This window comes from Procambarus clarkii, chromosome 79 (genome assembly GCF_040958095.1).
Source record: "Procambarus clarkii isolate CNS0578487 chromosome 79, FALCON_Pclarkii_2.0, whole genome shotgun sequence".
Lineage (NCBI taxonomy): Eukaryota > Metazoa > Arthropoda > Malacostraca > Decapoda > Cambaridae > Procambarus > Procambarus clarkii.
Window position 1 is genome coordinate 6,584,400 of NC_091228.1, and position 144,179 is coordinate 6,728,578.

The 144,179-nt window shown below is 44.5% G+C and overlaps 7 protein-coding genes across 12 annotated transcripts in view; 4 read left to right on the forward strand and 3 right to left on the reverse strand.

The window, feature by feature from the left end:
• LOC123764568 (pancreatic triacylglycerol lipase) overlaps nucleotides 1–8,062 on the forward strand; it is a 15,626-nt gene extending 7,564 nt beyond the window's left edge. The window contains exons 9-11 of the mRNA XM_069314501.1: nucleotides 1,988–2,108; nucleotides 2,475–2,663; nucleotides 4,927–8,062. Coding sequence (XP_069170602.1) covers nucleotides 1,988–2,108; nucleotides 2,475–2,663; nucleotides 4,927–5,062 — 446 coding nt within the window. The 3' untranslated portion in view covers nucleotides 5,063–8,062. The remainder of the gene's footprint in view (nucleotides 1–1,987; nucleotides 2,109–2,474; nucleotides 2,664–4,926) is intronic.
• A 9,716-nt stretch (nucleotides 8,063–17,778) lies between these two features.
• LOC123764493 (pancreatic triacylglycerol lipase) lies at nucleotides 17,779–30,627 on the forward strand. Its single transcript, XM_045752374.2, has 11 exons — nucleotides 17,779–17,873; nucleotides 21,602–21,799; nucleotides 23,042–23,325; nucleotides 24,060–24,273; nucleotides 25,167–25,322; nucleotides 26,169–26,291; nucleotides 26,483–26,610; nucleotides 27,277–27,406; nucleotides 27,740–27,860; nucleotides 28,417–28,602; nucleotides 30,151–30,627. The coding sequence occupies exons 1-11, from the start codon at nucleotides 17,867–17,869 to the stop codon at nucleotides 30,284–30,286; spliced, it is 1,683 nt and encodes a 560-aa protein (XP_045608330.1). The 5' UTR covers nucleotides 17,779–17,866; the 3' UTR covers nucleotides 30,287–30,627.
• A 1,070-nt stretch (nucleotides 30,628–31,697) lies between these two features.
• Nucleotides 31,698–65,307, reverse strand: LOC123764494 (xanthine dehydrogenase/oxidase). Of its 3 annotated transcripts, none has more exons than XM_069314502.1 (28): nucleotides 65,289–65,307; nucleotides 55,961–56,018; nucleotides 54,581–54,677; nucleotides 53,535–53,770; nucleotides 52,918–53,220; nucleotides 52,554–52,660; nucleotides 51,947–52,088; nucleotides 51,351–51,518; nucleotides 50,673–50,749; nucleotides 49,544–49,637; nucleotides 49,240–49,352; nucleotides 48,720–48,890; nucleotides 48,461–48,588; nucleotides 48,106–48,247; nucleotides 46,057–46,294; nucleotides 44,909–45,090; nucleotides 44,442–44,794; nucleotides 43,222–43,437; nucleotides 42,074–42,224; nucleotides 41,267–41,412; nucleotides 40,446–40,623; nucleotides 39,925–40,053; nucleotides 39,437–39,564; nucleotides 37,489–37,606; nucleotides 36,667–36,841; nucleotides 35,785–35,864; nucleotides 34,733–34,900; nucleotides 31,698–33,371 (listed from the first exon to the last, which is right to left on the reverse strand). In XM_069314502.1, the coding sequence occupies exons 3-28, from the start codon at nucleotides 54,616–54,618 to the stop codon at nucleotides 33,321–33,323; spliced, it is 4,032 nt and encodes a 1,343-aa protein (XP_069170603.1). In that variant the 5' UTR covers nucleotides 54,619–54,677; nucleotides 55,961–56,018; nucleotides 65,289–65,307; the 3' UTR covers nucleotides 31,698–33,320. The 3 variants fall into 3 exon arrangements, with proteins under 3 accessions (XP_069170603.1, XP_045608333.1, XP_045608331.1); XM_045752377.2 differs by lacking the exon at nucleotides 65,289–65,307 and adding an exon at nucleotides 61,249–61,440 and having other exon boundaries at nucleotides 52,939–53,220; XM_045752375.2 differs by lacking the exon at nucleotides 65,289–65,307 and adding an exon at nucleotides 61,249–61,439.
• A 7,433-nt stretch (nucleotides 65,308–72,740) lies between these two features.
• LOC123764495 (thiopurine S-methyltransferase) lies at nucleotides 72,741–78,664 on the forward strand. Its single transcript, XM_045752378.2, has 5 exons — nucleotides 72,741–72,976; nucleotides 73,778–73,901; nucleotides 74,589–74,716; nucleotides 75,859–75,992; nucleotides 78,245–78,664. The coding sequence occupies exons 1-5, from the start codon at nucleotides 72,804–72,806 to the stop codon at nucleotides 78,364–78,366; spliced, it is 681 nt and encodes a 226-aa protein (XP_045608334.1). The 5' UTR covers nucleotides 72,741–72,803; the 3' UTR covers nucleotides 78,367–78,664.
• A 2,347-nt stretch (nucleotides 78,665–81,011) lies between these two features.
• On the reverse strand, nucleotides 81,012–102,759 carry LOC123764496 (uncharacterized). Of its 2 annotated transcripts, none has more exons than XM_045752379.2 (6): nucleotides 101,670–102,759; nucleotides 96,443–96,729; nucleotides 95,688–95,881; nucleotides 89,733–90,015; nucleotides 87,727–87,888; nucleotides 81,012–81,858 (listed from the first exon to the last, which is right to left on the reverse strand). In XM_045752379.2, exons 1-6 carry the CDS (start codon nucleotides 101,734–101,736, stop codon nucleotides 81,610–81,612), a joined length of 1,242 nt encoding a protein of 413 aa, XP_045608335.1. In that variant the 5' UTR covers nucleotides 101,737–102,759; the 3' UTR covers nucleotides 81,012–81,609. The 2 variants fall into 2 exon arrangements, with proteins under 2 accessions (XP_045608335.1, XP_045608337.1); XM_045752381.2 differs by lacking the exon at nucleotides 101,670–102,759 and adding an exon at nucleotides 99,049–99,128.
• Nucleotides 102,760–106,418: 3,659 nt separating this feature from the next.
• On the forward strand, nucleotides 106,419–113,258 carry LOC123764497 (uncharacterized). 3 transcript variants are annotated; one of them, XM_069314503.1, is made up of 6 exons: nucleotides 106,419–106,575; nucleotides 107,580–107,675; nucleotides 108,840–109,163; nucleotides 109,768–110,030; nucleotides 111,060–111,204; nucleotides 111,992–113,258. In XM_069314503.1, exons 1-6 carry the CDS (start codon nucleotides 106,479–106,481, stop codon nucleotides 112,156–112,158), a joined length of 1,092 nt encoding a protein of 363 aa, XP_069170604.1. In that variant the 5' UTR covers nucleotides 106,419–106,478; the 3' UTR covers nucleotides 112,159–113,258. The 3 variants fall into 3 exon arrangements, with proteins under 3 accessions (XP_069170604.1, XP_069170605.1, XP_069170606.1); XM_069314504.1 differs by having other exon boundaries at nucleotides 106,464–106,575; nucleotides 107,583–107,675; XM_069314505.1 differs by lacking the exon at nucleotides 106,419–106,575 and adding an exon at nucleotides 107,304–107,340.
• An 8,953-nt stretch (nucleotides 113,259–122,211) lies between these two features.
• LOC138357644 (E3 ubiquitin-protein ligase SspH2-like) lies at nucleotides 122,212–123,558 on the reverse strand. The gene is made up of 2 exons (XM_069314647.1): nucleotides 123,510–123,558; nucleotides 122,212–122,939 (listed from the first exon to the last, which is right to left on the reverse strand). Exons 1-2 carry the CDS (start codon nucleotides 123,556–123,558, stop codon nucleotides 122,212–122,214), a joined length of 777 nt encoding a protein of 258 aa, XP_069170748.1.
• Between the last annotated feature and the right edge of the window lie 20,621 nt (nucleotides 123,559–144,179).

The following is a 144,179-nucleotide window of genomic DNA, read 5'->3' on the forward strand; positions in this document are numbered from 1 at the left end:
CATTCTAGGGGTATGGCTTCCATATATATATGCAAGTGCAGGCGATGAGTCACAATAACGTGGCTGAAGTATGTTGGCCAGACCACACACTAGAAGTTGAAGGGACGTCGATTGTCTCAATCGACTTGAGAATGATCCAGGACGGACCGAAACGTCGTCGTCCCTTCAACTTCTAGTGTGTGGTCTGGTCAACATATATGCATGTGTGCATTTTCTTCTCCTGCCACCCACCTGATTTTTATATTTTATTTCAAACTGTTATGCAGTATTGGCAAGTAAAAAGATGCTAAATATGTTTCCAGAAATTGCAAATCTTGAGCTACCTTGGTTACGGTCAGTGGGTCAGGGGGAGAATATATAGACTACAATGTGTGCTTTTCTCATGTACTCGCCTAATTGTGCTTGCAGGGTTGAGCTTCAGCTCTGTATTGCCATAGTGAAAATTATGTGAATGTAGCTGGCAGCTCTTTGGTCTCTTGTTGTTTCGACGAGTCTAGAACCCAGATCGCTGAGAAAGCTTTTGGCTCTCACCCCGGGAACCAGCTAGGTGCCCGATGCAATGGTGACAACTGTACTGATGATACACTGATTGATTAAGATTAAGCTACCCAAAAGGTGGCACGGGCATGAATAGCCCGTTAGTGGTGGCCCTTTGGAGCCATTACCAGTATCAAGAGCTGATACTGGAGATCTGTGGAGGTGCGACTGCACCCTACGAAGAGGTCATGACCTCTGGTACACTGTGATGATGATTGATGAAGATTAAGCCACCCAAAAGGTGGCACGGGCATGAATAGCCCGTAAGTGGTGGCCCTTTGGAGCCATTACCAGTATCAAGAGATGATACTGGAGATCTGTGGAGGCGCAACTGCACCCTGCGTGACAGGGGATGTCTCCCGGACCAAATGGTGACCAAATGGTCCTGTACACTGTGTGTGTGTGTATGTGTATAGTTGTCGCGCTTTCTAAGTAGATTATCTTGTTCATTAATAGATATATTCGATACATACGTTTACTAATTTGGACAAAAACTGGATGAGCAGCCCTGAATACGTGATCTCTGGGTAGGCAACCCCGAACCCGAGGTCGGTAAGAGGTCGCTGGTAACATTTGTACCTTGACTTTGGTGACATGTGAGTGACTCCTCACTAGCATCCCTAGTTGCTTAACTCCCAAGTCCCTGTTTATTACTAGGTGAACAGAGGCACCTACCTCGGAATCGAACCCAGACCCTTGTGTTTGTGAACAGCCTGCATTGTTCCACGGCCAGCTCTGGAAAGCAGGAGGGAAAGATTGATTGATTAATGAAGATTAAGCCACCCAAAAGGTGGCACGGGCATGAATAGCCCGTAAGTGGTGGCCCTTTTGAGCCATTATTAGTATCAATAGATGATACTGGAGACCTGCGTAGGTGCGACTGCACCCTGCGTGACGGGAGATGTCTCCCGTCAGGAGGGACAGACTTCGCCAAGTCTTAAAAAGATAATGTAAGCACAAAAACTGACGTATTCGTGATTACACGTTCAGGATTAGACTTGACGTAGAGATGGTGACTCGTAGATACCACCCATGACACCAATCATGTTAAGTCCCGAGGGGGTTCACTGTACCACTCATGATACTTGTCCTGTACCGACCTTGTTATATTATACACCGATCTGTACCGATCTGTACCGACCTGTACCGACCTGTACCGACCTGTACCGACCTTGCCCTGTTATGGGGCCTGCCAGCTGAGTGAACAGCGCTTCATATTCGTAGTCCTGAGATTCTGGGTTCTATCCCCGGCAGAGGCGAAAACAAATGGAGAGTTTCTTTCATCTTGATACACTGTTCACCTAGCAGTAAATAGGTAACTGGGAGTTAGACAGCTGCTACGGGCTGCTTCCTGGGGGTGTGTAACAAAAAAGACTGGTCGAGAACCGGGCCGCGGAGGCGTTAAGACCCGAAATCATCTCAAGATAACCGTCTGCTTCTTGTGTTCCAGTGTACCACTTCCTACTGACGCTGGAGCTGTCGCAGACACCGTGGGGGACCATGCCGGGCCGCCTCACCATCATCTTCCTCTCCAGCACCGGACATTCCTCGCATTTCAGCCTTACAACTGGGTAAGTCTCGATGAAATATGAATGTTCTTTACACGCAGACATCACAATAGCGTGATGCATCATATGAACAAATCCACAAGGTTGACCAGACCACACACTAGAAGGTGAAGGGACGACGACGTTTCGACTTGAGAATGGTCCAGAACGGACCGAAACGACGACATTTCGACTTGAGAATGGTCCAGAACGGACCGAAACGACGACGTTTCGACTCGAGAATGGTCCAGGACGGACCGAAACGTCGTCGTCCCTTCACCTTCTAGTGTGTGGTCTGGTCAACTAAGTGCATGTGCTTTTAGTTGTAAAATGTTATCTCTTAATAATTTACTCAGATTTAAACGCTTATACAAATTTTTGTGGCTTTAGGTATTGGCAAAGCTTCGAGCCTGGGAAGAGGTACAGCTTCCTGTTGGAACACGGGGAGGATCTGAGCTCCAGTGTGTCCGCTAAGCTCACCTGGACGGCCAAAGGTGACCACCTTTGTCCCACCTGCGACGCCGACCTCCCTCCTCTCTCCAAACTCACCCTCGTCAACATAGAGAACCTTTCCCTAAGGTGTGTGAAATTGATCAATATATATGTATTCTTTCCTTTAACGTAGTTGTATCGATTCAAAATCACACACAGAGATCACACTAACGTGATGCATCAAATGAACAAATCCACAAGGGCCGTGACGAGGATATTGGCAGGTTCGAATCCTCGTCACGGCCCTTGTGGATTTGTTCGATTCAAAATCATTTGGATCATCTAGAACACTAGGAACTGTGTATTATCAGCCGATGTCAGTCTTGTAATGACTTCAGTTATTGTTAGAAAGAAATACCAGGTGTATTAAAATAGTTTGACTAAGATATCGTGGATTAGATCCAGGATTGCTAGGAAAGGTAAGGTTAAGTCTTATATATATGTTGCAGTTATACAAAGGTTTCCAAACTCAGTGACACAAAAGTTAACTTTCTGGTGGTCCAGCACTACATATTGGTACTTTCTGGTGGTCCATCACTACATATGGGTACTTTCTGGTGGTCCATCACTACATATTGGTACTTTCTGGTGGTCCAGCACTACATATGGGTACTTTCTGGTGGTCCAGCACTACATATTGGTACTTTCTGGTGGTCCATCACTACATACTGGTACTTTCTGGTGGTCCATCACTACATATTGGTACTTTCTGGTGGTCCATCACTACATATTGGTACTTTCTGGTGGTCCATCACTACATATTGGTACTTTCTGGTGGTCCATCACTACATATTGGTACTTTCTGGTGGTCCATCACTACATATTGGTACTTTCTGGTGGTCCAGCACTACATATTGGTACTTTCTGGTGGTCCATCACTACATATTGGTACTTTCTGGTGGTCCAGCACTACATATTGGTACTTTCTGGTGGTCCATCACTACATATTGGTACTTTCTGGTGGTCCAGCACTACATATTGGTACTTTCTGGTGGTCCATCACTACATATGGGTACTTTCTGGTGGTCCATCACTACATACTGGTACTTTCTGGTGGTCCATCACTACATATTGGTACTTTCTGGTGGTCCATCACTACATATTGGTACTTTCTGATGGTTCATCACTACATATGGGTACTTTCTGGTGGTCCATCACTACATACTGGTACTTTCTGGTGGTCCATCACTACATATTGGTACTTTCTGGTGGTCCATCACTACATATTGGTACTTTCTGGTGGTCCATCACTGATCATATTGGTACTTTCTGGTGATCCATCACTACATATTGGTACTTTCTGGTGGTCCATCACTGATCATATTGGTACTTTCTGGTGGTCCATCACTACATATTGGTACTTTCTGGTGGTCCATCACTACATATTGGTACTTTCTGGTGGTCCATCACTGATCATATTGGTACTTTCTGGTGATCCATCACTACATATTGGTACTTTCCACCAAATAGTTACTATTAACACTTTAATTTTAAGAGACTTGGCTATATTAAAGTGTATTTTCAAGTAATTTGATGATGACCACTTAAACTGATCTTGCTCCCACAAACTCCACATTATTTACTAAATCCTCACTGGAGTGTAGATTTAATCTAGGATCATCACAGCCAGTATTGACGCGCCCAACAGGATCATCACAGCCAGTATTGACGCGCCCAACAATGCCTCTTAAATTGTCTATACAGTATACCTAGGTCATAAAAGTATTTGTGTGTACGTCTGATACCATACTACTTGTGAGGGAGGAAATGTATATTTTTACCTCTCAGAATGTTTGGTAATGTGTTTATTTGTGATGTGTGTCTATGTGTATATTAACACGTTGTACTGAATGGGGTGAGAATAGCTTGAGCTACCTCATCCCTTTGTGTGTATTTTACCTCAATAAACTTATTTCAATTTCAATTTCAATTTCAACAATGCCTCAGGGTTCCACTAGCAGCTTCACCTAAAGTTAATAGTGATTTGCTTTACTTAATGCCGGCATAAAAAAAACGAATACAATCTTTTTTTTTAATCTATTGCATATTTATATATTTCTGTAGAGTGTGAGTTTGTGGCAGAATTTAGTGTTGTAGTCTAAGTGTGTTACATACTGGACAAAGATAACCCGACCACACACTAGAAGGTAAAGGGACGACGACGTTTCGGTCCGTCCTGGACCATTCTCGACTTGAGAATAGTCCAGGACGGACCGAAACGTCGTCGTCCCTTCACCTTCTAGTGTGTGGTCTGGTCAACATTAGCCACGTTATTGTGACTCATCGCCTGCATACTGTACGAATATCGTGAGAAGGGTTACAGCAATGGTTAACACGCATCTCTTTACAGCCGAGAGCGGAGTGACCGGCCGAATGCGAGATCGAGTGAAGCTGTGTTTGTCGCGAGTGGGGAGCAGGTAGCACGCATCCCTGGACCTGACCCCTACTTGACTACTACCCTCAGGCTGGTGACCTCCCCGACCTGACCCTTAACCTGACCCCCACCCTCTGGCTAGTGGGGTCTCCGACCTGACCCTCACCTGACCCCCACCCTCTGGCTAGTGGGGTCTCCGACCTGACCCTCACCTGACCCCCACCCTCTGGCTAGTGGGGTCTCCGACCTGACCCCCACCCTCTGGCTAGTGGGGTCTCCGACCTGACCCTCACCTGACCCCCACCCTCTGGCTAGTGGGGTCTCCGACCTGACCCTCACCTGACCCCCACCCTCTGGCTAGTGGGGTCTCCGACCTGACCCTCAACCTGACCCCCACCCTCTGGCTAGTGGGGTCCCCGGCCAGACGTCCACCAGCTCACAATTGGACCATCAATCCTCGAGGATAAGGATCGACTGACCAATACCAGCATCAAAAGACATTAATCAAATTATACTCTAGAAACTGTAGATTTTATATTATTTCTGCTGAAACCTAACTGGCATGAGTCCAACCGATGACTCCATTACATTAGCTGTTCATTACAGAGCTGTAATGTTTGCTGCGGGTTATGCAGTATTATACATGTGATGGGATGATTGTCTCACATTTCCACTTGAATACGAAATGATGTATCAATTATACTTTCCCTGGGTAGTGTTATTTTCTGATTGTTTAGGCCTTTAAAGTGTGGAAAATGGCTTATTCATCTCAAATTTTGCTCTGACTTTTGCCTCAGCTTAGAGACGATGTCTTGAAGGCACCCGAGGGCTGCCGACTCCTTATCTTGAGCTGGGTCACTGCCACACAGCTCTAAACAGGTCGCCAGTCTTCAAGGAACCTTCATGACCAAAGATCACACTCCCAAAAAAATCTACCACTTACGGGCTATTCATGCCCGTGCCTCCTCTTGGGTGGCTTAATCGTCATCAATCATTTAAGGAACCTTCAGGACGTCCTCCCTAAGCTGATCCAGGCATAGGTCAGAGCAAAATGTTAAGGGAATGTATGTTGACCAGACCACACACTAGAAATTGAAGGGACGACGACGTTTCGTCGTCGTCGACGAAACAAATGGCTTATGTAACCCACGGTGGGAATGTGGGTTACATTCCAAGTGGGAATGTAACCCACGTTGCATATTCTGGGAGGACGAAGCAATTTATAAACAACACTTACTAACCAGGAACAAAAACTGTGTTGCATATTATAATTGCAACACAACATTGATTCCTTGTGTATAATTGAGCCATTTATCCCCCGAGAGAAAAGTTTCCTCCGTGATAGCGAGGAGCTGTTTCTTGGTTGACTTCAGCGGTCTTGAGACTAATTACGTCTCATGAGGGCCTTCCTGGAGTGTGTGCACAAGTGAGGGCCTTCCTGGAGTGTGTACACATGTGAGGGCCTTCCTGGAGTGTGTACACATGTGAGGACCTTCCTGGAGTGTGTACACATGTGAGGGCCTTCCTGGAGTGTGTACACATGCGAGGGCCTTCCTGGAGTGTGTACACATGCGAGGGCCTTCCTGGAGTGTGTACACATGTGAGGGCCTTCCTGGAGTGTGTGTACACACGTGAGGACCTTCCTGGAGTGTGTACACATGTGAGGACCTTCCTGGAGTGTGTACACATGCGAGGGCCTTCCTGGAGTGTGTGTACACATGTGAGGGCCTTCCTGGAGTGTGTTCACATGTGAGGGCCTTCCTGGAGTGTGTTCACATGTGAGGGCCTTCCTGGAGTGTGTTCACATGTGAGGACCTTCCTGGAGTGTGTGTACACATGTGAGGGCCTTCCTGGAGTGTGTACACATGTGAGGGCCTTCCTGGAGTACATACACTCGAGTCACTACTGTGTGACCATAGCCTCCAGAAGTGTGGTGCGCCTCAGATATGATTCCACACAGAATACTTGTCTGTGAACGTGTTGTAATTTATCTCTGTACTGGAGTGCTTGTGCTCGGATTATTGTGCTCGGAAATAATTGACTCTACGCCTGTGTTTGTGGAGAATAGCCCTACCAGTGGAGTTGAATAGAACACACACATTCTTGTACATATATTTTATATTCTGTGTGGTTAATGTTCTTTGAGGAATAAAAGTGATTAAACTAAATATATATTTCATTAGCGTGTCTGATACATTGTAGAGCATGATCTAATTTTGTTGGTGATACAACCATAGAGGCAGGCTATGTTAGAAGCACACTTGCAGAACCTGGTAGAGCTACAATGGCCAAGTTTGATGGAACCACTATGGCAGTGACTGATAGTCATTATGGCATGGAGTGAAAGAGCCACTATGGCAGGTATTGATAGAGCCACTATGGCAGGTATTGATAGAGCCACTATGGCAGGTATTGATAGAGCCACTATGGCAGGTATTGATAGAGCCACTATGGCAGGTATTGATAGAGCCACTATGGCAGGTATTGATAGAGCCACTATGGCAGGTATTGATAGAGCCACTATGGCAGGTATTGATAGAGCCACTATGGCAGGTATTGATAGAGCCACTATGGCAGGTATTGAAAGAGCCACTATGGCAGGTATTGATAGAGCCACTATGGCAGGTATTGATAGAGCCACTATGGACAGGTATTGATAGAGCCACTATGGCAGGTATTGATAGAGCCACTATGGACAGGTATTGATAGAGCCACTATGGCAGGTATTGATAGAGCCACTATGGCAGGCCACTGTGAAACAGCAACGGTAGATTAAAAGGGAATTAAACGGCCGGAATATTAGAGGAGACAGAGTGCACATGGCAAGGCTGAGAGTGCATGACGAGACACCAAAGGCCCCAGAAGAGAGTGACAGGAATGCTGTCATGACAAATGCTAATTAACCACTTCGCTCATTATCACAATCACTGTGTATATCACCATCATTACATATTGTTAACTGTTAAGTATTTTGGCTCCTGCAATGTTGCTAACCTTATGTCTGCATGTTTTAGCACTAAGTAATTATGTATTAAAATTATAATCTAGGCATGATATCAACGTAACAAAATCAACAAGACGTTGCAATTTACCTCAATAAAGCTTAAAGTCACTTGTAATTTGCTTTATTTTCCAAAATCTTTATTCCATATATAGAAAATATGATAGACGATAAGAAAATAAATAGGAGCCATGAGGGAGGATTCGAACCTGCACACTGGGTACTCCCAACCACACGCCTTAAATCACTGTAGCACGACATGCTAAAAGCAATGCAACTTAGTGGATTCTTCTGAAGCCTATAGGGGGTCCCGAGGCTTCCACTGAAACCAAGTCAGGGTTTCTCACACTGCCTGTAGGCACTCCAGCTGTGGTATATAGTGGTATATTCAGGGGCTTGGCGCTTGCCACTGATACCTCTTTCCCTCCGGCTGTGACCCAGGAGTTCTTCCACTAACGCGTCACTAACAGAGAGTGGGAGTTCTTCCACTAACGCATCACTAACAGAGAGTGGGAGTTCTTCCACTAACGCATCACTAACAGAGAGTGGGAGTTCTTCCACTAACGCATCACTAACAGAGAGTGGGAGTTCTTCCACTAACGCGTCACTAACAGAGAGTGGGAGTCCTTCCACTAACGCATCACTAACAGAGAGTGGGAGTCCTTCCATTAACGCGTCACTAACAGAGAATGGGAGTTCTGCCACTAACGCGTCACTAACAGAGAGTGGGAGTCCTTCCACTAACGCGTCACTAACAGAGAATGGGAGTTCTGCCACTAACGCATCTTCAAATGCACAAAGAAATCCCATTAACTGGATGTATCCATAAGGATATCAATAGGATAAAGGAGGACTGGAACCTGCACACTAGGGACTCCCAGGCCAACCTGTCCTCACACTAGGCTGTTTAAAGCAGCGGCCGTCCTCCCCAGACGCATTCATCAATTTTAGCTGTGTATTAAAAATTGGTTTGTTCGCATATATACATTAATTATTATTATACATAAAAATTCTAAGTATAGTTAGGCGTAGGTTAGGTTAGGTGTTTAGGTTCTGTTGGCGATTATTTGTATTTCCAATACGTATGTGAAGCATCAACTCGTCCTCGACTCAAGGCCATTACATCTCCCCGGCCCGACCTCCAAAGACTCGACCATTTGGTCACCATTTGGTCCGGGAGACATCCACCGTCACGCAGAGTGCAGTCGCACCTCCACAGATCTCCAGTATCATCTCTTGATACTGGTAATGGCTCAAAGGGCCACCACTTACGGGCTATTTATGCCCGGGCCACCTTGGGTGGCTTAATCTTTATCAATCAATCAATCCAAAGACCCAAAAGTGATTCCATGCACCCGCCAAACCCCCTGTTTACCCAAATCTTTACAATCTGACGAATCTTTACACCAAAATATGTTGATATACCATTTAATGACTCCAAAAGCTCCTCTACGTTCAATAAAAACAGCATATTTACTACTAACCCCTTCATTGAAACCCCAATCAAAATATAATTTGAAGTTTAGCTTTCCTTGAAATTTAACGATATCCAGTAACAATGTGTTCGGTTCCGGTGTCAGTATACTCCCTAATCCGGCCCTTCCGTCATTAACCACCGTTTAATTTGGGTGTTATTATAATTATACAATCGTATTGTATACCACACACTAGAAGGTGAAGGGACGACGACGTTTCGGTCCGTCCTGGACCATTCTCAAGTCGATTGAGAATGGTCCAGGACGGACCGAAACGTCGTCGTCCCTTCACCTTCTAGTGTGTGGTCTGGTCAACATACTTTAGCCACGTTATTGTGACTCATCGCCTGCACAATCGTATTGCTTTTAACTGACCCGTCTCATTCATTATCTTTTTCTTTTGCAGTGGCACAATCACCACATTTGTCAAAACAAATGAGCGTTACATTCCTCCCATAGTGGAGTTGATGGTTTCTTAGGCAATGGAATACATTATTGCACGACATCATATTTTGTAACATAATAACAAAGTTCTCGATTGATTGATAAAGATTAAGCCACCCAAGAGGTGGCACGGGCATGAATAGCCCATAAGTGGTGGCCCTTTTGAGCCATTACCAGTATCAATAGATGATACTGGAGATGTGTGGAGGCGCGACTGCACCCTGCGTGACGGGAGATGTCTCCCGGACCAAATGGTGACCAAATGAGAGAGAGAAGATTAAGCCACCCAAAAGGTGGCTTGGGCATGAATAGCCCATAAGTGGTGGCCCTTTTGAGCCATTACCAGTATCAATAGATGATACTGGAGATGTGTGGAGGCGCGACTGCACCCTGCGTGACGGGAGATGTCTCCCGTGGTGACCAAATGGTGGACAAAGTTCTCATATATCCTCTCTTGATATACCTCATGGTACGTTGTTCATATCTTCCTACATTGTGTAACGAGTCGCATGGATTTGTACTCACTGGATTTGTGCGCCCCTTGAGAGACTTGATTGTTGTTGTTGTTGTTTAAGATTCAGCTACTGGGTACTAAAAGTTCCAAGTAACACGGGCTATGGTGAGCCCGTAGTGGGCTTACCTGGCACAGGAGCGGGGCTGAAACTTTTTTGGAGGGGCTTGAAGTAGAGGGAGGTAGAAATAGCCTAAGCTACTCTATCCCTTTGAGATGTATTTTATTGTCTCAATAAAATTGGGTGGTTATAGATAGGAGCTGCCTCGTATGGGCCAATAGGCTTTCTGCAGTTACCTTTGTTCTTATGTTCTTATGTTCAATAAACGTACTTGAACGTACCGAGTGGATTAATTGATTACCTTCCCAAGCCTCTCATTAGTCTAATCACCAAGGCTATATTTATCACAGGAATTCTATCCCCAATACTTTAAATACAATTCCGTTCTCATTACCTGAATCATAGCGTTTCTTGGGCATCCTAAGATTACTTTCGTGGCTTAATTTTGTACCTTCTAAAACCTCTTTAGTCTATCAAAACAAGAAATGACAGGTGCAGCATAATCAGAGATTTCACAGTACTGAGGTATATTATACGTGTGTAGGCGATGAGTCACAATAACGTGGCTAATGTTGACCAGACCACACACTAGAAGGTGAAGGGACGACGACGACGTTTCGGTCCGTCCTGGACCTGGATCATCAAGTCGCGTGAACGACGTTACAATGGTCCAGGATAGACCGAAACAGTGTCGTGTCTCAGTATTCTGTGTGGTGTGGTCATACTCTCTTCAGCTAAAGAACAATTTTGCAATTCTTAGCAGATCTGAGTGGCATTCAAGGTTCTTTGATTTGTTCAATGTAGCTCATCAATTTTTCCATGCTGGCAATTTACAGAATTCTTCATCACTATTGTAATTAAAAAGAAAACGCTTCAAGTTATTGACTTGATCAAAACACTACACGTCCACATCATCAACCTCTATGCACAGTTACAAACCCATTAAGATTTCAACTTAGATTCAACAGAGCAGAAGAAGTTGTTAAACACATATGGCAAAATCTTACTGAAGCGACCATACGAGTCATAAATACTCATACTCCACCCAAGTAAAACAGAAACAAGCAACACTTAGTGGGCCAGCCAGAGGCTTAGGGCCCGCGCAGAGGGCCAGCCAGAGGATTAGGGCCCGCGCAGAGGGCCAGCCAGAGGCTTAGGGCCCGCGCAGAGGGCCAGCCAGAGGCTTAGGGCCCGCGCAGAGGGCCAGCCAGAGGATTAGGGCCCGCGCAGAGGGCCAGCCAGAGGATTAGGGCCCGCGCAGAGGGCTAGCCAGAGGATTAGGGCCCGCGCAGAGGGCCAGCCAGAGGCTTAGGGCCCGCGCAGGAATATCCCAGCAAAAAAAAAAAAAATCAACCTCTACCCAGTTATCAAACACTGGACACACGGCTCCAAATTCCAATTTGATATTTCACTCAAGGTCATCCACTTCAAACAAGAAAACTCTTACATTGCCTTCTTCCACTTACCTAAATACTCCACCTTAATCGGGTAGCTTAATCTTCATCATCTTTCCGTGTATGAAACACAGACATTAATAAGAGCACATGGCACAGGTATATCTCACTCACTTCATTCTCAAAGAATTCTTTATACTTGGATTGTTTGGGGCGTTTATGTTCCGGAAAACGTCAACAGATCACAATAACAAGTAGTAAAAGCGGCCACAAGCCCTCACCGTCAGGTGTCAGAGCTGGGTCATGACTGGGGTGGGGGCGAGACAGGCTGGAAGACCACATAACCACCCCACCACCCCCTGCATGCCGGTTTACGGGCTCACCATAGCCCGTGCTACATGGACACTTCGTCCTGATTAGCTAAATCTTTAACAACAACAACAACACCCCCTGCCGGTAGTGTGTGTAAATACTGGTAAATAATATAGCAAGACGGGGCTAGATTTATTACTGAAAAATTGCAAAACCGCCTTACATGCATGATAAGGATAACAAATGCCAATAATTATGTGATGAATGGCAATTTCATGCAGTTACAAAAGACGCTAATTATGAAAAAAAGCGTAGTATTAGCACTGAACCAGCCAATTAGATCATTTTTTTATGTGATGGAAGCTGAAATTCTGGACTTTTGGAGAATGATAAATGATAAATGGCAATTTCATACAGTTACAACAGTATTAATTATGAAAAAAGCGTAGTATTAGCACTGAACCAGCCAATTAGATAATTTTTTTATGTGATGAAAGCTGAAATTCTGGACTTTGAGAATTTTTTTTTAAATTCTTTTCGGACTCGAATGTTGGCACCTGAATCCAGGACATGTTCTAGAAAATATGGACGGATGGTAACTTGAGTTTTATGTAATTTTCTTTTTTGATGTGATGCTGTTTTTTTTTATACTGGATGATCTTTTAATTAAAGTTGTAGCAAATGAGTCGATCTCCTTAATTAGTTCTTCGTAAGAGGCTTTCTGCCATTACTGGCTAATTAGTATCCTGCGAAGGTTTAATGCGACCAAAACGACTAATTAGTGCAGGCGAGGAGTCACAATAACGTGGCTGAAGTATGTTGACCAGACCACACACTAGAAGGTGAAGGGACGACGACGTTTCGGTCTGTCCTGGACCATTCTCAAGTCGATTGTGAGAATGGTCCAATCGACTTGAGAATGGTCCTGGACGGACCGAAACGTTGTCGTCCCTTCACCTTCTAATGTATGGTGTGGTCAACACGACTAATTAGTTCCTCCTCGCTAAAGACTAGCAGGTGAGGCTTCGTGTACAGGCGAGGAGTCACAATAACGTGGCTAAAGTAAGTTGACCAGACCACATACTAGAAGGTGAAGGGACGACGACGTTTCGGTCCGTCCTGGACCATTCTCAAATCGATTGTCATCTGTGAGGCTCATCACTGATCATCATAAGAACATAAGAACATAAGAACAAAGGTAACTGCAGAAGGCCTATTGGCCCATACGAGGCAGCTCCTATTCTATAACCACCCAATCCCACTCATATACTTGTCCAACCCGTGCTTGAAACAATCGAGGGACCCCACCTCCACAATGTTACGCGGCAATTGGTTCCACAAATCAACAACCCTGTTACTGAACCAGTATTTACCCAAGTCTTTCCTAAATCTAAACTTAACCAATTTATATCCATTGTTTCGTGTTCTGTCCTGTGTTGATACTTTTAATACCCTATTAATATCCCCCCGGTTATGTCCATTCATCCACTTGTAAACCTCTATCATGTCACCCCTAACTCTTCGCCTTTCCAGTGAATGCAACTTAAGCTTTGTTAATCTTTCTTCATATGAAGATTTCTAATTTGGGGAATTAACTTAGTCATCCTACGCTGGACACGTTCAAGTGAATTTATATCCATTCTATAATATGGCGACCAAAACTGAACTGCATAATCTAAATGGGGCCTAACTAGAGCAAGATATAGCTTGAGAACCACACCAGGTGTCTTGTTACTAACGCTGCGATTAATAAATCCAAGTGTCCGATTTGCCTTATTACGAACATTTATGCATTGATCCTTTTGTTTTAAATTCTTACTAATCATAACTCCCAGATCCCTTTCGCAATCCGACTTCGCAATCACAACACCATCTAGCTCGTATCTTGTAACTCTATCATCATTACCTAACCTCAGAACTTTACATTTATCAGCATTAAACTGCATCTGCCAATCCTTTGACCATTTCAAAACCCTATCTAGATCAACTTGAAGTGATAGTGAGTCCTCCTCCGAATTAATTTCCCTACCGATTTTCGTATCATCGGCAAATTTGCAAATGTTGCTACTCAAACCTGAATCTAAATCATTTATATATATTATAAACAACAGAGGTCCCAGGACAGAGCCTTGAGGCACTCCACTTACAACATTTTCCCACTCTGACTTGATTCCATTTATACTAACTCTCTGTTTCCTTTGGTATAGCCATGCCCTAATCCAGCTTAATATAGCACCCCCCAATACCATGAGACTCTATTTTTTTAATCAGTCTTTCATGTGGCACTGTATCAAAAGCTTTGCTAAAGTCAAGGTATACAACATCGCAATCCTTACCACTATCAACTGCCTCAACAATGCTAGAATAAAAAGATAACAAATTTGTTAAACATGAACGGCCATTTATAAAACCATGTTGCGACTCAATTATTAATTTATGTTTTTCAAGATGAAGACGAATTTTATTTGCTATTATAGATTCGAGTAACTTTCCCACAATAGACGTTAGGCTAATTGGTCGATAGTTAGACGCAAGTGATCTATCTCCTTTCTTAAAAACTGGTATCACATTAGCAACTTTCCAAAACTCTGGCACTCTGCCTGACTCTATTGATTTATTAAATATGGTTGACAGTGGGTCACAAAGCTCCTCTTTGCATTCTTTAAGCACCCTGGCAAACACTTCATCCGGCCCTGGGGATTTGTTTGGTTTGAGTTTTACTATTTGTTTAAGAACATCCTCCCTGGTAACTGCTAAACTCGTCAACCTGTCCTCGTCCCACCCACATAGACTTGTTCGGCTGAAGGCATATTGTTAAGTTCCTCTTTAGTAAATACAGATACAAAATATTTATTAAAAATACTACTCATCTCTTCATCACTATCTGTTATTTGACCTGTCTCAGTTTTTAATGGACCTATCCTTTCCCTAGTCTTAGTACGATATAACTGAAAAAACCCTTTAGGATTTGTCTTTGCTTGCCCTGCTATGCGAACTTCATAGTTTCTTTTTGCTTTCCTTATCTCTTTTTTAACATTTCTAACCAGTTGTACGAATTCCTGTTCTAAAGTGACCTCCCCATTTTTAATCCTTTTGTACCAAGCTCTCTTTTTACCTATAAGGTTCTTCAAATTCTTTGTTATCCACTTTGGGTCATTAGTATTCGATCTATTCAATTTGTATGGTATACTACGTTCCTGTGCTTTGTTTAGAATATTCTTAAATAAGTTATATATTGAATCCACATCGAAATCCCCATTTAAGTCACCTATCGCTGGGTTCATGTCTCGCTCCAAGACCGGCCCACACCCCATACCCAAGACTTTCCAATCAATTTGACCCAAAAAATTTCTTAGGCTATTAAAATCAGCTTTTCGAAAATCTGGCACTTTAACAGAATTTTCTCCTACTGGTCTATTCCATTCTATGCTAAATCTGATTTCTTTGTGATCACTGCTCCCTAGCTCACTCCCTATTTCGATGTCATTAATTTGCGTTTCCCTGTTGGTTAACACTAAATCTAAAATATTATTTTCCCGTGTTGGTTCCTTAATGTGTTGCGTAAGAAAGCAATCGTCAATTAATTCTAGAAAATCTTCTGCTTCACTATTCCCTGTTTTGTTCAACCAGTTTATTCCGCTAAAATTAAAGTCACCCATGACATAAATACTGTTAGATCTAGATGCTCTAGATATTTCATCCCATAGATGCTTTGCTTCCATTCTGTCTAAATTTGGTGGCCTATAAATTACTCCTATTATAATATTATTAGCTTTTTCGTTTAATTCAATCCAAATAGTTTCTGTGTGTGGCTCTGTTTTGATTCCCTCTTTGAGACTACATTTCAAATTGTCCCTAACATATATGGCTACTCCACCTCCTCGTCTAATATATCTATCTGTGTGAAATAGTTTAAATCCATATATTTGATATTCAGCTAATAGTTCTCTATTTTCTACATTCATCCACGTTTCGGTAAGTGCAATAATATCTATTTTTTCTGTGCAGACAAGAGCATTTAATTCGTTAATTTTATTTCTTAGACTTCTACTGTTTGTGTAATATACCCTAAGTGAATTGTTATTTTGCGGACCTTCTCTTTCCCTGATCGTTTTGCCAATTCCTTTCTCCCACAAACACATACTTTTATTACCTCCTTCCTCCAAATCAATTCCCATACCTCTATCTACTAACAGTTTAAACCCAAACAAACACCTCTAACCACTTCTTCTAACGAGTTCGCAACAGCAACAACCCCAGCTCTCGATAGATGCACCCCATCACGAGCATACATTTCATTTCTTCCATAGAAGTGTTCCCAGTTGTCTATGAAAGATATTGCATTTGATTTGCAATATCTTTCCAGCCGGCAATTGACACCAAGTGCCCTCGATATCCATTCATTTCCCACTCCCTTTCTTGGAAGAATGCCACATATGATCGGGATTCCTCCCTTGCTCCTAACTAACTCTATGGCTGTTTTATACCTCTGAATCAGTTCCTCACTCCTAACTCGACCAACATCATTTCCTCCCACGCTAATGCAAATAATGGGATTGTTCCCATTACCAGCCATAATATCATTCATGTTGTTTATAATATCACCAATGCCAGCTCCGGGATAGCAAACCCTTAACCTGTTCCCCCTATCTCTAGCACAAAACGTTCTATCCAAATACCTTATCTGGGAATCTCCCACAACTAATGTTTGCTTAGGTACTTCCTTTACTTTCTGAGGGGCCTGCGCTTCCTTTCTCTTCGTTGCTTTCCCTTTTGCGCGATCCACAGTCTCTCCACAGCACTCGTCCTCCAAAACGTCAAATGAATTAGAAGTTGCTATGGCGTTTGAAGGCGGCTTTATCAAAGTCTTCTTAAGGCCCCTGTCTTTCACAACTCTCCAAGACGAGGTCCCTTTACTGCTGGTCTCCTCCTTCGTTACTTCTCGTTGTTTTTTGAGCTGACGCACCTCCTCCCGCAGAGAGTCCAACTCTGTCCTCAGGGCTCCCACTAGAGTCACCAGGTCCTTAACTACAACTTCCATATTGCTATGATAATATTACAACACTCAGGAGCTCCGGTTAACACAACCTCTCACTGTGACTTCACCTGACCGACTGGATCATCAATGAGGCTGCGTCCTCCCGGAAATACCTTTCGTGTCACCGAGACATCGTTTAGGGTAATTGATTGATTGATGATTAAGCACCCACAAGAGGTGGCACGGGCATGACTAGCCCGTATAGGTGGTAGATGTTTGAAGTGAATGTGATCTTTAGTCGTGTAGCATCTTTAAGTGGCTCTGGGCCCTCTGCCCCTGGTCGTTTAGGGAATGATGATGATGATAAAGATTAAGCCATTCAAAAGGTGGCACGGGCATGAATATCCCGTAAGTGGTGGCCCTTTTGAGCCATTACCAGTATCAATAGATGATACTGGAGATCTGTGGAGGTGCGACTGCACCCTGCGTGACGGGAGATGTCTCCCGTTTAGGGAAGGGTGGCACTGGAAATTAAGATGGGTAAGGGGGTAGAAGGGGGGGGGGGAGGAGGAGGTGAGGTATGGCAGAGGGACATTGCCCAAGGTTATAAGTGTGCAGGCAGAGGGAGTAGCGCAGTGCTTTCTAAGTGACGGAGGTGGACACACGTGTGGAAAGTGGGCAGCAGCAGCAGGATCCGTGTTCTCTCTCTCTCGTTGCAGGGACCTCAACGCTTCCTTCCAATGTCAGGTGAATTTGAATGCCAGTGTTATTGTTACGAGTGGCCCTTGTGGATTTGTTCATTTGATGCATCACGTTATTGTGATCTGTGTGTGTGTTATTGTTACGAGTGTTCTGTAGTTTGCTGAACGTGTGTTTGCATTCCACGTAAATGGAAAATGTTATTCAGTGGTATTTCTGGGCGTTGACCTTTAAGACCAATCAACCTATAAAGTTGACCAGACCACACACTAGAAGTTGAAGGGTTGACGACGTTTCGGTCCGTCCTGGACCATTCTCAAGTCGATTGTCGACTTGAGAATCGACTCGATCGACTTGAGAATGGTCCAGGACGAACCGAAACGTCGTCGTCCCTTCAACTTCTAGTGTGTGGTCTGGTCAACATACTCCAGCCACGATATTGTGACTCATCGCCTGCAACCTATAAAGGGTTATTAGGCCACCAATACTTTACTAACTAACCGGAAAGTATATTTTCGTCCAGAATTTATGTAAACAATTAGTTTACACCACCGAGATGTGTGGTCACAATACTTGCAACAGACATCGCGGACAGTATCCAACAGGTCAGCGTCTCCCAGAACCGAATTTCCCACAAAACATGGAACCATGGAACCAGGTGTTCAGACTATGGTACTGACCCGTTGTCACGAACGCAGTTAGTTGTTTAGCACGTTCAGTGAGTGGGTTCAAGAATAGTGGGAATGGTGTGGGAAACAAGAATAGTCTTACGTCTGGCAGGGAAGATACAAACAAGGACACATCGAGTTGCGTTTTGCTAATCTAACGTAGCTTATTTAGTTCAGTTTTGACCTCTGGTTTCCACTGAAGAACCCAGGGTCGTAACACCCGTAATGGTGTGATTAAGGGCTAATTATTAAAAACGTTCCACCATCACAATGGTAAGCCGGGAGTCAGTTGGCTTCATTATGTCTGTGAGAGAGTCGTCTGACGAGAGGATCATACCAATGTCGTTGAGGCCACGCGGACCTCGACCTATAAAATCGTGCAGGCGACGAGTCACAATAACGTGGCTAAAGTATGTTGACCAGACCACACACTAGAAGGTGAAGGGACGACGACGTTTCAGTCCGTCCTGGACCATTCTCAAGTCGATTGTGTTTCATTCCATCGTGAATGGATTGAGTCCACTAGAAAATGAAGGGACGACGACGTTTCGGTCCGTCCTGGACCATTCTCAAGTCTATTGTATTTCATTCCATCGACCATTCCACCGTGAATGGATCGAGTCCATTCACAATCGACTTGAGAATGGTCCAGGACGGACTGAAACGTCGTCGTCCCTTCGTTTTCTAGTGTGTGGATTGGTCAACATTATAAACACGTGGTTCATAGGTAAATAAACACCCACCATATGGTTATTTTGGGTTTAGTGTGTTGTGAAGCCACATCTCCCCCCTAACCCCCATCCATTCATGGCGTCTGACCTGCAGTTCTAAATAGTTCCAATAACAAGTGTTAATAAGTACGATTTCTTCAAAGACTACAGCAACTATTAAAATACGTAGCGTGTTGATGCTTGCATTCCCATTGTACTACTTTTGCAAGCCTTTAAATGCCGATACGTCTGGCACTAAAGCTGGGTAATGATCACAGTGGGATATTTAACTTATGTTGTAAGGGCGTAGAAATACTTTCATTGAAAGTTAAATTTACGTACAAAAGCTTCAACCATAAACTCCTGCTCAGTCTCTGATCCTGAATCATGAAACTAATGAATAACTAATTGCTTCAGATATTCAATAATTCAACGAATTAAAATCTATTTGTATATCTCTAGATGTTCTATTTGTCCCCTATCCGCATTACCGAAATATGAAAGCTGCTTGAAAGAATGTAACTGAATGAAGTATTGTGAGGTTGAGCGATATCCAGTGGGATAACATTGTTGACATGCGAGTGCGCTTGTATCCCCTAGACGTGAGGAGCAGACGAGGGAGTTCGCCTGGCATGCTTACCAAACCTTCCCGGCAAATACAAAGGACTACAAACGAATTCAAATGATATCGGACCTTCAGAGTCAACTGGGTCGTGATTTTGAAGACGACTATCTATCTGTATATCACACAGACATCACAATTGTGTGATGCATTAAATGAACGAGATGAACGACCATGTCGTAGCTCAGTCGATTAAGACAGCGTCTGGGATGCTCTCGGACGCAGGTTCGAATCCTCGTCACGGCCCTTGTGGATTTGTTTATCTGCATATTGTGTTTTTGAGTGTGTACAGTGCATTTCACCGTATTATAGTGTCTGGTTAACTAGTCCACATGTTGATTACTTGATTAAAGAAAGTGTTTGATTCCGTTGTTTAACAGCAAATCACTTTCTTTAATCAAGTATTCTAAGTATGAAACGTGTACAATATTGAGAGTTCGTTAAAAAAAAATTATTGACCAGCCAGCAGGTATTATAGATTTTGATTTTGTATTCAGGTAAAGGTGCATAAATTGAGTTACATACATAATGCTGGATTTAAAGATATAGTACATACAATACCTAAAGCCGCTAGTAGGCATAGCGTTTCGGGCAAGTGGCTGTGGCAAGCCAAGCCACTTGCTGTGGCTGTGGCAAGCCACTTGCTGTGGCTGTGGCAAGCCACTTGCTGTGGCTGTGGCAAGCCACTTGCTGTGGCTGTGGCAAGCCACTTGCTGTGGCTGTGGCAAGTGGCAAGTTTCGGTTTCTGTGGCTCTCAGCAGAATATCGTGTGCTTCAGAGTAAAGCAAAGAAACTTGGTTGTCTTAGGAGACACAATTATGAATAACATTAAAGTCATACTGTTTCCACAAGTAAGACATTTCATGTTCTTTACCACGTCTTATAAGGCACCAATTTAGGTTAGGAAGTTTAATTGAGATTTGGCGCGACAAAGTTAATCATATAAATTATAACAAGAGATTAGGAAAGCTTAGTTTAAATTCCCTAATGACGCTAACAGTAAGAAGAAATATGATTGAAGGTTAACATGTTAATCTTTCTTTCACACGGGCATTACTAAGGTCAGTCAGTCCTCTTAAGGTTTCCCAATGTAAAGGAAACAGTCAATTTAAAGTGGTCTCTCCTAACCTGCCAGAGGACCCAAAACAAAAAACGGGGCAGTACGTCACTTTCGCCAGCCGGTTTAATTTTCTAGTACGACAATTTTTGTCCTTATTGAACAGATACGAGCGAAAAGTGACGTATGATTGACGTATGACGTATAGACATGATTGATGAATCAGTTAGATGAGAGCTTTGAACCATTAGTTAAGACAGATTGCTAGACCCTACATGGGCAATGTAAATGCGATTCTTGCCTAATCGTTTTATACATTACCTATGCTAGTAGTAGGAAATGTATATGTTTATCTCTCAGAATGTTTGGTAGTGTTTATTGTTTGTGATGTGTGTCTATGTATGTATTAACACGATGTACTGAACGGGGTGAGAATAGCTTGAGCTACCTCATCCCTTTGTGTGTATTTTACCTCAATAAACTTATTTCAATTTCAATTATGCTAGTAGCATAGAGGGGATAATATACCATTATTGAAGTTAATTGATATGTTTTTAATGCATTTCCACTATCTTAAACGGTGAGAATAGCTTTAGCTACCTCATCCCTTTGTGTGTATTTTACCTCAATAAACTTATTTCAATTTCAATTTCAACTATCTTAAAAATCCCATGGTAAATTAACACAGTGTTTTCTAATCATAGAATGTTGTGTTTAAGGTCAAGGAAATGCAAGCACGAGGATTGTTCAGGTGTTTGTGTTGGCTGTGGTGGTCGTGGTGGCCCCAGCAGCGACACAGACCATGCTGGACCTCCTGTCAAGGATCACTCAGGACCTGCCTGCCTTGTCCCGCGCCATCAACACCTCTCCCTACTTCAACCTCTTCCCCAAGAACTCTGCCTTGCTTGCTAGAAGTGGTAAGGGGCCCTCATACTAGCATTATGATAATATTTACAACGCAAATGCAAACTTAGGAATTGTATAGCTATAGTTAATGACTCAATTTAGCGCTGTTTACTGTTTGAGATCAATGGAGTCTTAAGAATTCTGGGATTCCATCGATGCCACAATCCATGCCTTAGACATCTAGTGCCTTAGAGGTCTAAGGCACTAAAAGTGTATGACCCTATTTACAGTAACGAGTTCAACTCGTTACTGTAAATAGGCGCAGCGCAGCTCGGACGGCGCAGATGTTCAAATAATTCTAAAATGGCCAAATTATGTACTTATGATATTTAAACACTTGATACACGTACTCAGACTCAACAGATACAGACTCAATACTTGGCAACCATGCTAACATAAAATTGTCATTCACACTTCAGTGGAAATAAACATTCCATATACCTGGGCTGAATGGGTCTCGAACCGTAGACCCCCACGCGTGTCGATAGAGTTACAGGTGTACAAACAGCTCGTCCTCCAAACAAAGATCCAAAAGTGATTCCGTGCACCCGCCAAACTCCCCCCCCCCCCCTGCTTATTTATGAAAAACGGTTTACACGCGACTCACAACTGAGGACGTTCGAACACTTCCGGAACAAGTGCTTCACTGACGAATTTTGTTCGGACCACAACGCTGTAAATGCTTCACCCACGTACTACAAATACAAATAATCGCCAACAGAACCTAAACACCTAACCTATCCCTATATATACACAATATGCTAATATACTATAATATTTATATTTGATAAAATTCCCGTTTAGAATGAATAGCATGTACAAATTTATGAATGCGTCTGTGGGGTCGACCGCTGGATGTAATGGACTTTTGAGTCGAGGACGGGTTGGCACAAAGCTCTCATCGTGTCGATAGAGTCCTCATACATATGGGTCTATGATTCGAGACCCAAATGAATGGAATATTTCCATAATTAACACTCTTCAAGCAGCCGGATTGTAACCAGGCCTGGACTGTGTTAAATATGTATTGGAGGCCCTGGTCGACGACCGGGCCGCGGGGACGCTAAGCCCCGGAAGCACCTCAAGGTAACAGTCTAAACAGCTATAAATCTAACATTCTTATTTTTACACAAAGCGTTACCTTCTCGCCTGTAAGTCGTCTTCTCTAAGACGGTTTGGTGCCTTCTTTTGATAATTACTTACTTACTTACTTCTCTAAGACACGACGTTTAATTATGACATCGCTCTTCTAGGATCAAGTAAAGAACCTCTCGAGGAAATCTGTTTTGGGGAGCTTGGTTGTCTGGAGACGACCGCTGACTTCTTCCACCCGTGGTACCGCCCCGTCAATCTCCAGCCGGAGTCGCGTGAGGCAATTGGTGTAGTTTATAGGTTTTACTCGAGCGAGGACCTGAAGGGAGTGAGCGTACCTGCGCTACAACTCCAGAATATCCTCAATTCTTCCTTCAGGCCAAACAGGAAGACAAAAATCATTTTGCACGGGTACCTCACTGGCAAAGATGCTCCGTGGATGATGGTAAGTAGAAGTTTCATAGTATTTATTGTTTTGTATTGGCAAATTTTGGGTGATAGCAGTCGATGTTTAGATGGTTGATGTCGGTCCTGTAATTGATTGATTGATGAAGATTAAGCCACCCAAACGGTGGCACGGGCATGAATAGCCCGTAAGTGGAGGCCTTTTTGAGCCATTACCAGTATCAATAGATGATACTGGAGATCTGTGGAGGTGCGACTGCACCCTGCTTGACGGGAGATGTCTCCCGTAGGTCCTGTAAGATACGAAGCTCTGTAAAAACCATTCCAGCATGCCCAATCTGATACTTAAACTGTACCTGGAGCACCAGCATACAGGGACCCTTCCTGGAAAACAGCAGAGGCTCAACTTTTATGCACTTTTAGTGATATTCTGACAGCGCAGGCGAGGAGTCACAATAACGTGGCTAAAGTATGTTGACCAGACCACACACTAGAAGGTGAAGGGACGACGACGACGCTTCGGTCCGTCCTGGACCATTCTCAACAATCGACTTGAGAATGGTCCAGGACGGACCGAAACGTCGTCGTCGACCCTTCACCTTCTAGTGTGTGGTCTGGTCAACACCAATATTATGACAGCCTTGGTGCTCACAATCCATGCACATTAAACATTCCTTTAAAAAAAACCTAATAATTCATGGAAAAGATGGATTTTTGCATGTTAAAAAATGGTAAAATATTTATCCAAAGTGTTCACATCTAATCCATTGGCAGAACATTGCTCGCGCCTTCCTGCACGTGGCAGACTTCAACGTGGTCATGATGGACTGGACTGCCGGGTCGTTGGGGATGTACGAACAGTCTGTGGCCAACGCCCGGGTGGCCGGCCTGGAAGTGGCCCACCTCATTCACTGGCTCCAGGACCACACGGGCCACAAACCCCAAGACGTCCACCTCATCTGTTACTCCCTCGGGGCTCATGTGTGTGGTGAGTTTATCACGGTAATATTAACTGATGATGATGATTAAGCCATTTACGGGCTATTCATGCCCGTGCCACCTTTTGGGTGGCTTAATCTTTATCAATCAATCATTAAGCCACCCAAAAGGTGGCACGGGCATGAATAGCCCGTAAGTGGTGGCCCTTTTGAGCCATTAATAGTATCACGAGCTGATTCTGGAGATCTGTGGAGGTGCGACTGCACCCTGCGTGACGGGAGATGCCTCACGTAATATTAACTCCTTTGATGACTAAAATATATTACGGGCTATTCATGCCTGTGCCACCTCTTGGGTGGCTTAATTTTCATCAATCATCAACAAAAATATACTGGGTTTATGTTGTATTGAATCATTATCGGCTTCCACTTTGCCAAGTGATGATAATGGCTGCAACTTTCATCGTAAATTACAAAACAAAGAGGAAGGAAGAAGATGCCATTTTCAAGGAATGAAAGGTTTCTGGCCACCCATTATATCCCAAAGAGTCCAAGGCCTTCTTGAGGTTATCTTGAAATGATTTCGGGGCTTTTAGTGTCCCCGCGGCCCGGTCCTCGACCAGGCCTCCACCCCCAGGAAGCAGCCCGTGACAGCTGACTAACACCCAGGTACCTATTTTACTGCTAGGTAACAGGGGCGTAGGGTGAAAGAAACTCTGCCCATTGTTTCTCGCCGGCGCCTGGGATCGAACCCAGGACCACAGGATCACAGGATCACAAGTCCCGCGTGCTGTTCGCTCGGCCGACCGGCTCCCTGTCCGCTCGCTCCTCCCGCCTTGGAACTATACATTGAAATACAACTTTCCTGGAGATGCCACATTTCCCCCTTAACCACCGATGAAATCACGACAAATACAACTATTATTGAAATTTTTTTCCTTAGGATATGCCGGGGAGCGGGTGTCCGGACTGGGGAGGATCACCGGACTGGACCCGGCCCAGCCACAGTTCCAGCACATGCCGGCTAGAGTCCGCCTGGACCCCTCCGACGCCCTCTTTGTCGACGTCATCCACACCGACACCATACCCTTCACCTTGTGTAAGTATTACCTAAACATTTATGCCGTCAAAATCTGCAGCTTTCCCAGAATTGGTCTGCTTTAGTTTGTTTTATATACTCGCCGCATTATTTGGTTACGACGAATCCTTCCAGTCTCTGCGCGATCACCTCGCCAGTCTACGACTGTACATTAGAGTGGACAATCCACGGGTCTGAGTGCGTGGGGACGCGGCACCAACTTCCTCCCAAGTCATGCGAAGCCGAAATGGGTTCACAGTGATCGTCCGCCCTTGTCTTCCCCTAGGAGACGAACACCCACACGACCTTAAGCACTTTGTTTCATTTTCTTTCGTGGGTAAATATTGTCACGTTATTCATTACGCATTAATTTCTTGGTGATTTACATACATTATCTATGCGAACAAGCCTGAATGGTCCCCAGGACTATATGCAACTGAAAACTCACATTATCTATATATAGTATGATCCGGCCAGGGTTCGACCACAGATTGCCCCGCTCCTGGGCCAGGCAAGTCCACTACGAGCTCACCATAGCCCGTGCTACTCGGAACTTACGTTTCGAGCAGCTGAATCTAAAAACAACCACCAGGATTCAACCCTCGCTATACACAGTACTGAAACCACGTACTGTGTACGCCGGGGGGCTCATCTCTGGCTATGCAGGTTCGAGTCCTGGTCGGTTGAAGACTATTAACAGTCATGAACCTCAGGCGAAGGTGTTGAAAGTGGCGTCTTGCATTTACAGACAGGGAAAAAGGTTATCATGTATAACCAAACTCAATTACGGGCTCACCATAGCCCGTGCTACATGGACACTTCGTCCTGAGTAGCTAAATCTTTAACAACAACAACATGTATTTACAGTTGGTGGATATGGACTCAGAGAACCACTTGGCCACGTCGACTTTTACCCCAACGACGGTCTCTACCAACCAGGATGCCAGTCTCCAGTCACCAGGTGGATGAGTAACAACGACGTCTCCAAATGTCAGTCCACATTTCGTTGTTTTGAAAATAAATGAAATAGCTGTTAAATTATGTATGAGTTAGCATAATTAAGCACAAAATGGCAAATTTTGCGCTTATTTATGAACTCACTCGTGCAAGGCAAACTATGTAGAGGTCCAGCAGCCATAACTCTCTCTCTCTCTCTCTCTCTCTCTCTCTCTCTCTCTCAGTTTCAAAAGCGGTTGAGGACGCTCTGGGATGCAGCCACATGCGCTCCGCCGCCCTCTTCACAGACTCCATAATCTCCCAGTGCTCCTACATGGCCTTCGCCTGCGACAGCTACCAGAAGTACCAAGCAGTAAGTATTATCACAGCACATAAAATAAGGGTGAAGATTGATTACATGGTTTTTCCTCCAGATTATAAACCAAAGCCAGGGGGGGTTTATGCCCCTTATGTGTAGCAGAAGCGTGTTGAACAGCCCGAGACTGTTCAACACGCTTCCGCTACACATAAGGGGCATAACTGGCAATCCCCTCATAATGTTCAAGAGAGAACTGGATAAGTACCTCCAAAGGATACCTGATCAACCAGGCTGTGACTCATGTCAGGCTGCGAGCAGCCGCGTCCAACAGCCTCGTTGATCAGTCCAGCAACCAGGAGGCCTGGTCGACAACCGGGCCGCGGGGACTCTAAGCCCCGGAAGCACCTCAAGGCAACCTCAAGGTAGGGGGTATTAAGATATATATATATTAACGTCCCTTTTAGTGTTTACTCACGGGAGACATCTCCCGTCACGCAGGGTGCAGTCGCACCTCCACAGATCTCCAGTATCAGCTCTTGATACTGGTAATGGCTCAAAAGGGCCACCACTTACGGGCTATTCATGCCCGTGCCACCTTTTGGGTGGCTTAATCTTCATCAATCATTAGTGTTTACTCTGGGCTGGTGCCTCTTCATTCCATGTATGTGGGGAAGAGAAGTGATGTGAAAAACTGGAAATTTCATGTTATGTCGTTTGCAGGGGGAGTGCTTCAGCTGTGGTGAGAACGGCACCAGGTGTGCGCGCATGGGCATCCAGGCAGACACCTGGCTTGGCACCCAACCAGTTGGCCAGATGTTCATCTCGACTGGGTCGGCGAATAAACTGTGCTGTGAGTATACCAGTATCAGTGGTGTATGTAACCTAACGTTGCTCCCTGATTCATTATATACTCTTAATGTTGGCTTATTGAAGATATTAAATGTGCTACAAGGTAGCAATATTAGTGAGGGCTCTGTGGTACCCACGGCCCCATCAGTGAGGGCCCTGTGGTACCCATGGCCCCATCAGTGAGGGCTCTGTGGTACCCATGGCCCCATCAGTGAGGGCTCTGTGGTACCCATGGCCCCAACATCAATGAGGGCCCTGTGGCCCCAACACTTTACAGTTGCCTCTGGCCAAACAAGTTTGACCCCATTTAACACACTTTCTTTTTATCACACAGTGTACCACTACCGGCTGAGGCTGGAGCTTGAGAAAGCCGGGGCGAGGAGCCGAGCTGGGAGCATGAAGCTCTCTTTCTTCACCACAGCCGGTCTCTCCTGGACCTTCACGCTCTCCATTGAGTAAGTTTCTTGACACAAACGTCGAGACAAATCATATAATTGGCTTTTATCATATTTGGAATGAAATTGGCGATGGATTAGTGCTCTGAAAATGGGCTTCACGATCCTCAATTGGGAAGCATTGTGCTTATTTAGCATTGTGCTTGTACAAATCGACAAGGGCCGTGACGAGGATTCGAACCTACGTCCGAGATCATCCCAAACGCTGCCTTTATCCGACTGAGCTACGACATTGTCTATCTTATTTGTCTATTTTGTTGTTCATCTAGTTTAACAAATCCACAAGGGCCGTGACGAGGATTCGAACCTGCGTCCGGGAGCATCCCAGACACTGTCTTAATCGACTGAGCTACGACAGGGTTAAAATGCTCCCGGACGCCGGTTCGAATCCTCGTCACGGCCCTTGTGGATTTGTTCATTTGATGCATCACGTTAGTGTGATCTCTGTGTGGTTCATCTAGTTTCTCTACCTAGTTCAATGCCTTTCTAAATAACGTGACTAGACCCTCTTATTTTCAACTCTAATACTGCGTTTTATTATTTTCTATCATGCTAGATCTACGGATAAGATCGATCCTGACCAAGGGTACACCTTCCTGCTTGAACACGACGAGGAACTCGGCGCCAGCGTGTTCGCCAAGCTGACCTGGACGGCCAGGCGGAGCATCGCCTGCCCCGCCTGTGACGCCAGCCTCCCCGTCTCCAGTCTCTCGCTCCTCAACATAGAGAAGTCTGCCCAGAGGTGAGCCTCTCCGGCGGTTTACAGAAATGTTTATTATCAAATTTACTGGCTGTATTTTTAATATTAAATGGTATTTTTAATCGTAACGACGTTTCGGTCCGTCCTGGATCATTCTCAAGTCGATTGTGAGAATAGACACACTCTCAATCGACTTGAGAATGGTCCAGGATGGACCGAAACGTCGTTGTCCCTTCACTTTCTAGTGTGTGGTTTGGTCAACATATTTCAACCACGTTATTGTGACTCCTCGCCTGCATTTTTATTCGTATTTTGAAAGCAACGCCATACATAAGTCTCAATCCAGGATACATGGGTAATTACACACAGAAATCACAATAGCGTGATGCATAAAATTTAGGATTTGTTTACATGGATAATCGTGTATCCGTGACTACATAATCATAGTATAATAGTCCCCGTGGCGTAGTGGTAAGACGCTAGCCTGGCGTTTCGTGAGCACTTTGTCCTGGCCGGGAGGATTGACTGGGTGCCAACCCTTAACTGTAGCCTCTGTTCACCCAGCAGTAAAATGGGTACCTGGTTGCTAAACGATTTGACAGGGTCGTATACCGGGGAATATAGGATTTAGGACCTGCCCGAAAGGCTGTGTGTGCTGGTGGCTGAACAAGAATGTAAGAATTCTTGTATTAAAAAGAAAAAGAGTGGGCGTGGATCTCTAATTTCTCTGAACTTCAGTAGTAGTTAGAAAAGTGGAAAATCCCAGTTTGGCAGAAGGATGCTGCTTCTGGAACCTTTTCTTATTAAGACCTCTCAATAGCTCGGTTGATAGAGCTTCGGTTTCACACGCTTGGGGTCCGCGGTTCAAGTTTCCTAGAGCCCAGATCAGTGGAATTTTGGTTTGATGTTGGGTTTAAGGCCCAGCAACCTCTGCAGGAGTCAAGGCCACTGACCAATCAATAAAAAAATACTTTAATCCTGGAAATAGTACAGGACAAAATGCTAGGTATGTGCATATGCACAGAGAAGTGGGGGGTACATCTGTGTATATATGTCGTGCCTAATAGCCACAATCGCACTACTTGGCCTAGCATGGGAAGTTCGATTTGCCTAACAGGCAGAAAGAATTTGAGATTTCAAAAATTTATTTCCAGATTGTTCTTTCCTAAAAATAATAATCCATTAGGAACATGATTTGCTGACTTAGGTTAGGACAGATTTGCATAGGATAGGTACGTCAGGTTTGCTGAAATTTCTATGTTAGTATTGACTCAATAAAATCGCAATCATATATAATACAATAAAAACAATTTTTTAAGATTTGTTTAATTTAATATTTCACGGAAATTTGCCTTGTTAGCCAACTCTGGCTATTAGGCACGACATATATACCGAGATGGGGTACACCTTTCAGTGTAAATCATTTTATTTTTCACGTGTTAATTTGTTGAAGACATTAATTACATGTTTACATACTGATGACTCCTCATTGGTGGCTCCCACACTAACTTAACTCCAATGAATAAATGAGTATAAAAACTGAATGCGTGTTGGATGTACAATTAAAAGTCTGTACCTGTACGACGACAGGAATCTTGGGGACCATTCGAGTTCCGGTCCAGAGGAGGTTGTCCTGTGCCCTGGTGGCAGACGGGGCGTTCTCCTGTTGGGTTCCGGGGACACCACCAACCTGGAGCAGTCCCCCGGCTGCTACTACTCTGCTTGATGTCTTCTCGTTGAATAGCATCATCACTCCACTTGGTATATCGGCCACCCGTTGACAAGACCATCACTTCACTTGGTCACATGTTAATCATCTCTTCACGTGATATGAAACTTCAAGAACTGAGGTTTCATGCGTTACTAAATTTAATTCTGCATGAAGCATAGCGCTACCCACCGTAGCTGCAGCATAGCGCTACTCACTGTCACTGTAGCTGAAGTTACCAATAAATATGTACAAAACTTTACCAAATATATTAATGTACATAAATACGTATTTCAGATTCCTTTTAACATCTCTAGTTCTTTATCATTGTATATTTCAAATAAAAAATTTCCATTAGATTTGATCTATAATTCAAATTACATTTCAGAAAGCCTCATAGTTACTGAAAGAAAGCCTAGTATGGTAATTTTAAATTTTGTTAAGCATGTAATACTATTATAGTGTATTGATTTTTGTGGCTTCATAAATCATCAGGTTTATATGCGTATATCCTTAATGGTGCTATATTAAGAGATATAATCAAGGAGATATTGTATCTCCTTGAGATATAATATCAAGTACCTCCTTGCTGAGGTTCTCTGAGAACTCCAAAAGTTTACCATCGTCTAGGGTGCAGATGATGAGTCGCAATAACGTGGCTGAAGAAATGTTGACCAGACCACACAGTAGAATATGAAGGAACGACGTTTCTGTCCGTCCTGGACCATTCTCAAGTCGATTGTGACAATGTACTTGAGAATGGTCCAGGACGGACCGAAACGTCGTCGTCCCTTCTAGTGTGTGGTCTGGTCAACATATTTCAGCCACGTTATTGTGACTCATCGTCTGCGATTGGGCAGCATTCCTTCCCTCTGTCCTAAATGGCATTTAGGACAGAGTGAAGGTCTGCCCCGTCTCCTAAATGGCATATAAAATATATCGGCTTAGTATGTTCTGTTTACAATGACCTCACAGTATCTGTGACCCGAGGAGAAGGGTCAAGACCCTCCCACAGCAGCTTGAGGGCCACAGAAGTTGGTGAAACAGAACTACGCTTCCCTGAACACTAATGTCTTTCAACCCTGATTTCTTTTAAGTATCAGGGGAAAGCGCCAAGTCATTTCAACTATATAGCACTGGGAAGGGGATCAGGATAAGGATTTGGGATGGGACGAGGGGAGGAGGAATGGTGCCCCAACCACTTTGACGGTTGGGGGATTGAACGCCGATCTGCATGAAGCGAGACCGTTGCTCTACCGTCCAGCCCAAGTGGTTGGACATCTCAACCGTGAAGTAACTGCTCCCTAGTGTACCAACTCAATGTCTATCATCCGTGTTAATTAAGATTCTAAAATCAATAAAGTCATCAATTGTCGTATTAACCATCCTGTACCTTTAAGTATTGATAAAGGGACTGTTGGGAACAATATTACTTTTTGTAGATTTTATTTAAAAAAAATATTACAATTTTTTTTACAAGTACATGAGTACTCTGTCAGGTTATCAATTATGCCTCAAGTCTGTTTCTAGCTTCAAAATCATTAACCGGAAACTCATTACCAAGGACTCATTGCCACAGTTGTTAGAGAGGACCTTGTAATGATTATTTCGGGGCTCAACGTCCCAGCGGCCCGGTCTTCGACCAGGCCTCCTGACTTCTCCACTACCATCACCATCTCACACACACACACACACACACACACACACACACACACACAAATTCATTTACTTTTGTATAAAACAAGCCACCTGTGGCTTATAGGCAAACAGCCTGAACTGCTACCCAGACAAACACTATGATTACCTTTAAAAAAAACTTTTATGAGCTTTAACTTAAGTTAAAATTAATCTAGTTAGTTAATCGGATGAGTAATAAACTGTCTTCACAAACAATAAGCATTCTTTTGTTAATTTTTAAATAGTCTTAAATTTTTAAAGTTTTTTTTTTCGGAAGCAACCGAAATATTCAGGTCATATATTATTTACTCACACCAAAGATTAATCATTGCTTCATGCCCTTAATTCTTTGTGAGAAGTTCCGACTCGCTTCGAAATTTAGACAATATTTTGTGCACCTGTTAAACATTAATTCCTCTACATAAAACTATATCAAATGTCCCCTAACCACTTTGTTTCTCAAGATTGTTTGCGTCTCAATCAGTACTCGCTGGAAAGAGATAAAAAAAGGTGAATATGGGTTAATAACAAGGTTTTGAAATTAACTAAAAAAAACAAAAAATCAGCATAAATAAGTATACGTTTGGGGAATTTTGTCTTAGGTGTTGTGTCGAAAAGTACTAGTTTGAAAACAGTGTTATGGATGATTGGACTGTCGCCAGCTTTCATCGAGGCAAACTAACCGGTTTCAATAATAGAGTGGAGGGGAAGATTAAAAAATAAACTGAACATAGACAGTTGTCCAGGACCCAGTCACACTTACTTGCCATGGCTCTATCTAGTAGTTTTTTGTCTCAAGGGCTCTTTGGAGGCAGGTGTGTCGCTTCGAAATTTATGCTTCGAAAGCATAAATTTCTTTTTATTTTAACTTTTATTAATGCTTCGAAAGTGTGTCGAGCATGAAAGGTCTGCACATATTTTAACCATTTTGCACTAGTTCACCTACTTGTCGACAAACGCCACTAGTATATCTTGCTTCACCAATAGTAGTAAATGTAACAATGTACATCTTACTGTTCAGCTGGAGAGCAATCCAGAAGATGGCGGAAAGAATCTTAAAGACATAATTGGCAGAAGCAAGACTCCCATGAACACAAACCAGAAGATACAAGCTCCTCACACACTCCTAGAGTAAGAACACTGACAATTTGAACATGAACTTTCTGATAACAAATAAACGCCTTGAGAGACGTCATCAAGATATCTTTTGGTCTCTGCAGCTGCCTCTCAGACCACAGTTGAACGTTCAGACCACATCTCCTGGTCTCTGCAGCTGCCTCTCAGACCACAGTTGAACGTTCAGACCACATCTCCTGGTCTCTGCAGCTGCCTCTCGCAGCCTGAATGTTCAACTCCCAACGGCTGGTCTCTGGACCTAAACTCTCACAGACCATGGCTTGAACGTTCCAGGGCTTGCTGGCTCAATCTGTGGGAAAAAAAGGATTTTAATGACAATTTACATAAACATTTTCTTACGGATTCCAATAAATACGTATTTTAAATTGGATTATTCGCCTCATTTGGCACCTCTGGATGTCGAGATAAAATATGGATAATATCCTAGACCGAATTTGTCATTTTTTATATTTTTTCAAAGAAATGGGCTAAAAATACTTTTAAAGGTGTTGTAATAGGTATGCATGCCATTCTAAATTTAGATAGCCCATACGAGGCAGCTCCTAATGTAAATCAAGGTAACTGCAGAAGGCCTATGTTCTAAGAAGAAGCCATTCTGTCCATAATCCTTGGACAAATTGTGTGCGATTAGTCCGAGTAACATAGCATGTTTTGGATAATGTTGTAATGTGAATAATAATTTGAGAGAGTTCTGAAGCACACAGAGGCTTGTACATCATCACACACACATCTGTGTGTGATGATGTAAGGGCGAAGAGGGAGAACAGACTGTTGACATAGCTCGGGTGCAGTGGGGGGGGGGGGGGGTTGTGTAAAAGCCTGGTTTGTGCCTCGGAGAGGCTACGGGATCCAGTAAGTTCAGTAGAACTTCGGTTTCAACCCTTTTAACCCTGTCGTAGCTCAGTCGATTAAGGCAGTGTCTGGGATGCTCCCGGACGCAGGTTCGAATCCTCGTCACGGCCTTTGTGGATTTGTTCAGAGTTCTAAAGACTATGTATATTTGGAAAATCAATTAAATTGTGTTGTGCAGGATCTATGTTACCTTGGGTGACATTCAATACAAACTCGGACAATTCTCTGCATTTACATTATTTTTCCTCTAAAATATATAAATTAGTTTATTGTTCGATGGAGTTCCTGATAGTGCCTAGGTTGACTCCCCAAAAATATTTGTACCAGAGTGTTTGGAGCCGCCATCGTTGTTATTATAGATTCAGCTACTCGGAACAAGTTCCAAGTAGCACGGGCTATGGTGAGCCCGTAGTGGACTTACCTGGCACAGGAGCGGTGCTGAATGAGTGGAGCCGCCATCACAACATGGTGTTCTGGACTCAGTATCTGAATTCTGGGCTACTATGAATATATGATGAAACTCTATGGACCCTCTGGTCACCATTTCTAACTTCATGGGGGGGGGGCGGGGGGGGGGGCGCTAGAGGGTGGATGGGGGGTCGCTAGAGGGGGTGGGGGGCTCATTTCCCTTTCAAGGGGGCCCAATAAGGACGTCTCCGCCCCGAATATAAGACAGGGGTGTCCCTATCATCCTGTAAAGTTTAATGAAGATCTTTAATGCATTTGCCCCTTCAACACTGGACAACCATTCAATTTTAGATATATTTAATCAATTACACACAACCCTTCACGGTGTACCTTGCGTGTGAGGAAGTCAGGAGCGGCCATGCGGATGCGTTCAGCTGTAGCAGGAGAGTCCAGGCGGAAGACTGGGTCGAGTCCCTGGTCGGCGCGAGCGGCAGCCACGGCCTGTTTAATACCATGGAATACGGACGCGGCCAGAAAGAGCGGCGGCTCCCCCACGCCCTGTAAAGCAGAGTGAGAGAGGTAATTGATTGATTGATGAAGATTAAGAGATATTCTTAATTCGACTTGATAGATATTCTCACAATCGACTTGAGAATGGTCCAGGACGGACCAAAACGTCGTCGTCCCTTCACATTCTAGTGTGTGGTCTGGTCAACATACTTTAGCCACGTTATTGTGACTCATCGCCTGCATGAAGATTAAGCCAACCAAAAGGTGGCACGGGCATGAATAGCCCGTAAGTGGTGGCCCTTTTGAGCCATTACCAGTATCAATAGATGATACTGGAGATCTGTGGAGGTGTGACTGCACCTTACGTGACGGGAGATGTCTCCCCAGTTATTACTCGATTGATAAAGATTGATAAAAATTGAGCCACTCAAAATGTGGCACAGGCATGAATAGCCCGTAAGTGACGGCCCTTTGGAGCCATTACCAGTATCAAGAGCTGATACTGGAGATCTGTGGAGGCGCGACTGCATCTTATGTGACGGGAGATGTCTCCCGTGTGAGAGGTAAATATGTAAAGCATATATATACTCTGCCAAAATCTCACAGTAACACTTTCAAACTATTAACATTATTAATTTAAATCCAATAAAATACTGAATTTAAAGCATTTCAAATGAAGGGAACTATCAGGAAGCGCCAAGCCATTACAACTATATAGCACTAGGAAAGGGTCAGGATAAGGATTTGGGATAGGACGGGGGGAAGGAATGGTGCCCAACCACTTGTGGACGGTCAAGGGAATTGAACGCTGACCTGCATAAAGCGAGATCGTCTTTTTACCGTCCAGTCCAAGTGGTTGGCATTCCAGGGGAGTTTAATATAAGAATATAAAGTTTTCAGAGAAACCCTCTGGTGAAGTCAAGAAGCCTGACCTTTGACGAGAACACAGCCCTTGGATTCGGCGCCCCTCGCAGAAGAGACACGTTGAATTCCCTCGGTATATCCTGGAAACCTGTCAATAATACCAAGTTAGACATTAAATAGTGATACTGTTGACCAGACCACACACTAGAAGGTGAAGGGACGACGACGTTTCGGTCCGTCCTGTACCGTTCTCAAGTCATCGACGTGGGAATGGTCCAGGACGGACCGAAACGTCGTCGTCCCTTCACTTTCTAGTGTGTGATCTGGTCAACATACTTTAGCCACGTTATTGTGACTCCTCGCCTGCAAATAGTGATACCATTTTAAATAAGGGTAATAATAATGATGTTATTGAGTTTAATTATAACACATACAATGACTGCCACGAGTGGAGGATTCACAAGGTACAAATTCACAATGAATCATCAGGAAAATTGCACTATATATATATATATATATATATATATATATATATATATATATATATATATATATATATATATATATATATATATATATATATATATATATATATATATATTATATATTATATATTATATATATATATATAATCCTGCCTTGACTAACAAGCCTCTTGTACACTATATTACACTAATCCATAGCCTAGTGACCTTACATTGGCTACGACCATCGCTTGATTTCCTAAATTTATTTACGATATCTAAACACTTCGGGAATGCCCCAAAGTCACTAGACTAACTAATGTCACCTAGAACAATGTTATCTGTTTGTGTGTATCGGGAAAGTTTGCATTATTGGTCCACAAGTGAGGGATAGAATAGCCTAAGCTACTCTATCCCTTTGAGATGTATTTCTTGCTTATCTCAATAAACATACTTGAACTTGAGAGGGGGAGGAGGTTGGTGTACCTGGTATCTTGTACATTCCGGGTCCTCTTGTGAGAAGGACGCCCTCGGGGGAGTAGCAGAGCTCCTCTAGGGTAAAGAGCCCCACGCCCTGCATGAATGCTCCCTCCACCTGGCCGATATCTATCGCAGGGTTGAGGGACTCTCCCACGTCCATCACGATATCAGTTCGTAGCACCTGTCCAATGGGATACAAATTTGCTGGCATAAAATTACATATTTTAACAATTTTTAACAATAAGTGCTATTATTTTTCAATTTAAATTACAAGTTGTCTAATTTTGTGGGAGAGCATTGTATCAAAGTTCCAAGTTTACGAAGAGGCTGAAACGTGCGGTCCAGCCGTCCCAATAGGCTGAAACGTGCGGTCCAGCCGTCCCAAGAGGCTGAAACGTGCGGTCCAGCCGTCCCAAGAGGCTGAAACGTGCGGTCCAGCCGTCCCAAGAGGCTGAAACATGCGGTACAGCCGTCCCAAGAGGCTGAAACATGCGGTCCAGCCGTCCCAAGAGGCTGAAACATGCGGTCCAGCCGTCCCAAGAGGCTGAAACGTGCGGTCCAGCGGCCAGTAACATTTTTACCTCACATCCGTCATCATACTAAAGCCCAGAACATATAGCATTATACCAAATTTGAGTCGTTTGTTTCCGCAAATGCAGGAGTTTGAGTTACGAGCAAGTGTTTTTGTCATTTTGATCTCGCCTTGACCTCAGGCGAGATGAGGTCACCCTTTGTTGACAAAACTGCTAGTTTAAGCCACTAACAACAACCTGTTCAACCACTGCACCAACAACAGTCTTGATCATCACAGAACTTGGGTGTACTCACCGCATGGTCTCCTGTTAGACAGTCAACTTCCACTTCTGTAGCGGCGGCTCCGTATGAGAAATAGCTGAATGGCCGCCCCTCGCCCGTCTCGAAGTTGAAGCTCACGATGTCCGGAGTCCTGCAACACCCACGGCGATCAGTACCAGTGTTGCTTAGTGTTTCTAACACATCAAAAGGTTTAGACTTGTACCTAAAATATTTGGTTAAGGAACTATGTTGTCTCGAGGAACCATACTTAACTGATTTTAAATCAGATTGATTGATTGATGAAGATTAAGCCACCCAAGAGGTGGCACGGGCATGAATAGCCCGTAAGTGGTGGCCCTTTTGAGCCATTACCAGTATCAAGAGCTGATACTGGTGATCTGTGGAGGTGCGACTGCACACTGCGTGACGGGAGATGTCTCCCGTGGATCTTAAATCAAACCATGCAGTGAATTTGAAGCAGGTCTACAATCTGTCAATCACACAATGAACTACCGTTTTCCTAGATGGATGGACTGACGAACGGACGCGGGTAGGGAGGGACTTACACGCACTCACTGAACACCACCTATGTGAGACCAGCTCTATAATATGCAGCCTTATCATCAAGTACACTCTCAAAGCATAAAAACCTTAACAGGTACAAAGGTTCGCAATGAGACTCGTCGCAAACTTGCGGAATTGACTGTGAGGACTATAACTTTAGTTGCTAAATGAATTTTGGGGTTCAGTCCCCGATTCCAATATGTACTCTGTAATCTTTTCCACCGCCACCCAGAGGGTGGGTTTGGATGCATAAAAGACTAAAACTGTAGAGCTGAGAGAACTGTACTTTAAGACACTATAGACGAGCTGTGAGGAGTCATGATATCGACTAAAATTATTTAAAAACTGAGCTAGATCTGCCTCACTGGGTACAAAAACAGATTCAAAGACTTAACAATGGTTTAAGAAACTATTTTCCAGAAACTCAAATGTATTCATATAAAATAAATTGTAGCTTTTAAGAGAGCAGGCGGACACTTCCCAATGAATATTAGACGTGATAATTAAAGCTGCCTTGCGGCCAGTGTAGAGAAGCCTCGGGGTATATCAACCCAGCCCGTCCTCATAATTTTTCCCAACGTCGATTGATTAAGATTAAGCCACCCAAAAGGTGGCACGGGCATGAATAGCCCAGCGCCGTAAGTGGTGGCCCTTTTGAGCCATTACCAGTATCAATAGATGATACTGGAAATCTGTGGAGGTGCGACTGCACCCTGCGTGACGGGAGATGTCTCCCGCCGTGTCCTAACGTCAAGGAAACAGTCAATTTGAAGTGGTCTCTCCTAACCCACAATAGGACCCAAAACAGAAAACGGGACAGTACGTCATTTTCGCGACCCGCTTCCATTTTCTAGTACGACAAATTTTGTCCTTATGGAATGCATACAAGCTGCTGCTGCTGCTGTTGTTAAAGAATTAGCTATTCAGGACGGAGTGTCCATGTAGCACGGGCTATGGTGAGCCCGTAACCCCGCATACGAGCTAAATGTGACGTTCTTTGCAGGACAAGGTTGGTCAACTAATACACGACGACTTCACAAAGACTTCACACTTAAGAGTATCTTACTGCAAGCCTGTAGTATGATTGACTGTTGAAGATTAAGCCACCCAAGAGGTGGCACGGGCATGAATAAGTGGTAAGACTATTTGGAGTGAATATGATCTTTAGTCCTGCCACGGGAGACATCTCCCGTCACGCAGGGTGCAGTCGCACCTCCACAGATCTCCAGTATCAGCTCTTGATACTGGTAATGGCTCAAAAAGGGGCCACCACTTACGGGCTATTCATGCCCGTGCCACCTTTTGGGTGGTTTAATCTTCATCAATCAATCAATTTAGTCCTGAGCTGCAGTATGTTTTTAAAGGATATATTATAATTACTTCCCTGCAAGACATCACGAACGGCTCAGCAACCTACTTGAAGAAGCCAGTGGCGAACAACGAGACGCGGTCTACGTATGCTGCGTTGATCCAGTCTCTCCAAGCTCCCTCGGGATTCTGGTCAATATAGGGCTTGAGACGCTCCATGATCTTGCTGCAGGCCTCCTGAGAGTCATACAAAGTTTAAAGCAAATTAACACATTCCTGTTGACCAGACCACACACTAGAAATTGAAGGGACGACGACGTTTCGGTCCGTCCTGGACCATTCTCAAGTCGATTGTCACAATTGTCCTGGACCATTCACAATCGACTTGAGAATGGTCCAGGACGGACCGAAACGTCGTCGTCCCTTCAATTTCTAGTGTGTGGTCTGGTCAACATACTTCAGCCACGTTATTGTGACTCATCGCTTGCATAACACATTCCTATTTTGACCGAATCTCCAATTTAGGACATGATCCATATGTCGGTAATAGAGTTACACGCCTTAAAGGCCAAGAGGGCTGGTGATGGAACTACTTACTAAAACAGCCATGCCATTAAGGTCAGAGGAGGCGGAGGCAGCTGTGGGCGAGGTGTTTGGTACCTTGTCTGTAGCCGTCTCGGCTATGTAGATCTCCTCCACCGGCAGCTGCAGCACCCGCGAAGCTACCTTTTGGAGAATGCAGTGCACATTTAAACACACGTAAATGCACTTGTAAAATCTCAATTCATTAATGTCCTCCCGTCTTACAATTCATTTTAGTTCAGTCTCCCCGACTGTTTTTGTTCGCAAGTATGGCATAGCTACCATGTACTTTTCCCTGTGCACTGTTCATAACGCCTAGAATATTTAAGTGTATATCTGTACTCTGCATCCACCTTGCACCGCTCCTGTGCCAGGTAAGTTCACTACGGGCTCACCATAGCCCGTGCTCTACTTGGAACTTGTTCCTAGTAGCCGAATCTATAACAACAACAACAACTCTGCATCCATTCATTGGGTTGATGAACCTGCACCACCAGCACGCCTACATCGCAGAACTCACGACCGTAGCAGCCTACCTGTACCATCTTGGTGTGGAGGCCCTGACCCATCTCTGTGCCGCCGTGGCTGAGCAGGACGGAGCCGTCAGTGTAGACCATCACCAGAGCCCCGGCCTGGTTGAGGCAAGTGGCCGTGAACGAGATGCCAAACTTTACCGGCACCACTGCAAGTCCTCGTTTCTTGTATTTATTCTCCCTGTGAAGAGAAGTGTGATTTCAAATACATTCAAGGATAAAGTTTCACTTTGTCAAGTTATTTGATAAGTCAACTTTCATGTGAAAGTTGAATTTCACATGATCAATGACGTCTATACACACATGTGAAACACGTGTGTATAGTGGTCATTGATCAATTACCTCTATACACACTTGTGAGACATGGAGAACCATTTACAAAAAGTTGATTAATATCATTTGTCCATTTTAAATCTTTCTGGTGAAATTATTATGAATAATTTGATCAAAATGATCGACGCCAATCATACGATCATTATTATCACACATATGGTCTTTGTTTTACCCAGTTTTCTTATCTACGCCCATGTTCATTCCACCATTCCTACGAATGGTGGGTTTAGATGGTCGTGAGAGATATCAGCTCTACCCCACGCTATCTCAGACCCAGGTGTTGCTACAAGTGTTCCAACACGCACAATGCCGTGTTAGAACACTTGTAGCAAGTTAGTCTTCGAGTGAACCTAATCCGATGATAAACCCCAATGTTATTATGGAATTAGGAGCAATCATACCTAGTATTGATGCTGGGCGAGCGTGTTATCCTCCTGTTATCCCTATCAAAGCAGCACTGTAGCCTCAGCCACAACAGGCGTGTAGCTCACCTGTTAAAGTGATCAATCTCAGCCGCACGGGATTGATAATTGGCCTGAAGGAGGACCTCTCGCCAGCAGCGGCCGACGGTACATCGCTCCAGCACCTGTGTGAAGTGGGTCGTGTCGCCGCTCTTGTACAGGTTCTTCTCCCTCACCTGCCAACACATCACTCAAAGTCACCTCATTTTAGATTGTCTTGCGAGTCGGAGAAAGTGACTACCGTGTCGTAATTGGTGGTCATTAGCTCACCACATAACCTGTCAAGCATAGACAGGTTATGTGGGTGACCTGCCAAGCACAGACAGGTTATGTGGGTGACCTGCCAAGCACAGACAGGTTATGTGGGTGACCTGCCAAGCACAGACAGGTTATGTGGGTGACCTGCCAAGCACAGACAGGTTATGTGGGTGACCTAATGATCACACTAGTTACGAAAGCACTTACGCAAACACTTACGAACCTGCACATCTTTTCTCAATCTCTGGCGGCTTTGTTTCCAATTATTAAACAGTTTATGAGCTCCGAAGCACCAGGAGGCTGTTTATAACAATAACAGTTGGATGGGAAGTTTTCATGCTTGTAAACTGTTTAATAAATGTAACCAAAGCCGTCAAAGATTGAGGAAAGATGTACACGTTCGTGAGTGCTTTCGTGAATCTGGCCCCAGGACACCCCGACAGCCGCCAGGACACCCCGACAGCCGCCAGGACACCCCGACAGCCGCCAGGACACCCCGACAGCCCCCAGGACACCCCGACAGCCCCCAGGACACCCCGACAGCCGCCAGGACAAACTGAAGGCACCAACACCACCCACCTGAACAGCATCGAGCTTGAGGAAGGCAGCGACTCGCGACACAATGTCCTCAGTAAACATCATGCCCTGAGGTCCGCCAAAGCCCCTGAAGGCGGTGTTGGAGGGAAGGTTGGTCTTGCAGGCGTAGCCGGTGACCCGCAGCGCCTCCCACCTGGCAAGCAAGCAAGCGATTAAGCACGGACAAGTATGACATCGATGATGATTAAACCACCCAGAAGGTGGCATGGGCATGAATAGCCCGTAAGTGATGGCCCTTTTGAGCCATTACCAGTATCAAGAGCTGATACTGGAGATCTGTGGAGGTGCGATTGCACCCTGCGTGACGGGAGATTTCTCTCGTGGAAATGAAATCGTATGACATCACTGATGCTGATTGACTGATGAAGATCAAGTCACCCAAGAGGTAGCATGGGCATGAATAGCCCGTAATAACTTACGCTCCTAAATGACTAAGCGCAATATTTAATATCCTTTAACTTTTGTAACAATTGTTCATAGAGATATAACTAGATTATAGTAATAGCATTAAAGTTTTATATTCTGTGGTTACAGCAGAATTTGTTTGGCATATTTTTGTTTTCAAATTAAAATCAATTGAAATATATGTAAAAAGCTCATATATATATATGCTCTTTCCTGAGCATGCTTATTATGTGGGTTTGAAGAGAACGAGCTCCAACTATTGGGCCCCGCCTCGTTAGCATTAATCGAGGTTGGGCCGTATAATACAATATTATCGTATTAAGGATTTACCCCAAGTAACGTTGGAAATCAGTGTCGTAATTGAATTGATTTTATGTATCTAAAATGGGTGCGCGTTAAATAAACAAAATTGTGAGATATAGGCTAGGAAAACTAGCAATTTCCTTTCAGAAATTCATAACTAAACGCAATATTTTTTAATTATCAGGGAAAGCGCCAAGCCATTACGACTTTATAGCACTTGGATGGGGTCAGGATAAGGATTTGGGATAGGATGGGGGAGGAGGAATGGCTTCCAAGCACTTGGACGGTCGGGGATTGAACGCCGATCTGCACGAAGCGAGACCGTCGCTCTACCGTCCAGCCCAAGTGACTGTCTACCCCTAATAACCTCCCCATATCCTAAATTACAGGAGGAATATAAAAAAAATCAAATCTTCACCCACTTGTAAGCATTATCAATGGAGAACATGGCTCTCTGAACGATGGAAGACGAGAGATCGTAGGAGCAGCCACCGTTGGCATAGAGGTCGGCCTCGAGGGCCAGGAGCTTGCCTTGGCTAGTGAAGGCCACTCTCCAGCGACACAGGAACGGGTGCCGGCCTCCTGTTACCACCATGTCTGCGTCCCGGTCCAGCATAATGCGCACTGGACGTCCCAACCTGCAAAAGTACAATTTTAACAACAAAAATGTGAATTTTGCACCGAAAAGCGAGTTTATTTGGCAGCGCCATTCGTCCTGTGAGTGAGCATGACGCCATAGTGACAGTATTGGGCAGCGCCACATCCTGTGAGTGGACACACCGCCATAGTGACAGTATTGGGCAGCGCCACTCATCCTGTGAGTGGACACACCGCCATAGTGACAGTATTGGGCAGCGCCACTCATCCTGTGAGTGGACACACCGCCATAGTGACAGTATTGGGCAGCGTCTCTCATCCTGTGAGTGACCATACCGCCATAGCAGCATATTCAACACGGATACAAGTCGCATCGTACACAAGACGATTCGCCAAGGGATTTGGAAACTTGCCTAACTTAACCCAACCGAGCGAAATACAATCTTAAGTAAACTAATACATTTAGAATAGATATATACACGGTTAAAAAAAAAAGCGTCTAATTCTCATGATCGAAACTACCAGACCCCTGTACAGCACCCCACAATAGGAAGACAAGAACATATCGTACATAAGATGGTTCGCCAATGATTCTGAAAACCTAATTTTACCTAACTTAATCAAAACCAATCTAACTTGTCCCAAGAGAGCCTAACACATCCCTAAATCATCTCAAGATAACCTGAAGATATCTAAAATACGCCTAAAAATACGCAAGAAATTAGATATGAATTATTTATTCAACATTTACACTGAATGTACAGGCGATGAGTCACAATAACGTGGCTAAAATATGTTGACCCTACCACACAATTGAAGGTGAAGGGACGACGACAACGTTTCGGTCCGTCCTGGACCATTCTCAATTGACTTGAGAATGGTCCAGGACGGACCGAAACGTCGTCGACCCTTCACCTTCCAGTGTGTGGTCTGGTCAACTTACTTTAGCCACGTTATTGTGACTCATCGCCTGCAGTCCAGAGGATATGTCCCGCTCCTTTAAGAAAGAAGAAATGCTAAAAGTTGACTTGTAAACAATACTCACGCAGCCGCAGCGACACAGATTGGAACAGAGACGACGCTGGTCCGCGTCTCCTTCCCGCCAAAACCTCCGCCCATTCTCTTAACCCGGCAAACGACCCTGTTCCTGGGAACGTCAAGGGCCCTGGCGACCAGTTCCTGGGTCTTGGTGGGGTTTTGACACGACGAAAACAGCTCCATTTCCCCATCTTCACATTTAGGCACAGCAAGGTGGGCATTTGTCTCCAGGTAGAAATGTTCCTGACCTCCCAGATACATCTCGCCCTCCAGAACATGGTCTGCGGTGCTGAAGGCCGCCTCCAAGTCACCACTGCGTATAGTCCATGGATCCCACCATGACTTCGCCTCGATAGCGTCCTGTCAATGATTTATACAGCTTTGTATACAATTATCAATTGTTCTGCCAAATGGCATTAAACGACAATAGTTTTTTTTTAATAATTGAATAAAGTTGCCTTAACAAGCAGGTACCTGAATGGTGATTATAGCTGGTTGGATATCTTGATATTGTATCTTAACGAGCTTGGCTGCTCTAAGGGCTGTGGCCTGGTCCTTGGCCACTACTAGGCCTACCACCTGGCCTACACACGTTACTTTCTCAGAGGCAAAAACCTCTTCGTCGAAGATGATACAACCGGTTACGTTCCTCTTTCCTGTTGCAGGAAAAATACATCAATGTACTTATGGAAAATAATTTTTTTTAAAAAGCTGATGTGAATAAATCATTTCATTTCTCATTTAAATTTTGGCATACAGTAATGAAAGTGAACATTAAATATGCAACCCGTTCTCGCAAATTTAATAAGTCAATATTGGCTTATTAAATATGTACATAGGTGACATACTTAACATAATAGATACCCTTAAAAAGATTCATAGAAAACACCGACCTTACCTAACCTACTTAGTATGTTAAGATAAGCATCTTATTGCTTATTATTACCTAACCTATAATAGGTATAGGTTAAGTAATAATTGTAATTACGAAGCAATAAGATGCTTATCTTAAGATACTAACAAGGTTAGGTAAGGTCGGTGTTTTCTATGAATCTTTTTAAGGGTATCTATTATGTTTAGTATATCACCTATGCACGTAGTTAACAAGTCAATATTGACTTATTAAATTTGCGAGAACGGGTTGAAATATGACCTGGTGGGATTCCTAGGTGGGATTCCCTTCTTATCTTGAGGTTATCTTGAGATGATTTCAGGGCTTTAGTGTCCCCGCGACCCGGTCCTCGACCAGGTCTCCACCCCCAGGAAGCAGCCCGTGACAGCTGACTAACACCCAGGTACCTATTTTACTGCTAGGTAACAGGGGCATATGGTGAAAGAAACTTTGCCCATTGTTTCTCGCCGGCGCCTGGGATCGAACCCAGGACCACAAGATCACAAGTCTAGTGTGCTGTCCGCTCGGCCGACCGGCTCCCTTCCGGATCCCTGGTGGAATTTTCCATCTGCATTCCAGGTTTTGTCGCCCTGTCAAAATTGGTCGAGGCTAGCCTCATTGTCAGGCCTTCAACCCCGGCCGACATTCTATTTTACAGATATAGAACGGTTTTCAAGTAAAAATAATCATAGAATTATTTAATTATATTAAACAGGTGGTTACAACTCGCCTGGGAGATCCTTTGCGCTGAAAAACCTCTCCACGCCATCGACCTTCAGCGCTTCAGACTCGTCAATGTCGAGGATGTGGGCGTGGGCTCTGGAGGAGAGGACGAGGGCAGCCTGGAGTTCTCTGGTGAAGGTGGGCATGTCGTCCACGTACACCGCCTCCCCCGTCGCCTGCTTCAGTGCAGAGGTGTGAGTTATGGGCCGCCCGATGGGGTCCTCTGAGTTCTGTCCATCGCGTACCTGCAGAGGACAAATTAATTTATCTACCAACAGGACGTGGTGTTACATTTAATGGTGGGTGTATGTATGTGTTTGACAATTGAATCGGCAGAGTCGAGCTGTTAGCTCTTGGACCCCGCCTTTCTGACCGTCGGTTGTCTAATGCACTGACTCCTGATCTATATGCCTATCTGCTACATATACTTCTCTCTAACACACACACACATCAAAGAGCCAGAGCTCAACCCCCGCAAGCACAAATAGCCGAGTACACACATACAGGGGACACAAGTGGAAATTGAGTGCCCAAATGAGCCTTATAGACACTAAAAAGATTTGTTTAGTGTCAGTAGTTAACGTTTTGGCAGAAACGCTTCGCGTAATTGTGGCTTCAGTAGTATGTGTAACGCCTGTCCCTACAGTTGTACATTAACTCTTATGTTCTTTGTACTCACATTCGTTTGAATAAAGATTATTATTATCAATAAATGTGGAAGTTGTGTGTTTTAGCCTTTTACTTTAGTTACTCCTATTTATATGAAATTTTCTATAATATTTGAAGTAAAGAAAATATAAATTTAAAGGCTAACTCTTAATATAAATTTCAGAAATTTAGATCAATATCAGAATCACATTTATATAAAATTCTGCATATATAGAATAGTAAATGAAGCAATTTATTTGTTTCCGTATATTTTACTCTAATTGGTAAATAAGAAATTCATGCAAAATTTCCGCAGCATAACACTTGGGCCTGTTTCCTTTACCCGATGCGTCTGTTCACCTAGCAGTAAATCGGGACCTGGGAGTTAAGCAACTGTTGTAGCTGCATCCTGTGTCAGTTGTTCACCAGGAAAAACATCTGTAAACGTGTCCGCGACTATGGGAACCATGCCAAGCAGGTGTTTATCTAAAATGCCGGGAATGGTTAAACAATAACATAACGGATGCCGGAGCTCAATTGCAAGAGAAAACGGCTTTCAAAGACTTAAGAAAATATTACCTTCACCGATATCTTCCCTCGGGTATTCCTCCTCCTCCAAGACAACCCATGTACAGACGAGGAGTCACAATAACGTGGCTGAAGTATGTTGACCAAACCACACACTAGAAAGTGAGACCAACCACACACTAGAAAGTGAAGGGACGACGACGACGTTTCGGTCTGTCCTGGACCATTCTCAAGTCGATTGTGTGTCGTCACAATCTATTTGAGAATGGTCCAGGACGGCCCGAAACGTCTTCGTCCCTTTCTAGTGTGTGATTTGGTCAACCCATGTACCCTGGGGAGCCAGTCAGCCGAGCGGACAGCACGCGGGACTTGTGATCCTGGGTTCGATCCCAGGCGCCGGCGAGAAACAATGGGCAGAGTTTCTTTCACCCTATGCCCCTATTACCTAGCAGTAAAATACGTACCTGGGTGTTAGCCAGCTGTCACGGGCTGCTTCCTGGGGGTGGAGGCCTGGTCGAGGACCGGGCCGCGGGGACACTAAAGCCCCGAAATCATCTCAAGATAACCTCAAGATAACCCACTCCTTCCTCTCTCCCAGGACAATCCACGCATCCTCTCCCGTCTCCCAGGACAGCCCACTCCTTCCTCTCTCCCAGGACAATCCACGCATCCTCTCCCGTCTCCCAGGACAGCCCACTCCTTCCTCTCTCCCAGGACAATCCACGCATCCTCTCCCGTCTCCCAGGACAGCCCATTCCTTCCTCTCTCCCAGGACAATCCACGCATCCTCTCCCGTCTCCCAGGACAGCCCATTCCTTCCTATCTCCCAGGACCATCCCCGCTCCCACCTCTACCATCACCCAAGACGACTAACACTCACCTGGAAGAGCTGTGTGGAGGAGGGCACAACGTGAGGGTGGGCGAGGACGGCCCGCTGCTCCTCCTGCGTCAGGGGCGCCGCCACCTCCGGCAGGTACTCGCTCAAGCGACCTCTCACACTCAGGTAAAATTTGAAGAAAAAGCTGAAAAAAGAGAGACGTCCCATGCATATTGGGTTGTATACAAAAAGTAAAATTTTTTTTCCATAATTTTCAGTGTGTTTGAGCACCAAACACACTTGAGCTAACCTGCAGGGTCTCCCACATTGTTTATAAAGTATCTTCCGTATACCCAGGTTCTGTGTAATCACACTTAACACACACAGCCTCCATGGCCCTGAGGCTCACGCAGGTTACCTGAGAGTGAGGGCGCGACGGTACTCCACCATGCCACCAGGCGCAGAAGGAGGGAGAGGAAGGTCCTGTAGGAGGAGGGACGTGGCGTCCTCCAGCAGCGAGGGATCCCACTGCCTGCCCACCAGCGCCTGAAGGAAGACCTCCAACATGTTATGGTGTGAGTAATACCCATAATGCGCTCACTTTACACACCTCGGCCTCATGCTTATTAACCATTAAGATAGTTTGTACAGACGTATATCCCACAGCGGCACAGTACCTTCATGGTGGTGAGGGCCATGACGGTGGTGGGAGCCATGCCGCCAAAAGCCAGGTCGAGGCGGGTAACTTCACTGGAGTCAGGTCGAAACCTCACCCTGAAGCCAGCGTTTACAATGGCTATGTCGTCCTCCCGGCGACGGGACTGCTTGTACCCCAGGAAGTACTCGTTCTGTAAAGTCAGGAACCTATTACAGGGGGAACTGAGGCTGAACAGATGTGCTACTGAGACACGGGTGTGTCTCAGGTGAGAGTGGACACCAGTACGTGTCTGCTGTACCCATGTACTCAGGCGAGAGTGTACACTTGTGTGCTCTCAGGTGAGAGCACACAAGAAAAACCAATGAGGTTCACAGCTAAAAAACAGAACACGAAGATAACTAATTATTAAATACCTAAAAACACTAAAAGAAAACTTGCCAGACACCACAAAGGCAATACTGAAGAAGACAGTACACGGTCTTACGAGTGTTAAAACAGGATGTCTTGGAAGAAATCACTCCCTTCTTCCTAACACTGACCTCCTGGGTGTAGGGGATGTGGACATTGAGCAGAATCTCATCCTGCCGGACAATATTGCGCCTGTAGCCGGTGAAGAAGTGTTGATCCATCAACACGCGTCGCTCACCGTCTCCTGGTCACAAACACCATACAAATCGGTTTAGAATTAATTGATCTAACTAGAGGGGTACCGACGGCGCCCTCAGGTCTCTCTCTCAGAGAGGGGAGAGAGAGTGATCTCAGTATCGTTGTGCATCTGTACATCATACAACGCTTTTCATGCATTGTCTTAACATTGCTAAGAGCATAGTAAGGTGTTCTGACCTTGGCTGTGGAGAGTGAGGGTGACCCCAGCGGCCAGCAGCAAGGGGTTGAGGTCACTGATGGGTGACCCGGTCATAATGTTGCCACCAATAGCCTGAAAGATCCACGGGAACGTTACTCTGGTTGTAGAGATTTGTAATGCTACTACTGGCCCTTGTGTCTGTAAGCAGACACCACACTCCCTCACCAGGCACCACACACACACACCCCACACCAGACACCACACTCCCTCACCAGACACCACACACACACACCCTCACCAGACACCACACACACACACCCTCACCAGACACCACACACACACACCCCTCACCAGACACCACACACACACACCCCTCACCACACACCACACACACACACCCCTCACCAGACACCACACACACACACCCCTCACCAGACACCACACACACACACCCCTCACCACACACCACACACACACCCCTCACCAGACACCACACACACACACCCCTCACCAGACACCACACACACACACCCCTCACCAGACACCACACACACACACCCCTCACCACACACCACACACACACCCCTCACCAGACACCACACACACACACACCCCTCACCACACACCACACACACACCCCTCACCAGACACCACACACACACACACCTCACCAGACACCACACACCCCTCACCACACACCACACACACACCCCTCACCAGACACCACACACACACACACCTCACCAGACACCACACACCCCTCACCAGACACCACACACCCCCTCACCAGACACCACACACCCCTCACCAGACACCACACACACACCCCTCACCAGACACCACACACCCCTCACCAGACACCACACACCCCCTCACCAGACACCACACACACACACCCCTCACCAGACACCACACACCCCTCACCAGACACCACACACCCCCTCACCAGACACCACACACCCCTCACCAGACACCACACACACACACCCCTCACCAGACACCACACACACACACCCCCTCACCAGACACCACACACACACACCCCTCACCAGACACCACACACCCCTCACCAGACACCACACACACACACCCCTCACCAGACACCACACACACACACCCCTCACCACACACCCCTCACCACACACCACACACCCTCACCACACTCACCGCAGCGTTCCTAATCTGCTTGCCAGCGAACCACCGCAACATCTCCAGCACAGCAGAGAACACTCGCGTCTTGTGTTCTGTCCCAAGGAACACAACATTAACAAGCTTGACAAGAACAATATAAGTGAACAAGTAAGTATTAACTGAGAATTAACATGTTTTACAACTACACACATTTACAACTGCACACATGTTTGAGAATTTATTTTGTTTACTAAGAGAGAAGTGGTGGGCCTGTAAGACAAGATATAACTAGATCTTAAGAACTCTCAATGTGTCAAGTTCCTGTCAGACGCACTTCACTCAAGATGACATGTATAAATGGATCTTATTTGCGATCAATCAGCTTCAGCCATCACGTGCTTCCTGTTTGTTTACACTAGACAAGCCACGTGGCTTTGTTTACATGATGTAACAGCTGACAACAACACTCACTATCCTAGGAGCATCATTCATGGTGCAAGCGAGGAGTCACAATAACGTGGCTAAAGTATGATGACCAGACCACACACTAGAAGGTGAAGGGACGACGACGTTTCGGTCCGTCCTGGACCATTCTCAAGTCGACCATTCTCACAATCGACTGGAGAATGGTCCAGGACGGACCGAAACGTTTTCGTCCCTTCACATTCTAGTGTGTGGTCTGGTCATCATTCATGATGGCTCTCCCTTACTGACCTGGGAGGACGTGGACTTGGGTACGAAGTGTGTTCTCCAAGGCGGTCAGGGTGACAGAGGCTCCAAAGACTACGCCAGTCTCCGTGACCGTGACTGAAGTGAGCTCCTCCACGCAGGTGGGACTGATGATCACCGGGTACTCCTGGTTCTTGAACTTCACCTCCACACCTGGAGCAGGTTCAAGGTTACGTCAGATACTATTTCATCTCACTCTATAGCACAGACAAATGTCACTACGTTTAGGCCAAGCTTAATGTTTGAGTAAGTACCGTGTGACCCGTGTTCTATTACATTTTTACCAACATCTGCCTTTGTGTAGATGCCCTGGACTATATGAAGGGTCATTGTGTGTCAAGAGATGCTTGGAAAACTCTCAATCTAGCTCCATTGTTAGTCATTACATTGTGATGAGTAGCCAGCACTAAAGTGACCACTGGGTGCGTTATGTGGATATTCTCCAGAACATGAGAGTGAATAAAGCAACTGCAAAACACCAGGTACCTCATTCCCAGCAGGTGTGTGTGTGTGTGTTTTATGTATGAATGCTGCTTGTGCCCGATAAAAGAATTTACTATTATACCAGAGCCTCCACTCACCAGCTTCAGTGTTGCCGACGATAATCTTGGCGTTGGGGTACAGCGTCTTGAGCCGGAGGAGCTGAGGGAGGGACACTGGTCTGTAGAAGACGACTCTTTCTCCTCTTATCTCCAAGTACTGCTTGTCAAGATCACCTCGCACCTGTTGTAAGAAGGAAAACCGATTCCTGAGAATTTGCTATGACGACTTCGTTGTCGATACAGTTATACCACACGGTCGATACAGCTATACCACACACATGACAGTTGATCACTTTAATCTACATAAACTGCAAATTAAATTGTGTTTCATGCCATAAGAAAAGAATCTTAGATCACCACCCAATACCTCTTTCTCTCTCATATTATAGCAGCAGCTTCTACTAGTTATCGCTTCACTTACAACAGAGTTATTAGGCAGATATATTACGCGAGTGATACACGTGTCTGTAGTGTTAAGTGGGGTCATAAGTAGACATGTCACGTCACTGGGGTGTTCTGGTCACAGGGGACTCTGTAGGGGGGGGGGGACATACCGGGGCCACCCCGACACATAAGTGGCACTCGCAACATTCACCAGTCAACATGCGGGTCACTTTCAGCACCTCAAGGGTTCACATAGCGTCACCTTCAGCTCCGGAGGGAAGATGATCTCCTGGCTGGGGTCGAGGGGCCGGAACTGTCTAGTGTCGTAGAGCAAGGCAGGTGCTTCCGTTTCTCCGTTTTCCGTTGCAGCTTCAAAAACAAAGTTTTTTTTTTACCCAAAAATAATTGCGAGATATGTTACTAATAAATAAATATCGAGACAATGTGTATGCTAATGTATATTGTCTTATTAAAACAGGGTTTTGTTTTTAAGATTCAGGGGGGTAGAAATAGCCTAAGCTACTCTATCCCTTTGAGATGTATTTATTGCTTATCTCAATAAACATACTTGAACTTGAAGATTAAAATCACATTTGTCATTCACCAGTAAAGGTATGAGCACCCACCTTGGATGCTGCAGTCTGTACCTCGGAGCTTGCAGCAGCCAGCTATGCCACCCCCAGCAGCATCAGAGGTCAGGTCACGGAGCTTGCAACAGCCGGCTATGCCACCCCCAGCAGCATCAGAGGTCAGGTCACGGAGCTTGCAACAGCCGGCTATGCCACACCCAGCAGCATCATCAGAGGTCAGGTCACGGAGCTTGCAACAGCCGGCTATGCCACACCCAGCAGCAGCAGCAGCAGCATCAGAGGTCAGGTCACGGAAGCCCTCGAGAATGGGACGGTATCCAGTACACCGACACAGGTTCCCTGATGGTGTACATCGGGTTTACTTACACACCTGACTTACTGCACACCAAGATACGTTGATGCGTTACTCTGAAGCTACTAAATGAATGACAGGAAGAACTTAGTCACAACTCTCAAAGTAGTTAAAGAATCTAAGAGGAATTATAATGCCAAGCTTCTATATGTATCATTTAGCTAACTCTTTGCTTAAGAGAATCTTGTGTTCTTAGTTTGGTTATATGAGCAAGGTACGTGAGAAAACACTGAAGCCGTTCAGTGGAATCGAACCCTCGTCTGTGAACTGGTCAGAATGCTGAAGATAAGGGTCAACTCACCTGTGAAGTACTCGTTGAGATCGGCCATAGAGGGTTTAGGAGTGTTTCTGAGGAGTGTGTACATGGACATGACTATACCGGGCGTGCAGAAGCCGCACTGGGAGCCGTGCGCACGTGCTATGCGCTCCTGCACGGCGTGGAGGCCAGTGGTGGAGGAGCCGATGCCCTCGACGGTGGTGACGGCCAGGCCGTGCGTTGAAACCACGGGAGTCAGGCAGGCGTTGACTGAGTAGTGGCTGCATGGTGAGGAGAGAGACAGCTTAGTCACATCTATCTATCTCTCTCTCTCTCTCTCTCACACACACAAAATTGTGGAAATTGAGTGACAAAATGAGCCATAGAGACGTTAGAATTTTTTTTTCAGTGTCAGAGTAGTAGACAAATGGAATGCATTAGGAAGTGATGTGGTGGAGGCTGACTCCATACACAGCTTCAAGTGTAGATATGATAGAGCCCAATAGGCTCAGGAACCTGTACACCAGTTGATTGACGGTTGAGAGGCGGGACCAAAGAGCCAAAACTCAACCCCCGCAAACACAACTAGGCGAGTACTTGTTATAATCTATTCCTTCGTTAAAACTAATTTCATAATAATCTATTTGAAAACAGAACAATTAACATATACTTGTGTGAGTCACTGATCAACACAAGTTCATCTGCTGAAGCCTCAAGATATTTAGATTCTTTACCAAATTTCAATAATAACCAAATTATATCAGGAATTATATCACATGTTTACCAGTAATTACGATCTAATTACCAAATTATCAGTTATAATAGGTCTTCTAAATTTAATAGTTATAACTTATCTTATGTTATGATTGCACTATACATGCAATGAAATATGAAGAACAGATGACGCGAAGTGTATGATTTGAGGTACAAAATGATTGATGCCAACAGGAGCAAAACGCTGATAGAGCAGGACCCGTGCTGCAACACGGCTCACAGAGACCGGGTCAGACCGGGTCACTTGCAGCAAGAGCAGGACCCGTGCTGCAACAAGGCTCACAGAGACCGGGTCAGGTCAGGTCACAGGTACTTACATGACCTTGTCGTTGCTGCGGTCGTATCGGGAGATCATGACGGTACAAGCGCCGCAGCCGCCCTCGCCGCACCCAAGCTTCGTGCCGCATAGCCGCACTCTCCCTGCGTCAAGGAATATACACACACAAATATGCCTAAGAGAAACGCTCAAATTTTCAACCCGAGTCAGCAGAGTCGGCATTCGATCCCCGATGGTACAAGCGATTGAGCATCGTTCCTTTACCTCATATTCCAGTTCCATATCCTCACATCCTCCCTCCACACAAGTTCTATGACATGACGACAATCTTCCTGTCGACGAGCACAGGAGACCAGCGGCTTGTCGAAGGTCCCCACCCCCCCCATTTGCCTTTATGAACTATATATATCAATACGATGGATTTTTTAAATTTATTTTCTACCCTATATCCATCCTATGGGTGGCAGTGGGCCCGGTATACCCATCCTATGGGTGGCAGTGGGCCCGGTATACCCATCCTATGGGTGGCAGTGGGCCCGGTATACCCATCCTATTGGTGGGAGTGGGCCCGGTATACCCAACATATGGGTGGCAGTAGGCCCATACCCATCCCGATAGAAGGAACCGAGCTCCAAAATTTATTTAGGTAAGTAACAATCTTTATAAGTTAGCTACACAGTTGAATATAACTATATACCAATAGTCTTTAATAGCACAATTGGTGCAAGAAACTTGTCCACAACAGTCTCTAAGCTGAATAATTTATAGCTGTATGAAGGCTGATAATTTCTTAAAATATAGAAACGAGACGACTATTGCTTCGAATTCTGGGAATGTTTTCAGTTAGCCCTTCCTCTTAAATTATAGTACATACACAAGACTATTTAGTCGTACGAACAAAAATTCATTGTTATACCTCAAACGTTCACGTTTTCTGTGGTTGAATTAGCCCGAAATGTAGCTTAAGAAAATGGAAATTAAAGCAAAGTACCTAATCTAACCTGTCCAACAAATCCTAGGCCTAATAATCTATCTTAGGCCTAATAGAGTACATATATTGGTTACACTAGACATAGGAATGTTAAAGTTTGGTATATTTGTTCGTACTCTCTGCAAACTAACAGCATCAAACTAAATCACTGTTGGCTGCAACAGTCCATTCTTGTACGTCTGACTAAATAGTTTCATTAAATACCATCACTGAGGACGAGTTGCCCGGGGCTGAGGTATATCAAGAAGCGGCCAGCCAGGACTGGTGAGGAGGCTGTGGTGTAACCAGATCTTTCCCCCAACCGGTTGATCAACGACATCCTATATATCCATGTCTGGCCACTCCTGGTTGTAGAATCTTCTTCCCAAGGTAACCATGGCTATATTTTACAGTTTCACTTATTCTTCATTTCACTGTAACAAAGGATACGTTTGTTGCGAAGGTAACTGAGAAGCGTCCACTCAGGGTCCACGCTGGAGTCCTCCACCTGAAATGTACAAGAATTGTTATTCCTCATTGAAGGGGCCAGTTAGTAGTAGCAGTAATGGAGTATATATGCAGGTATACTTGAGGGTATACCTCAAGTATACCTGCATGGTGAGGGTGAGGGCCATCAGGGATGTAATGAGGACCTAAACAGTGGTAACCATGCAGATATATCCTCCCCCCACAACCCCTTATAGTATAGTTATCTCCCCCTCAAGCATACATCCTCTTGCACCCCATTAGTGATGAAGCCTGCCAAGAGGACATTGTATATCTTTTACAAAACATGCATTTTTTTTGGGTGGTATATGTTTTGTACCAATGTTAACGGTACATGTTTAGCCACTGTGTGTCACATCTTTAATGGTACATTATGCATTGTTTTACCAATAAAAAACATATATATTGCTTTTCAAGTTATTTCAATTAATGTCAACAAATATAAGTTTGATTTACACTGAAGAACTGTTCAGTCCAGTTACACTTGTGAAAAATAAGGTTAGTAGGTGACGCATTATGTATTCGATTTCCAGCCAAAATTTGAATCAGAATTATATACTCTTTTAGTGATTATAATGAAATTTTTTTTTAATTATAACTCCAGTACAGGCAGGAAGTCTAATACACGATGCGCCATCTATTAACGGAGTTCCGAATTAGCAGGTGATGCTCACCGTGTGTGTTCTACAACGGTTGGGCACCCTTCCTTTCACCTGATGCCTCTTTTCACCAAGTAAATAAATAGGTACCTGGGAGTTGGGCAACTATTGTGGGGGTTACATCTTAGGGAGGGTCAGTAGTTGACCTTAGGTGGGTAAAAAGAAGGGGAAACCTCAGTAAACCCAAGTAGAGGTTCCCCATCCTCCCTTCCCCCCCCAAAACTCACCCCCTCCCCATCCACACATTCTACCCCTTCTCTATATGACCAGGTTCTTCAATTACATCAATTGTGATCCATCCTGCACACTGACGGCCCTCGCCGCCGCCGCTCAGTTTGTTGAGTTGGTCATGGTACCCATGACAGCCGTCAACACAAACTTCTGGAGCATTATTCCGACTTTTCGAAGTGTTATCCAAATCATACAATCAGAAAATGAAGAAACGACGACATTTCGGTCCGTCCTGGACCATTGTTACAAGACTTGATAGGGGTCCAGGACGGACCGACACGTCGTCGTCGTCGTCTTCTGATATATGGTTTGGACGTATTGTATGGACCCTTTTTACAAGACTTGATAGGGGTCCAGGACGGACCGACACGTCGTCGTCGTCGTCTTCTGATATATGGTTTGGACGTATTGTATGGACCCTTTTTACAAGACTTGATAGGGGTCCAGGACGGACCGACACGTCGTCGTCTTCTGATATATGGTTTGGACGTATTGTATGGACCCTTTTTACAAGACTTGATAGGGGTCCAGGACGGGCCGACACGTCGTCGTCGTCGTCTTCTGATATATGGTTTGGACGTATCTTCAGCTCCGTTGTTGTGACTCCTCGTCTGTATTTCAAGTGCTGTGTCATGAATGGTCATGCTAAGATCCTGTGAGAGGGAGCAAACATACTGTGACGACTATATTAACGTCGTCTGTTGGGGGGGGGGGGAAACGAACACGCCTTGCAGCGAATACATCAGCCCATCCTCCTGTTTTGGTCGTACTTATAGCAACGATGAGGACCATAGCATATATACCGACCTACAACGAAAGTTTAGAAAGTAGAAATCTGAACTATTGAGTTGGACAAACTGGAGAACTATTTTTGACTTGTGCTGCTTTTGACTAACCTAACCTTCCTAGGCTTAATACACTACATCTGAAGGCCTTATATAGTACATGTGTGTGCTATACTAGGTCTAGGAATATTTAAGTTCGTTTTTCAGCTTCATGCATTTTAAAAATCCCGTACTAGTCAGTATACTACTATGTAAAAGCTAAGTTCGTACGAATTCGTGACTATCGACGATCGTCACAATATGTACTAAACAGAAGGATGGGCTGCCAGCACACACTTTTTTTTTTTTGAGATATACAAGAGTTGTTACATTCTTGTACAGCCACTAGTACACGTAGCGTTTCGGGCAAGTCCTTAATCCTATGGTCCCTGGAATACGATCCCCTGCCGCGAAGAATCTTTTTTTCATCCAAGTACACATTTTACTGTTGCGTTAAACAGAGGCTACAGTTAAGGAATTGCGCCCAGTAAATCCTCCCCGGCCATGATACGAACCCATGACATAGCGCTCGCGGAACGCCAGGCGAGTGTCTTACCACTACACCACGGAGACTTACCACTACACCACGGAGACATAGACAAAACATGTTTGGGGAGCCTACAGGAGTCACAATCAAGGCCCCTTCTAAGCACGTAGCCCACTCAGCAACTATGCAAAACAACTTCCAGTGCCCTCGATCAGAGCACAGGCCAGCCGACGCTGCCCCCACACTCAGGGCGCACCAGGAGTCCACCAACCCCAGGGCTTGGCCAGCCTCAGGGCTTGGCCAAGCTGGCGCCGGACACCGTCTCTCCGTGATTAAAAGTATCAACACGAGACAGAACACGAAACAATGGGTATAAATTGGATAAGTTTAGATTTAGGAAAGACATGGGTAAATACTGCTTCAGTAACAGGGTTGTTGATTTGTGGAACCAATTACCGCGTAACGTGCTGGAGGTGGGGTCCCTCGATTGTTTCAAGCGCAGGTTGGACAAGTATATGAGTGGGATTGGGTGGTTATAAATAGGAGCTGCCTCGTATGGGCCAATAGGCCTTCTGCAGTTGCCTTTGTTCTTATGTTCCGAAGAACCGGACAGAAAAGAAAACCAAACAGTCTATCCACTTCGCTGTGACCCCCCAGGCGACAAGTGCGCCCCCTTCCTTCCCCAAGACGCATTAATAAATTTTAACAATAATATTAACTTTTAATAAAGTAATATATTAAAGTTTCACGTATACCTGTAGTTAGGCATTGATTAGGTTAGGGGTAGATTCTGTTGGACATTTACAGCGTTGCGATTCGAACAGAGGTCATCAGCAAAGCACTGTTCGAGAAGTGATCGAACGTAATCAGTTGAGTCGTGAATAAACCGATTTCCGAATACGCAGTGCGTCTTTGGGTTCGGCCGCTGGATGGAATGGACTTGGTCTGAGGACGGGTTGTGTGTGTAACGCGCTTCATTCATAAACAGAGGGAGGGGGGGGCAGGAGCAGCTAGATTAACGAGTAGTTAACCTTAGTTGATGAGGACGGAGCGAGAACAAATGCGTAAAAGATCCAACGTGCTCAAGCGAGCATCCAAGGGATGACTTAACTAAACCTTTTGACATTCCCCGACCCCACATATGCGTAGAAACGAGCAGAAACCCCAACAAACATGCTGTGAATCCCATCTCTTGATAAGTGCATGAGCCAGTGTTTACGGAAGTACCCAGAGCGCCCTACTGGGTATGCACGAGACGAGGCTTCATGGGGGTAGTGGTGGAGAGGGTTGAAGACCTTGACTGGACAAGTTTTTTTTTTTACCGCCTGCGCCCCTGCCAGCCGTCGTGAGGTTGTAATACATAGTCTGGCCTTTCACTCGCAACACTCTTGTGCAGTAACTTAAGCGATGGGTGTATAACGAAAGTTATACGAGAGCATTAATACGAGTATTCATAACGAGACGCTTCGTGTCCTGGTTAGTGGTGGTGGTCCGGTAGTTTCATGCGACGCTTTTGGCTCACTACTGGCAACCTTGCGCCACTCGCCTGGTTGTACTTCTCTAGTTGTACTCGTCTAGCTGTGCTCATAAGGTTGTATTCATCTAGATGTACTCATCTGGTTGTACTCACCTTGCTGTATACACCTCTTTGTACTTGAAGGGAATGAGCAGCTGTTCGTAAACCCCGCCACTCAACTGTTGGGTTACCATATCTCCAGTTAAAACTTGTGTGTGTGTGTAGAGGTCCCACCTCTTGGCACATTCCTGTTAACTACTCTGACACTGAACAACATTTCTAACGTCTCATTGACTCATTTGTGTACTAAGTTTCGATCTTGTTTACTAGCCGTGTTAAATCATTTTGTCCTTATCTATCCTGTCAATTCATCTGAGAATTTTAAAGGTGGCTAGCCATGCCTTAACTCTACCGTCTTCCAGTAACGAGAGGTTCAATTCCGGCAACTTTTCCTCGCAACTCTCACCTGTGGCGTCATTAAGACGTCATAATATTCGTGGCAATAAAGGTTTTAGATCCTAGGAGACATAATTGGATATCCACATCAGAATTTCTCATAACCCGAGCAACAGAAAACGTGTTATCCGCCAGAAAGACGAATCTGAGCGGGAATCCCGTACCGGAGTTCCCAATTTCCGGTCATGACACAAATCTCGGAAAATATGGAGACGTCGGAAACGCAAGATGGTTTGTTACCAGCCGTACGAGGCCTCTTGACAGGTCTTAGAAACAAGTAAACAACTTGAGAGTCTCGTCACGTTAGCGTCAGCGTGACGTTGATAATGTTGAAGTAAACAATGAGTGCCTCGAGTTAAGTCCAAGTCTCACGATTCCCCAAGTAACGGCGAAACTGCGTTTAGTAGACGCAGTATCCAGGAGCAACGTCGAATCAACGCCACTCTTGGAGATACCAGGTGTCCACTAGGTATCTTGTACTTTTCCCAGTGGGCATAATACCCAAAAGTGGCGTTAGTTTGACGTTTAATCCAAACGCTATTTCAACGTTGCAATGATTCTACGTCTCGCTACAATAATCACCATCATGAATGAGAGCTGCAGTGAAACAGCTGACTGTTGTAGACTGACTTATAAGGTCTACAATTGCACAGTCAGGTGTATATAGTTGCTCAAGATTGTCGCGTGAGGACGACAAGGCTATTGGGTCAGCGGTGGTTAAGCCCTTGCACCTACACCACTTTCCTTTTACCATTATATCTATGTCGTCTAGTTAACCAGGCCTTTCACTCATTAATTGGGACATTCTCTACACTTTCTGGACATTAAAATAATTGAGAACCAAAAAATATAAACTTAGGACTATAATAGGCAAAAAAATTGTATCAATTCGTAAGGAAATAAATTAGTTTGTCTTTACGGCGCAGTAACATGTCGGAGGACCTACGCACGACTGGGGGGGGACAGGTTGTACCCATATCTTGATAATGCTACACTACCACCTAGCCCCTTCTATCCATCACACGAACGACTAGGAATTGATCAACCTCACGGCTTACCTTCTTTCCATTCACGAAAAACACCAAGGTGCCGCTCGACGCCGCGTTTTCCCCCATGACAAACTGGTAACAATAATCTCCCGAAACTGATGACCAATGAAAGAGGTAAAAAGACGACTAACACAAGCGTGGAGAGGACCAGAGCGAGCGTCCTCACCCTCTCACGTCTCTCAGACAACTGACCCTCTCCCAATACTCCAGGGTTGCCAGTTCCAAATTACTGAAAGTAGCGAGCTGATGGACTAAAAAGTAGCGAATTTGTAATAAGAGTAGCGCAATAAATATATATAATCTCATTGATTTTTTGCCGCCAGAGGTAGATAGTTCATTAAGCATCCTCTATTCAACCATTGAGGGGTAGTTTATTGTGCACCCCATAGTCCGACCAGTTGTGTAAGCAGACCCCGACCAGTTGTGTAAGCAGACCCCGACCAGTTGTGTAACCAGTAAATCTAGCATGAACGAACCGAACAAAACCTGTAAAACACAACCATGCACGAACCGAAGCCCGATCATGCACAACCCTTAGCCCGAGTGACACCCCCGGAGCCCGACCAGTTAAGTAACCGGAGCCCGACCAGTTAAGTAACCAGACCCCGACCAGTTGTGTAACCAAAGCCCCACTGGTTGTGTAACCACAAGCCTAGAATGAACGAACCGAACAAACAACAACTGAAGCACAACAATGCAGGTACCGAAGCCCGACCATGCACAACCCGAAGCCCGACCATGCACAACCCGAAGCCCGACCATGCACAACCCGAAGCCCAAGTGACACCCCCATAGCCCGACCAGTTGTGTAACTAGACCCCGACCAGTTGTGTGACCGTAAACCTAGCATGAACGAACCGAACAAACAACATCTGAAGCACAACCATGCACGAACCGAAGCCCGACCATGCACAACCCTTAGCCCAAGTGACACCCCCGGAGCCCGACCAGTTGTGTAACCGGAGCCCGACCAGTTGTGTAACCGAAGCCCCACCAGTTGTGTAACCGGACCCCGACCAGTTGTGTAACCGAAGCCCCACCAGTTGTGTAACCGGACCCCGACCAGTTGTGTAACTGCAAGCCTAGCATGAACGAACCGAAGCCCGACGAGTTGTGTAACTGGAACCCGACCAGTTGAGTAACTGGAACCTGACCTGTTGAGTAACTGGAGCCCGACCTGTTGAGTAACTGGAACCCGACCAGTTGAGTAACTGGAACCCGACCAGTTGAGTAACTGGAACCCGACCAGTTTAACTGGAACCCGACCAGTTTAACTGGAACCCGACCAGTTTAACTGGAACCCGACCAGTTGCGTAACCAGACCCCGACCAGTTGCGTAACCAGACCCCGACCAGTTGCGTAACCAGACCCCGACCAGTTGTGTAACCGCAAGCCTAGCATGAACGAACCGACCAAACATCATCTGAAGCACAACTATGCACGAACCGAAGCCCGATCATGCACAACCCTTAGCCCAAGTGACACCCCCGGAGCCCGACCAGTTAAGTAACCGGAGCCCGACCAGTTATTTAACCGGAGCCCGACCAGTTAGTTAACCGGAGCCCGACCAGTTGTGTAACCGAAGCCCCACCAGTTGTGTAACCGGACCCCGACCAGTTGTGTAACCTCAAGCCTAGCGAGTATACATCTTATCCCACCTCCACCAAGCTCAACAAACAGCCCCAGAGTCCAACCAAACTCCATTCCTAGCTCTGCCAAACAAACACTCCCTTAGCCCTACCTAAAACCCTCCACTTGCCCTAGAAAGCAACTATGGCGCCATAGCAAACAAAAATTGAGCTCTGTACGAAAAAAGAAACCCGGATTTCTAGCAAACATACAACCATGGACGCCTAGCAAACAAACCTGGAGCACTAGAACACAAACAACCCCTGGAGTACAACCATGCACGAATCGGAGCCCGACCACGAACAACTAGAAGCCCAACAAGTCACACCCCCGGAGCCCGACCAGTTGTGTAATCGCAAGCCTAACAAGCAAATATCTCACCCAACCTCCCACCAATGTGCTAAGTGGGGTGCCACAGCGGTCCATTTTGAGACCAACCCTTTTTGTCAAACATCAATGACAGATGAGAATATTACAAACCACATCAAATTTACAGATGACACTAAGATCTATGGTAAACTGGGAAGTGAAAGCCATATTGAAACCGTACATTGAGTTCTACATGAACTCCACAAATGGTCAGATGACTTTTTAATGTCGATAAATGCAAGACCTTGCATATGGGGCAAAACAATCCACGTCACATCTACCAAATTGACAGCACTACCTTTCAATAGGTAGATGAAGAAAAGCACCTTAGAGTTAGAATCCATCATGTGAGGCACAACTACCAAATCATCAACATTATCTTGGAGTCAGAATCCACCAATCACTGACAGTTGTACAACAAGTGGGAACGGCAGTGAAAAGCAAACCAAACCCTGGGAATAATCATGCGTTCCTTTACCTTCAAGGAAAAGAAAGTAGACCTTCAATTGTATAAGTTCCTGGTACGCCCCCACATGAATTATTGCACCCAGGCATGGAGACATCTTCAGAAAGACATAGCTGCTCTGGAGCCATGTCTTACCAGAGCTATGGAGTAATGTCTTACGACAAAAATCATACCATAGTCATCTCTCGTATCAGGAACGGTTGAGGGCCACAGGGCTAACACCACCACAAACCAGGCATAACAGGGCGGACTTCATAGAAACCTTTAAAATACTAAACAATTTGGAGGATGTCGACCAAAAACAATGTCTTCTAAAGTTCAGATGTTACGCGAACAAGGAGCAACAGGTTCAAACTCAAGCCAGAATGTTGGACAGGAAACAGATGTTTTTTTTACCCATAGGGTTGTAAACCCGCGGAACCGCCTACCCGCCGAAGTCGTAAACGCCGAAAGTCTTATGAGTTTTAAAATACAGCTGGAAAAGATTAGGACAAATGGGGGGCCCTTTGACAAGCCGCCGGATTTCTGTCCTCATCTAGGCCACTAGTGTTAGTGGCCCTCGGGTAAATTCAGTTCCTGGAGAGGTGTCCCCGCTCCTTCCTGTTGGGAAATTGTTCATCTATTCCAGTATTTGTACACAGAACTGTTGCTTGTCACTAAACTTAGTTTTAAAACTATTAACGCGCGCTTCCGTGAAACGCTGGGACCCACTACGCATAGTTGCGGGGTGCGCGAAAGTGTTAACTTGATGAAATAATATTACCTAATACGCGAGAATAATTCTGAATACGCAGCATGATAAAATTGACGAACGCGGGTCGGGCGGCGGCGCAGGCGAGCCTGGCCTGAGGACAGGCAACTGTGAATGCTTCACCCGCCACATACTTCAAGTGCAAATAATTACCAACAGAACCTAAATACCGAACCTACTATACGCCTAATTAAACAGAATATAAAATTAATTTATACGCGATAAAAACTATTTTTAATACACAGTACGTGAAAGTCGATAATAAATGACTTAATAAAAATAAATCCTTAACTGTAGCCTCTGTTTAACGCAACAGTAAAATGTGTACTTGGTTGTAACAACGATTCTTCGCGGCAGGGGATCGTATTCCAGGGACCTGCCCGAAACGCTACGCGTACTAGTGGCTCTACAAGAATGTAACAATTCTTGTATATATCTAAAAAAAAAAAAAAGCGTCTTGGGAAGGGGGGGGGCTAGACTGCCGCGTTAACGAGCCTAGCCTGACGACGGGGTGGTTTAACACTATGGGGAAGTGCATTCTACATAATATCCTACCCATATAATGTTGGCAAATCAAGATCCTCAAAATCTTCCACAATATCCGAGAGAGGGACAGACTATTTAGCATTAGTGTAATACAAACTTTTGAATACTACAGAACCCCGATGAAAAAAAAAATACGGAATGACCCTCGAAGACATTACAAAAATTTCAATGTTATAATAGCGAACAAATGTATAATGCATTAAGCATTGTAGGTGGAGGTAGACTATATATTCATGTGTACCTCCCAACTGCTCAGATAGCAAAAAAAAAAAAAAGTATCAGCCTTACCTACACGGGAGCGACATACTCACGCCGCCGCTGCTTCCTGACGACTGACCGGGTCGCCGTCAGTGACCCCGTAGCGTCCAACCGACCCAGAGACCCCCTGCCTAAAATTATTTGAACGCCATATTGAAATTCCAAGCGTATATAGCGTCAAGATTGTGTAAATTAATATTTATATGCATTATAGGCCTTTCTAAAGTAATTTATAGATTTGAATATCATATATTGTTTAACAAACGAATTATTTAGGTTAATATTTTAATTATGCCAGATACAAGTCTCAGCGCACACAGGAAGATTCGTTATCGGATTTTTTATATTTTTTTATTTAAGAACTCTTTTTATATAAAAAAAAAGAGTTCTTAAATTCTTGTAAAGCCACTAGCATGCATAGTGTTTCAGGCAGGTCCTTAATATTAATATTTTTCCCCGGAAAACGACCCGGCTAATCGTTTAACAACCAATTCTCTGCCGGGTAAACAGTTAAGGATTGTCGGCCGGTCAAGCCTTCCCGGCCGGCAGGTCACAGCGCTGGCGAAGAGCCTGTCGCATGCTTACCACTGCGCCACAGAGACTGCTCCGTGGCGTAGTGGAATTTTGAATTCCAGGATTATTTAATTAGCTAAGATTTACCTGAATTTACCAGAGGGGTCGCTATCTCTCAGTGAGGATAGGAAGCTGGCGGCTTGTCAAAAGTCCCCTATATCTGGCCGAAACGCTGCGCGTACTAGTGGCTTTATAAGAATGTAAATACCACGCTATGTATCCTCACAAACCCAATGTACCTTCTTGTATATAAATAAATAAATAATATTTGCCCTGGTGATTTTATCGAGCAATGTTTAATCATTTACGGCTTCGTCGGGTAGGTGGTTCCATGGTTTCCCTGAATTTACTCGAGGGCGGCCCTCGGGCAAATTCAGGCATCTCTCTCTAGTGGTGGCGACGAGGACAGGAAGGTTGTCGATCTGGCTTGTCGAAGGCCCCTCCCATTTGTTTTGGGGATTTTATCAAGCAATGTTTTGGTATTTACGACATCGGCGGGTATGCGTTTCCACAACGTTATAATTCTATGGGTGAAAACTAATATTTTCCATTCTTCAGTGTGACTTGTTGAGCTCGAAGCCATTGCTCCTTATTCGTCTTACATCTAGCCTTTTGAAGAAGTGTCCTGGGTTAATATCTTCCAAATTGTTCAGTAATTTAAAAGTTTTGCTGAGAGCATCCCTGTCATGTCTGGTCCCTGTGGCCCTCAACCGTTCCCGGTATGAAAGTTGACTTAGTTCGGAAAAGATTTTAGTCGCCCGGTGTTGAACTTTCTCCAAATCAGATATGTGTCTTTCTGAAGCGTTGGAGCGGAAAGAGTGTCTTGGTTGATTGATGAAGATTAGGCCACCCAAGAGGTGGCACGGGCATGAATAGCCCGTAAGTGGAAGATTTTTTTTGGAGTGAATGTGATCTTTGGTCGTGAAAGGATATACTTGCGTGTTGTGCTCGCATTTAAATCGTCAGTCTGTGGCTGCTATCGCGGGGGTCTATGTTTGTGTTCCATCTGACTATAAACAATCATCATTGAGTTTCGTAATACATTAATAGCCCAAATTAGCACATCTTGCTTTTAAATTAGCCCAAATTAGCACATCTTGCTTTTAAATTAGCCCAAAAAGTAGCAAGTAGCGAAATTAAACATTTGGGAGCGCGGGGCTCTCAAAAGTAGCCCAATTCGCTACTTATAGCCCAATCTGGCAGCGCTACATTGGCTGGGACACACTCCATCGCTCACTCGGAGCAAGTACATGGTTACATAGGTGCCCAGGTGTATACATTGGTACCCAGGTGTATACACAGGCACCCGGGTGTTAGGCCGCCCACAACAGCTGCCTAAAACCCGGGTACCTATTTGCTGCTAGGTGAACCAACTTGTAGCCACTGCCCCCCTCTCCTCCCCCCCCCAATGTATTGTGAGGCGATAAGGTGAACTATAATTTGTAACTATTAATATCTAAGATACATTTTTTTATCATTTATTTTTACTACATTCTTTAAATACATCTCCCCACCCCCCCTTTCCAAGGACGCAATGTTAAATTTTAACGTATTGTGTATTAAGAATACGTTTGTTTTCATTTATATATTAACGTTCTATGTATAGTTAGGCATAGGTTAAGTTCGATTTTTAGGTTCTGTTGTCGATTATTTTGTGTGTGAAGTACATCTTGAGGTTATCTTGAGATGATTTCGGGGCTTTAGTGTCCCCGCGGCCCGGTCCTCGACCAGGCCTCCACCCCCAGGAAGCAGCCCGTGACAGCTGACTAACACCCAGGTACCTATTTACTGCTAGGTAACAGGGGCATAGGGTGAAAGAAACTTTGCTCATTGTTTCTCGCCGGCGCCTGGGATCGAACCCAGGACCACAGGATCACAAGTCCAGTGTGCTGTCCGCTCGGCCGACCGGCTCCCTCCTACATGGGTGAAGCCTTTATCAACCCGGCCTCAGATCAAGTCCATTCCATCCAGCGGTCGACCCTAAAGATGTATTCATCAATGTTAACATGTTATTCATTCAAAATAGTGATCTTCTCAAATATAAATTAATATTATAATATAGCAGCATATATAGGCATATTTAGGGACAATTTTGTTGTTACTCGTCTGCGTTTCTCTCACTCCAGTGAGAGAATATTTTTCTCTCACTACAGTGAGAGAGAAGTATTCATAAGCAGGCGATGAGTCACAATAACGTGGCTGAAGTATGTTGACCAGACCACACACTAGAAATTGAAGGAACGACGACGTTTCGGTCCGTCCTGGACCATTCTCAAGTCGATTGGGAATGGTCCAGGACGGACCGAAACGTCGTCGTTCCTTCAATTTCTAGTGTGTGGTCTGGTCAACAAGTGTTCATAAGCCTGAGAGACAAGAGCAGTGACACAGAAGTCTGTTTAAGGCTTGTCTAATCACACATTGTTGCTGCTTAAGATAAGATTACGTGATGACCTGGTGATCGTGCCTCACAAGTATTCAAAAAGGGAGCCAACAGCAGCTGAGAACTATGCTGAGAGAGAAGTGGTAGATGACTATACCAAAGGATTAATTGATTGATTAAGATTAAGCCACCCAAAAGGTGGCACGGGCATGAATAGCCCGTAAATGGTGGCCCTTTGGAGCCATTACCAGTATCAAGAGCTGATACTGGAGATCTGTGGAGGTGCGACTGCACCCTACGAAGATTGTTGTTGTTGTTGTTAAGAGATTCAGCTACTCGGAACAAGTTCCAAGTAGCACGGGCTATGGTGAGCCCGTAACTTACCTGGCACAGGAGCGGGGCAAGTAGCATGGGCTATGGTGAGCCCGTAGTGGACTTACCTGGCACAGGAGCGGTGTTGTCCCCTACGGAGAGGTCCTGACCTCTGATGTACCAGAGGAGTGATTGATTGATGAAGATTAAACCACCCAAGAGGTGGCACGGGCATGAATAACCCGTAATCTAGAGGACTGTTGCTGTTGTTGTTTTATATTCAGCTCATCCAAGTGGTCGGGCACCATTCCTTCCCCCCCCCCCCCGTCCTATCCCAAATCCTTATCCTGACTCCAAGTGCTATCAAGTCGTAATGGCTTGGTGTTTTCCCCTAATAATTAAAATAAAATTAACTACATTTAGATTCAGCTACTTGGAACAAAACGTTCCAAGCAGCACGGGCTATGGAGAGCCCGTTGTGGACTTACCTTTCACAGAAGATGTGCTGTAAGAGAGGGCCTGAAGACGTGAGAGTACATACTATCGGTGTATTTACATTCTTGTACAGCCACAAGCACACATATAGTGTTTTCAGCAGAATCCATTAACCCCCGATTGTTATTTTTAGCGTGACGACCCATGTAAACAAGTCTTGTTGTCGACCTACTTGCGATTCTGGCGCATTTTGTTGGCCCCACAAAGCAGGGCACCGCTCCAGTGTCAGGTAAGTCCACTACGGGCTCACCATAGCCCGTGCTACTTGCCCCGCTCCTGTGCCAGGTAAGTTACGGGCTCACCATAGCCCGGGCTACTTGCCCCGCTCCTGTGCCAGGTAAGTCCACTACGGGCTCACCATAGCCCGTGCTACTTGCCCCGCTCCTGTGCCAGGTAAGTCACGGGCTCACCATAGCCCGTGCTACTTGTCCCGCTCCTGTGCCAGGTAAGTCCACTACGGGCTCACCATAGCCCGTGCTACTTGCCCCGCTCCTGTGCCAGGTAAGTCCACTACGGGCTCACCATAGCCCGTGCTACTTGCCCCGCTCCTGTGCTAGGTAAGTTACGGGCTCACCATAGCCCGTGCTACTTGGAACTTGTTCCGAATAGCTGAATCTATAACAACAACAACATGTTGGCCCCACAGGACTAGCAACACTGCAAGCTACACATGACAGGACCGAACGCGTCGAAACTTTTATAATGCCGAAAAAATTTGCAGGGGTATGGCAGGCGAGGAGTCACAATAACGTGGCTAAAGTATGTTGCCCAGACCACACACTAGAAGGGTGAAGGGACGACGACGTTTCGGTCCGTCCTGGACCATTCTCAAGTCGATTGTGTATAGATTGCAGGGGTATTGATGTAGAAAACTTCGTTAACCATGTGATGATTTTGGGGCTCAATGTCCCCTCGGCCCGGTCCCCGACCTCCTACTGAGGGGGGGAGGGGGTTAAAAGGTCAGATGTAAAACAAATAGCGATCAATGGTTCCCAGCTCGACAAGCCACAATGTAGGAGAGAAAACGGATTTTTGTTTACCCTTTGGGTTATAAGGTCGTGGAACCGCCTACCCGTCGAAGGTGTAAATGCCAATACACTGATAAATTTCTAGATCCAGCCCGTTAAAACCACCAGAACAAACAAGGGGTGACCTTTAACAAGCCGTTGACTTCATATCTTTGTCGTGGCCACTAGAAAGAGAGATCGAGTAGCCCTTAGATAAATTTCTAATCTAGTGGAATTTCTCCTCAAGAGATTTTTTGACTAGGAGTTTCAGGTGGTAGGGAAGGGAATTTTCAGGGGACAGCGTCAAACCATTACGGCTATATAGCACTGGGAAGGGGTCAGGATAAGGATGTGGGATGGGACGGGGGGGAAGGAATGGTGCCCAACCACTTGTGGACGGTCGGGGACTGAACGCCGACCTATATGAAGCGAGACCGTCGCTCTACCGTCCAGCCCAAGTGGTGGTTGGACTGTTTCAGGTGGAAGACACAGTTCATTACGATTTTGGATCGAATACCATTTACACCTGAAGCTTTCAATTCCTTTAATTTCTTAATTTAGATTCCTGATTGTTTCTCTCGTTGTAGGAATAGTCATTAATTCATTCTCTTCACCTGCTTCAAAAAATTGTGTGGGTATTGGTCGTAATCTTTCTAGTGAGAACATGAATAATGTAATATATTCATTCAGAATATTGGCTGCCATTTTTTAAATTGTCAATTATAACTTGTTTAATTTACCACTAATGGGATCTCTGTTAAAGCGACTCCACAATAAACACTCAAAGCCTATAAATTATACTGATTTAGTTGTATACTCGAAATAATAATAATAATATTTGGTTCATGAAATATACTATAAAGGAACATGTTACATAAATTTAAATTTTAAATTTTGCCTCGAGGGGCGAGTTTATTGGGCAGCGCCACTCATCTTGTGAGTGGACATACCGCCATAGCAGCAATCACAACACTCCCCAATAGGAGGAAAACCCGCTGGGTTGTTCATCCTGTCACTTGTACCTAGACACAGCTGGGACTTGCTTAACTGTCTCAAGTAAACATGTGTAACTACTGAGCAATCAAATAGGATTAAAAAATGACCTAAAGAATAGTTGTTCAACGTCATCGCTGCTCAAAAAATTATGAGGATACCTATAGCCAATGTGATGAGTGTGTCGAATAGAGTAGGCTGTGTCAAGCACCTTAACTCCTCCTTAACCAGCACCTTAACACCTCCTTAACCTTATCCAACACCTTAACCAGACTCCTGTGGAAGGAATAAGTAGGGGTGTTGTGGGGTGACAATTGAGGAGTCTTATGGAGTCCCAAGAATGAGGGGGTAAGTCCCATGGGTAGGAATCAGGGGGGAAGGGGGGAACTTGAGGAGGGAAAGAATAGGGAGATCAGTGGTGAGAGTCCTGCAAAATAATATACGAGAAGGGAAGGCTTGGTAAAGCCTTCTTATAAAGAAGGAGGGAAAGTCTTCCTTCTTACTTATAAAGGTAAGAAGGGAAGGCTTGTATAACTTTAGTAAAAGGTATTCGCATTAGGAGTATTTGAAGTCCACCACAAGCTCAACATAACCCGTGCTACATAGAGTTCTTATTAGGAGTAGCTAAATCTAAAGCAAAAAACAACAGGAGTATTTGGAGCTTCCTTGAGCAACTAAAGTTAAATTTTTGATGCTTGGATGAAATATGAGACCACTTGGGCTGGACGATATAGAGCGACGGTCTTGCTTCATGCAAAAATTGGTGTTCAATCCCCTCGACCGTCCACAAGTGGTTGGGCACCATTCCTTCCCCCCCGTCCCATCCCAAATCCTTATCCTGACCTCTTCCCAGTGCTATATAGTCGTAATAGTGTAGAGCTTTCCCCTGAATTACCTTCCCTTCTTTACGAAACTAAGTTTTAAAATCCAACTAGAAAAGATCATCAAGGAAAATGGGGGCAGGGGGACCTTCGACAAGCCGCCAGCTTCCTGTCCTCCCCAGGCCACTATTGTTAGTGGCACTCAAGTAAATTCAGGAACGTGGGGCACTGGGGCTCTCACTAATACTCACTATGTACTCCCATAGTTGTGCTTGCGCGGGTTGAGCTTTGGCTCTTTGGTTCCAGCATGTGTAGCATGACAAAGGAACGCATCGCTGAGACATGCAGACTGGTTTTTCTATATGCATATACTTAATAAAAGGGTCAGGATCATGTTATTGTGAATCCCATCACATTGGGCTGCAAGAACATAAATTAATGCCCTTGTGAAGCTTGCAGTAAATGAAGGCAATGATGAACAGTAGAGAACGGCTGCTAGCGCACAAGTACAATAGCGTACGTGTTACTTCTGATGTCATTTTTGTTAATTAACATTAAATATTCGACGTTGATCTTTAATACAAATTGTTAATATGCTCCGTTAATTGTTATACTCCATAATAGGAGCATAACCCCAAAACCGGCCACTGTCATGTGCTTTGTGCGTTCCATCATGTTTGTGGTCGTTGGGATGCGTTTAATGTTTGTTCTTACGAAGCCCAGAATTATGTCTATCACATCACTTAACTGCACTTAATGAATGCCTGTAAAGTAGAGACGATTTTAGCTGTTAATATAGCCTTATATTGTGGTTTTAATTGTAACCGATCATTTGTAAACGGAACGTACAAATCTGGTGTTCGAAATGGGCAAAATATATGTATGTTCGATCCGTCTTGTATACCAAGTGACGTAGTCCGGATTAAAGTCCGTGACAGGTGTAGGGACCCGTCCACGCCTCACTATGGGCACGGCCGACCGTCTCGCGAAATGGACAGAGAGGTGGACGGAGGGCAACACCAAATGGCACATCAGGGATGTCAACTACTCCTTAGTACACCACGGCGCCTTACTGCTGCCTTCAGGTCCCCGGCGGGTCCTGGTGCCCCTCTGTGGCAAGACTGTCGACCTCCGGTGGTAAGTATGGCCCCCAGGAGGCGTGTGTCTTGTTAGACGGGCTCCCAGGAGGCCAGTGTCTCGAGAGGGACGGCCCCCGTCTCGAGAGAGGGTCGGCCCCGTCTCGAGAGAGGGTCGGCCCCCGTTTCGAGAGGGTCGGCCCCGAGAGTCGGCCCTGTCTCGAGAGGGTCGGTCCCGTCTCGAGAGGGTCGGCGCCGTCTCGAGAGGGTCGGCGCCGTCTCGAGAGGGTCGGCGCCGTCTCGAGAGGGTCGGCGCCGTCTCGAGAGGGCTGGCCCTGGCTCGAGAGGGTCGGCCCCCGTCTCGAGAGGGCCGGCCCCCGTCTCGAGAGAGGGTCGGCCCCGTCTCGAGAGAGGGTCGGCCCCGTCTCGAGAGAGGGTCGGCCCCGTCTCGAGAGGGGGTCGGCCCCGTCTCGAGAGGGGGTCGGCCCCGTCTCGAGAGAGGGCCGGCCCCCGTCTCGAGAGGGCTGGCCCCCGTCTCGAGAGGGTCGGCCCCCATCTTCTTGCAGATCCTTGTCCTTGTGTCATTTCTTATTGTCAGTGTTATATAATCATACTGGTTTAATTAATGCTTTCTCCTGATAATAACCTTGCCTCGCTTCATGTAACTGGGTACAGGGCATTTTGCGAGTTGTCTTACTCGCCCTCGTGAGACATTTTACTGACTTACAAATGTGACTTACAAATTGCACTAACGTTGAGTTTCTGTAAGAGACGCTTAATAATTTTCCCTGGCTTTATTATGTGGCTTATTTTTTTGCCATTACTAATTTCTTCTGATTCTTGTAATATTTATTGATTGCAGGTTTTATGATGAAGGACATACAGTTGTTGGAATTGAAGCTGTCGAAAAGGGAGTTTTGGAATTTTTTTCCGAGCAGCATCTAGACTATACTACTGAAAATTTGGGTTGGGCAAAACATTTTAAGGTTTGTATAGGCTTCTTTCTCCACTCACGATTAGGAGTCCTGGGTTCAGTTCCCAGGTGGGACAGAAGTGGTTGGGCATGTTTTCCTTCACTTGGTGCCTCTACTCACCTAGCAGTAAATGGGTAATTGGCTATTATAGACAGCTGTTTTACAATATAATACAATACAATTTTATTTAGGTAAGGTATATACATACAATAAATATTTACAAGGATTGTTTGACTTATAGGTATAGCTAGTACATACAATGCCTAAAGCCACTATTACGCAAAGCGTTTCGGGCATGATAAACTTAAATAACAAGCTTAATACTAATTGAGCATAATGAGTAGAATGAAAACAAGAAATGAAAACATAGATGAAAAAGCAGCACAAATACAATTATGTCGACAAACAGCGCTCTTTAAAGAAAAAAACAGACATTGGTTGACAATAGAAGGGTAAGGTAGGTTACAGGGAATTGCAGGGAGTTACAGGGTTTTGGGGTTGCATCCTGGTATCTATTGACCATCCAACCCTATTTGGGAGGGGGAGGGACCATTTACTTATCGTATTTTATTTTGCTTTATTTTTGTAACACATGTATGGATAACTGTGAAAGTATCATAAAAATGCAGTACTGTACTTGGGTATAACGTTAATATCTTCTGGAGCATTAGTTTTATGACTTATTTTGTATCTCCACAGACGAAGGACAACAGGCTACACATGTACTGCTGCGACGTCATGAAAGTAGATGTAACACACTTGGGCAAGTTTGATGCTGTGTGGGACAGAGGTTCACTTGTTGCTTTATATGAAGAAGACAGAAAAAGGTAACCCCTTTATGGTTTTGTTTCCTTTTGTTAATCACTAGAATTCTTCACACTAAAGTCTTTGACCCCAAATTTGAAAGTGGCTTTTACAGAAAGGTTGACAGGAATATTAACAATGCATTTGGAGCGGGTATATTATTGGGATAATCTACTCGCTACAAGTGGTTAAAGTTTAGTTAAAAGAAAAAAAAAGGTTTAATATAGTGAAATACAGTACTACTTTCTGAACCAGTATCTCGTATGCTTTCTTGAGCAAGGGAGTGATTGGGACCACCAAACCAGTGGCCCCCATACCTGAATCATTTGATCTTCTCTCGAGGTCTGAAAAGGGTCTTTGGTAATCATTTTTTTTTTCAGAAGTAAATGCTGGGGGATGGGAGACAATGGTAAGCTTATCTTGAGCATTGCTAGGGGGACCAGTCTAGTACCCTGGGACTAATATAAGAAATGTAAGTTCTTTGAGTACTAGGAATGCTTGAGGGCCACAGGACTAATAGCACTGCAAGCTAGACATGAAAAGGTTGATTTCATATTAAACGTTTTAAAATGCTGAACAATTTGGGGGATATTGATCTAGACTAATTCTTTAAAAGGTAAAATGTAACTTATACAAGGACCAACAGCTTCAAGCTTAGCAAGCCACAATGTAGGACAAAATAAGAGATGCTTTTTCTCCCATATGGTTATAAACCTTTGGAACTACCTGCCCTTTGAAGCTGTAAATACCTAAACATTGCTGCAATTAAAAATCCAGCTGGATATAACTGTCGGGAAAATGGAGGACTTTTGTCAAGCTACAAGTTTCCTTCCCTCGTTGCCTTATGCGTTTGTGTTCTCGTATTGTTCATTTTGTTCTCGTATTGTTCAAATTTTGTTCATATATTATTCTTGCTTTTGAAACAATAATATCGTATTGGTGTATTTAAACTAAGACAAATACTCATTTTAAATATGTTACCAACACCATGAAACATTGCAGTTTTAATTTTTCTCTGAATTACAATCCTCCTTGAGTGCCCCTTTATGAAAAATTATCATCAGAAAGAATAATTAGAATAATTAACTCGGGCTGTATAACAGTTTGGTCTTCAATATGGCATTTATTGATCTAATTATAACGAGTAATTTTTTTAATTTTGCAGTTATGCCCAGATAATAAAATCACTTCTGGCACCAGATTTTCGCTACTTGCTGAATGTTACTCAGTATACACCAAATGAACGCTTTAGTGGACCTCCTGGGAATGTTCCAACTGAACTCGTGGAGCAGCTTTATGGTATGTGTAAGAAAGTGCAAAGTTTCCTACCTTTCCTCATAGTTCTCTTTATATTAGTAGGGAAATGTTTGAACCCCACTAGCTGATGAGTTAGTGCTTGCTTGGTCAATCACATGGCTTAGCTTTCATGTAGTTTGCCATGTAATTGAGAAATGTAGTAACATTTTTAATATCCAAATTATATTGTTCCAGACCAAATCCGAATTTACAGGGATTCTATATTTCTGTATTTATTTGTCAGTCACCAAATTTTCCAGATTTTACTTATAATTATTGAGGTGATACACATTTCAGAATATGCAAACATACAAGTAATATACAAATACAATAATGATTTGTGTTATAAAATAATTATGCATTAACAATACAAAATGTTGGTCTACTCACTTTTTTTTGTTGAACATTCTAGTGTTGATAACCCAGAAGCAGCAAAATGCAGTTATATCACACTTTTTTTTCAGGAACAGGAAGCCTGTGTAGTTTTGAAAGTACTTCAGGCTTGTATCTAGGTTCCTTCTGCCTCCCCATCTCCCATCCAAGGTAGAACGACTAACACTTCCCAGGATGGAACCCCAATTGCCTAATTCCTTGGTACTTATTTACTGCTAGGTGAAGACAGGCATTACATCAACTGCTCCTGCTGTTCTGTCCTTTCTGAATGCTATCCTGGGAGATGGAGTTTCTCTTCAATAATGTCCTCTCGTCCCTATGTTTCATTGATGCCTATGATGTCGGTATTCTCAGCCTCAGCACACAGTGCATTAAATTTATTTACTAGGCTTATGACATTTGTGTATAAGCAATTTAACCCCTGCACTGCGCACCTGGTTTCGGCAAAAACTTCTTGGGGCAATTGTCAAGGACATATTCTAGTTGTTTACATAAATATTCAGGTAAATTTAATGTCAAAATGCTTCCAAACTCTACTATTTTCATTTAAAAACACAGAGTAATGAAAACATTAAAAAACATTAAAATATAGCCTAATTAAAAAAAAAAATAGCACAACTCTCAGAGCGCCTAAAGGCGCTTTGCGCAGTGCAGGGGTTAAACTCCTAATGTTGTTTCTAGGGAAGCTGAAGGATTCCTCCTTCATTCTGCACATTACTATTCTGTGCATTGTCATTCTGGTTGTGTGCCTGCTTGTTGTCCGAGATATACAGTAAAGGGTTAGTTCTGCCTGGCTAAGTGAAGAACAACATCCTTTCCTCCATCTCCTGATCTTTAGCTTTGCATACCTGGAGAGGGTTTTGAGAGTTCTACTCCCCGAGCCCGGCCTGAGGGCAGGCATACTTTATATTATTTGTTTATTAACAAAGCTAATCGGTTAATTACAAGAGTTTTACAGTTAATTTATCGAATTCCTGTTTGGCAACCATGATAATTATATTAAACAGTTTTCACATACTGTATTCCTATATAGGAAATGGGTATAAAAACCACTCGAGTACTTGCATGAATTATCCAGACGCCTGGTATGTGCCATAAGGTTTTCGGTAGTATAATTGAATTTGTTCTCGACTCGCAGTTGGGAATGGTGCGCATCCCTGGTAGGACAAAAATGGCTGGGCACATTTCTTTTCACCGAATGCCTCTGTTCACAGAGCAGTAGATACCCGTGAGTTGGGTAACTGTTGTGGGGGTTGCATCCTGGGAAGGGTCAGTAGTTTGACCCGGTGTGGGAGGGGAACGGCTTGAATCGAGTAATGTATATACATGAACAGGCTGCCTGTCCCCTGACAAAATTTAAGCAAATTACTGTATTATAATTCCAAACACCTCATTTTTGTAGTTAATACCTCTGCAGGAGTTGTTTGTTCAACATCCATTTTTGTGTTTTATAGAATGTTTCCTTTCTATTCCATCATAAATTTTCCAATAAACTTGTAATTTTAGTCCACCATAAATGTTAGCTGTAAATATTCAATAACTAGCAATTGTACCCTAAGGAAATTGAATCTTGTAAATATGTACAGTATAAGTCATTGGCATTAAATTTTATGTACTGGTTTGCTTGTAAGTAATTTATCTATTGTAGCTATACTCTTGAGAAATTCTCACATTCTTTAGTTTTTAATCACAAATGGCATTACAGTTTCAATAACAATCTTCAGATGCATCTGCCAAGTGTGTGGATTTATTTCAAAAGTTTAAAAATATATATATATTTAGTTACAGGTACTGTACTTGAGTTATGTGTCAGAATTAAGGTATTAAAAATTCCTCTTCCACTAACATTTATGCTTTTTCAGGTGATACATGCAAGTTGGAGCTATTGGAAACTGTCAATTGGCCTTCAGACGATGATCGAATATGTAAGTGGGGCTTGACATACATGGTTGAAGTTGTGCTTTTGCTCACTCCAAAGAGTTAACTTTTGTTGGACTTCTGATCTGTACAAAAATTGACATGATTTTGTTGGGCTATTGTTCATTATACTGCCATATCACCTCTTGGATGATATGGCAGTATACTTTCCACAAGATTTTGTGGAAGTTTGTTGTGTACAAAGTATATTGAATAGCATATAAACCTCACTAAACTAATAAACAGACATAATGTTTATAATTAAGATGTCTGGAACTGAACAAGATGCAGAAATTCCTCGGGTATTCCTTCAGTGTTTGATAAATGATCTATAGTGAATAAAGCTTAGGAAAAAGTATAATAAATGGTTTGTTTCACTAACAATTTGTCCATTCCATTTGTAATGTACTAGTGGCAAGAAAGTTTAATTTCTGATTTAGCATTTACAAGCAGTTGAACTCTGTACCAAGTATACTTTCATATTTTAAATATGCACTTGAAAGTCAAAGTTAAGAAAGTTGCAGTTCCAAATATGGCTTGGATATTGCACTTTATCTTTGCAGTTACACATTAATTTTATTTCTGAACCATGTCCAGTTGGCCAAGTGGACAGCACACTGGACTTGTGATCCTGTGGTCCTGGGTTCGATTCCAGGCGCCGGCGAGAAACAATGGGCAGAGTTTCTTTCACCCTATGCCCCTGTTACCTAGCAGTAAAATAGGTACCTGGGTGTTAGTCAGCTGTCATGGGCTGCTTCCTGGGGGTGGAGGCCTGGTCGAGGACCGGACCGCGGGGACACTAAAGCCCCGAAATCATCTCAAGATAACCTCAAGATGTCTCATTTGGCTTCTTAAGGTAAATTCTGCTGTGCCCTTGGCCTGGAATATAACTTTCAGGCAGTGACATTTTGCCACCACCGCCTCGGGAAATATTTGTAAATAAGTTCTACAGGGTCATGAAAGGCTCTGGAAAGCAATATGATTAGGATAAATTTTCCCTCCTCGCTAACTGTCCCTTCAAGGATAAGCTATTCATGCATAGAATTAACTATTCACAGACAGAGGTAGATTTGCCTACAGCATGACAAATGCCATCTTTTTGCAGTATGAAGTGATTAAATATTGCATCCTGTACCTCGTGACAGGAATGATCGTTTAGGTAATCTTAAGTTAAAAATATTAATCTGGGGAGATCCAAGGCTCCATGGAAAATCTATATGATAGGGCATTTAAGATAAAAGTTGCTAATTAATGTGTCTCCTTTTTGCTAACCAGAGAAAGTCCAGTGTTAACTTTCCATTCACTTGGGCTCTAGGAGACTCGAACCACAGACCCCATGCATGTGAGGCCGAAGCTCTACCGACCGAGCTATTGCTAACCATGAATGGATCGTTTATTTCCACGGAAGTATGGATTCCAGTGTTAACTGGGAAGTGTGTCTGTTTTGTATTCCAACATATAAGTTTGGTGTTAAATGTTCCGATTCGTCTAGACAACAGACGAACCAGCCCCGCTAGTTATTCACTCGCACTCCGAGGACCCCATTCTCGATGCTCGTGTGCCATACATGGAACCTTCTCTGGGATTCGTGATGTGTCTATGTCAAGAGTCATTACACCGACATCACAAGTAACCCCCCCCCAAACCTGGCGAGGTTGAGTGGTACGTTTTCTGGGTTTTCAGGCTTCTCGCCCTATGGGGGTGAGAACTTAAATTTAGTTTCTTATAGCCAAAAGACTTTCCTCTGAGGCACCATTGTGACTGCATCAGCAGGCAGCCAATGGCCATCCCCTTTGCTCTCATCTTTGATATCTAGGATCCATCAAAGATCTTATCAAACAGTGCTATGTAACTTTTCTGGCGTGGCACTTTCCTTTGATCATCAAATATGCATTTTTAGTGATTTTTCCACTGACAAATGGGAAGAACACTCCCCTAAAAATGCAATAGACAAACTCAAAATTCCATCCTTAAAACAATATAAATTGCCCATGTTTATATTGTTTCTACTGGTAGATAATTTTGTTACTACATAAACCCAAAATGGTATTTGTTAAATATTTTTTAACTATATGTAGACCCATTTATGGGGCCGAAATGAAAGTGCCACCGCGAAGGGTTAATGATGAAGTTATGGTACAAATGGCATTTGTATTAAATATAAATATTTTTCACAAGTGATTTACTGGTGAAGAGATAAGTAGTCAGTCACATGTGCTGTACAAGGACACGTGTATACACACACACAAAGAGCCAGGCCAGACCCAACCAAAGAGCCAGAGCCGGTCGGCCGAGCGGACAGCACGCTGGACTTGTGATCCTGTGGTCCTGGGTTCGATCCCAGGCGCCGGCGAGAAACATTGGGCACAGTTTCTTTCACCCTATGCCCCTGTTACCTAGCAGTAAAATAGGTACCTGGGTGTTAGTCAGCTGTCACGGGCTGCTTCCTGGGGGTGGAGGCCTGGTCGAGGACCGGGCCGCGGGGACACTAAAAAGCCCCGAAATCATCTTAAGATAACTTAAGATAACCAGAGCTCAACCCCTGCAAGCACAACTAGGTAAGTACATGCATGTATATAAAATCTGCTTAAAAGTTAACAAAATAATATGCAAATATTTATATTTATAGTTAATTGCATACTGTCAAATATGTATATTTGCCGAGAAATTATCTGATGGAAGACGTTACTAATAGGTAAATACACGAGTTACTTAATTATTCATGAAGTACTACTTTAATTTAGCCAAGAAATTGCACAGTATTGAAAATAGAGTTTAAAAATTTATTACAGGAAATTCAGTGTTTGATGACCAAACAACACATTGGAAAATGAAGAAACTAAAGCGTTTTGCTCTGTCCTGGACCTAAACTAGATAACTGATACAAACATCAGATACAAGTACGAGAATGATGTACTTAACCTTTTAATGGAATAATGACCCAAATGGATAATCATATGGCAACTATGTACTGTATTATTGAACAAAAAATATAGGATGTTTATGGGGCCCACTACTGCCCACAGGATGGGTATGGGGTCTACTATAGCTCACACGAAACTTTACCCCTTTCTCTTATTCTTGTCCCTTTTTCTCTCACCTGCTCCTCACTCTTACCTTATTTATTTGCCTGTCTCTTCCTCCTTTCTATCACATGACTTGACAAGGGTCCAGAATGGACTGTAACGTCGTCATTTTTTCATTTTCCGACACGTTGTTCAGTCATCATATATTCAGCCACAGCTCATTGTCTGCAAATCCAACTTTTAATCATGATAAACACATCAGCATATCCTTGTTTGAGTAAATGTTAGTAGAGAAGACCAACAGGGCCGAGTGAAGGAAAATCAGTGATAGCTGACTGGAGTTCATGAACAGAACAGCAAAAGGTCCTCCCACGTGTTGGGTCAGAGACTTCCCAGTTAACCCAGGGAAGCCGATAGCACTGGTCAAGGCAAGGAGGATCATGTAGACTCCCGGATTCGAAAGTTCCGTATCTTCCAACATCATTGACCATAACTATGGCCACAGCAGTGTGCATACTGGGGTCATGGATCACCTGTTGGCGATGAGTGATGGATAAGACTTTAGTGTGTCTTGTTGCATACTGATAGTCATTGCTATATACAGACTTTCATACAATATTGGAAACTATAACAATTTAAATCTTTCACAAGCATCTGGTTGAAATACTTAATTTGCAGGATATCAATAGGAAGCGAGGCAACGTAACTTAAACTCAGGACCCAGAAAGCACTTGGTCCACTTAAATTTCTGAATATGTTGGATATTAGGTCATGACACATCCTCTCAAGTGTAATCTTTATAAATAAAAATGGAAATGTTCGTTTGTTCAAAATCGCTAATCTCCGAAAGTTCTTCACCGATTGCTTTGAAATTTTCACACAACATTCCATTCGCATCCGAGAGGGTTTTTATATACATACTATGTAGATGTCATGCCTATGATGGGAAAAAACATGCGTTTTTGGAAAAACTGTGTTTTTCATGTGAGGGAAATCTTAAAAAACGATTGCTTTGAAATTTTGACAATGTTGCATTCGAATAGGCGAGTGTTTTTATATACCTACTATATACATGCCTCACCGGTGACAGGAAGAAATATGATTTTTTTGAAAAACAGTCACATCTGTAGGACGTAAGAGCAACACACATAATCTTCGAAAGTTCTTCACCAATTGCTTTGAAATTTTGGCACAACATTCCATTCGAATACGTGCATGTTTTTATATACTTACAATTTAGATGCCACACCTGTGACAGGTAAAGATATGTTTTTTTTTTAAACAGCACCATCTGTTGCACCTCAGAGCAACACACGCAATACAAAATATGTTACAATTCCATTTCAATGTTTTCGATTGCATTGGTAAATGGAATTTTCATAGATATTATTTTATTTTCATTTTGATTTAATTATTTTGTGTGACATTGCATTGGAATTGAGCCATGTTGTTTACCATACTGTTCATTTCGTGGGTATAGTTTATTTCTTAATTTTTTCATTTTGTTTTTTTTAACTTCTTATTTTTCAGTGCTTCAGTGCAATTGGTGGTGAAATTGAGTTGTCGACTGATCTGCGTTTGAACTGAAATATTTTGTTAGTATTTTTTGTTTTTGTTTTGAAAACAAGAAAATGGACAACGCGTTTATTTCACAGCTGCAAATGCAAAAACGGCTATAAACACCGGCTACAACATTAACTGCTTTCTTCACGTTATGTCAAAATGACGCGTTTGCGAAAACAGTGCTGTATTCGGAAGTGCCTACGTATTACACATGGAATGCCAGTTGAAAATCATTTGAACGACGCAAATGAGGAGAGCGAGTCGGACAACCTGGCACATTCAAACAAACCACAATAGGCAGACTGTAAACCGTCCATCCCAATCAGGATGAATGCTTCTTTCTTCGCATGCTGTTGGTAAATGTGCCGTGTCCAACGTCTTTCCAGCAATTGAGATTTGTCAATGGCGTAACACATGCCACTTCTCGTATTGCATGTCAAGCTCTGAATTTATTGGCGAACAACCGACACTGGGATGTATGCATTAATATGCGTCCAACACGTCGCATCCAAATCAAATTCGTGCATTGTTTGCAATCATATATAACCACTGGCTCTCCATCTCCAACAGAGTTATGGACGAAATATAAATTGCACATGGCCGAAGATATTATCCGTTGAATACAAAGGAAAATTCATATATGAACATGGATTTCACAGCAGAAATTTACAACGAAGCGTTGATAATGATCGAAGATTTGTGCTTAGAAATCGCGAACAAAGTTCTCAATCAGTTGGAAATGCCATCAGCAAATCTAGCTGCTGCTGCTTCGTTCGATGTAGAATTGCGTCGTGAACAAAATTACAACACGGGTGATCTGTTGTCATATGTGTAATCAAATATTCCTAAGATAACGCTTGAGTGAAAAGGCATTTACAATCAAATAATTCAAATTGTCAATAATGGGCTTGGAGAAATCTTCTTAAATGCGCCAGGAAGAATTGGTAAAACCTTCCTAATTAGAGTGATTCTGGTAGCATTTCGATCCCAAAATGGCATAACCTTAGCCATTTTCCGGAAATCCGGAAAACCCATCGTCCGGAAAAGCTGCGACATTGCTACCAGGTGGAAGAACTGCTCATTCAGCTTTGAAATTGCCATTGAACATACAATTCATTGAAACTCCCACATGCAACATTTCCAAAGCATCCGGCTTGGGAAACGTATTGCAGAAATGCAAACTTATTGTTTGGGGTGAATGCACAATTGCTCACAAAATTGCTCGAGGTTCTTGATCGATCATTGCAAGATTTGTGTGGAAACATCAGACCATTTGGGAATGCATTAATATTGCTTGTAGGAGATTTCAAGCAAACATTACCTGTAATGCCTCGATCAACACCAGCGGACGAAATAAAGGCTCGCCTGTATTACTCTTCTTTGTTGTGACACAAAGACGTTAAAATTAACTAAATATACGTGTCCAGCTGAAAAACGATCCATCAGCCGAGATATTCTCACATCAATTGCTGTAAATTGGGAACGGAAATGTGCCGGTTGAACTGAACTCAGGACGAAATTCATTGGCTCATAACTTCTGCAATGCAGTGAAGTCAAAAGAAAAATTGATTGAAAAGCCTAGGAACTAATATCTAATATCCTAGGAACTAAACAACACTCCCACAACCAGATAACACTCTCTAAGGATGGCCTTACACCGTCATCTGACTTAGAAATGGCGAAAGAATTTAATAGCTTCTTTTCATCGATTGGTGCTAACCTTGCAATTAAAATCCCACAGACCCAGACGCATATCAACACATATCTCTCAGGCAGCTATCCAAACTCTCTTCTCCTTTCACCAGCCATCCATTGTATACAAGAGCGCCTCCCATGCCCTTGCGCCACCTATAGCTCTGCTGTTCAACAAATCCCTTGAGTGTCATACCTTCCCTGATATCCTTAAAAAAGCAAGAGTAACGCCAGTTCATAAAGGAGGTAATCCGGCAGACATAAACAACTATAGACCAATATCAAACCTACCCATACTATCAAAAATATTTGAAAAAATTATCTACAAACAGCTCTACTCCTATCTTGTAAAATTCGACAATCTTAGCCCCTGTCAGTTTGGCTTCCGCTCTCAAAAGAGTACCAACGATGCAATCATTAGTCTCCTTGATATAATTTACTCAGCCCTTGACAAAAATGAGTTTCCGATTGGACTCTTCGTTGACCTGAGAAAGGCCTTTGATACTGTTAATCACGATTACCTCTTATGTAAACTCCATCATTATGGAATCCGAGGCCATGCACTGGACTATATCCAATCCTATCTTAGTGATAGACACCAATGTGTAGCCATCAATAATATAACCTCTCCCATTCTACCAATAACCATTGGAGTGCCACAGGGCAGCATCTTGGGACCTCTTCTATTTCTTATATACATCAATGATCTGCCTAATGTCTCTAACATTCTGAAACCTATTTTGTTTGCTGATGATACTACCTTCATCTACTCCAACCCCAACCCACATACACTAAATGATGTTGTTAATAATGAACTAAAAAAAGTCCACTTATGGATGTCAACCAACAAACTAACACTTAACATAGAAAAGACCTACTACATCCTATTTGGAAGCAAATCTACAAATGCAATTCAGCTTCAGATAGACAATGTAAACATTAGCAATAAAAATGATGGAAAGTTTCTTGGCCTATTCCTAGACAAGAGACTCAACTTCAGTACCCACATACAACACATAACTGAGAAAGTCTCTCAAACAGTTGGTATACTCTCCAAAATCAGATATTATGTACCTAACTCTGCTCTCATCTCTCTATATTATGCACTAATCTATCCCTATCTCAATTATGGTATCTGTGCATGGGGTTCAACTACTGCAAACCACTTCAAGTCCATCATCGCCCAGCAAAAATCTGCTATCAGAATAATATCAAATTCTGCTTTCAGACAACACTCAGCCCCCTTGTTTAACTCCCTAAACATGCTAAACATAATCTCACTCCATTCTCTTGTGTCAACTACATTTACAATACCCTGTTCTTAAATGCAAATCCTGCTCTGAAACTCTTCCTGGACAGATGTAATAGGACCCATTATCACCACACCAGAAATAAATATCTCTTTGATATCCCCAGAGTTAAACTTAATCTGTGTAAACACTCTATGCAAATAAAGGAACCCAGTTCATGAAACTCACTCCCTATTGAATTGAAAAGCTGTCCAACTTTTACATCATTCAAAATCAATACTAAAAAGTACCTAATTTCATCTTCATAGTTTTTCACTTTTTGCCTTAAAATTGCACTGTATCTATTGCTACCCAATCTCCCAACCTTTATGTTCCCAATTTGAACATCTTTACCATTGTGATCATTGCTGTCTTCTTATATGTGCTGCCAATCTGCTGTATGGTGTTTATTAATCTTGTTTATCTGTATCTATTGCTACCCAGTCTCCCAATCTTTATGTACCCAATCTGAACATCTTTACCATTGTGATCATTGCTGTCTTATATGTGCTGTCAATCTGCTGTATGGTGTCTATTAATCTTGTTTAAATTACTAATCAAGCTGTCAATGTAATCAATCAGAGCTTTATTATAACAATGTGCTTTAATATACTTACTAAGCTCTCTCATCTCATTTTTCTCTTGCAATGTATCTTTATCATTTATCAATTCTGATAGAAATTACCTACTTAAAATTATCTGCTAGATTAAGGACCTGTCCGAAACGCTGCGCGTACTAGTGGCTTTACAAGAGAGTAAATACTGTACTATCCAATGTATTCTCACAAACCCAATGTACCTTTTTGTATATATATAAATAAATAAAAATAAATAAAGCATTTCCCAACATTCAAACCAATTATAAGAATCACGATTGGCTGAATGAACGAGCAGTTCTTGCGGCCAAGAACAAAGACATCTTGGACCTAAACAATATTATTTAGTCTAACATCCAAAGCGAGGCAGTCACATAAGTCCGTCGACGCTGTTGTGGAAGCAGATGAAGTGGTTAATTATCCAACAGAATTTTCGAATTTATTTGATCTGCCAGGGATACCATCACACGCACGGCAATTGAAAATCGGCTTGAATTATCATGTTGCGAAATATCAACCAGCCAAAACTTTGCAACGCCACGTGCCTTGCAGTAAAAAAAATAATCAGCGACGTCATAGAAGCAACAATCTTGACAAGACCTTTCAAAGGTGAGGATGTCCTCATTCCTATGATTCCAACATATATGCCATTTCATTTTAAGAGATTCAATTCGATTGGCATTTTCAATCACCGCCAACAAACCTCAGGGTCAATCTTTAGAAATGTGCAGTTTATATGTAAAAACGGATTGCTTCTCTCGTGGACAATTATATGTTGCGTGTTCTAGAGTCGGTAAACCAGATAATATCTATACCTCCACAAACAATGGAACAAAAAAATATTGTATACCCAGTAGCACTGTGAAATTAAACATATTAGAAACGTGCGCTCTCTCTTTTCTTTCTTTCCCATTAAACCAGACTGAGCCACAGCAACGCGTGGCGGGTGCAGCTAGTATATATATATAATAATTATTTTATATAATATACATAATTTATATATGACTCAAAACTCACACCCCAGAATTGACTCGAACCCATACTCCCAGGAGCAACGCAACTGGTAACTACAGGACGCCTTTGATTAAGGCGTCCTGTAGTTACCAGTTGCGTTGCTCCTGGGAGTATGGGTTCGAGTCACTTCTGGGGTGTGAGTTTTCAGTCGCATATAGTCCTGGGGGACCATTCAGGCTTGTTTGCATAATTTATATATGTACTGTAATTATATATATAAAATTGTATCATTGTTTTTGAGTACAACCTTCCACATGAGAGCAGGAACAGGCATCCGGTTATTGCCAAGGAAGATGAAGACAGGGTGGCCGTGGTTGTTGGGCAGCCTCAGCACACCATGAGTGCCAGTCCACACCTCAAACGTGGCACCACGCATCCTGGCCAGCCTCCGCACAGCAAACTCCAACCTCTACAAGCAAAAGGGCATTATACCTTCTGTCTAGTTTTATTAAAATTATTTTTAATGACTTTAAATTTAAATTTTTTGGTTATTGTGGCATTTAGGATTTGCAATTGTACATACATACACACATATACATACATATACAAGAAGGTACAATGGGTTGTGAAAGTACACATGCTGGTGATTAAATGGTAAATCCTTGCAAAACCACAAGCGCACAAAGCGTTTCGTGCAGGTCCTTAAGCTAACAAATGAATGTAATGATAGGTACATTGTACCAATTTGAATTTATATATTAACTACTTCAGCATAAAATGCTAAAATAAATTATACCGATTCGATTCCAAAGACCTTAGGGCAGGTAGGCAGGGGCAAGGCTGCAGAAATCTTGAGCAAGGAACTGGAGACTAGTCGAAGATGGGAGATGCACAAATACAATAAGTTAAGACAGGAGACAGCTCATTAACGAGTAGTATAGCAGAAGAGTAGAGTGGGGGGACATACTATCCGATTTTTGAGAGTGAACCCATAAATGTTTTATAGAACTTTTTGGCTGTGTTGTCTGTGATACTGAAGCCAAGGCACTTTTCTATGTATAGGCCAAGGCACTTTTCTATGTATAGGCCAAGGCACTTTTCTATGTATAGGCCAAGGCACTTTTCTATGTATAGGCCAAGGCACTTTATCAACATTTAATAGTAAAAATGAGGGATTGTCTACCTGAAGGCGTATTTTGTTCAACACCGTTTCCAAACAAAATGTAGTACATCTTTAGTTTAGCAAGTTTGTTAGTCGACATACGAGTTGACTTTTGTTTTTAAAATTTGTTGTTATTTACAGTGTTGTTTAGAGATTGTGGATTGGGGTTAGAAAAGATGAAGCAAGTATTGTCAGCAAATAGTATAGCTTGAAAAACATCAGACATTTGGCAAGTCATTGATATATGCAAGAAATAGACGTCCAAAGATGCTGCCTTGTGGGAGCATCCTCTGGTTAATTGTCGAGTGGGAGAGTTGTCATGGATGACTAGGTATTTGAGTATGTTCTTTAACAGCAATATACAAATGTTAATTTTTTTTTAATATAAAAATTAATCTTCATGAAAATCAGTAGTAACATATGGGTAAAAATGCTTGGTCAAACCAGCTAGAAGAATGAGAAATGTGAAGTTTCCTATTGTCAAGGGCCAAGTCTTAATACCAGATTTTTTTTACACATAGAAATCACAATAGCATGATGCATCAAATGAACAAATCCACAAGGGCCGTGACGAGGATTTGAATTGTGATTTTTGTGTGTAATGAAGTAAAGGCAAAGAGGGAGAACGGCCTATTGACATAGCTCGAGTACATGGGGGAGTTGTGTAAAACCCTGGTTTGTGCTTCGGAGAGGCTGCAGGATCCAGTAAGTTCAGTAGAACTTCGGTTTCAACTCTTTTGACCAAGTCGTAGCTCAGTCAATAAAGGCAGCGTCTGGGATGCTCCCGGACGTAGGTTCGAATCCTCGTCACGGCCCTTGTGGATTTGTTCATTTGATGCATCACGCTATTGTGATTTCTGTGTGTAATTAAGCTTATCGAGGTTTTCCCCAAGGGAAACCACAGTACATGACCCACAATACAACCCACTGCAGTTGCCCAACAGCTGTTCACCTATATTCACTGCTAGGTGAACAGGCATCAGATGTACGAAAACGTGCCATAATGTCTTGTCCTACCTGGGAATCGAACCCGGGACCAATTGGTTGTGAGCCAACTGCACTGACCACTATGCTACACATCACTGGTAAATGCCAACACCTTTGACCAACGCAACTGAAAATCACTCTACCCCGTCAGGCAGAAGTCTCACCTTCCAGTTACCGTTGTTGATGGCCTGCCACTGTGGAACCGCGTTAGCGTATTGGTAGGTGGCATCCTGCTCTGGCTCCAGGATGAAGTCTCCATCTGGCGCCAGGTGTCCCTTGGCCAGGAAATGCTGATTTTCACCAGTCAAGTGCCTCACCGTGTTCAGGAGGCGCTGCAGTAGGGATATCTGTGTGGTCACTGTGTACGCATTCCTTACGTTAGACGAGAAGAACCCATCATCCCTGAAGCCAGGTCGTGAAGGCTTCACCACCTTAGCATCAATGTTCCTGTTGATACCACAGGACTTGTGAGAATATTTAATTATAATACATAATATAAAATTTAGTGTACAACAGTTGTTCAGTTTACAATAGAAACAAAATACTAAAGTAGTCATCGTTGAAAATCCAGCTGAAATAATCATCAGGATAACTTGTTAGAGGGAGGGGGGGTGGACTTGACAAGCCGCCGGTTTTATGTCCCCGTCGAGGCCACTAGAGTGATGGCGGCCGTCGGGCTGGGAAGTAATTTACGCACATTATTAGTACCAATAAATTAAATGATATGTAGCGAGTAGATTATCCCAATAATATACTCACTCCAAATGCATTGTTAATATTCCTGTCAACCTTTAGAGATGAATGAGGTGAGGCGTTGCCCGGGCAACACGGTGAGGTGTTGCCCGAGCATATAAGCAGCAGAATAGCAAACATTAACCAGAGTCTACTTTCAAGTGTGGTCTAGAGCAGACACTTGCGAGATACTGTACCGACGCTCAGTGCGCTCAACTCACACCAAAGTATCACCTGTGTACTTCTGTATATTTGACCAAATATATATATAGTATCTTAGTGTCTGTGTTTATTTGTCACCATACTTTACGTAACAATAGAACCGTTACAGATACATTTGATTGCAGACTATAAACCTACAGATAACATTGGTGGCATGATCCAGTGAACTTCTACAGATACTGTGCATCAGATCTTTAGTGGATTATGCTGCACCTCTGCTTGTTTTGATGCTTAAAAGAAAGCTTGGAGGGCTTGAAAAATTGCAGAACGAAGCCTTGAGGAGCCTCCTTGGGTGCCCTCGTACCACAAAGATACTTAATATGAGAAAGGAACTTAATATTCTGAGCGTTGTTGATCGTGTTACTGAAATTAACTGTCAAATTGGTATAAAAATGCTTAGGCTAACTCATCCTAATCCTTGCACAGAAGCCCTCCAGAATGGTTCCAAATGGATAACAATAACTGGAACTCCACTCAGAATGTACGGGATTCATGATTTGTACCAAGAGAAACAACAACGGCACTTTCCTGCACCGTGGGAGGTTACACCCTTTCCAGTTTTAATCCCTCCCTTTCCACCCAAGAAGCAAATTAGAGATCAGCCCAAGCTTCGTCTTGAGGCAAAGCTCAACGCCTTAAGCCATATTGATGCTCTGTCCACAGAGCATTCTCTCTCTCAAATTATATACACTGATGGTTCCCTACACCGCACCACGGGTGCAGCTGGAAGTGCAGTTGTCCTGACAATGGGCGATGGCCTATACTTTGAGTGGGGAGTCCGTATAAACAACTGGGCCTCTACCCTTCAGACTGAACTATTTGCCTTGATCCTTGCACTGAAATGTGTACAAGTCTCCAAACTTGATACATTAATTGTAAGTGACTCCTTATCATCCTTAAATGCTCTCAACTCTTTAAGACATAACTGTAACATGCTCGTGTCCGAAGCTAGACACAAATACAACAAAATTATTAAGGATGGTAACAGAGTCCATTTCATGTGGTCTCCATCTCATGTTGGCCTCCGAATGCATGATAGAGCTGATAAGTTAGCCAAAGAATCTGCCTTTAAAGGAGCCGTTGAGTGTAACCTTGGATTGTCAATGAGCAATCTGAGAGCAGCAGTACACCGAGAACTTCAACAAGATCTTGTAGATCTGAGGCAAAGTGAAATTGACACCAGTAATTCCATCTATCATCATACTATCATGCAAGAGGAGCCACACATCTATGGATCATCCAATAAAATCAGCAGACTTCTAGATGTTACTGCTGCTCGGCTTAGACTCGGTTACAAGTATCTCTGGGAATTCTCATTATCTGCTGATGTAGACCTGACCAAATGTAAACTGTGTCAACAAAATTATTCGCACACCCTCCGTCACTATGTGATGGAGTGCGAAAAGATACGTGAATTTAGAGACAATTTTATAACCAATGTTCCAGCGATGTGTCAATATTTCATTCAAAATGATCTGCTACCAGAAATTTTAGCCAAATATCCCCAGTTTGCTAACTGTAGGTAGTAACTAAGTGATTGTAACCTATCCACCGCTGCCCACTGGATGGGGGGCGGTGTGCAGGACAAACATATAAATTGTGACACTAGCTCTCCACATATGTCAGTTGCTTAATTTAGAACCTGTACTTGAGGTCGATCTCGAACCCATTGTTGATGTGATGACTTATATTGAATTTTGTAACTAGCTCATCAAGATTGTAACTTGCTTAGCTAAATGAATTGTGGGGTTCAGTCCCTGAGCCCATTATGTGCCTCTGTAACCCTTTCCACTACCGCCCACAAGATGGGTATGGGGTGCATAATAAATGAACTAAACTAAAAAAAACTGTATAATAAATATGTTGTAATTAGAGTTAAGAATTTCGTAAGTTTTTGATCATTTGGAAAACAAAAGAAGCCCATATGGTGACATACCAAGGAGGCCATGTACCTCATATTCAAAGTCATATTCATAAAAGAAACTAAGAACAATTTTTCATACACTAATACAAGTCCCCGAACCAGCTTTGGAGCAGAACATAAGAACAAAGATAACTCCAGAAGGCCTATTGGCCCATACGAGGCAGCTCCTATCTATAACCACCCAATCCCACTCATGTACTTGTCCAACCCACGCTTGAAACAATCGGGGGACCCCACCTCCACCAAGCCACGCAGCAACCGGTTCCACAAATCAACAACCCTGTTACCGAACCAGTATTTACCCAAGTCTTTCCTAAATCTAAACTTAAGCAATTTATACCCATTGTTTCGTGTTCTGTCTTAAGAACATAAGAAAGAGTGCCTTGATGTACCTGGTTATATACCAGCTACGAGCTCATGCCATACAATTGTATTTTGCATTTGCAAGAATTGTATGCCCAAATTGTTGCAAGTGTAAAATGACAACACTTAAATGCACAGTTCTGTTTTTGTGAAAGGAGTGTTCACGGGAGTGATTTCAGGCCACGGAACAATATTACTTCAATTGTCATTCTACAGGTAGGCTAAACATGCAATATTAATATATGAAGGTGCTTTACTACCTCGCAAATGATATGCAATTTACAATGTTAGAAATCCACAATGGTCCAGGATGGGAGAGGAATTGCGAAACACCTGGAGGATGTTGTAGGAGATCAAGGCATAGAAGCATCAGGGGGAAAATTTCACAAATAAATCACTAAACTTTGTTCACCAATGTGTGCCTAGAAAGAAAAAAAGAAGAAAACTAGAGGCACGATACAGGCAGTAAAAGAAACTAATAACCACGCGAAGCCTTTGGAGCAGGTATCAATCCAAAAGAATAACATTATGAGACGTACAGAAGGGTTTTAAATTCAGTCACCCATGAAATCAGATCAGTCCCCCCAAAAATCTATGCATTCAGCAAGTTTTCTTTCAAAGAAAAACAGTCTATGCCTGCATAAGAAATAAAACCATAACAGACATTGTAGGGCAGTTAAACGACGAGACTAATCTGTTATAATAGACGATAAAAGGGCAGCCAATACCTTGAATGTTAACATTAATGTTCACATTAAAGATACATACCACTGGTATGTATGGTACCACTACCCACACGAATGTTTAAAGCAGGTGAACAGAACGAATTAAGGGGTATTCCCATAAGATGCGATATAATCAAACCGAGCATAACATGTTATGGCATGTTATGGGGGCATAACAGCGTACATCACAACTACTAAATCAACAACCTTACCTTGCAGCAGATTAATAAAGAAAATTACCTTAGATTTAGCATCCACCAGTCCCATTGAAAGTTGCACAAGGAAATATGAGGTGCGGTGAAAAATGAACCAAACCCTAGGAAGAGTTAAATGAACCTTCGACTTTAAGGAAAAAGCAGTTATTTATTCAACTGTATAAATCTCTGCTGCACCACTGGATCCAAGTACGGATCCAGTGGCAAATTTGGACCACTGGATCCAAGCAGGGAGACCTCACCCTCAGCAGTATACCTGCTTTGAGACATTCAACACCAGGTGATAAAAATGACCCCAGAACTAAGTCAGCTCTCATACTAGGGATGGTTGAGGACTACGGGACTAACAACACTGCAAACCAGACATGATAAGGCTGACTAGCACATCGAAACTTTTAAAATACCGAACAATTTGGAGGATGTTGATCAAGACAACTTCATAAGGTCAGTTGTAAAACAAACAAGAAACAAACAGTTTCAAGCTCAACAAACTACAATGCAGGACAGAAAACAGGAGAGGTTTCATCACCCTTAGGATTATAAACCCATGGAACCACCTACCTGCCAAAGCCATAAAGTCCCCCCCCACCCTGAAAAAAAAGTTCAAAATCAAACTGGATAAAATTAGGAAAACAACATGGGAGAGACCTGAAAAGTCGCCGGCTTCCTGTCCCTTATCGAGGCCTCTAGAGAGATAGTGACCCTCAGATAAATTCAGCTAATGTTTGTTTTCCAATTGATGCCTAGTTAAGCAGATTATATAGTCTACTTCGAAAGAAATTTGCTAGAATTGGTTCATTTTAATCATAAAATATAACCATGTAAATGGCTTCCCGTTCCTCTGATGACTACTTTAAACTGATATTATTGTAACACATAGGGAGCCGGTCGGCCGAGCGGACAGCACTCTGGACTTGTGATCCTGTGGTCCTGGGTTCGATCCCAGGCACCGGCGAGAAACAATGGGCAATGTTTCTTTCACCCTATGCCCCTGTTACCTAGCAGTAAAATAGGTACCTGGGTGTTAGTCAGCTGTCACGGGCTGCTTCCTGGGAGTGGAGGCCTGGTCGAGGACCGGGCCGCGGGGACACTAAAAAGCCCCGAAATCATCTCAAGATTTTTACCTCAAGATAGGTCACCATATGCAGGCGAGGAGTCACAACAACGTGGCTAAAGTATGTTGATCAGACCACACACTAGAAGGTGAAGGGACCACGACGTTCCGGTCCGTCCTGGATCATTCTCAAGTCGATTGAGAATGGTCCAGGACGGACCGAAACGTCGTCGTCCCTTCACCTTCTAGTGTGTGCTCTGGTCAACCTAGGTCACTTTTATGAAGTTTCCACAGTTGGCAGCTCTGAACTGATCTTGACATGTTTCTTACTTTTCTACATTTGTGCCAGTTTTAGTGCATTACTAAAGCGGAACAATTCAGCATCCCGCAACTTGGCATACATGAATCTAATTAATAAAATGATTTTGAAGTCGCTTGGAGAAGGGTTTAAGACCTGGAGCCAGATTCACGAAAGCACTTACGAACCTGTACGTCTTTTCTCAATCTTTGGCGGCTTTGTTTCCACTTATTAAACAGTTAATGAGCTCCGAAGCACCAGGAGGCTGTTTATAACAATAACAACAGTTGATTGGCAAGTTTTCATGCTTGTAAACTGTTTAATAAATGTAACCAAAGCCCTCAAAGATCGAGGAAAGATATACACGTTCGTAAGTGTTTGCGTAAGTGCTTTCGTGAATCTGGCCCCTGATCAGAGCATACGTACCTGCCCTCCAAAGTTATCGATACCCTATAAACAGCCCCAAATCGATTTAATGTCACCCAACGAAAATAAAATTAGATTTTTCATTTGTTTTCCCTATGAGGTGACAGTGACGTCACATGTTAATTCTGATACAGGTTTTAGATCCTACTGTGAGGCTGACCTGCCATAGATGCGATGGGAGGTGAAGAGCGGCGTCTCCTGCTGGACGTTATAGCAGAGAGTTATCTGCTTGAAGAAGCGTCTCTTGATATCCCATCCGATGATCCACTCGGTGCCTCTCTGCCCACACGTCTTGCCCATTCTAATGGAGGACTGCGGCTTCTTGAGACAGCTGAGATCACTCCACTTGATCGGCTGAGGAAGTAAGTGGAGACATCTGAACGAGCACTGATACCCCGAGAGAACTACAAAATGAAAGCTGAGATAGAATAACGTAGTAACGAGTAAAGGACAAAGATGAGGATGGATATCCGTGGCGGTGTGGAAGCCCAGTACCACCACGGTAGCCTCACATCATCACTATAACACGCGAACAGAAATACACCGCATCAGGCTACGGTACCGAAATGTAAACATTGTGGAAAAAATAACCGACAAACAACTCAGACATCCACCACATTGCAGATTTGCGCCTCAAATAAGATCACCCCTGAGATTTAATAGTGTAGAAAGTTTTTAAACACACTGGACAAAACCTTGTTGAAGTTGACGTTTGAGCCCTAAACATTCATCCACCTCACGAGATTAAAACAAATTAAGTAGCACTTACTGGGTCAGCTTAAGACCCGGTCAAGAATATCCATGCAAAATAAGCATTACGGAGTCCCCCACACACTTCACAGCCAAAGACAATTCACAAAACAGTTCACCAAATATTGAGGGTACAGACACGACAGCCAAGCATACAGAACTTACTGTATCAACATGCATGAGGCCAGCATCAGTGCATGTGATGCGACTGTAGTGCATCCTGTCGGGCCTGGTGGGCCTGACCCTTCCGAAGACCAGGAGGTGATTGTCTTGGCCGGGACAGGAGACCATGACTGAAGAGCCGTGTGGGAGATGCACCACACGGCTCTTCAGCACCGGCACCCTCAACTCCTCTTCCATCACAGGGTACACGAAGTGGTCCATGTCTTTCCTCGATAGGAACGGTCGGATGTGTTCAGGGGGGACGTCATCGTACTTAAACTTACAGTCACCTATAGAAAATTATTATATATACACATATAAAGAGATTGAAAACCCCCCCACAAAGTTCAGTTCGTTTATTATACATCCCAGACCCAACTGAACCCAAAAATTAGTTTATTTTATTTTTATTTTATTTATATATATACAAGAAGGTACATTGGGTTTGTGAGAATACATTGGATAGTACAGTATTTACATTCTTGTAAAGCCACTAGTACGCGCAGCGTTTCGGACAGGTCCTTAATCTAGCAGATAATTTTAAGTAGGTAATTTCAATCAGAATTGATAAATGATAAAGATACATTGCAAGAGAAAAATAAGATGAGAGAGCTATATCACCGATATGCTGTTTGCACAGTTTGATAATAATACAGCAATAATCTATTCACAGTTTATCAAACACTGTGACCCCTAATCAAGAGGGTCCCCTAGCCAGAGTGTTGTGATCACAGACTGCTGTGGTCACAATATTTTGGTGTAGTGATGATCCCCAGCAACACAGAGGAGGGAGGTAAACTTGTGGTATACCGTCATTAGGTCGCAAAATGTTTATTGGAAAACATGTAAAAGCGTTATTTAACTTCCAATCGGTGCATTACCAATGCTCGCTAAATTATTATTATTTATAGCTTTTAGTTGGTGTTAATTGGCTGTCTAATAAAAACATCATCTGACAGAGGTTCTCAACCAGTGTCTCGAGATCTAGAATAACCAAATTTAAACAAACTTCACAAATAGTTCATAGTCTATAAACTTTACCATACAGTAAGGCTGGCTAATATTACGGAACGGCACAGACACGGGGAACAATTGACTCAATGACCACTTAATTACCAATTAGAGACCGTCAAGGCAATTAGTGTCCTCACAGCCAGTCTTCAATCCAGGCTGAGGACCTCTTCAGTTGTCACAACATCACAAAAATGATGTGCTAAACTACCCTAACATACCCTAACTCGAGATCACACACTAGAAGGTGAAGGGGACGACGACGTTTCGGTCCGTCCTGGACCATGGACAATCGACTTGAGAATGGTCCAGGACGGACCGAAACGTCGTCGTCCCTTCACCTTCTAGTGTGTGATCTGGTCAACATACTTTAACCACGTTATTGTGACTCATCCCCTTCATACCCTAACTCCTTATAACTGAAGCAAAACATCTTCCCGAATAATTAAACATCATTTTGACGCTAAAATCCCCAACGGATAAAATATAATGTACTATAAATTATATAGTGGCTCGCAAAAGCTCTTTTTCCCCAATGCGTGGGGTCTTAGGAGAATTTTTAGTACATCATATTTGTGATGTTATGACAAGTGGAGATGACGGGAGGAGTAGTGAAGGGTGACACAGGCGGCCCAACTTCTCTCTGTGTGTGTGGGTGTGGAGTGTGGCGTCACCAGTACAAACGAACTCTCACATGTATTAATGTCACAGTGATGTTCTTACAGCTTCGCCGCCCTCCTAGTGTGGCCTCGCCCCCACCCTCCTCCTAGCGTGGCCTCGCCCCCCCTCCTCCTAGCGTGGCCTCGCCCCCCCTCCTCCTAGCGTGGCCTCGCCGCCCCCCCCCCTCCTCCTAGCGTGGCCTCGCCCCCACCCTCCTCCTAGCGTGGTCTCGCCGCCCCCTCCTCCTAGCGTGGTCTCGCCGCCCCCCCCCCCTCCTCCTAGCGTGGCCTCGCCCCCACCCTCCTCCTAGCGAGGCCTCGCCGCCCCCCCTCCTCCCAACGAGGACTCGTCGCCATTATCAACATTCGTGTAAATAAATATCGAATCCAAGAGTAAATCCTATTGCGTAGTTTGCAACCAGTTGGACCCCGAGTTGGATCCCGGGCAGGGCGAGATGCGCGGACACGTTTTCCTATACCTGATGCCTCTGTTCACCTAGCAGAAAACAGATAACCAGATGTCAAGGTAGATGCTATGGGCGGCATCCTTAAGGAGGCAGCTGGCCTTAAATTAGCTCGATAGGTCTATCAGGATTCCTGATAGACCTATGGGAAATGTACTCTTAATTGTGATTTGATATTCGAAATTTACAATGACATTTGTATAGCACGTTATACTATATACCATTTGCACAGTTTGATAATACATCAATAATCTATTCACAGATGTCACATATCTACTTATTTATAAGCATAATAGTGACTATAAGCAATAAGTCATATATGTGCTGTTTTTCTTGGGGAGCCGGTGGGCCGAGCGGACAGCACGCTGGACTTGTGATCCTGTGGTCCCGGGTTCGATCCCGGGCGCCGGCGAGAAACAATGGGCAGAGTTTCTTTCACCCTATGCCCCCTGTTACCTAGCAGTAAAATAGGTACCTGGGTGTCAGTCAGCTGTTACGGGCTGCTTCCTGGAGGTGGAGGCCTGGTCGAGGACCGGGACGCGGGGACACTAAAGCCCCGAAATCATCTCAAGATAACCTCATGATAACAGTTGATTTAACAATCGGTACGTTACTAATGCTCGCTAGATTTTTGTTAATTGGTGGTATTGGTGTTAATTCCGTCTTGGGCGGAATTAGGGATCGCTCAAGGAAAGTAATTACCCTTTGAAACATTAAACTCTTCACTCGCGGTTAAGAACCTCTGTCAGATTAGATAAACAATTAACCCCAACTGAAGAAAAATGATAATCTAGCAAGCATTGGTAAAAGCCTTGTGGACTCGCCTGGACTATCGGGCCCCCAAGTATTGGGCGTCTGCACAAGTCAGAGGGCCCACCATACCCACCGGGCTGTGGTGGATATGTGGGCCTGCGGGCCGCTCCAAGCAACAGCCTGGTGGACCAAACTCTCACAAGTCAAGCCTGGCCTCGGGCCGGGCTTGGGCAGTAGAAGAACTCCCAGAACCCCATCAACCAGGTATCAACCAGGTAAAGATTGCTACACTTGAAGCCGTCAATGACATCATGAAGGCTAGAGAGCGGGGGTGTCCAGCATAAAGAGAACCTCAGTTGTGCAGCCCTGACAACAGTCACAAGCGCCCAGATGGGGTCACCCTGCAGCCATGGAGGGATGGGAAACAGGTTATGTGGGACCACACGGGTCCGGCTACATTGGCTGATACCTATCTACCTTACAGTACAGCTGAGGGAGGCGGGGCAAACCACCTCCAGGGAGACCCAGAAAACTAATCAAGTACAGGGACCTAGAACATCGTTACAGATCTTAGTCAATACTTTCCGAGAGCCGGGTACCGTTAGTAAATGTGCACTTAATGTTCCGGAAGGAGGTGGGTGAGGTATTTACGTGTACACGAGACGAATAACCAGTTATCTTAGAGATGATTTTTTTGCTGTAGGTGAAGCCGCTACGTACTCTCTCTGCCGCAGGAATTGTGGCAAGTTCCACCTCCCAACTTCTACCCGCGCCTCTCATTATTTATATTAATCAACAATTTTTCCATGATAATTTGTTAAATTGTTATTAAACAAACGAATAATTAGTAGACGAATAAAGATAATTTACCAATAAACGTGTACAAATTACGAATCTTTTAGTCTAGTAAAGTCTGGGGCCCCGAAATCATCTCAAGATAACCTCAAGATAGTATGTTGACCAGACCACACACTAGAATTTGAAGGGACGACGACGTTTCGGTCCGTCCTGGACCATTCTCAAGTCGATCCTCAAGATAGTATTTTTAGCTTTAAAAACAAAACTATGAAAAGTATGAACTAATAACATACAGCTTCTCTAAATTACAATATCTCTCTACACAAGTCCTTATAGGTATGTCTTTTTAATATCTGTGATCGTGATATGTATATATATATATCTTCTTGAGGTTATCTTGAGATGATTTCGGGGCTTTTAGTGTCCCCGCGGCCCGGTCCTCGACCAGGCCTCCACCCCCAGGAAGCAGCCCGTGACAGCTGACTAACACCCAGGTACCTATTTTACTGCTAGGTAACAGGGGCATAGGGTGAAACAAACTGCCCATTGTTTCTCGCCGGCGCCCGGGATCGAACCTGGGACCCTAGGATCACGTGTCCAGCGTGCTGTCCGCTCGGCCGACTGCCTCCCTACCTATTATGTGTAAGCTTAATTGCTCTTTAGTTAGCCGTTTAGTTAGAAATATATTGAATCCGGTTCTAATTGTATGTTTTATGATACCTGTAATTTATAGACTTATCAAATGATTAATTTCATGTTAATAGCAACTGTAACCACCTTGGGGGTAGTAAAGCAATTAGCTCAAAGCCGAATGGTCTCTGGTTAGATTCTCGGGCAAGACGAGACGTTTGGCCACGATTCCTTATACCTGATGCATCTGTCCACTTTAGGAGTAACTGCGTACCTGGGAGTTAATCAATTGTTACAAGCATCATCCCGGTTAAAAGCAGTTCTTTTTTATTAATTTCTACCACAGACGTGGCCACACATTTACAATACTAACCAGCATATATACATTTTCTTCTGTCCTCCATGGACAGGGTTAGAGATGTATTAAACATGTTGACCAGACCACACACTAGAAGTTGAAGGGACGACGACGTTTCGGTCCGTCCTGGACCATTCTCAAGTCGATTTGAGAATGGTCCAGGACGGACCGAAACGTCGTCGTCCCTTCAACTTCTAGTGTGTGGTCTGGTCAACACACTTCAGCCACGTTATTGTGACTCATCGCCTGTATTAAACATATAGCTCAAGGGTTTATTGAACAATCAACCACAGGTGATTCGGTGCTTTTAAAATGCTAAGCTAACCTACATACGTAAATACATAGATACACAGATTTACGTACGCCCTACATAAAAAGTGTAGTTGGCATAGGAAACCCTCAAAGCTCCTCATCTCAAACACGAAACCATTCGTCATTTGGTTAAACTTAAACACTTTCTTAATGCCTAAGACATTGAGAGACTTGTACGAGTTATTCTATGCCCGTGCCGCCTCTTGGCTGACTCAATCTCTATCAATCAATCTGGAGAAACTTACTGATATAAGCCTGAGCGGCGCACAAGGTCCATAGAGAGGCCCACACCACCCCCACGGAGCCCAGCATCTTCAGGGCCGCTGTAGTGGGGAAAATGTTGAAGGTAGTGAGGATATAATGACGACCTGAGATGCTCAAGCAACGGTGTGGTAACCCCGAGAGACGTCTCGCGCTCAAGTGATACTGGGAGATTTATCTCCAACTGACAAATATATTTTCGCGATGTGGCGTTGTCGCAAAAAAATAATGAGTCAGCGACGCGATAAAGAGTTGACGGGAAAAGCGTCGCAAAGTAGGAATGATTACGCGAAATGATAATTTGGCGTCGGTATGTAACCCGCCAAACACACACCGAAACTACGACGTTGGTACAACGTTCGAACAAGTTTTTAACACTTCCTAACCAGTTACAGCAAGTTGTAACAACGTTCTAATACGTCATAAACACGTTAAGCCAAGATGTAACAACTTTTTTACAAGTTGTAACAAGCGGAAAATAGAGACAGTTTCGGGTTGTGTTACCAGGATGTAACGGGAGTAACGTCTTTAAGTGCCGGCCTAGAAGTGGTTACCAGGCAGTGAGGCTCTTTAAATCCCGCCAAGGCCCGTGACGCTGTAACAAGGCCCGTGACGCCGGAGTGACGCTGTAACAAGGCCCGTGACGCAGTAGGGCCGCTGTAACAAGGCCCGTGACGCCCTAACAAGGCCCGTGACGCAATAGGGCCGCTGTAACAAGGCCCGTGACGCAGTAGGGCCGCTGTAACAAGGCCCGTGACGCCGTAACAAGGCCCGTGATGCCGGAAGGACGCTGTAACAAGGCCCGTGACGCCGGAGTGACGCTGTAACAAGGCCCGTGACGCAGGGGGGGGACGCTACAACAAGGCCCGTGACGCTGTAACAAGGCCCGTGACGCCGGAGTGACGCTGTAACAAGGCCCGTGACGCAGGAGTGACGCTGTAACACGGCCCGTGACGCAGGAGTGACGCTGTAACAAGGCCCGTGACGCCGGAGTGACGCTGTAACAAGGCCCGTGACGCAGGAGTGACGCTGTAACACGGGAGGCTGCACCAACTCCCACTGCGTGACGGTGAACAGCAGTGCCCAGAGGGGTAAGAGAGCTGCCGTGTTTTCACTGCCCCAAACCTACGCATCGCTGCCAGACGAAAGCTCTTTCTGTGTGTACTCACTTAGTTGTGCTTGCAGGGGTTGAGCTCTGGCTCTTTGGTCCCACCTCTCAACAGGTGTACAGGTTCCTGAGCCTACTGGCCTCTATCATATCTACATTTGAAACTGTGCATGGAGTCAGCCTCCACCACATCACTGCCTAGTGCATTCCATTTGTCAACTACTGACACTGAAAAACAATTATAATGTATCTGTGGCTCATTTGGGTACTAAGTTTCCACCTGTGTTCCCTTGTTCGTGTTCTCATGTTCCGCCCGTGCTAAATAATTTGTCTTTGTCCACTGTCAGTTCCTCTGAAAATTTTGTACGTGGTGATCATGTCTCCCCTAACTCATTTTGTCTTGGACGCGAGGGCTAATTTCCGTAGCATTTCCTCTTAGCTCATATCACTCGGCTCTTGGACTAGTCTGGTGGCATACCTCTGAATCTTCTCTAACTTTGTCTTGTGTTTAACTAGGTATGGATTCCAGGCTGGAACTGCATACTCCAGGATTGGTCTGTCGTAAGTGGTATACAAGATTACGAATGATTCCTTACACACGTTTCGAAAGCAGTTCTTATGTTGAATACGAGTGTATGCGAGTGGGTCGTAGGGCGCCTTAAGTATATTTCATCCACATGTCCTGTCCTCATCCCCGTGTTCTCTAGTAGCTCCTCTTGTACGCTCTCGTCCCCAACGGACACATTACAAAGTTCTATGAAAAGTAGCGACTCACAGATATCCACGTTTTCTATGCTGACCAGACCACACACTAGAAGGTGAAAGGACGACGACTTTTGATTGATTGTTGCCGCCGAAGGCGGCTAGTTTATTGTGCGCCCCATACTCATCCTGTGAGCGGTAGCGCAAAAGCATTACAGAGGGCACAAAAGGTCTTTATCAGACCTCATCTTAGATTATTACATAAACAATTTCTTCAATCTTTCGACGACGTTTCGGTCCGTCCTGGACCATTCTCAAGTCGATTGTGACTTGAGAATGGTCCAGGACGGACCGAAACGTCGTCGTCCCTTCACCTTCTAGTGTGTGGTCTGCTTCAACACTCATCTATGAAATTAAATAACACATACACACGTCTGCGTGTCCCAGCGTTGCGCCTCGTTATAACCGCCCAGCCCTAGAAACTTATATCTTATTTTATTTATTTATTTGTTTTCATTCTTGCACAGCCACTAGCACGCATAGCGTTGCGTGCAAGTCCTTAATCCTAATTTTCAAACACATACATTGCTTGGAAGTAGCCCGTAACAGCTGTCTAACGCCCAGGGGCCAGATTCACGACAGCACTTACGCAAGTACTTACGAACGTGTACATCTCTCCTTAATCTTTGACGGCTTTGGTTACATTTATTAAACAGTTTACAAGCATGAAAACTTGCCAATCAACTGTTGTTATTGTTATAAACAGCCTCCTGGTGCTTCGGAGCTCATTAACTGTTTAATAATTGTAAACAAAGCCGCCAAAGATTGAGAAAAGATGGACAGGTTCGTAAGTGCTTGCGTAGCTGCTTCGTGAATCTGGTCCCAGGTACCTATTTACTGCTAGGTGAACAGCAGTATTGGAAAATTAGGGTACAAAAAACTGCCCATTTGTTTCCACCTTCGCCGGGGATCGAACCTGAACTCTAAGGATTACGAACAACGAGCGCTGTCCACACAGCCGTCAGGACCCATAATTAAACAAACATTTGGCATTAGCCAACTACAACATCTACTTAGCTCTTTGTTTTGGAGTAGCAAAGGTATCCGTCGGTCGCTACAGGGAAGGTTGATAGTAGTGGTAATTGGCTGCTCAAAGATTGGACGGTCGAGCAGGTCTTTGCTAGTGTTGACGGGGTGAGGGTTGGGCGTGTACTGGGACCACCTTATTCATGTGTTGTTGTCATAGATTCAGCTACTCGAAACAAGTTCCAAGTAGCACGGGCTATGGTGAGTCCGTAGTGGACTTACCTGGCACAGGAGCGGGGCAAGTAGCACGGACTATGGTGAGCCCGTAGTGGACTTACCTGGCACAGGAGCGGGGCAAGTAGCACGGGCTATGGTGAGCCCCCAGTGGACTTACCTGGCACAGGAGCGGGGCAAGTAGCACGGACTATGGTGAGCCCGTAGTGGACTTACCTGGCACAGGAGCGGGGCAAGTAGCACGGGCTATGGTGAGCCCGTAGTGGACTTACCTGGCACAGGAGCGGGGCAAGTAGCACGGGCTATGGTGAGCCCGTAGTGGACTTACCTGGCACAGGAGCGGGGCAGTTCTTGTTCCCCTATGGCTGTGTCGTTAGTTACCGCCCAGTGGTAGTTACGGGGGAAGAGATTGCCACGGAGTAGTTATTCCGGCTCGACGTTGACGTAATATCAATCTTTGCGTAGCTATTATGCAGTTATTATTTTCTCTTGTTATTTAATAATTAACATTATTGTTATGAATTGTTATCAAGAATTTGTTTACATATTTTTGTACGGTAAATAATAATTTTGTGACAGATACGTGCCTAAATAAAATTTATGTGGGGGGAAAAGTCGTGTTGTGGGTTTTCAATCTTTCAGTAGTTTTTTTTGGTAGCACCTTTGCAATATGTTGTTGTTATATATGATGGCAGCGCCTCTGTAATATGTGGGCAACCCTTTCGTAGTATGTAGATAGTCCTTCTGTTGTCTAGAGCAGAGGGACTTTTGCTGTATTTTCTTGAGGTTATCTTGAGATGATTTCGGGGCTTTTTAGTGTCCCCGCGGCCCGGTCCTCGACCAGGCCTCCACCCCCAGGAAGCAGCCCGTGACAGCTGACTAACACCCAGGTACCTATTTTACTGCTAGGTAACAGGGGGCATAGGGTGAAAGAAACTCTGCCCATTGTTTCTCGCCGGCGCCTGGGATCGAACCCAGGACCACAGGATCACAAGTCCAGCGTGCTGTCCGCTCGGCCGACCGGCACCTCTGTAGCTGTATATGGCAGCCCTTGTATAGAATGTTAAATACCTAATACCTGCTAACATTTTTTATCAATTTTACTGTTAATTTATCAAAAAAATTTCTGTTGGTTTAAGGACTTGCCCGAAACGCTATTCGTACTAGTGACTTTACAAGAATATTAATTCAACTTATTTTCTATATTCTCTGTTAACCCCCCAATGTAACTTCTTGTATATAAAAAAATAAATAAATATGTTGGTAGCCTTTGCATAGTATGTTGACAGCCCTTGTACAGTATGTTGGCAGCCCTTGTACAGTATGTTGGCAGCCCTTGTGTAATATGTTTGCATCCTTCGCTGCAATACAATGGAAACCCTTCATTGACGACTCGCGTTGCTAGTGTTTAAGTATGTTGGTAGCCATTACTGTGGTGTACAGGCAAGCATCGCTCTAGTATACAGGAAGAACTCACTGTAGTATTCAGACAACCCTCATCGTAGAATACACACAGACCCCAATGTAGTAATAATCTAGTTAACAGGAGGAAATGATGGTTTACCTTGGTATACATTAAACAAGTAGCTTTGAATATCAATATATGCAAAATACGATACGATATTCATTATAATGAAGCTTAACAACAAAAACCAAACTCTTAAGACGTAAGTCGTGACCTTTAACACGTACGTAACATGATGATATCCTCCGACGGCTACTGATGCCTCTCGCGCGGGTCTCTCATTCCCTGCTTTACCAAGGCAGAGAGAGGGAGAGCTGGAAGCTTCACTGTTATACCTCCACTGGTATAGCAACAGGTACGGACGAGTCATCAACACTAGTATAGCAACAGGTACGGACGAGTCATCAACACTAGTATAGCAACAGGTACGGACGATTCATTAACACTCGTATAGCAACAGGTACGGACGAGTCATCAACACAAGTATAGCAACAGGTACGGACGAGTCATCAACACTAGTATAGCAACAGCAACAGACGAGTCATCAACACTAGTATAGCAACAGCAACAGACGAGTCATCAACACTAGTATAGCAACAGCAACAGACGAGTCATCAACACTAGTATAGCAACAGCAACAGACGAGTCATCAACACTAGTATAGCAACAGGTACGGACGAGTCATGAACACTTGTTTATCAACAGCAACGGATGATTCATTAACACTCGTATAGCAACAGGTACGGACGAGTCATCAACACGTATAGCAACAGGTACGGACGAGTCATCAACTAAGTATAGCAACAGGTACGGACGAGTCATCAACACTAGTATAGCAACAGCAACAGACGAGTCATCAACACTAGTATAGCAACAGGTACGGACGAGTCATCAACTTAGTATAGCAACAGGTACGGACGAGTCATCAACTAAGTATAGCAACAGGTACGGACGAGTCATCAACACTAGTATAGCAACAGCAACAGACGAGTCATCAACACTAGTATAGCAACAGCAACAGACGAGTCATCAACACTAGTATAGCAACAGCAACAGACGAGTCATCAACACTAGTATAGCAACAGGTACGGACGAGTCATGAACACTCGTATAGCAACAGGTACGACGAGTCATCAACTAAGTATAGCAACAGGTACGGACAGTGACTATTGCTATGCACGTCGCCATGGAGGTGACCCCATGCATGTTTCCGTCTCAGTCTTCGTAACTGAATTTGCAGCATGTCGCAGAATGGCTTGTCCGCTATGAGGAAAAAATAAGATTTGAGAACAATGCAACAAAATTAATGCCAAAAAACTAATTGTTAACTAAAGCTATTTATTTATTTATTGTTTCCAGCAGTGAAGATGAGGATGTTGCTCAGTGTGATGGTGATGGTGGTAGTGATGGTGGTGGTGAAGAGTCACTTGCCTCCTGACTCCCACCTGTACGATGGTAAGTACAGCCTCGGACACTGTCACTGTCCACTTTGTGTTATCCACTGCCTGTGTGACGGTAAGTACAGCCCTGGACACTGTCCACTGTCCCCTTGTGTTGTCCACTGCCTGTGTGACGGTAAGTACAGCCCCGGACACTGTCCACTTTCCTATACAGGAAGCTGTCTACTTTAGGAAAAGAGCGGACCACTGTAGAAAACTAGTTGAATGTTATTGTTTATTCTAAGGAATTTAGTTTAAACTTTTGACGAGAAAATAGTGAATACTGAACGTCTGAATTTGAGTGCGATATTCTATTAAATTCGAAAGTGAATCAGACCGTCCACTCAGCATTCTGTCTCCGTTGACTGAATTTTATCAAACGTTGCCTGGCTTCCCCATCATATACGAAAAAGGGAATAAGGTATATGGGGTTTCTAGCTCCTGGGCCCTGCCATGGGCGATGATGGTTATGGGTCGATAGCTACGGGAGACCCGATTATCAATAAGTTGTTCCCTTCCTATGTGAAAGGGAAATGTTTCAATGAAACATTTATCGTTATACTATTTTATCCGAGAAAGGTAACAGGCTATACCGTAAAGCAATTTTTGTAACCATTTGGCAGGCAGGCCATGGTAGTGAGGATGTGGAGTGTATTGTAGACCCGGGCACCGCCGGATACCCCAGATGGTTATCAATATGAAGCAGGAACGTCATTTAGGGAGCGATTTGTATGTGAATCATTAATATCAGTTGACAGGAGGAAAGGTTTGACTCTGACAGCTGAGCTGAGCTGGGGTGGGGGGGGGGGCTTGAGCTTTAACCCCCCCCCATCGTCCTAGTCCTCCTCCCTCAGCTCTGTGACAGGTGTGTGACAGGTGTGAGGCGTCGAAACAATCCCTCCATCACATCTGACACACATTGTAACAGGTGTGACATTGTAACAGGTGTGACACAGGTGTGAGGCTCCGATAATACTGAATGGTATTCCATTTGAAACATATTTAGAAGAAATATTCCTTTAGTTGAATCAACAACAGATAGAACAACACTAAGTGGGCCAGCAAGAGGTTTAAGGCCCGCGCAGGAATATCCCTAAAGAAAAAGGATGCTAAACCTACTATATATATGGACTTAAGTGCCACTTGACTGAGAACTAAGACTCTAACGTTACTGTTTCAGAGTGTGTTGTCAAGGAGAACCCGGTAATTACAACCTTTGAAGACTCGATTAAGTTTTGGTTTGTAAGAACTAGTGATGAAGACTTACAGATAAAGTTCTTCTTAAAAGTAGAAGATTACATAATGGAGTATGGGAACCTTGCTCAGCATGAGTGGTTACAGGCTGAGGTGAAGTTAGTAGGTGATCCGGCGCTGTATATACAGGGACGGATTCAGCAGCGGACGTACAACAGGGCACATTTTGGTGGAAGGATTGAAATCCCCTCCACTTTTCTCAAGAATTTCACCATTCTGAACGCTGATGTTCTACTGCAGTGCCCTCAAGGTTAGTCTTATATTACTGCTCTCTTGTTTGGTCTTAAAATAAGTTTAAATAAAACAAACTCGGTGCGATATACTACGAAAAACCTTACTTGTTGGATATGGTATAATATATGTTATAATCTGATTAAGTATATTTTATTATTGAAAATTTAACCGCTGTATGGGCTGAAAATTTTGTTCTACGGGAAGGGGACCTTTCTATATGATCACTTGCCCTCTTAATCACTCCTAATTGTTGACTCTAGAAGTGCCTTGTTTATTGTGCACCCCATACTCATCCTGGGAGCTGTAGTTTATTGTGCACCCCATACTCATCCTGGGAGCTGTAGTTTATTGTGCACCCCATACTCATCCTGGGAGCTGTAGTTTATTGTGCACCCTATACTCATCCTGTGAGCCGTGTCCCATACACATCTTGTGAGCATTATATTGCGTTTGTGCTCCCCATACTCATTTTGAGAGCGTAATACCTCGTTAAGGAAGGACGAGTTACCGAACTGGTGAAGTAACGCCAGTCACTCAAAATATGAGTTACCTTATTTTCTAACAATTCTCATAATATTTTCCAGTCTCTAGTCGTATATACAGATACTTTTTATCTCCAGGCTGGCCAATCAGAGAGCTCTCAACCTTTGTGTGGCCTGGTGTACGAATTCCTTCGTCTGGAAAAGAGGAGACCTTGGTTCTGACGTCAATATTGGACACAAAAGTGAAGTTCTCAGTATCAGGAAACATGAGGACTCTGTGTTGGAACACCAGCGGCTCCGGCCTGGCAGTAGTTGGCGAAGAGACGGAGAGCGACTGTGGCGATCTGAGGGGCAATTCACCCGTCACCCTCAAGTTTTTGTTCGAGGACCACAACGTTGAGGTAAACAGTTGATACTGGCTTCGTGGCTACACCGGGGGTAACACACACACACACACACATACACACCTCACAGACACACAGACACACACACACACACACACACACACACACACACACACACACACACACACACACACACACACACACACACACACAATCTATGGAAGAATATCTCCCTTTCAGAGAGGGAGAGGGGCACCCCCATACTCATTCCCCGAGCTCATTTCTCTCTTGCTGTAGACACACTGGTGTCTACAGGAAGTGTGTCACTGGTGTCGACACCAAGTGTGTCACTGGTGTCGACACCAGTGACACACTCTGGTGTCTCCACCCTTAAACAACAAAGCTATGTCAGTTCCCTTCAATTCTCACCCGAGCTGAATGCTTACCAACCCCACTCCAGAGTAATAGCACCAAAGTAACATTAGCTGGAACACCCAAAACTTTATTAAAACTCGGAAACTCTTGGGTCGGTAGAACAAGGAATGTGGAACACTTGGCTATACTTCTGGTCATCACTGAGCAAGTATTACAGCCCACTTGCTTCTGTCTTGGGATCACTCTCCTGATTGCACCTAGTTCGGTTGTTACTTAATGTTACCAGAGTAGCACCAACTCTGCAGCCCATCTTGAATTATTCCTGATTGTCACTCTTAAGATCTCTAACTATAAACTTCCAGCAGACAGAGAGGTAATAATTATATTACTTACATGAAGATTAAAATATTTTCAGATATTTTATCTTCGTCGTGATCTGTGGATCACGCCGAAGAACCAAGTGCTTCATATACTGTTCTTGGACGACTGTGGAGAATAGCAAGTTCTTGACAGTGAAGGTGTAATGAAGTTGTGTTATTATCCAGCATCTCAAGACCACATCACTTGCCTGGGGCACTTAAACAACAACAACAAAGCAGATACCGCGTGTTTACATCAACAAACACAAAAGTGTTGTTGTTATAACGACAAAACTGGAAACATTGTGAAAGTCACAACAATGACCAGACTTGTGGGTTCCGTGTCTTACAGGTCCTGGACGCCGAGGGACGCCACCTGGACAACATCACGTACCAGGGAGCCAGGGACTTCAAGTTCCACCTGAATGTTCCGCGTGGACCAGTGTACATCGCCCAGTGTATCGGCAGCTGCACCACAGGCACAGCTCCAGCTAATGGTGAGGTTCCCACCCACAATACTACTGTAACCTTCACGGAGCAACCAGCAAAATGCAAGAATTGGAAGAGTGACATTTGGTGTGGGCAGAGTAGGCTAAGATAAGTAACTTGGGTGAGAGAGGGAGATACAAGGGTAGGGGAGTGAGAGAGGAAGACATCACCCCCCCACAAGGGAGGATGTTGCGGAAAGTTTGAGTTTAGGTGGAGGTGGGGTCTAGGGTGATGGTGGGGCCTAGGGTGATGGTGGAGGTCTAGGGTGATGGTGGAGGACTAGGGTGATGGTGGGTACTAGGGTGATGGTGGAGGTCTAGGGTGATGGTGGAGGACTAGGGTGATGGTGGGTACTAGGGTGATGGTGGAGGTCTAGGGTGATGGTGGAGGACTAGGGTGATGGTGGGTACTAGGGTGATGGTGGAGGTCTAGGGTGATGGTAGAGACTGGAGACAGTCAAGGGAGGGAACACTCCGCTAATTAAGTGCAAAGGGAACTGATCAATTTGGTTAAATTTGTATTCAAGGCAAACAAATTAGTTTTATAATTACATCTTAATTAGATTGGGTTACTTACTTAGCTAGGTATTGTACATTGTTTAGCCTTGACTAGACTGGTTAGGCGATTTTAGCAAGTTGATTAAGGTGTATCCACAGTACAGGCTGCACGTGAATGAAACACCTCTCTTGTCATAGTTTTGGAGATAAGCATATTTAAAAAAAAATCCCCATATAATATATCATTCCCCAGCTGTAATATAGCAACAACTAACATATTCCTCCTTAACCCCTGCAGGTGAACCAGCCGACTCAACACCCTGGGAACGACTCACCCTGGCTCATCAGCGCCACCATCTTCTTGATTGTCTTAACTGTCTTCGATGCTCTCAACATTGCCTTCTTCCTCTGCACCATCTTCAAGAAACTCTAGATGAGGATTCCTTTGTGCCGAGGCGTCAGTAAAGTAGCCTGGACGCCCTGTCATGGAGCGAGTGGAAGAGGACACAGAGATGACTGTTCAACGTCCACAAGATCGACATGTTCCTCACAGCGTGAAGATACGAGACACGAAGACAAAACAAAGGAGGATCAGAACACACCAATAATTTAGAAACAATGAATGAAAAACCTTCAGAATATACTCAGCAGTGGAGAATAAGTTACCAAAAGAAAGCACTTAACACGATGGCTAAATGCTATATTATGTCCTAGGATAACGTCAGATGTGGCTAAACCCTATGGCTAAACCCCAAAGGGTTTAGCCAGTGTATGTCCCATTTGGTAACACCAGTGAATGCTTCACATGGTAATGCTAGTGTATGCCCCATGTGGTTAGGCCAGTCAATGTCCCATTTGGTAACACCAGTGTATCCCCCATATAGTAACGTAAATGGCCCCATATAGTAACGTAAATGGCCCCATATAGTAACGTAATAAACTGGCCTTACTCATGTAGTAAAGCCAGTTTATGCCTCGTGTGGTAACAACCCACAAACGTCCAGTAAACCAGGTCTACCGAACGAGTGAGATTCCAATGAACTTTATTACGAAAACAAACTTATTTTCTCAGTGGGAAGTTCGAGTATTATGAGTGTAATTTGTTGGGATGTTTCCCAGTGTTGGACGAGACACTGTACAGTGTAGAAAGTGTCTTGAACTGATTAGTAAAGACATTTATCTTATATCTCCTTGTTAACTATTGTATTATTAATGCATATATTATCACTATCACATGTTAGTTTAGTTGGTCCACATACAACGTGATACAACATACTGCATGATATGGAGTGACATATCTATTAGAAGTTTATTACATATATTTCGTGATCTATCATTTAGTACTGATATGGTAATAATTACCTGATATGTTAGATTAAGGACCTGCCCGAAACGCTATGCGTGTTAGTGGCTTTGCATGAATGTATAAATACCAGTCTTATAAATCTCACTAACCCATTGTACCTTCTTGCTCTTATAAATCTCACTAACCCATTGTACCTTCTTGCTCTTATAAATCTCACTAACCCATTGTACCTTCTTGCAAATAAAAATGAGAATTATTATTATTATTATCATAATTATTATTCTGGTAATATGCTGTGAACTGACACGTTAGCGGAGACTGTGAGAGGTCAAGGGTCATCCTCGTATCTACTGCGGATGTGTCTTTGTGGCACTGTTTATTTGTGCGAAGTTCAGGGCAGCTTGTAAGCTGTCCTTACTAATGTGTTGTTCTCCCGATGGAAGTCTTTCCTTATATCCCTGTCAGTCCTCTTATGAAGTTCATGTACCTTGTGGTTCCTAGAAGACAGGGAAGGAATATTGGTCCAGAGGACTGTGGGGTATGGTGAGAGAGAGAGAGAGAGAGAGACAGAGAGAGAGAGAGAGAGAGAGAGAGAGAGAGACAGAGAGAGAGAGAGAGAGAGAGAGAGAGAGAGAGAGAGAGAGAGAGAGAGAGAGAGAGAGAGAGAGAGAGAGAGAGGGAGAGAGAAAGAGAGAGAGAGGAAGAGAGTGCATATGAAAGATAAAGGAAGCCAGAAAAAGCAGAACCTTTACCGTAGCGATAAGCAAGATATACACAGGATGCCAGTGGCAAAGATTTCAAGTAGGATACTCTGGAATTTTCCTTAAACAAATACGACGTTCTGATGTTCAAGATTACATTAAAAATAACACGAACAAATATTTGTTAACATTTCCCCCATCGAGGTCTCACAGGATGGAAATTATATAACATTTGATTCAGGGAAGACGTGGGGAGAATATTGGTAGGGAAATAGGGAGGTTAGATTATAAAACAAATAACCGGGTTAATTCAGCAATTCCCCATTTTTAATGTGTTTCAAGCGCAGGCTAGACATGTTTGTGAACGCGTTTTTGGGGCTGTAGATTAATATTTGTAGATACATCGAGGCTTAATAAGCAGTGGATGATGCTTTCCATGGTGAAAGACAAGTAGCTTCTTGAGATCTCTTGAGATGATTTCGGGGCTTTTTAGTGTCCCCGCGGCCCAGTCCTCGACCAGGCCTCCATACCTAGCTTGTTGCTAGGTTTTTCAGAGATCTCCCCCCAGAGAACTTTTTATGTGGGGAACCCATTTTATTTTTTCCGGAAGTCAGCCAGTAACTTTCCCAATGAACCAACCCACAACTGTAGCCTAATTCCCAGATACCCGAGTTTACCGACGGTGGAGGTAGCTGACGTTCACCTACACCTGTTCTGTTTCACCTACACCTGAACAGGTATACCTGTTCACCTACCTGTTCATGTGTAGGTGAATGTGGTGTTCTGTGTTGCCATGGATGGCTTTGGCTGTTGGGTTGATGTAAAGCCATTGCTTGATTTGACCAGACCACACACTAGAAGGTGAAGGGACGACGACGTTTCGGTCCGTCCTGGACCATTCTCAAGACCAATCGACTTGAGAATGGTCCAGGACGGACCGAAACGGCCTCGTCCCTTCACCTTCTATTGTGTGGTCTGGTCAACATACTATACAAGGGCTGCTAACATACTGTACAAGGGCTGCCAACATACTATACAAAGGCTACCAACATATTTATTTATTTATTTATTTCTCAAGTCGATTGATAATTCTCATTGCTTTGGTTACTGACTTTAATACTTATGCATACATGACTAGCAGCGTCCAAGCGTGGCGGGCTTGGACACTCCACCCGCTCTGTTGTTTACATACTGCTGGCGAATGAAACGCTGCGCATACGAACGGAAGGCGCCGTTTGCTATGAACATGAAAGTGAACAGAGGCATTAGGTGTAACAAAAATATCCTGCCCCCACCCCCCGGGTTTGATCCTCTACCTCCGCTCGTGGATCGAACCCGGGGCCTTTCTGGACTTCGCTGACCAATGTTCGCGTTGCTCAATTACTTTGGGATTAAATACCGTAATGGATGGTAGTACAGTCGGCTTCATTCTCGACTCACAAACGAAAATTTCCGGCTCGAGTTCCGGGCGGAATAAAAATAATTGGACGCATTTCCTATCACCTAATGCACTGTTCACCTCGCAGTAATTCATAATTTTAGTTGTTGTTATTGTTTTGAATTAAGGGGCGACGACGATCGTGGGATCGGGTGCGCCCCGGCGTACCCGTAAAGGCTTAAATGCAAATCCTATTGGCGAAACGAATGACGCATATCACAAGAAACTAATATGCCTCGCTGTAGAGAAACTCGGGCAGATGATTGGGGAGCTCCAGGAGTCCCTCAAGGCGACAAGCTCCGTCCCCGCCCCAACACAGAACACTAAGCAGCAAAACCAAATACTCGGCTCCCAACTAAAACCCATAAGACACCCGGTGCCCTCCAGCAGAGCATAAGCTAGCCGCCCACCACGGCTGAGGGCCCACCGGGAGCCCACTAAGACCCCACCAGCTCCCGGCACCTCTCGGCCAAGCCGGCGCCGGACACCGTCACCCCGCCGGGAGAACCAGCCAGAAAACGTTAAAAATCTATCAACCAGAATGTGACCCAAGGCGATATGTGCGCAAGGCGTCGTTCAATTCGGAACGTTGAAGAGGAATGCCAAACGGCAGTAACAAATCCAAAATCGCGAAAACAGAACGCGGCCCCCAGGTGGAGGAGGCGACCAGACGTTCGCTGGTTGTCAAGGGTGAACCAGGAGTCCCCATAATTCCAGTAGGTACCCCAGGATTTTTTTTGAGATATATACAAGAGTTGTTACATTCTTGTACAGCCACTAGTACGCGTAGCGTTTCGGGCAGGTCCCTGGAATACGATCCCCGCCGCGAAGAATCGTTGTTACAACCAAGTACACATTTTACTGTTGAGTTAAACAGAGGCTACAGAGGAGTTAGTTAGTTTGTTGTGGGGTTGCATCCTGGGTGGGGTCAGAAATTCGCCCCTAGAGGGGAGAGGGACTTCGATAAAAGCCTAATGTGTATGAATACACTCCGGCTGTCTGTCCCCCGACACAATGAATTAATGTATTGTCATGCCCGAAAGTCGAAATTGTCATGCCCGAAACGCTTTGCGTAATAGTGGCTTTAGGCATTGTATGTACTAGCTCTACCGATAAGTCAAACAATCCTTGTAAATATTTATTGTATGTATGTACCTTACCTAAATAAAATTGTATTGTATTGTATTGTCATCAACTCAGTGCACAACTTAGAATACTTTAGTCTATCATACCGAGAACGTTGATAATAGAAAATGAGTTAAAACACAGAAAATTGTTTTATGGAGTAACAAAAGTAATTGCTAAGTGTACCTATAGTTCACCTTATAGTTTCCCATAGCCAGCGACTGGAAATATATTAAGCCTGTTGAGATAACCTGAAGCCAGCTACTGATATTCTTCTCTAGCTGCAGCCCACAAGTATTGCCTAACTACAGGGGGTATCTATTAACAACTAGGTGAACAGAGGCGTCAGGTGACCGTCGGCTACCTACCGTACGACTTCAAGCGTTCTGCTGTCGTACCCTTCCTGTTTCTCCTGGACTATTTCCTCCCGACCTGGGGCCAGATTCCCGAAAGCACTTAAGCAAACACTTACGAACCTGTTCATCTTTTCTCAATCTTTGGCGGCTTTGTTTACAATTATTAAACCGTTAATGAGCTCCGAAGCACCAGGAGGCTGTTTATAACAATAACAACAGTTGATTGGCAAGTTTTCATGCTTGTAAACTGTTTAATAAATGTAACCAAAGCCGTCAAAGACTGAGGAAAGATGTACACGTTCGTAAGTGCTTGCGTAACCGCTTCGTGAATCTGACTGCAGATCCCGGGGTAATGTTAAACTCACGGTAATATATCTCTAATATATTTTATACATACCTGTAAACTCCGGGAGCCGGTCGGCCGAGCGGACAGCACGCTGGACTTATGATCCTGTGGTCCTGGGTTCGATCCCAGGCGCCGGCGAGAAACAATGGGCAGAGTTTCTTTCACCCTATGCCCCTGTTACCTAGCAGTAAAATAGGTACCTGGGTGTTAGTCAGCTGTCACGGGCTGCTTCCTGGGGGTGGAGGCCTGGTCGAGGACCGGACCGCGGGGACACTAAAGCCCCGAAATCATCTCAAGATAACCTCAAGATAACTCTATGGGTATACGGAAGAATGCATGTATGTATATGACGTTCTTGAATATCATACGAGTAAAGAATGAAAGTCAAACATCTTTGAAAAAGTTTTTTACCTTTTCCTGCCTAATTTTGCCTTTTTTTATAAATTGGATTAACACAAACTCCTCAATAAATGCAGACGATGAGTCACAATAACGTGGCTAAAGTATGTTGACCAGATCACACACTAGAAGGTGAAGGGACGACGACGTTTCGGTCCGTCCTGGACCATTCTCAAGTCGATTGTGACTTGAGAATCGACTTGAGAATGGTCCAGGACGGACCGAAACGTCGTCGTCCCTCCTCAATAAATGTTTTGCAATATGTTATATATATTGTTTTGCAATAAATATTTTACTCTGAGCACGCAACATTACGACACAAATTAATATGTAGAAATATAAATATTATATTTAGTTCCTAAAAATATTACTAAAGTTGAAAAAAAATCGACTTTTCAATGTTTCCTGTGATGGTACTTTGTTACTTTATAGAGCTCTCACTCTCGGGAACTCTCACTCTCGAGAGCTCTCACTCTCGTCATGTCCCCCACCACCCCAGGGAGGCCAATTGTAGGGGGGAAGGGGGGGCATGGTTAGGGGGGATTACTCCCCCTTTACTTTTACGACAATCACTCCCACTCCCTTCAATTCCTGTACCTGCAACCTGTGAATTAACGTCTTCATCTACACGGGGAAGAGACATCGGAATCCTCATTCCTGCCACACCTCGCTGCCCTGGCGATAAACACCAATGGGAATACCTGGTTGATGGGGTTCTGGGAGTTCTTCTACTCCCCAAGCCCGGCCCGAGGCCAGGCTTGACTTGTGAGAGTTTGGTCCACCAGGCTGTTGCTTGGAGCGGCCCGCAGGCCCACATATACCTGGTTGATGGGGTTCTGGGAGTTCTTCTACTCCCCAAGCCCGGCCCGAGGCCAGGCTTGACTTGTGAGAGTTTGGTCCACCAGGCTGTTGCTTGGAGCGGCCCGCAGGCCCACATAACAACCACAGCCCGGTTGGTCCGGCACTCCTTTGAGGAATAAATCTAGTTTCCTCTTGAAAATGTCCACGGTTGTTCCGGCAATATTTCGATAGAATACGATCATTAGAAAGAGATAATCGCTATATATATACACACACACAACCCGCTTAATGGCTAACGTGGAACCATCATACACGTCACTGTTTCAAGTCGAAGCCAGAGCCAGGTGAAGGAACGAGAGAAGGAGGAGTGTGTTAGACCACATTCTCATTCATGGCGACTCTCTCACTCTCAGATCACTCTTTTTTTCCCACAATGATTCGCTCTCTACCTAGTCTTATCTCTCTCATTTGGCTTAGAGTGAATGAGAGACCAGGTCGCAGGCCCAGGCAGGGCGAACGACCCGTTCTTCTAATAGAACGTCGTATTTTGACGTATATACACTCTACCTTAAGGCCAAAAATCGTCGTACTAGAAAATGGAAGCGGCTCGCAAAATTGACACTTCACGTTTTCTGTTTTGGGTCCTCTGGTAGGTTAGGATGCGGGCACTTTAGTGCGACGATTTCCTGACGTTATGAAACCTTATATATATATATATATATATATATATATATATATATATATATATATATATATATATATATATATATATATATATATATATATATATGGCACAACTCTCCTAAACACGAGAGTCAAGTATACAACTTTAGAACACTTTCCCACCAGGAGACTCGAACCCTAGCCAGCACAGAAGCCTTCCAGCAACTGGCATACCTGTTAAGGCGTACCTGTTATGCCAGTTGCTGGAAGGCTTCTGTGCTGGCTAGGGTTCGAGTCTCCTGGTGGGAAAGTGTTCTAAAGTTGTATATATATATATATATATATATATACAACTTGGCGTGTGTTATATATATATATATATATATATATATATATATATATATATATATATATATATATATATATATGCATAAATGCGTTTTTATATTTTAAGATCTATATTTGTTAGTAATTTCTACAGATTATAATTGTGCCTGGAGTGAACAGGTGAACAACACCCCATAGAACAAAATATGTGAGGCTTTCATCTGTATTATTATTATTTATTTTTATTTATTTTATTATATATTTTGATTGTACTCTTCACTAGTTAAAACTTTTAAGTTTGCAACCTAAAATTGCAAACTTCTCTATCAACTTATCTGTAGCAATAATTACACCCATCGCTATAAATATTTTATTCCGGGCAATAGAATTTTTAAAGTCACTTTCGTTATAAAAATTTTTTAAATATTAATGTCACTGTTAATGAAGGAAATTAAAATAATAATTGAAATTGTACAAGAATGTAACAACTCTTGTATATATCTCAAAAAAAAAAAAAAATCTCAAATGAGAATATAAATGTCACAGTTTAGATGGATGCTGAGCAAGTCCTGATCTCCCACTGATGTTGCCCAACCACTTGTGCTGGACGGTAGAGCGACGGTCTCGCTTCATGCAGGTCGGCGTTCAATCCCCGACCGTCCAAGTGGTTGGGCACCATTCATTCCTCCCCCCCGTCTCATCTCTCAATCCTTCTTCTCAATACGCCTTCCCAGTGCTATATAGTCGGAATGGCTTGGCGCTTTCCCCCTGATAGTTCCCTTCCCACTGATGTTAGTCACAGCCCAGATACTAGGAGAGGGAGGTTATCTTGAGATGATTTCGGGGCTTTAGTGCCCCCGCGGCCCGGTCCTCGACCAGGCCTCCACCCCCAGGAAGCAGCCCGTGACAGCTGACTAACACCCAGGTACCTATTTTACTGCTAGGTAACAGGGGCATAGGGTGAAAGAAACTCTGCCCATTGTTTCTCGCCGGCGCCTGGGATCGAACCCAAGACCACAGGATCACAAGTCCAGGGTGCTGTCCGCTCGGCTCCTGTCTCCCGCCGACTGGAGGGAGACAGTCAGCTTCGCCATATAAACTACTCCAGGACGCGACTTGGAGCCAGACTCATCAAGTAGTTACTTGACCTCTTATGAGAGCTGTCCCTCTTATCTCGATCCTGGTGGCTTAGTCTGTATATATTAATCAGTTTACGAGCTTCTAAACGATCTTAGACTACACGCTATTCAAGGATGTTATTCTTAGAGACAAGCTCGTAGCCCCTCACAAACGGTTTAATAAATACAAACTAAGCCGCCATGTTAAGCTTAAGAGGAACAAATCACTTAAGTGGAGAGGTAAATGCTTGATGAATACCGGCCAGGATCATAACATGGATCTCATGAGCTGAGTGAGGCTGTATGTGGCTTTAATCTACATTGTCACATGTAAAGTTATATGTCACAAGACATATAACTTAATTGGAAGGAGTTAAAACACGTCTGAGGTCCCCGCAGTATAACCTTTTGTTTGGCTAATAGTTTGATTATATATTTCTATGAACATATGTCTATGCTAATATTTGCATAGAAATAATTATCTCCAGACTAAAGACTCCAAGAAAGAGCGCAATAATAGTCAGTATTTACAAAGTATTTTTCTATGTTTAAGAGAGTTAATTACATTTTTGTTGTTGTCATTATTAAAGTTAATAAAATCAATAATGATGATAATAATAATAATCTTTACTTAGGTTTTAGAATTATAACTATCCTAGTACAACAATCCTCAATGTTTATATAATTATCCAGGAAATATTCTGAAGTTCTTAGTTTCAGTAATTGTTTCAGTCGTGTGGTGAGTGTGATCACGACTAGCTAATATCCTTATTTAAATCCCTGAGAAATATCTTGAGATAAAAGTTCTCATTCTAAAGGTACTATACAAAATTTACAGCCTCAAATTTAAACACTTTAGCAAACCTAAGTCTTTGCTATTAATTGTTGGGTATAAATTAATTTGATCCGGATAGAATTAATCTCCAAGTTTTTTGGTTTCTTGAAGCAGTGGTTCAGGAGAGCAGCCATCGCAAAGACAGCACTACTTATGAGAGAACAATCATCTAAGTCATACTAGAACCAAGAACAGTGGATAGTAGTAACGAGCAACAGATCCATCACAAGTGGGACTTAGTTTGGGCCACTTCTCAAACGACGTCCATCCCACCGCTGCCACCATTAAAAATAACAATGAATATTATTATTCTCTGATTTTGACATTTCGGTTTTGGCTTTCCAGTGACTCGTCCATTGTGTTTAAGGCTAAACATTAGTTATGGTGCGTAGTGATATTAGTGTGGGGGATCACAGTACCTCTTGTCGACCTACATCTTGCACTTATGTCTGCTTAAATCAAGTCTGCAGTGTGGGATGGAGTATCAAGACTGATATACTATGCACTGACTCACAGGACTCATTGGCTAGTCGAGTCGTTACAGAATATCCATTGGTGGATGATGGTGGTTAGGAGGAAGATGGTGGTGGTCGTTGTGAGGGGTGGGATCAGATGGTGGTTAGAATGGTTCGGAGGGTGGGATGAGGTTGTGGTTGGGCGGGTGGGATCAGGTGGTTCTTAGGACGCAAAGGCTGGGCTCCGGGACACTAGCCTAAACCTGTTTAGTCTGTGACTGTGTTGCGTCCTGACTTTGGGGTGTTGTTGTATGTATGGATTCCCGTCCACACCCACTCTGTGGACGGGAATGGACTCCACACCCACTCTGTGGACGGGAATGGACTCCACACCCACTCTGTGGGCGGGAATGGACTCCACACCCACTCTGTGGACGGGAATGGACTCCACACCCACTCTGTGGACGGGAATGGACTCCACACCCACTCTGTGGGCGGGAATGGACTCCACACCCACTCTGTGGGCGGGAATGGACTCCACACCCACTCTGTGGGCGGGAATGGACTCCACACCCACTCTGTGGGCGGGAGTGGATATCCTCGAGGCCTATAATGAATCAGGGGACTGTAGTTCTGTGTTTAACTAAGCTAGTTATAGCGGCAGTGAACTATTCGCACTTGATGTTCGAAGGTACACAATGGCAGACTGTTGCCATGATCAGAGAGGACTGGCAGACTGTTGCCATGATCAGGGAGGACTGGCAGACTGTTGCCATGGTCAGGGAGGACTGGCAGACTGTTGCCATGATCAGGGAGGACTGGCAGACTGTTGCCATGATCAGGGAGGACTGGCAGACTGTTGCCATGATCAGGGAGGACTGGCAGATTGTTGCCATGGTCAGGGAGGACTGGCAGACTGTTGCCATGGTCAGGGAGGACTGGCAGACTGTTGCCATGATCAGGGAGGACTGACAGACTGTTGCCATGGTCAGGGAGGACTGGCAGACTGTTGCCATGATCAGGGAGGACTGGCAGACTGTTGCCATGATCAGGGAGGACTGGCAGATTGTTGCCATGGTCAGGGAGGACTGGCAGACTGTTGCCATGGTCAGGGAGGACTGGCAGACTGTTGCCATGGTCAGGGAGGACTGGCAGACTGTTGCCATGATCAGGGAGGACTGACAGACTGTTGCCATAATCAGAGAGAAGAACTGACACATTGTTGCCATAATCATAGAGAAGAACTGATACACTGTTGCCATAATCAGAGAGAAGAACTGGCAGACTGTTGCCATGATCAGGGAGGACTGACAGACTGTTGCCATAATCAGAGAGAAGAACTGGCAGACTGTTGCCATCGACGACGTTGAAATAAACTAAACCAACAACAAAAAGTTGAACAATTTTCTGGTGTTACAGACGATGAGTTTGAGCTCCGAGTTAAAGAGCGGTTCTCAAGGCAGCAAAGACCTTGTGCCAGCCTGTGGACCGAGACAACAAGGTATATATCTGGCCAGCCGAGGTCCACCTACTCTGAGTCTGTGAGGATAACTGAGGCTGCTGGGAGTATGGCTGATGCTACTCTGTCTGGCATGACGTCAGAGGCCTACTTGCTTGTGATTGGTTACATTCCAACTGACATACAATTTGAGTATAACATATGCAGCCTAGGCCTACAGCGGTACAGGTTACCGAATGCTTGAGTTGGGTTCAATGGGGAGTTTTCCTTTCCGGTTGGTAATGCCGTGACTATAAAAGATCTAGAAACTCTATCAGAAGGAAATCCGGGAGAGTATATGGATCATTATATTAATTCACATCAGAGAATAACAACGGCTAGAGGAGAGATATATAAGCCTAAAGAGTGAGAGCCATTGGAGCCATTAAGCTGTGGTATCCAGGAGAGTGCATACCGCGAGATATATATGGTTGAGTGTGACACTAACCCCAGCTATGAAAGTCGTGTCTCAAAGCCTCCATCATGATATACGGCATCGTATATCTTCTCTCTGTGGGAGAGGCAGTACCAACCTAACCTCATCAACACGTGAGGGGTTAGGTTGGTACCGTGACAAGACGCCGTCCAGAGGGAGCCACCAGCACTTATACCAGCGACTATAGTAATTCCTTAAGAAGACCCACGCGACCACGCCCTCCTCTAAACCTTATATATATGAGGAGCCTTTGGCCCCCTCTTCCTTGCATATATATATATATATATATATATATATATATATATATATATATATATATATATATATATATATATATATATATATATATATATATATATATATATGTCTCAGACACATTGTCCGCCCACACGTGTATTGTGGGGGACCTACGAAGCTACGTCGTCCCCACACAATCACCACCACACACACACACACACACTGTGTGTGTGTGGGAATCGACAGGGTAGATAAACACAGGCTATTTAACCCAAGGGGCACACGCACTAGGGGACACAGGTGGAAACTGAGTGCCCAAATGAGCCACAGAGATATTAGAAAGAACTTTTTTTAGTGTCAGAGTGGTTGACAAATGAAATGCATTAGGAAGTGATGTGGTGGAGGCTGACTCCATACACAGCTTCAAGTGTAGATATGATAGAGCCCAGTAGGCTCAGGAACCTGTACACCTGTTGATTGACGGTTGAGAGGCGGGACCAAAGAGCCAGAGCTCAACCCTCGCAAGCACAATTAGATGAGTACAATTAGGTGAGTACTGTGTCATCCCACACAACCGCGGCCTCGTGTGGTTGCCGGTCAAGAATCCATTCCTCACCAGCCATGATAAAGGAAATATAGTAATCTCACGTTCAAATGCATAACACGAGCCCTTCTGGTATCTAGCCCTTGACATAGTTCTACTTTTAGGAAGAAAAAAATGTAAATATATGTTTTTTTGCGTTCTATCCGGATAAAGATCAGATCTTTCTGTGTTATAAGAAGACAACATTTTTTGGCTAACTCGAGAAACAGGTTGGTAATCGGATCCCTCGGCCTGGGTATGGTAGCTGAGCTCTGTGGGTCAACAGAGAGGAATTAAGACTGTGCAATACTCCCTTCCCAAGGGGGAGTCGAACCATCTGCGAGCATCGTAAAATCGCGTACACTGCCCAACAAGTCCTTGTACTTGATTATCCCTTAATTTGTAAGCAGTGAACAACAGTGAACTGCCTAGTGAGCTCAAATTTAGGGGGAATTTATGGAATTTAAAGAAATAATTTGTACATATTTTGGAGTAATGATCAACGGCTTCAGTAGCGTAGGTGGGATTGGTCTAGATTTATACCTTTTAATAGGTTAAATCACCTCAAATTAATTAAACACTTATCAGATAATCCAAATGGGATGAACATTGAGTACAACAGAAGTTTCCCTCAGGGTCTAGAATGTCAACGTTTTGACAAAGATATGAATCCCAAACATTGAATTGACGACACCCGAAGCACGGGTCAAAGAAATACCCGGAAATGCCCGAAGCAGAGGTCAAATATATACCGGGAGATGCCCTCCATGTATACAGTGATAATAATGCCCAGAGTATACGAGGAAAATTACTAATGAGAGTCTAGTAGAAAGAACAAATAAATAACACCTCAGAGATCGTCTCAGGAAGCTTAAGGAAGTTGAAGGAAGCTTAAGAAAGTTGAAATAAGTAGAGGGTAATCTAAGAGTGACCTTTGAAATGTGCACCTTAAACTACTTTAATAAACCATCTCTCACAGGGCTGAGATGAACACTGAGGAGTCTAAGTCAAGAACAGTAGTCGAGGATGAGAACAGTTATAGAGAACAAGAACATGAGTCGAGGACAAGAACAAGATATTCGAGAGTGACCCGATTAATCCAACATTTCAGACCCGACCTTCACCCTGAGTCCTATGCTTGCTCCCTCATCTACACCCAGCCCCACAGCAGTCATCTACTCCCAGCCCCACATCAGTCATCTACTTCCCCACAACAGTCCCACATCCTCACAATTACCACAGTACTTATCCACAGCCACGAGAGGAATTATCCATATGAACATCTACAAAACACAGACATCTGATCCTCACAAGTGCTCTTCCCCATCACTGATGTCTACTCCTTCCTCAATGATGTCTACCCCACTGATGTCTACCCCTTCCCCACTGATGTCTACCCCCCTCCACTGGCTACTCCTCCACTGATGTCTACCCCTTCCCCACTGATGTCTACCCCCCTCCACTGGCTACTCCTCCACTGATGTCTACCCCTTCCCCACTGATGTCTACCCCCCTCCACTGGCTACTCCTCCACTGATGTCTACCCCTTCCCCACTGATGTCTACCCCCCTCCACTGGCTACTCCTCCACTGATGTCTACCCCTTCCCCACTGATGTCTACCCCCCTCCACTGGCTACTCCTCCACTGATGTCTACCCCTTCCCCACTGATGTCTACCCCCCTCCACTGGCTACTCCTCCACTGATATCTCAACATTTACAATTTAATTATGCCTTCAGGTATGCGCATGTCAACATCAGCACACAGATGTGGAAGCTACCTACACTACAACACACCTGCACCTTCACTCCCACACACCTACACTCCCACACACCTTCACTCCCACACACCTACACTCCCACACACCTACACTCCCACACATCTACACTCCCACACACCTACACTCCCACACACCTACACTCCCACACACCTACACTCCCACACACCTACACTCCCACACACCTACACTCCCACACACCTACACTCCCACACACCTTCACTCCCACACACCTACACTCCCACACACCTACACTCCCACACACCTACACTCCCACACACCTACACTCCCACACACCTACACTCCCACACACCTACACTCCCACACACCTACACTCCCACACACCTACACTCCCACACACCTACACTCCCACACACCTACACTCCCACACACCTACACTCCCACACACCTACACTCCCACACTAGCTTTGTTAATATTAGATGTCAAACAACAGTTCCTTTGTGGCTGTTCCCAGCGATAACAAGCAGTCAATCACTTCTCCTCCCAAAGTGAACTGAAAATAAGCCTACAAGCTTCCACTCCGAGGCTCCGCACCATTCAGCACCACCGGCCAGTAACTGTATAAGTGACCAAATGGACATTTGACCACATTTGACCACATTTGACCACATTTGACCACATTTGGGCCAGAACTCAATACGTCAGTTAATGCTATTGAATCCACAAGTGTTTCTGTCAATTTCCTTACAAAGTGACCATATTATTTCTTAAGTTAAGTCACTTGTCCGAATGCAAGAAAGATCTTAAGAGTCATAATTAAGAAAGATCTTAAGGCAAAACAAAAAATAATTTACAAATGTGTGGAATAAGATAAATCGGGCACTAGGATTTATTTCTAGCAATAGTTAGCCCCAGGGAAGCCGGTCGGCCGAGCAGACAGCACGCTGGACTTGTGATCCTATGGTCCTGGGTTCGATCCCAGGCGCCGGCGAGAAACAATGGGCAGAGTTTCTTTCACCCTATGTCCCTGTTACCTGTCCCTGTTACCTAGCAGTAAAATAGGTACCTGGGTGTTAGTCAGCTGTCACGGGCTGCTTCCTGGGGGGGGTGGAGATCTGGTCGAGGACCGGGCCGCGGGGACACTAAAGCCCCGAAATCATCTCAAGATAACCTCAAGATAGGCAGCTAATATTATCCTTTAGTATTATCCAGGCGTTGACTAGTCCAACAACGAGGAGGCCTGGTCGAGGACCGGGCCGCGGGGACGTTAAGCCCCGAAATCATCTCAAAAGTAACCTCAAGGCCTCAAGGTAGGCCTTGTTAGCACCCCCCCCCCACACACTTAAATTACGGGGATCAAATAAGGTCTCAGTAACATAGAACAAACTTAAATTAACTTGTAAACCTATATTGAAAGATGATGATTGTAAACCAATCCTTAGGAAGAGGGATTAGGAACCCCAATCATACTGCATCTAGAAAACGAAGCATAATTAACAACCGGATTGTTGATTGTAACAAGGGAAGGGAACTATCAAGGGAAAAGCGCCAAGTCATTACTATATAGCACTTGGAAGGGGTCAGGATAAGGATTTGGGATGGGAAGGGGGGAAGGAATGGTGGCCAAAACCACTTGGAGGGTCGGAGATTGAACGCCGACCTGCATGAAGCGAGACCGTCGCTCTACCGTCCGGCCCAAGTGACTGCGCAAGGTATAACAAAAGAAGATGCAAATACAATTTTCTAAGCAATTAACACAAAAAATATAAACACGAAACAATGGCTATAAATTGGATAAATTTAAATTTAGGAAAGCCCTGGGTAAATACTGGTTTGTTAACGGGGGTTTGATGGTTTGTAGGGCAGATTACCGGGTAACATAATCGACGTGGGGTCGATGGATTGTTTCAAGCGTAGGTTAGACATATATATATATGAATGGGTTGGGTGGATATAAATTGACGTTGCCTCGTATTGGCCAATAGGCCTACCTTACCTTGAGGTTACCTTGAGATGATTTCGGGGCTTTTTAGTGTCCCCGCGGCCCGGTCCTCGACCAGGCCTCCACCCCCAGGAAGCAGCCCGTTACAGCTGACTAACTCCCAGGTACCTATTTACTGCTAGGTAACAGGGGCATTCAGGGTGAAAGACACTTTGCCCATTTGTTTCTGCCTCGTGCGGGAATCGAACCCGCGCCACAGAATTACGAGTCCTGCGCGCTATCCACCAGGCTACGAGGCCTTCTGCTATTTATTTTATCCTCATGTTCTTCTTTCATCCACATCCACAAAGTCATCCACAAAGTCATCCACAAAGTCATCCACAAAGTCATCCACAAAGTCATCCACAAAGTCATCCACAAAGTCATCCACAAAGTCATCCACAAAGTCATCCACAAAGTCATCCACAAAGTCATCCACAAAGTCATCCACAAAGTCATCCACAACGTCATCCACAACGTCATCCAAAAACGCCAAAAAATATTGAACCATGTTACCACCATATAGATGCCAGTCATCATTCACAAAACAATTACACAGTCTCTTTCATAGATACTTCAACACCAATATGATCTCCCACACATCACCAGCATAACCCACACACCCCAGCATCTCCCACACATCCTACAGCATATCCCACACACCCCAGACTCTTCCACACATCCCACAGCATATCCCACACACCCCAGACTCTCCCACACACCCCAGACTCTCCCACACATCCCACAGCATATCCCACACACCCCAGACTCTCCCACACATCCCACAGCATATCCCACACACCCCAGACTCTCCCACACATCCCACAGCATCTCCCACACATCCTACAGCATATCCCACACACCCCAGACTCTCCCACACATCCCACAGCATATCCCACACACCCCAAACTCTCCCACACATCCCACAGCATCTCCCACACATCCTACAGCATCTCCCACACACCCCAGACTCTCCCACACATCCCACAGCATCTCCCACACATCCTACAGCATCTCCCACACACCCCAGACTCTCCCACACATCCCACAGCATATCCCACACACCCCAGACTCTCCCACACATCCCACAGCATCTCCCACACATCTCCAGCCTCTCCCACACATCCCCAGCACCTCCTACACATCCCCCAACACATCCCCCAACACGAGCCGCTGACAAGCAGTCCGTCAGCCACTCAGTATCTCATACATACATACACAAGTCCCTGGAGAACAATTTACGTAGGTCAAACAGGCCGCGGCCGCCCACAGAACACACACCCACACCACCTCCACCCACATGGTGGGAGGGCTGACCCAGATACGGTAAAGGTAATCGACTACATAAGACCCGGGACGGGTGGATGGGAGGGATAGGGAGTGGAGGACGGGGGTAGGGGATGGGTAGGTAGATAAGGATGGGTTAGGGAGGGCCAGGGGGGTGGATTATTATACTCTGCTAACCTACATAACAAAATTGAACCATTTTTTCCATTCTCCTCATTCTACAGCTACTCTAAAATGTGTTATTTTGTTTACTTTTCTTCATTTTTATTTGTCACGGCTTTCAAGAGAGGAAAGGAGATGTGTCGCCTGTCGTGGTTCAGTGACGACTGAGAGCTGACACATAGCTCAAGGTTAACTGACGAGCGGGACGCGCATGCGTGTTGACGCGGCTCCTGTGTTGTTGTTGTTGTATTTGGGGGTTTGTTGTACGTCGCTTATTTCGCAGCTGCTGATGACGAGACCTGCAGTAGGGCTGGTCAGAGACCGGGCCTACGAGGGGACGTTGATCCTCGGAATCACCACTAAGGTGTATGGAAGGATATATCTGGTTAAGGTCTGCTCGAGGATAAGAGATAAGGGAAAGTTGTTGGATTGAATGAATGATTCAATGGCGGGGACTTAAGCTCAGACGCTCAGCCATTCAATCACACACACACACACACACACACACACACCATGGAAAGATAGACTGGGAGAATGGGGACCCACATGGTGGTGCAGATACGTGGCGAGCTAAACTCTTGGAAGTGGCAACAAGGAATTTTCTGAGCCAGCATGTCAAGGAACCCACAAGAATGAGAGGCAATGATGAACCAGCTAGTCTCGACTTAATATTCACCCTAAATGAGTCAGAAATAAGGGAAGTCAAAGTTGAAGCCCCCATAGGAATGAGTGACCACAGTGTACTGACCTTTGAGTACTTGGTGGAGGTAGGGATAACCTATCCAAGGATGGGAGTGGAGGGGAAAAGACTGAATTACCGAAGAGGAAAATATGACGAGATGAGGAACTTCCTAATGGGAATACCATGGGAAACAGAACTTAGAGACAAGAATGTGCAGGTCATGATGGATATTGTCACCCAAAAGTGCCAGGAAGCTGCAGACAGGTTTATCCCCGTCCAAAAGGAGAAAAACGAAAAACAACAGAAAAACCCAAGGTTCAACCAGGAATGTAAGGTAGCGAAACAACTGAGTAAAAGAACATGGAGAAACTACAGAAATAACAGAACACCAGAGAGCAGGGAGAGGTACCAGAGGGCCAGAAATGAGTACATCAGAGTGAGGAGGGAAGCAGAGAGACAGTTTGAAAATGACATCGCGAGTAAAGCCAAGACCCAACCAAAGCTGCTCCACAGCCATATCAGGAGGAAAACAGCAGTGAAGGAACAAGTGATGAAGCTGCGGAAAGGGGAGAACAGATACACAGAGAATGACAAGGAGGTGTGTGAAGAACTCAACAAGAGATTCCAGGAGGTCTTCACAATAGAACAAGGAGAAGCCCCTGCACTAAATGAGGAGGCGGCAACCTTGGAAACCTTGGAGGAATTTGACCTCACCAGTGATGAGGTCAAAAGGTGTCTGCTGGAGCTAGATGTGACAAAGGCTGTTGGGCCTGATAGAATCTCACCATGGATACTAAAGGAAGGTGCAGAAGCACTAAGTGTGCCACTCTCTATGGTGTATAACAGGTCACTGGAAACAGGAGACTTACCAGAAAGTTGGAAGACAGCTAACGTGGTCCCAATATACAAAAAGGGTGACAGGCAAGAGGCACTGAATTACAGGCCAGTTTCCTTAACTTGTATACCATGCAAGGTGCTGGAGAAGATCGTGAGGAAAAGGCTCGTAGAGCATCTGGAGGGAAATAACTTTGTAACGCACCACCAACATGGGTTCAGAGATGGTAAATCGTGCCTCACAGGGTTAATAGAATTTTATGACCAGGCAACGAAAATTAGGCAGGAAAGAGAAGGGTGGGCCGACTGCATTTTCCTGGATTGCCAAAAAGCCTTTGACACAGTACCCCATAAAAGGCTGTTAAAAAAGTTGGAGCAACAGGCAGGAGTAAAAGGGAAGGTGCTCCAGTGGATAAGGGAGTACTTAAGCAACAGGAAACAGCGAGTAACGGTGAGGGGGAAGACATCAGAGTGGCGAGATGTCACCAGCGGAGTCCCACAGGGCTCAGTACTTGGACCCATCCTGTTTCTAATATATGTGAACGATCTTCCAGAGGGTATAGACTCATTCCTCTCGATGTTTGCTGATGATGCAAAAATTATGAGAAGAATCAAGACGGATGAAGATAGGCAGAGACTACAGGATGACCTGGATAAACTGGAGGAATGGTCTAGAAAATGGCTGCTGAAGTTCAACTCTGGAAAGTGTAAGGTGATGAAATTAGGCGAAGGGAGCAGGAGGCTGAACACAAGGTATCATCTGGGAGGGGAAATCCTGCAAGAATCAAATAGAGAGAAGGATCTGGGGGTTGATATCACACCGAACCTGTCCCCAGAGGCCCACATCAAAAGAATATCATCAGCGGCATATGCTAGACTGGCCAACATAAGAACTGCCTTCAGAAACTTGTGTAAGGAATCTTTCAGAACCCTGTATACCACTTATGTAAGACCAATCCTGGAGTATGCAGCTCCAGCCTGGAGTCCATACCTAGTTAAACACAAGACAAAGTTAGAGAAGATTCAGCGGTATGCCACCAGGCTCGTCCCGGAACTGAGAGGATTGAGCTACGAGGAAAGGCTAAAGGAGCTGAACCTCACATCCCTGGAAAACAGAAGAGTAAGGGGAGACATGATAACCACCTACAAAATTCTCAAGGGAATTGACAGGGTGGACAAAGACAAACTCTTCAGCACGGGTGGGACACGAACAAGGGGACACAGGTGGAAACTTAGTACCCAGATGAGCCACAGAGACGTTAGAAAGAATTTTTTCAGTGTCAGAGTAGTTAATAAATGGAATGCACTAGGAAGTGATGTGGTGGAGGCTGACTCCATACACAGTTTCAAATGTAGGTATGATAGAGCCCAGTAGGCTCAGGAATCTGTACACCAGTTGATTGACAGTTGAGAGGCGGGACCAAAGAGCCAAAGCTCAACCCCCGCAAGCACAATTAGGTGAGTACAATTAGGTGAGTACACACACACACACACACACACACACACACACACACACACACACAGAAATCAGAGTCACAGTCAAGATATCGAGCTGGATAAATGTAAGGAAAGGGGTCCTACAAGGCTCAGTCCTGGGACCACTACTGTTTCTAATGGATGTGAACGACCTACCCCGCAGTGGAAGAAGCTCGGACACATGACAATACTTGCAGATGACACTAAGCTTGATAAATCTCCTTGTCACTCTCCAGGAGTGGGCTAACAGATGGTTGCTGGAATGCATTAGAACATCGTTTAGAAACTTAAATCAGGACCCCCCTTCAAGGCAATACACATCTGATTTACACAATACGAACAAGAAGAGTAATACGTCATACTAATAAGTTGAATATCACCTGAAGTTGAATTGAAATAAGTTTATTGAGGTGTGAATACACACAAAAGGATGAGTATTTATATCTTAATAAACTACTTCAGCCTCACTGCCCTCCCAAGGATGTGTGTGTGTGTGTGTGTGTGTGTGTGTGTGTGTGTGTGTGTGTGTGTGTGTGTGTGTGTGTGTGCGCACGCGTGTGTGTGTGTGTGCTGATCAATGTCTACTGCGGAGTGAGGTTTAGCTCTTTATGCCCTGCCTGCTAACCTTGTTGAACCTGTCGCGTTACAATTTAAATATTCTGACGCTTGGATTCTTTGTCGAATTTATCTTTTAAGGTTGTGGATGGAGGTGGCTTCCACAGCCTCCTCCCTCAGTACATATTCCACTTGCTCTCTTTCAGTCTCGTAGCTGCCTTCCCATTATGGTGTAGATGTCTCCTGGTCTCGTAGCTGCCTTCCCATTATGGTGTAGATGTCTCCTGGTCTCATTAACTTATTTCTAGAAATCCATTATTCTGCTTGTAACTCATTTTGTATATATGTACTTTTACATGAAATTATTATTTATTATTATTCAATTATTTAGCTGTGTGAGTGTATATGTGGGGGAGGCTGGTAGTTTCTAGTAAGGAGGAGGTCTAGTAAGTAGGAGGTCTGGTCGACGACCGGGCCGCGGGGACGCTAAGCCCCGGAAGCTCCTCAAGGTAACCTCAAGGTAACCTCAAGGTAACCTCAAGGTAACCTCAAGGTAAGCAAAGGGGGTGTCAGCGTATCACTACAACCTGTCCTTCTACAAAGAACGTCGTATTTCACTCGTATGCGTTACATTACGGCCACAAATCGTCGTGCTAGAAAATGAAAGCAGCTGGCCAAAGTGACGTACTGTCCCGTTTTCTGTTGTGGGTCCTCTGGGTAGGTTAGGAGAGACTACTTTAAACTGACCGTTTCCTTGACGTTTGAGAAACCTTAGGAGCCCGAGCTGATGACTGAAGCCGGGTTGGGAGACTGGGCGGGTGACATCTAAGAATCAAGAAAGACGGACATCATTTCACGGAAATGACGAACTTTAAGAACCCAAGTTAACTGGAGCAGAAGGTAACACGACGGGCCGTAGCGGTTAAAGCTCTCACCACTCTGTAACTTGACGAGGCGAGCGTAACTTAACTCATCTAAACCTAACCTAAGTGACGTTATAATGATCTAACCTTGACACTATGGCCTGCATATTTACGGCTGACACACCCGACTGTGTCTAGGAGCCGGGGGCCGGGGGAGGAGGAGAGCTACGACCAGGGAATGTGGCCCAGGTTCCTGGCACTGACTGACGGAGACGTCGTGAAGACACGACGAAGGCGGCACCGTACATAGAAAACGGGTGCCACCATAGGGACTCATAGGGCGCAATAGGGACCATAGGGGCACCCAATAGGGCCCAATAGGGACCATAGGGATCCATAGGGCCCCATACAGAGACACCCGAAGTTGCATCACAGACAACGTCTGTAGCACTACTGAGAAACCAAATAAAAAACTTCATCCATAATTGTACATTTATAATTGGTTTGTATATACAGAGAAAATATATTTTTTCCTTGTACCAGCCATCTATGATATTCACTAGATATACCTCCCTGTGGTGTAGTTAAGGCGGGAATACATTGCAAATCAGAGGAAGTGAAAGGGAGAGGGTGTGGGAGAGAGAGAGAGAGAGAGAGAGAGAGAGAGAGAGAGAGAGAGAGAGAGAGAGAGAGAGAGAGAGAGAGAGAGAGAGAGAGAGAGAGAGAGAGAGAGGGGGGGGGGGAGAGAGGGAGAAAGGGATGAGAGAGAAGTATTGACACATTGTGAGGCTTCACTCACACTAAGCGTTAATTAATGACTCCCTGCAAAATACATTAGGTTGAGACGCAAGAGTGGTATATGGCGGTGCTAGGGTGACAGACGGCGATGCTAGGGTGACAGGCGGCGGTGCTAGGGTGACAGACGGCGGTGCTAGGGTGACAGACGGCGGTGCTAGGGTGACAGACGGCGGTGCTAGGGTGACAGACGGCGGTGCTAGGGTGACAGACGGCGGTGCTAGGGTGACAGATGGTGATGCTAGGTGACAGACGGCGATGCTAGGGTGACAGACGGCGGTGCTAGGTGACAGACGGCGGTGCTAGGGTGACAGACGGCGATGCTAGGGTGACAGACGGCGGTGCTAGGGTGACAGACGGCGGTGCTAGGGTGACAGACGGCGGTGCTAGGGTGACAGACGGCGATGCTAAGGTGACAGACGGCGGTGCTAGGGTGACAGACGGCGATGCTAGGGTGACAGGCGGCGGTAAACTCTCCATAATGTATGTTTAAGGACGAGGGAAAAGGGATGGCATCATCTCTTAATGAGATGTAAATACTGTAACAAAGTAATCTGTACTTCCACAGGGCTACAGAGGTACATCAAGAGGCTGTGCGCTAGGCACCCAGCAGGAGGGTGTCCTCAGCCCCACCTTATTGCAAATGTTAAGAGAGGGGGGAGGACCTGCTGCATGGGTAACAGCTTCTCCCCCCGAATCAACCTACCCTGGCTTTGCGCCCTGGAGAGGCCACTCCAGACCGACAACCAGAGCGTAACTCCATAGTCTCCTGAGACTGATGGATGCCTATTAATCAATACGCTGCTAACCTCTGTTCTATAGTATATCCGAAGAGCTCATCATAAACTATATTGACGAGATAGTAATCCATACCACTAGATACTATCTTCAGATGATTTCTTGAGATGATTTCGGGGCTTTTTAGTGTCCCCGCGGCCCCGGTCCTTGACCAGGCCTCCACCCCCAGGAAGCAGCCCGTGACAGTTGACTAACACCCAGGTACCTATTTTACTGCTAGGTAACAGGGTGAAAGAAACTCTGCCCATTGTTTCTCGCCGGCGCCGGGGATTGAACCCAGGACCACAGGATCACAAGTCCAGCGTGCTGTCCGCTCGGCCGACCGGCTCCCTCGTCAATGTAAAGTCATTGGGTCATGGATCGTCAATGAAAAGAAAGAGGTTGAATGATCTCAAGGCTGTGGCCCGCTATCACCCCGGCTGTGGTGCAAATGTCAGAATTGCAAAAAAAAAGCTGTATCTTACATGCATTAGATCGTTGATTGATTGTATTTGTTGCATCGATGCTCTATAGCGCCGGAAAGAATGTTTGGAGGGCTAGAAATGGTGCAAAATATAATTACTAAATATGAGGAAGAACTTCAGTGTCACTTCATGGGAGCCGGTCGGCCGAGCGGACAGCACGCTGGACTTGTGATCCTGTGGTCCTGGGTTTAATCCCAGGCGCCGGCGAGAAACAATGGGCAGAGTTTCTTTCACCCTATGCCCCTGTTACCTAGCAGTAAAATAGGTACCTGGGTGTTAGTCAGCTGTCACGGGCTGCTTCCTGGGGGTGGAGGCCTGGTCGAGGACCGGGCCGCGGGGACACTAAAGCCCCGAAATCATCTCAAGATAACCTCACAAGCTTGAGTGATAGTATCCCTGAAATCAATACTTTAATAGGTGTCAAGATGATCAACAATGCCCGTCTGAACCCATGCAAGCTATTACCATGGAAGGAAGGAACGAAATATCAGGAGAACGCGCCAAGCCATTACAACTATATAGCTGTATAGCTGGGAAGGGGTCAGGATAAGGATTTGGGATGGGACGATGGAAAGGAATGGTGCCCAATCACTTGTGGACGGTCGGGGTATTGAACGCCGACCTGCATGAAGCGAGACCGTCGCTGATAGGTTAACATCCATCAATAATGAATTACTAGAACCGCAATTAAACATTCGTAAACTTTAGCAAGAGTGATAACAACGGCCTTTACCCCTCACCGCGGGAGATTACGACCCAAAATGTTATCTCTCTCTCTATCTAAGAGATCTCTCTCTCTCTCTCTCTCTCTCTCTCTCTCTCTCTCTCTCTCTCTCTCTCTCTCTCTCTCTCTCTCTCTCTCTCTCTCTCTCTCTCTCTTTCTCTCTCTTCATCCAAGAAGATAACGCGAGTTCAACCTGGGTCGGCTTACAGCAAAATGCAATGCCCGAACTTAGATTGAAACTCTACTGACAGAACGCTGTATCTCTCACACTATGACAAACCACTTGGGCTGGACGGTAGAGCGCGGTTGTCTCGCCTCATGCGGGCCGGAGTTCAATCCCCGACCGTCCAAACGGTTGGGCACCATTCCTTTCTCCCCGTCCCATCCCAAATCATTATCCTGATCCCTTCCAGGTGTTATATATATAGTCGCAATGGCTTGACGCTGTCTCCTGATAGTTCCCTTCTCTTCCCAAACACTATTTATACTGATGATGACTCTACACGACTCTATACGACTCTACACGACTCTACAGGACTCTATACGACTCTACACGACTCTACAGGTGCTACCGGAAGTCCCGTTCTCCTATTTCAACTTTTCAGATCCAATACATAGCCACAATCCTTGCCATTCAAACAAGTACAGTACATGTATCCAAACCTGCCTCATTAATTGTAATTTGACCTTAACCACTTCATCAGAGAGAAGAAATTGCTGGTGAGTCCTAATAATGTAAGTTCGAACCCTGGTCGGGTCATAAGAGTTCTTATATAAATATATATATATATTATATATATTCATTCTTATCCGAGGCTATGGGTCCCCCTACACTTGCACCAGAGGTGGTACCTTCACAACTTTTTATATATACAATATTTATATATATCAACCCAAACAATCGACGTAGTCTCCCAAGACTTCAATGCTGCCATCTTTTGTGGTGTACGGGGGGGGGGGAGGTCAATATTAACCCCATCGGGTTAATAATAAGAACAACAAAATGACCCGTGGGGCCAAGTGTCTTGAAGTGTCTTGGAAAAAAAAGAGAAGGAGAGGTAGAAGACAGAGATAAGTGGGAGCGTGTTGAGACGTGTTGGTCTCTTGTCCAAACAGAGCCAGGCTTAACAGTTGACGCGCACATCAATAACATGTGGGAGGAGAGAGAGAGAGAGAGAGAGAGAGAGAGAGAGAGAGAGAGAGAGAGAGAGAGAGAGAGAGAGAGAGAGAGAGAGAGAGAGAGAGAGAGAGAGAGAGAGAGTGAGAGATCGCTGCTCTCTCCTTTCTCTCTCATTCAGAGTCATCTCTGTTCTTCCTATCACATACACACAACTACTCCCCATACTCCCTGCACCCCATACACATACAGGATGAGTATATGGGGGTGCACAATAGACTCACCGCCTCTAGGGCACACAATCAATACTCAAAATGTTGATAATCTCCTTTACCCATTCCCTCCCCATCACCAGGTCCCATCCCATCTCTCCCCACCATCACCAGGTCCCACTCCATCTCCCCACCATCACCAGGTCCCATCCCATCTTCCCCTACCACCAGACCCCATCCCACGACTCCTTACAAGCACCAAAACAGCCTTTTCCACTTGTTTAACCTCAGCAAGAAATCTCTCTCTGGTCTACTGCAAACTTCGAAGTGTGCAAGGGGGTATGAATGACGATTGTCCTCCAGTCAAGGGCGAGGTCGGAGGCTGAGGCCGACGGGTGGAGGTCGAGGGATGAGGCCCAAGGTACAGCTCGATGGATGATGGTGGGGGGGGGGGGGGTGGTTGCCTGGTCGCCGTGGGTGGCAGACGGCATCTGGGCATCATCGCCTGGCTGATGAGTCCGTGTCGAAGACCTTGATCAAGAGGGGCATCGGCGCCCCTGATCATCTCCGCGACACGACTCTCACATTACTGATGCTGTTGGTTAGTGGCAGTGGTTAGAGGCAGTGGTTAGTGGCAGTGGTTAGGGGGCAGTGGTTAGTGGCAGTGGTTAGGGGCAGTGGTTAGGTGCAGTGGTTAGTGGCAGTGGTTAGTGGCAGTGGTTAGAGGCAGTGGTTAGAGGCAGTGGTTAGTGGCAGTGGTTCGGAGGCTTGGGCGGGGAGGACAGATTGTGTGGTGCTGCTCCTGTAGGGAGAGGGTTGAATGCTGGCCCCTGGTATAGTAGGGGTGGATGCTGGCCCCTGGTAAAGCAGGGGGGGGATGCTGGCCCCCTTGGGTAAAGTAGGGGTGGATGCTGGCCCCTGGTATAGTAGGGGTGGATGCTGGCCCCTGGTAAAGCAGGGGGGGGGGGGATGCTGGCCCCCTTGGGTAAAGTAGGGGTGGATGCTGGGCCCCTGATAGAGTTAAGTAGAGGAGATGTCGGCCTTGGTAGAGTCAAATAGGGGTTACTGTTGTAAGTTGAAACGAGGGCAAATGAGATGATATTACTACGAATAAAGTATGACACAGTTAGGTGTGACAATAACCATTATTATCCTACTGCCTATCCTCCCGTCCTCTACCCACTCTCGCCTATCCCTTCTCCAGTTCCCATCTTGACTTCTAAGTTAACACGAAATAACCTTCAACGTTTCCGCTCTGAACACTCATCCCCACAGAGATCCGCTACTTCCCCATTTCACCCTACACAAGGCCGGTCCTCCATCTATTCCCAAGCACCACCAATCCTCTCCACTCCAATCCCCTCAACCCCCAATCCTACTGCTCCAGTCCCAGCTTTGGTAGCAGCCTAAGCCTCCACGGTAGGGTAGACAGGTTGTGGTATGAGAGACAAACCTTTTTGCAGGACTCACGTCCCACATTGTGGGATGTGGGTAAATCTTGCTTGATATATGCGAGATTTTCCACTAGATGTATGCTAGTCAGACACACACACACGTTTATGATAGAGCCCAATAGTCACAGAACCCTGTATACCAGTTGATTAACAGGCGGGACCAAAGAGCCTAAGCTCAACCCCTTTCCCCCCTGTCAAGCACAACAAGATTAGTACACGTTACGAATCACCAATACGCGTGTCAACAACCAGGTGGTACCATAGTTCCGTAAGAGCAGTGGTTCTCCAATCCCAAGTCGTTACTTGGTTATTAAGAACAAAGCCAAGTTCCCTGAAGCCCAAGCTTCAGAGAACAGCTGTTGAGTTTAGGTGACGTGCTGGTAAGTAATGAGACGTGATCTGTGAGGGCAGCTACGGGCTCACCATAGCCTGTGATACTTGGAACTTTTTGTTCCAAGTAGCGAATCTTAGACAGCATGTGAGTGGAGATGGGTAAGACTGCTAAGGTCAGGAACCAACACCTTTATGTCTGACTTCCTCTGTAATCTGTTAGTGAATGAAAGGAAGAGAGAGAGAGAGAGAGAGAGAGAGAGAGAGAGAGAGAGAGAGAGAGAGAGAGAGAGAGAGAGAGAGAGAGAGAGAGAGAGAGAGAGAGAGAGAGATTGAGAGTGTGAGAGTTACTGCTAAGTTAGTTGATAAAAAAAACATTATATATAGATTTCATGGGAAACATTACACTATTTTATGCCTATGTATATTATCTAACTGCTGAGAATATGCAAAATTAAAAGACAGAGAAAAATATTATGTATTGGAAAACAAATATAGTGTGAAGAAAAACCAGGAAAAAATTTCGTCAAAAGATTATTATGATATAATCTTGCTATAATCTTAATTAGTATAAGATACGACTCTACTTGGAAACGGTTAAATCATTTTTTTTTCCTTTACATATGAAGATTTGACTATGATGCTTGCCTAATGCTCTATTCCTGCAACTCCTTCGGTGTAATCTTATCCCTATATAAATTCGTCTATGTATTTTACTTCCACCATTTAACTGTCTCCGTGGTGCAGTGGTAAGACACTCGCCTGGCGTTCCGCGAGCGCTTTGTCATGGGTTCGTATCCTGGCCGGGGAGGATTTACTGGGCGCAAATCCTTAACTGTAGCTCTGTTTAACTCAACAGTAAAATGTGTACTTGGTTGTAACAACGATTCTTCGCGGCGGGGATCGTATTCCAGGGACCTGCCCGAAACGCTACGCGTACTAGTGGCTCTACAAGAATGTAACAACTCTTGTAGATCAACTGTAGATCAACTTGTAGATCAACAACTCTTGTAGATCTCGATCTCGAACTAGAAATGTTCTTTAATAACTTCCATGACAGTGAAACAATTTTTTTTTAATATCCTTGTGGCTCGTTCAGTACTTTCTATCTGTATTTCTGTGTTGAAGAATTTCGCATGAAAATAATTTGTTGTCTACCCTGTAAGTTTCCTTGAATTTTGTATGTGGCGATCATGTCCCATACTATATGTTATATCCTGATTATAACCCATCAGTAAACCTGTACAGGACAATTGGACTCCTTAACTGTCACATTTGAGACTATGCACAGATTCTAGCTCCGTCACTTCACATTAGTCCACATTTAACACAACATTGAACAAATAATAATGTCTGCTGGTTATTTTGATAACTAGTTTCTATCTTGAGGTTATCTTGAGATGATTTCGGGGCTTTAGTGCCCCCGCGGCCCGGTCTTCGACCAGGCCTCCACCCCCAGGAAGCAGCCCGTGACAGCTGGCTAACACCCAGGTACCTATTTTACTGCTAGGTAACAGGGGCATAGGGTGAAAGAAACTCTGCCCATTGTTTCTCGCCGGCGCCTGGGATCGAACCCAGGACCACAGAATCACAAGTCCAGCGTGCTGTCCGCTAGGCCGACCGGCTGTCATTGTTTATCTTTAACAAACTTATCTTTACCATTTCCTTTACCAAACATCCTAAATAATCTGTCTATGCTTGCACAAGCAATTCCCCAGACAACTTTGTATGACGTAATCATGTCTCCGCGTAAATCTCCTCTCTTCCAGTGATGGAGAGATTTAGTGTCATTAGTCTTCCCTCGTATCTTATGCCTCTCACATCCGGGACCAGCCTGGTGGCATATCTCTGAAATGTCTCCACCTCTTGTTACCTAGGCCCTTACCTAGTTACCTTTGAAGCCCCTGTTACCTAGCAGTAAATAGGTACTCGGGAGTTAGTCAGCTGTCACGGGCTGCTTCCTGGGGGTGGAGGCCTGGTCGAGGGCCGGGCCGCGGGGACACTAAAAAGCGCCGAAATCATCTCAAGATAACCTCTCAAGAACCTCCGTGTTGTGTTTGACAAGATAAGACTCCACACAGGAGCTGCATATTCCAGGATTGGTCTGACATATGTTGTATATACGGTCCTAAGTGGTTCTTTTTTACATGTATATAAAGCCAGCTCTTATGCTGGCCAAGGTAGCCCGGTGGATAGCGCACAGGACTCGTAATTCTGTGGTGCGGGTTCGATTCCCGCACGAGGCAGAAACAAATGGGCAAAGTTTCTTTCACCCTGAATGCCCCTGTTACCTAGCAGTAAAATAAGTACCTAGGTGTTAGTCAGCTGTCACGGGCTGCTTCCTGGGGGTGGAGGCCTGGTCGAGGACCGGGCCGCGGGGACACTAAAGCCCCGAAATCATCTCAAGATAACCTCAAGATAAGGTAGCATTCGCTTCTAATCTCTAACAGCACAGTCATATTTCGCTGTCAAAATCCCCCCCCCCCCCAACGTTAAGTTAGGTCGGTGGGGAGTTAAGTTGGGGAGCCGGTGGGGAGTTAAGTTGGGGAGCCGGTGGGGAGTTAAGTTGGGGAGCCGGTGGGGAGTTAAGTTGGGGAGCCGGTGGGGAGTTAAGTTGGGGAGCCGGTCAGCCGAGGGGACAGCACGCTGGACTTGTGATCCTGTGGTCCTGGGTTCGATCCCAGGCGCCGGCGAGAAACAATGGGCAGAGTTTCTTTCACCCTATGCCCCTGTTACCTAGCAGTAAAATAGGTACCTGGGTGTTAGTCAGCTGTCACGGGCTGCTTCATGGGGGTAGAGGCCTGGTCGAGGACCGGGCCGCGGGGACACTAAAGCCCCGAAATCATCTCAAGATAACCTAACCTCAAGATAGGCTGTAAATCATATTTACGAGCCGGTTTGTAAATCATAGTGGCTCGTAAAATTGACGGGCTGTTTTGCGTTCTGTTTGTAGGTCGTCTGAAACGTTAGATTCGGACAATTTAGTACATTTTTGTACAATTTTTTACATTTACATACATACAATTGTACATTTAGTACAATTTTTTACATTTTTGTAATATTGTGACACCTCAACCCGTTCTCGCACTTTCGTATAGTCAATATTGACTTATTAAATATGTGCATATGTGACATACTAAACATACTAGTTTACCTTGAAAAGTTTCATAGAAAATACCGACCTTACCTAACCTTCTTAGTATGTTAAGATAAGCATCTTATTGCTTCGTAATTACAATTATTAACCTATTATAGGTATAGGTTAAGTAATAATTGTAATTACGAAGCAATAAGATGCTTATCTTAACATACTAAGAAGGTTAGATAAGGTCGGTATTTTCTATGAAGCTTTTCAAGGTAAACTAGTATGTTTAGTATGTCACATATGCACGTATTTAATAAGTCAATATTGACTGTAAGAAAGTGCGAGAACGGGTTGGACACCTCGTAAGGGCGAGTTGGATGTCAAAACCCCCAAGAAATGTCACCGATTCTTGAACGGTTTCATCTTCACTTTGGTACCTAGAATCCGACACCTGTTCCCACTGACTAATTTATTATATTGCACTTACTTCAGTTTAACTCTTCTGGCCATTTATTGGATCATTTCTTTCAGTTATTTAGATCATCTTGAAGTTTCTCGCTATCTTATTCCAGATTTATCCCCATAATTCATTAGCAAAGATTGAGAGGAACGGGTCTTTACCCTGTGGAAGATTATATAGAGCTAAAAAAGGCTCTATAAGTGCCTCTTGTGGGACTCTATTGGTGGCATCTCTTCTGCTCTATTGACTCACTTATGTAGCTTAGAGCCCCACATATTCACTTATATGTGTCACTTCTGTCTGTTTCTCCCACCTGTCCACTAGTCTCTTGGAAGGCTGTGTGACAGCTCAGACAGGCGTACGGCTAGAGCCCCGCTCCTGTGCCAGGTAAGTCCACTACGGGCTCACCATAGCCCGTGCTACTTGCCCCGCTCCTGTGCCAGGTAAGTCCACTACGGGCTCACCATAGCCCGTGCTACTTGGAAATTTTTGTTCCCAGCAGCTTTATCTAAAACAACAACAACAACAGATATGCGTGTTTAAGCGTGGGCGTGTCTACGGGGAAATGGGAATTAAATGTTTCGTTGTATTATGTATTGTATTCTACGTTTTATAGTGTGTGTGGGCTGGGTGTGTGGTCTAAGTTGGGCCCCGAGAGGCGAGTTTATTGGGCAGCGTCACTCATCCTGTGAGTGGACACACCGCCATAGTGACAGTATTGGGCAGCGCCACTCATCCTGTGAGTGGACACAACGCCATAGTGACAGTATTGGGCAGCGCTACTCATCCTGTGAGTAAACACACCGCCATAGTGACAGTATTGGGCAGCGCTACTCATCCTGTG

Bases quoted from the DNA above. Each gene is read 5' to 3' on its own strand.
- LOC123764493 (XM_045752374.2), top strand. The intron at 26,611-27,276 runs GTAAGTATTATC...TGTCGTTTGCAG, and splicing joins GCTACCAGAAGTACCAAGCA to GGGGAGTGCTTCAGCTGTGG. The intron at 28,603-30,150 runs GTGAGCCTCTCC...GTACGACGACAG, and splicing joins ATAGAGAAGTCTGCCCAGAG to GAATCTTGGGGACCATTCGA.
- LOC123764495 (XM_045752378.2), top strand. From the start codon at position 72,804: ATGGGCACGGCCGACCGTCTCGCGAAATGGACAGAGAGGTGGACGGAG. The intron at 74,717-75,858 runs GTAACCCCTTTA...TTAATTTTGCAG, and splicing joins TATGAAGAAGACAGAAAAAG to TTATGCCCAGATAATAAAAT. The intron at 75,993-78,244 runs GTATGTGTAAGA...ATGCTTTTTCAG, and splicing joins ACTCGTGGAGCAGCTTTATG to GTGATACATGCAAGTTGGAG.
- LOC123764497 (XM_069314503.1), top strand. From the start codon at position 106,479: ATGCCTCTCGCGCGGGTCTCTCATTCCCTGCTTTACCAAGGCAGAGAG. The intron at 106,576-107,579 runs GTACGGACGAGT...TATTGTTTCCAG, and splicing joins CTCCACTGGTATAGCAACAG to CAGTGAAGATGAGGATGTTG. The intron at 110,031-111,059 runs GTAAACAGTTGA...CGTGTCTTACAG, and splicing joins TCGAGGACCACAACGTTGAG to GTCCTGGACGCCGAGGGACG.
- LOC123764496 (XM_045752379.2), bottom strand. From the start codon at position 101,736: ATGCTGGGCTCCGTGGGGGTGGTGTGGGCCTCTCTATGGACCTTGTGC. The intron at 90,016-95,687 runs GTCAGCCTCACA...TGGTATCAACAG, and splicing joins TCCCATCGCATCTATGGCAG to GAACATTGATGCTAAGGTGG. The intron at 81,859-87,726 runs GTTGTACTCAAA...CATCGCCAACAG, and splicing joins TTCCTGCTCTCATGTGGAAG to GTGATCCATGACCCCAGTAT.
- LOC138357644 (XM_069314647.1), bottom strand. From the start codon at position 123,558: ATGCCGTATATCATGATGGAGGCTTTGAGACACGACTTTCATAGCTGG. The intron at 122,940-123,509 runs GTTAGTGTCACA...TTGTTGGTTTAG, and splicing joins ACACGACTTTCATAGCTGGG to TTTATTTCAACGTCGTCGAT.
- LOC123764494 (XM_045752375.2), bottom strand. From the start codon at position 61,305: ATGGGGGAAAACGCGGCGTCGAGCGGCACCTTGGTGTTTTTCGTGAAT. The intron at 53,221-53,534 runs GTGAGTTGACCC...GTACACCATCAG, and splicing joins TCTCAACGAGTACTTCACAG to GGAACCTGTGTCGGTGTACT. The intron at 49,353-49,543 runs GTCAGAACACCT...GTTTGTGACCAG, and splicing joins CCTCACTCTCCACAGCCAAG to GAGACGGTGAGCGACGCGTG.